General features: G+C 37.8%; 2 protein-coding genes across 11 annotated transcripts; one reads left to right on the top strand and one right to left on the bottom strand.

The window, feature by feature from the left end:
* Positions 1–6,712: 6,712 nt before the first annotated feature.
* puraa (purine-rich element binding protein Aa) lies at positions 6,713–16,724 on the bottom strand. 2 transcript variants are annotated; one of them, XM_059526545.1, is made up of 2 exons: positions 16,619–16,724; positions 6,713–10,178 (listed from the first exon to the last, which is right to left on the bottom strand). In XM_059526545.1, exon 2 carries the CDS (start codon positions 10,102–10,104, stop codon positions 9,241–9,243), a length of 864 nt encoding a protein of 287 aa, XP_059382528.1. In that variant the 5' UTR covers positions 10,105–10,178; positions 16,619–16,724; the 3' UTR covers positions 6,713–9,240. The 2 variants fall into 2 exon arrangements, with proteins under 2 accessions (XP_059382528.1, XP_059382527.1); XM_059526544.1 differs by lacking the exon at positions 16,619–16,724 and adding an exon at positions 13,371–13,548.
* Positions 15,957–109,183, top strand: LOC132117319 (pro-neuregulin-2, membrane-bound isoform-like). 9 transcript variants are annotated; one of them, XM_059526534.1, is made up of 11 exons: positions 15,957–17,161; positions 69,008–69,176; positions 69,993–70,111; positions 85,679–85,799; positions 95,473–95,531; positions 99,780–99,803; positions 103,822–103,924; positions 104,431–104,566; positions 104,658–104,785; positions 106,127–106,351; positions 108,042–109,183. In XM_059526534.1, the coding sequence occupies exons 1-11, from the start codon at positions 16,750–16,752 to the stop codon at positions 108,691–108,693; spliced, it is 2,148 nt and encodes a 715-aa protein (XP_059382517.1). In that variant the 5' UTR covers positions 15,957–16,749; the 3' UTR covers positions 108,694–109,183. The 9 variants fall into 9 exon arrangements, with proteins under 9 accessions (XP_059382517.1, XP_059382519.1, XP_059382522.1 ...); XM_059526536.1 differs by having other exon boundaries at positions 15,958–17,161; positions 104,443–104,566; XM_059526543.1 differs by lacking the exon at positions 15,957–17,161 and adding an exon at positions 60,192–60,460.
* Positions 109,184–109,764: the final 581 nt, after the last annotated feature.

The following is a 109,764-nucleotide window of genomic DNA, read 5'->3' as shown; positions in this document are numbered from 1 at the left end:
TGATGTTATCAAAGCCAATGAATAGGGTTGCAAAATTCTGGGAATTTTCAAAGTTGGAAAATTTCCATGGGAGTTAACAGGAATATAAGGGAATTAATGGGAATTTACAAAACTGAAAGGTTATTCCTTTATAGTTGACTTTTTTTTTTCATTATGGCAGGCTTAGCTTATTTGATTGTTTTCTGAAGGTACAGTTGTCTCGTGTTCTCCTGTTCAAAAATAAAGGTTTTTAATTTAAAACTTGCATCAGTATCATGGATCAAAATGTTAGTACACAAACGAACCCGATGTAGCCTAAGGTTTAAAGGTATTTGAGCACAAGTAGGCCAAATGCATCAATTCAGGTGGTGAATGAAAGTACCAGTCATTACTATATTCTGATTTGATTATAGATTTAAACACTATTTATACTTGTTTATATTCAAATAATAAAAAAAAAAAATTCCCTCAAAATTGAATTTTCATTTTGCTAACCCGCATCTTACAATGGCATGTGTAGGGGGCTCACTGACATTGAGAGTATACAGGGCCCAGAACCTGACTACACTTGACCTCATTTAGTAGACCAGATGTGGGGTATTGGACCCCACATTGGTCTTAAACGGGGGACTGAAGAAGTGGATGCCGGGTTGCCATATCCTTCATATTGATATTAATTATATTATGACATTTATTTCTTGTTTGACTAGTAATCATGTTATGGCAAGAGTGAATGTGTAACGTTATGTGTGCTTATGAGATATTAAAGAATACTGCTTTATGCTGTACTTCTACTCTCTAAGATGATGACTTCATAGTGTGTGTGTGTCTGTGTGTGTTTGTGTGTGTGTGTAACAAACCATACTGATAAAATTCTAGCTAGGGCTAAGCGGCCTTGAAGTTTTGAGAAGTGCTCTAGGGAAGTTGTGGCCTAATGGTTAGAGAGTTTGACTCCTAACCCTAAGGTTGTGGGTTCAAGTCTCGGGCCAGCAATACCACGACTGAGGTGCCCTTGAGCAAGGCAACAAACCCCCAACTGCTCCCCGGGCGCCAGAAGACTGTCTCTGTCAGCTGCCGCCATCCTGACCAAAAATAGGTGTGCAGAAGACACTGATCTTGTATGATCCCTGATTGCTTGCGTCTGCCCAATTAGATGGAGATATGCTTGAAGCATTTACGTCCATATGTGGAAATTGTTTCTAAACACCTAGATGAATCTGATGCCGTGCTGCCATTTCCTTCAGGCATTTAAATTATGAGAGCCAACAGAAACACCAGGCGAACCCTTTGATCCAGCAACAGCTTTGTCTTGTAGATCCTCCATCATCACTTGCTATTAGACTCGGAAATAACATATCTCTCTCTCTCTCTCTCTCTCTCTTTCTATACTGTATATAAAGTACATTATATATTATTATGTAAACTATAATATTATACTCTATAATATAATATTGTATTGTATCATAGTTATTATATTCAAGCTTTCTGTCTAGATCGCAGCATTAGGTTAACGTCAATAAACGATCGTGTACTACAATTCCAAGCCATTCTATAAGGTGACATTTCAGCACTTGACAAATAGCACTTAAAGCACAGCTACGTGCGATTGCTTTACTTGCATTGTTGGGAAACGCACATGAAACAATAACAAACGATCGTAAAATTACTCGTAGAAAACGCTCTTAAGCGCTAAGATCAATCATTATCAGGAAACCCTGCCCTGGTCTGGAGCAGGCTAACTGTCAGGCTAAACTGAGTTCCCTTTAACACTGACCAATAGAGACAGGGCAACACGCGCCATAATCTGAAAACAACACACACCGGAGGGGAAAACAATCCAATTCTCTCCACTGACTTTCTATTAGGGGTGCACGATAAATATGGTTGATAATTAATGCGCATCTAGTCAGTAAGGCCGGTTATCTAATCAGCGGTAAATTCCATCAGATGCTTGATTTCACATAGAGCAGCTGTTACTACACAGAGCCGTTGTTAACTGACAAGCTGTGCAATTCCAAGCTGATAATGACCGTGAATTTGCGTAGCTTGTCAGTTAACAACGGCTCTGTGTATTAACAGCTGCTGGAAAGCTGCCACCTTGTCGTTTCTTGCTTAAAAAAAAAAACAGAATAATGCCTAAAAGATGCTATGTGGCAAGGTCTAAACAAGCTAAAAAAAAAAAAAACAGCTATGTTTTTATAAGCTATCGACCAGAAATAAATAGCGTTTAGGACACAAAAGTAGAGCGCAACATATATACATCAGTCTGGTGAGTAAACTAAAATATTTACTAGCCAATGGTGATTCAATTGCCAAGGTGTCCGTAGAGGGTTAATACAGAAAATGCAACTTAAATAATCAAATGTATAAAAATATAGGCTACAGCCAACTGTATTTAATGTATTGTGCCCAAAATGTAATTACCTTTTTTTTTTATAAAGAGCTTAAGTTGATTTACAGTTACCGCTATCATTAAAATACACTTATATGTAGGATTAAAATTCTACATGTCACATTTAATGTCCAACAACAAATATTTAAGCAGAATGTATATTTTACTCAGAATAACTGCACTATTATATTCAGCACATATGTGCACAGCAGCGCTAGTTCACTCGCGAAGCCTCGCCCACTGCTGACAGTAAAATGGATCACTGTAAAAAATTTGTGAATTTAACTGTAAAAGACTGTAAAAATGCTACAGTAAAAACCTGTTAAATGGTTAATTTTAAATTCCCCTACTATATATGGTGAATAACCGTAAATTGTTGAAATAACTATGTTTCTTCTTAGTTTTTTCTTATCAGTTTTGTATGTTAGGATTGTATATGTTACACCTAATGTTGTTAAATGAATATTAATTGAATTATTTCAGTTTCATGTGTGTTACCATGGTGGTGTTTAGTGTTTGTGTGAATGACACTGCACCTTCTATATAGCTGCTTGTGATGGGCTTTGCTTCATCATGTGACTTTATCATCACCACCTACATTTGGTGGTTATCAGTGTATTACAAAGGAACACAACAGATTTCAGTACTTCAATAGGTTGGTGTAACTTTTTTATTAAATTCACATTAACTACAAAGCCAGTCGTATTAAAATTATTTTATGGTATTACACCCATATCTGGTACTTAAAAGGTCATGAAACCCAGACTACTTTATCTGAGATTTTAGCAGAGGTGTTTGTGTTGCACATAATAGAAGAGAGTGTTAGCATCTGATCATTTTAACTGTTAGAGAATACTGGTTAATTTAGTTTTTTATTTATTTATTGGATTGTTTTTTTGCTTTGCTTAATTATTCTCAACAGCGTGTTAAGTAAAAAGACGGGCTTTTATGCAAAGTTATAACAGTTACAGTATCAGGCTACTTTGACTATCGCCCAATTTAGATCAGCTAACATAATCTATAAAGGGGCAAAATGCATTTACTTACTTACTGAATACATGACTAAATGAAAATACTATATATTGAGATGAATTTTTTAAATTGTGCACAAGCACAAGTGGCCCCTGTCTGACCCCTCCAGTTACTGTGGTCTAGAATCGCCCCCGGATTGACCTTAAGAGCTGCTTAAGAATAAGCATGCACATCAAATGATCTTGACTCACTGAAACTGGATCGAATTAGTGAGATTGAGTGAATTTAAATGGTCGTTTATGAAACCGCTTTAGTCCTGATTGATTTCTTTCTGACTATTATGAAACAGTCCCCAGTAGTTGGCCATGTCACCTTGTAAAGAAAATAAAAATAAAACTAAACTTACAGGTGTAATGAATGTGAAGTGGATATTAGTGAAAATGCAGTTGAAAACTCAACAATGCAGTGTCTCCAAATCTCTGTGACTGGCTGATTACCTTGTCAAGTTTCACGACATCTGTCAAGATTGTAATTGCACGCTGGTATGATGAATTGCCGTGCATGAAATTTTTTTTTTTAATGTATTATAGTTCAATAAGCTATGAGAATATAAACATAAACATACAAAATTGTTTTACACTATTCATTCCTTGTTTAGTGTAGCATAGGTTTTCTTTTTACAAACAAAAAATAAATAAAATGGTAGGTATGTATAAAACATTAACTGTATTATAATTAAATGATTTAAATGTTAATTGTAAATTATTGTTATGATGCACAGATATTTTTGGAATGACAAAAAAGATGCTTTTTTTTTGCCAAATTGTATAAATAAGTATCTTGATACAAGATATGAAAGTAGCACTGGTATGTTGCTGTACTACAGTAAAATACACACTTTGGTCATTATAAAAAATACTTGACTACTCAATGTTGTGATTAACCAATCAGAATCAAGTAATCCAGAGGGTTGTGCAGTAAAATTGTATTATTACAACAAAAACAGTATTTGGCACAAAACAAGGAGGCTTTCCTTTAGGTTGACAACATTAAACTTGGATTTTGATCAATCTCAGTAACCCATTTTCACCAAATACTACTCAAAAACTAGAAACAGTTTTTAACTAAAATGCCACACAGGCACTTTAATTCAAAGTATCAGATGAATCAGTGATTTATTTATTAGTTAATTTGATTTCTGTATTCTATAGATTTTTAGAATCCACTATGTTTTACTATGTAACTTTGTTATAGAACAAAACTAAATGCTCTTCAATTAATTTTATCAACAGAACTTATTTTACTCTTACATTTGAAAAATGATATTGTTTATAATTAAAATCATTATTTTTAGTTTGGCAGAGCAGAAATGACACATTGTTCGGGAAACCCATTGTTATTTTTGCAGTTCCATTCGTTGGTGCAAGTGGTGCAGAAATCACACATTTCACCTTTAATGGATCAATGCTATAAAAAAGAAAAACTACATTGCTCTTGCAAGGTCAAGACAATGACAGTTTTGCTGTTAGATCTTAAATGATGTGTTGCTGTTTCTTGTCTATACAGTATGGTAGAAAGCATTGTAGAGAAAATTGAAATGCAATGATGAATAATAAATGAAATGTAAGGATGTTAACTTTGACGGCATGAGTGACAGTATGCACTAAACAAATAAGTCTGTGTCATCAAGACAATTTTATGACGTCTTATTTCCTGTATACTTTTGCAGTTCATTAAAAGTATGTACTTTCCCAAAGAGAAAAAAGTACATATATACATTTAGTGCATTATGTAGGTGGATTGGGATGCATCTTTGCTTTAGATCATTGCCATAATGCCTTGATTGTACAGTACATTATCAGTTTATTAAAGCTCCACCTATTGGTTAGAAAGTCATACAAATCTTTTTAAATGTTTTAATACAGTAATACAGCAATTATTCATCTGCTTAATTGTCTTCACCTAAATGAAAAACAAATCTCTCCATGACAAATCTGCTGGTGAAGATGGCAAGCAAGCATTGAGGCTATATCTTGTGAAGTTTTTGTGAACTGACAAACTTTTTATGTATCATTGTCACAATGCCCTGAGAATATGAAATAAATTTGGTTAAAATATCTACAATTTTGAATAAGTTAATTAGCATGGATTTTTCTTCGTTTACTGCTGGACTGTGACCATATAAAGTAATTGCATTTGCCATTTGAAAGATGTATTTTGTTTTATTTGATTTGCCCATCCAAACCTGTCATGATTAGTGATTATTCTCAAATAATGTTTATCAACAAAGTAGTTGTTTTGTATATGAGAGGTGATTTTTATTCTTTTTCTTTTTTTTCTTCAATTTTAGAAAAAAATATGGAATATGTACATGTAAAACTAATTCAAATTCCATTTCTTCGCATGGACAATGAAAATGTGTTCATAATTCAATTAAAAACTGGATTTAATGCCCTTAAACCTAAGTAGCATCACCATATAAGCAGCTCTATTTCATTTCATTTAAAAAAAAAATACACTGGCGCATGTCTTAAGTCAAACGATTTAAAAGACGATGCTGCTGCACAATATGCGCCATTTTGTAGTTATAATGAAACATAGATAAAATTAAATAATTGGTTTGTTTTGCAGAAAGAACATCAGAAATCTCTTATACCCAAACAGAGATCAGACTTCCAGAAATTATTATTATTATTATTTTTTTTTACAAAATATGACACATGAAAAGAGCAAGAGATCCAGTTCAAATGAAATCCCGAGAATCAAGGCAGCAATATTTTGTGAACATGTATGAAGGTTTAGTATAAGGCACAATTAAGACATAAAATAAGACTCATTCTTGAATTGACAAATGTATATGATTTTCATGATACATTTAACAGAATGGCCGTTGAACTGCAGCTCAAACAGTATCAATAAAAAAATAAAAAATAAACTAATGATGATTGTTATTCTGAGAAAGACCCCTTCAGTCATACTTAAGTATATTACCTCATATTCTTAACAGTTCTGTTCTGAAAATTATAAAACGATAAATGACTTGGATAACATCACACATTCCTTAGAAAATGTAGTGTTATTGTTAGTGCACATTATTACATTGGTTAACCACTGGAGCCAATCAACAGTACCAATACAGGAAAAGGAGATTGCATCAAAATGACATTATGACGTGTTATTACAGATCGGTTAGTCTGCATGCTTCAGGTCATAATTCTGTTCCTTCAAAAGTGCTACATCCACTGTGTGTACACATAGAAAACATCACTGAAGTCGGAGCCACAACATCAGCCACTACCTGAACTGTTGCACACAAGAAAAGAAACACAGAAACATTGATATTGAACATTCTTTTTCGTGAGAGGTGGATAAATTAACATTTCTTTTTATTTTTTAATTTGTAAAATGTACATAAATTATATTTGACGCATAACCGCCGAATTAGTAATTCGGTGAAAACCTCTTTGCAAAGGGAAGGAACATAAGTTAAGAGATAAAGGAGAAAAAAACAAAACCAAGGCATTCCTTGTTGAGATCATTTTCAAACAAACATTGGTCAGACATTTTTCTCCAGCTGGGAAAGCAATGTGCCACTGAAGAGAAAAGAGTTCATCACACACCTTCATCATTAGAATCATCCCATGTATGTATTTGTAGGGAAATTAAGGATACATATTCATTGCCCCTTACCCAAAGGCCTTAACACCCCATCGTTTCATTCCAGTAACCCCCAACCCTCCCACGTCAAGGAGAAAAGAGATGAAACGGGTTTATGATGTTAATGTTCACAAAAAGTGCAGACAGGAGATAACTGCTATGTGTTCGCTTCACCTGGGTGAAACGTTCATCAAAATGTTTTTCTTTTCCAGATACAGACCTTTTTTTAAGTGCAGATAAAGGCTTTAAAGAAATAAAGACCTTTTAAAGAAATAAACGTGGAATTCAGCCACATGCTTTTCAAATATTAATCATATATTTAATTGATATACATATATTGCCAACATTGGCACGTTCAATATTGCACAACGTAATGAAATATAGCATTGGGAAGAGAAAGAAAATAAATCAAATGTTGTGAAGCAAAGTTTCCATAATGACAATTTACGTGAAGCAACACTGAAAAGTTCGAGGAAAGGGGGGAAAAAATCCTGGCCACACCCCTCGACTAAGCTTTTGGTCTGTGACAGTGACACACTACTGCCAAACTACAGAGAGGCTTCAGTACAGAAGTTTACCTCACACCAAAGGAGTCTGTTTAGAAGCACTAAACATCCGTATGTCGGGCATGTAGAATCTAATACATTTTCATCAAGGTTAGGAAAAATGCCTAGGTGATTTCTGAGTCACTTGTTGTGATCAGAATGATTTGCTTTTGGACCGAACAGACCATGAGTTATGCAATAGCATACGGGAGGGCCAGGGCCAAACAAAACCAGACGAGAAAAAGAAAGGGGAAAAGAAAAGGAAAAAAAGAAAAATGAACAAGAACCCAAACTTAGATCCAAAGCACCAGCCAGTGTATAAGCATGCAGATTCTGTAAGGCACCAGGTTGTTTAATGCTGAAGAGTATGCTCCCCAACAAGTTTCATTAAAGTCAGGGTCTCCCAACACAGGTCCTCAAGGGCCCCCATGGAAAAAGGGCTTTCGTTTCAAAAGACTTGTCATTGATGTCTGATCAAACAGTCAAAAGAGTCGATATATTATCTTAGTATGTACACGTACTTTTCAGACAACTCGTTTCTTAAAAGAAAAACTAAGTATTAATTCAACTACCTGACCAAACATTACTGACGTTATGGACATTGAAACCATTACAGAGATGAGTCCTTGAGGACGAACATTGAGAAATCCACCTCAATGTGGCTGTGTACAGGTTAACATGCAACTACAGCATTCCTTGGCGCCACTCATCCTCTCATTGGTAGACTGATAATATATATCTATATATTTCTATATATTTCTTTTTAAACCCTTTAACAGATTGTTTGTCAAATCCCCCACTAAAAACGTGGGTTGTTTCTGATTCACAAAATCATACTTTGTATGTTTTTCTACATGAGCGTTTTCATACGTTTCTTTGTATGTTTGTATCGAGGGGTCCGGTTTCGTTACAAAAAGGTTTTCGAGAGCTCATTCTCTTGTTGTCATTGCTCTTACTTAAGTACCTTTTTGTTTTTTAGTACACTGTGCATGACAACGAGACACAAATACATAGCATATCATCTGCATGACAAGAACTTTTAATTAAAAAAAATACACTGGTAATACTCCTAAGAATGTTTGAGAAGGAGGCGTCCACCGCCTCTGGACGCTTGCTCTGCTGACCCCTGTACCTCTGTCAATCAACAGGTTTTTTTTTTTCCTCCCATCAGGGATCCTATCTAGCCCTCAGGTGATGCTTGGAATATCTAGTGGCATGGCTACCATAACAACCTCTTCAGATGATTCGAAATTTTGGTTAAAAAAACTAAAACATCTGATTTGTGCTGAAGTCATTAGCTCACACGTAAAGGAACCGCTTCCTCGTAATTTCGCCAGTAACTCCATTGCAAACACTTTTTATAATATCTTGGAACGTGTAAAAAAAAAGCTCTCGGTTAATAAGGGAAAAAGAAACACTCAATTCTGTTGTCGTCAAGTAGGAAACACAGTTCATATATAATGTTATTACTTGGTTTAGCAGCCGCTTACTGTATTAATGGTGGGTAAGTGGATGATATCCTGCGATGGGTGGACTGTCAGACTGTGGAGGTTTGTATTTTTGTGGGTAGTGCTCCCTTGGAGTTAAAGTTACTTATCTTTTATGTATCTCTCTCATAATTTTTTTTTAACAGCAAAGTACGTATAATTTCTCTCTAGGTTATTCGGATTATTTTTTGCATGTTTCTATCCTCTATCAATCCTCGTCTCCTTCATCTCCGTGCATCTCCTCAGGTTGCAGCTGCTGAAGCTCGCATGCCCTTTTTTCCCGCTGTTTCTCTTGAATCTTTTTCATTTCGTCTGCGTATTTACAGAAAGTGCTGCCGAATTTCGACCACACTTTGTAGGGCACTGTGATAGAGTTGCGATAGGTTGGCTTGACTTCGCTTACCCTCATGAACACCCCGTACTTATTGGAGCCTACGTCAAAGAAAAAGCGCTTGTTGTCCACAGTTAACGAGGTTCCCTCGGGCAGCTCCGCCGGCTCGTCCTCCACTCCGTAGTCGTCGATGAGTTTGGCGAGCGCGTCGCGAAACTCGATAAGTCCCTGGGCTGGAAGAGCGATGGTCTGGCCTTGCGCTGATCCCAAGCCGGGCCCCCGGTTGACGGTCTGCCGGATCCTCAGAAAGCGGCCCCTCTGGTTCTCCTTCAGATCCATGTAGTACTTCCGATTCTCACGCACTAGAAACTCGCTCTTCAGCGCCCGCCGTGGCTCGTCCTGCGCTATGTCTGGGTTGCTCGGCCCTAACTGGGCATAGTGCTCGATGAAGTCCCCCAGGTAGTCGCGGAACTCGACAGCCACAGACATGGAGAGAGTGAGGCGGCTCTTGTTTCCCCCGGCCCCGACTTCTGCTATCTTCAAGAAGCGGCCTTTCGCGTTCTGCTTTACGTCTAGATAGAAGCGCTTGTTCTGGATGTCAACCCGCTTCGAGGCGAGCTCCTGCGTCTCGTGCTGCAGCCCGGAAGCCGAGCCCGCCCCTCCTGTCACTGGGTGCATGGAACCGACACCCGGGCCCGTGGCTGCTCCTCCCTGCTCACTTCCACTGTCTCTGTCCGCCATGATGCTGCCTGCCTTCTCCCTCAGTCTTACTGCAAGCCTACTGCCAAGCAGCCACGCCACCGCTCTCGCGAGATCTGTGTGAGGAGAGAAGACGAGCGCTGTTCAGACCTGTGCAGAATCCGAACAAATTCACCGTACAGATGGTCTAACACTGCAGCCGTACTCTCTAATCGCACATTATGTCTGTCCTGGAAGATGACGATGAATTCAATTCAAAGCGAAAGTAAAAAATTCTAATGACTGCGTACTAAGTGTGTGCTGCCTTCACCGCGTGTCTTAATATAGCCTACAATATTTCTCACTCCTGTCAATGTATTTTAGTCTAGGCTATATGTAGCATAGCCATTTGCTTAAGCGTCGTTGTCGTTTAAGTTCTTATCCATGTTTAAAAAACTAATTATTAAACTGGTTAAAATTGTATATGGGACATTAAATGTGGCCAAAAACGAAAAAAATGCTTGAGTTTTCTATATGCGAAGTGATAGAAATTGATAGGAATTTTAATTATATCGCTCACGCATCCCTATGGTATTTAGCCTACTAATATTTAATGAGATTTGTTTTTTCTCAAAATGTAATAAACATTTTGGAGCAGACCGGTTGTGTTTTTTAGGCTTTCATTTAGTTTATCCTTCACTTCGGCTATTTTTGTCATGGCAAAAATAAAAATAATTTATTGGAAATATGTTTTTCATATGCGTTCGTATTGATGCACTAATGCAAAATGCATTAAATGGCTATGGTTTTGAGCTAATAAATAGCTCGATTCAGTGTTTGATTTCTACAGCTTTAAAGGTGGTTGAATTTTATATGGGTAGAGACGTGAGTTGTTACATATTATTAAATTTTCTGTAGGTTTATGTGACGTACTTATCTAGTGCGAGTTATTTCCATCCAATAGCCTAACATAAGAACGTGCATTTATACAAATAAATATTCATTAAATTATTCATCATAATCAACTAAATAACCATTTTTTTGTTTTGTTTTGTAGTTGTTCACCTTTTAACATCGAAAAAAATCTCCATGTAAAAAATATAGGCTCAGCGTCGCCTGCATGTGAGAGAAGTTTGCGTGTCTGAAAAGGCTTTTGTGATATTGTATTCAAGACCTGTTTGAAGAAAATGATGTAGGCCTAACAGTTGAATTTTAAGATTAATAGATATGTTTTGAAATTTACATTGATACAATTGTGATGGATGCATTCTTACCAAATTTGTTTAGAGTAATATGTGTTGAATGACGGTTACATATAAGCAGGAGAATATATCTCTACGTACTAAAACTAAACGTGGCGTGCATATTATAAGAACACTGACACAGTTCATGCAGTTCGTCTCAATATAGCGGTAGCGTTTCTCAGATGACATATAGGCCTAGTCTGTTTATACAGAATACAAAATATGTTATTTCGTAAGCATAGGCAAATGAGTAGCCTAATGGGTTTCTGGAACTTGTATATTTATTAAAAAATACTAGACTAAAAGAGTAAAACAGACTACTATAATTTACTAAAATATGTAAAATGCATAGCCATAATGTTAATAAAAATCTAAAGGCTTTGTTTCTTACTATTTTCTTTGTCAATCCGCACAAAATCTATATAATTAATTAAAAAAACATTTGGGAATGTAATACAAAATAAAAAAAAATCTATATTTATCGGTTTAAAACATGCTTTTCAAAGCAAACTGTTTTATAAATGTAGAAATGCATCACTGTGAATTCGATTTTTATTAGTTATTAGTATATTTGCGTGTTTTCCTGTAGTTATAGAAACCTTGCCCATATTTAAACCCACGACTAAGCTATTTTACAAAAACATAAAAAAAATTGGATTGGATAATTGCACTGTTTAGAATTAATTTTCTTTAACTTCACTGAACTGCTCTGTAATTTAATTGAAATTGTAAGCAATAACCCTGGGAAATAAACGTTTATTTCACGAATCCAAAAAATGATTCTCTCTAATCACTTGGTTTACAAAACATTTAAATAATTTAGCAGCGTGTTTGTTAAAAATTAATACAATTGTGATAGACGTATCGGATTTGACGAGCAAAACGCATTTTTTTCATAGGCGAGACATGCACATTGAAATATTCTGATGCATCTAATCGTACCTTTTTACTTTCATAAATGAGCTGTGGACGTAAAAAAATAACACATCGTCATTAATAAACAATGTTCTTGACCATAAATGTTATTTTAATCTTAAAGTTACAACTATAATACCAATGCAAGCTATAAAAGAAAGAACAAAAAGATAAAAGATAAAATCCCCTAACTCTAAAGTCTGCAGTAACGTAGATTAAAATATGATGTATAGATTGATTTCCTTTTAAATGCGTAAAATTTAGATAAATATGTTCACTGATTTGTGCCTTGAAATATGTAGGCTATTATAATAATAAATGTTCAGTTGAGAGAGCCTCGACGTGTTTTCAATGCATTTTCCAGGCTTCTTAGTTTGTTTGTATATTTGTGTGAGTGGTAATAAACAGGAAAAAAAATGCTATTTTCCTCAGTCCTCAGATTAAGCAATGAAGGAACATAGAAACACTGAAAATGACTGAAATTCAGAAATGCAATAATTAGATGGAATGAACGTAAATTACCAGACCCTTTATTTGTTCAGTGTTTAATGTTTCTCTAAAGTATACAATAACAATAAGATAATTAAATTACCTCAGGCTAAACATAAAATATTAGTGGTCCCTAACTTTGTGTGGCCTGTTGCTTGCTAGAATGAAGAATGTCTTAACTGGTTATTCTTAATTGTTACTTTAACATTTTGTCATTTGAAACTTCTAATGCACCTGTAAACCTCTTGACATGGGCCTAACACAAGTGACAGTGCGTAAAAAAAGACACCGAGTGATGGAAAGAGGGACCGTCGACTCCAATTCATTAGCGTCACTTAAAGGTGTGCTTGCTTTTGGTCTAAGGTACTCTGTGAGCTTGAACTCATAACGGTATGTCACAGTCACACTATGGCACACTGGATTTGCCGCAACAGACAGACCGAGTCTGACAGCCTCGCTGTCTGTCAGCACTGTAAACAGTTAACGAGTTTGCGCAAGCAGTCTGTGATATCTGCCCACGGCTGCGAACATTAATTCCGTGGTTGTTATACTGACAAAAAGAAAAAAGAAAAAAAAAGAACAAGTATACCGCAGAATACCATAACATATGATCGTAAAGTGCAGTGCTGTTGCCAAAGTCGCAGACCTCCATAACGAGCGACGTGGTTCGGCATATCTTACCCCGCTCAGTCTGCAGGCAGAGCGTTAGCCCCTGTGCAAGCCCTTCGCAGTTGAACACGGTCAAAAAAAAAGATGAAAACCTGTAAGCCCAGAAGGCCTACTGTAAACACTGTCGCGGTGCTGCTTCACCGATGCGCCGTTCACAAGATGGAACGAAAGAGCGAGTCGTGGCATGGAGACGGACGCACGCACGAGCTCAACGCTGTGCGCGTGGAGTCTGATGTCAGCACGCTCAGCTGGGGAAAATCAAACAGCTCTTGCGCCCCGCACTGTTGCTTTCGCGCTACTGCAGCTGGACGTGCTGCGTTTTAGCTGTTTTGATATTGGAGAATACTTCACATACATCTCATATGAAATTTATTCCGAGTATTTGGCGAGCTGGAAGCTGCAAATGTCGTAGAATCGATAACTAGAGTCGCGATCACCTTTTAACTTGGTTGTTAAATTAGCCTAAGTGTGCATGCGAAAGTAATATGCACGTGTTTTATTATCTTCCATATACGTCACAGTGGTTATAAAAACAAATAATCACATAAAAACGTATTGGTTCTATCATGTAACTTTATCATTTGTGTTCTATCAAAGTGGGTTGTTTCAAATAACTCTAAAGTAAGCCTACCTCACTTGTCTAGTCAACCAATGTTATCTAGAATTAATTTGCTGAAAAACGTATGAATGTAACCTGATGAAGTTTTTAAACCTAATTTAACTCAGGGGGTGAAAATGTTAAAATATTTACGGTGCTTAAATAAACCATTAAAGACATTTCTTTTTAAAGGGTGTATCAAAATCCAGTGGAGACTAACTTATTTAAACATAATAAAACGTTTGTAGTGTTTAGAAAAGTGTGAATAAGCTCGATCATATCTGATATGATCAAATGGTTTAGCTATAGAGAGAGGATGACGCTTAAAAGGGTCTTGTTGTCACGTGTACACGTGGACTGTGTCATGACTTATTTTTCGGATTAATTTAAAGTGGTTGTACCTTTATAAAAAACCATTTCGTTACATTAATATTTTACTTTGTAGTTCAGTGTAGTTTGGTCGGTGGGAGGTCGAGGACAGCGCTGTTTCAGAACCATGGACAGTAACCGCCGAGTCTCGCCACTGCGTTTTAATGATCGATCAGTTTTGAGTTTTGTTTTTAGCGAGTTTGTGTACTCTGCCTGTGTAATCTACAAGTAATAAAGAAACTTTTAACATGCGATATTAAAGCCTATATGTTTTCTTAACACATAAACCAAAAATAACATTTCAGTAATTTTTCGCTGTTTTGTATTTGACTGAATAATTATATATAGCAATAAAGCTATTTAATATGCTTATATTTTTATATTTGCATTTTTTGCAATTTTGTTATTATATATTGTATATATTATTACATTTTATTAGAAGTTTTAAATGAATGTAATGAAAATATTTATTGATTAAATACTCTCTTTCAGAATGACCCTTTAAGGACAAGAGTTTCCTCTTTTAAATTCCTTTATACATGTTCGACACTTTGCGTACATTTTTATAGCAATTACATGATAATTAGAATGTAGATGTAGAAATATTGACAATAAACTATTTTTAGTGTCACACCCTAAATGAGCAGTAAAACTGCCAAACCCTTTGATTTTAAAGGCCTATCTATACCACAATGTTATAGTTACTCATTTAACTTGATATGGCACAATGCACCACTTCAACACTTAAAGACATTTTTTGTCTAATAGAATGTGTTAAATATATATTTATATTTCATATATCTCTGAAATCACAATTTTGGTCCTGTCAGATAGGCCATAAACACTATAAGCTTGGTTTGCTTTCTTCTTCTTCTTCTTCTTAAGGAAAGCATTCAGCAACCTACAAATAAGCAGTGAAATCTCAGCAAGGGTCAGTTTATGAACTATCACCACTGTGCCTTGTGCAAGACCCTAACCCCAAGTGACTCCAATTAAGGGACACTAGTCCTGGACTACTCTTGTGTACTGTGTACTGTTCGTTAATTTAAAATTGAATAAATTAAAACGTCTGAGAGACGTCAGCTTGCACTATTTATTGCCCATTATTTCCCACAGTCATCTTATAAGTTAGAAAGGTGGCTTCCGCTGTGTGCGCACAGAACAGCAGATGTCGCCCTTAGTGAAGCCGTAGCTGCGCTCCTTTGCGGATCCACAGGTTAAGCTCTCGTTTAGTACAGGATTTAGGTTGTTATGTATCGTTTCTAACCAATTAAAATCTAATATTTGATATATATCTTCTCCTTTCAAACATTTCGTGCGTGCCAAGTATGTCTTTAAATGCTTTATGTATAAATGCAGTCTGCTGCTACATTCGTGATGTTCCGTCATTTCATTTGTTAAAAATGTTCTCATTTGTCCAGGCATCAGCAATACAACGGATACAAGACGTAGTCTACGGATTTGATGCAACGCCTCACTATCATTTTTTTTCTGAGGCAGGACGGCGAATGTGACCTGAATGCAGGGCATGATTTAGTAATGGAATGAGACGCAAAACTCATTCAAAGCTCATTCATTCGCACTGTTAGCAATCGCGCTCAAAGCAGCGCATCCCTCTGCGGTGCTCTAACGATTTACAAGGAGATTTGAGCCGGGCGCTTCCCTGCACCATACATTTGGTGGGTTTTTTTTTCTTTTCTTTCTTTTTCTTTTCTTACTTTTTCTCCCTTAATTTGATGAGGATTGGCCATAGGAGAGATCATGGATTGACAATTTTTCTCGGGGTGTCCGAGTCTAAAGACACACACGCCGGCGCATGGGCGTTCGTTTCAGCAACTCAGCCGTGAATCTGCCGTTTGTGCAGGGAATCTTGCCCTGATAGATCGGGGTTGTGGATAGAAAGGGGGCCGAGGGATACGGCAACAGCATTTTGTCGCTACGAAAGTGGATTCTCACAACGTTTGTGCTGAGGCGATATCGAAAGTACCCCTAATAGTTTACTGCAGCATTTCATATTCGACTGCAGTGGAAGATACACAGCAGCCAGTGGCGAGTAGGGCGCGCTCACCACTGCAATCTCGGGGCAAAGATTGAGTGGCGGCGTCTTGCGGATACCTGCTCGTGTCTTCGTGTCCACGACTTTCCCTTTGTTTTACGATGCGCTTCGGAAGAATGCAGTTGAGGAATCTGTTTTAACCCAGCAGCATTACGCCGTTTCCGGTTCCCAGCTGGTGTTTCCCGATTGCAAATCTATCGGAAAAAAGCAGCGGATCCCGATGGCATGGACACTTACGCAAGGTCTGCCGCGCCGCCGTGCTACTGGAGCCTATTCGCAGTCTCTTCAGCCGTCAACCCAGCTCCACCGCCATCGCCCCGCAGCCCTGCCGCAACGCGACCACCGACCATCGAGCCAAAGCAGGCGGCATGAGGAGGCTTGATTCGGTACACTTATCCATGCTGCTCATCGGGGTCTCCTTCGCCTGCTACTCCCCGAGTCTGAATTCCCTGCAGGACCAGGCTTACAGATCCGCCGTGGTGATTGAGGGCAAGGTGCAGTCCGCGCCTCAGAACGTCTCAGCGGAGCCGTACAGTGTGCATGTCAAAGTCCTGGACGTGTGGCCACGAAACAGCGGGGGTCTGGAGCGGGAGCAGCTCGTCACCGTGGGGGAATTTAGCTCGGAGGCTCCGTGCGCCAAAGTGAAGAAGAATCACAAGTATATATTTTTCATGGACCCAACTGATGAACCCTTGGTTTTTAAAGCGTCGTTTGCGCCCTTAGATACAAGTGGGAAAAACCTGAAAAAAGATGTTGGGAGGATCTTGTGTGAAGACTGCGGTAAGTTTATAGACTGCCAACAAAAAGCTTGTGCAGGGGCTTGCAAACTGATATTGGCCGTCGGCTTCGGTTGTATACTTATGTGTGGTGCGGATGACATCTAAATGTTTTGTGTAAGTAACAGATGGGGGCTTGTGGGGGCGTCTCTGCAGCAATATTGGGCAGGAATAAAACGCTTAAAGGTTTTTCGTGGTATCGTCAGACATATGTAAAGACATGTGCTTAGGCACACACTCGCTCGCTCGCTGCTCATTTGTAGTACACCAAATTCTTTCCTCAAGACAGTTCAAATAAACTAGCGCTGTTCATGGCGGAGCCATAGACAGGGCCCACAGCATGTATGCTCGGATATGATAAGTTATAGAAGGCCAAAATGATTCCGATCTTCAACCATTGCCGTCAGGACCTAAAGCTCATTGCTCTGTTGGGAATAGAAAGTTGCTGGTCTGCGCTGGTTTAATGGGCCTTCAGATCAACTGCACTGGGAGTGGAGCCTCTAAAACGGCACTCAGGACGCGGGTAATATCTTCCAGCCAACTGTGTCACCTGTTTGCAAACCACATTTTTATGACCTTTGTATAATAAGAAATTTGACTGATCCCATCGTTTTTTTTTCATGACGGCATGTTCCTCGAAAGCACATTTTAACATTCAGTTATTGGCTACTTTTGATTCAAAGCAGCAACTCAATTGCTCAATTGCTCACAATTGCAAAGAAAAAATAACACTGCATCTTTTTCTTATTATTGCGATGTTACTAGAAGTTGGGACCATTCTGTCAGTAAATGAGTTCCAGGTCACCGTGTTTTCCACATGCCTACTGTCAGAGGGCTTCTGCTTGTAAGGCGTTTAGATTGTCGCTGTCCAGGGTGCTGTACCGTCATCTGCTCTTCTTATGAACTGGTACGCGAGAAACGCATAGTATAAAAAATGAGAATGGAAATATGCTGTTTATGTAACTAGTGTATAAGTTAATATTTTTCCTTTTCCATCAGTTACTTTTTTTATTTAATACTTTGCTACTCAGTATCCCAGAGCTAGTAGGTAATTAAAATATCAAGTGTTCACTTCCAAATATGTATTTCAGTTGTTGCTGGTATCTATTCCAGTTGTATTATTAGGCCTAATTCTTCATAGGTACTAATGCTACATGTCTATTCAAACATTTACTGTTTATTTTAGTAGCATATTTTTAGCACAAACTAGCACCTACCTATTATATAGTGTCTATTCCATTTGTTTTATTGGTGTTAGTAAATTTTCTAAACTCTCTATTTCTGTTTATTTATTAGATTTCTAGTTTAAATATGTAATATGTAGTTAAATGTAACATGTATATATATATATATATATATATATATATATATATATATATATATATATATATATATATATATATATATATATATATGTATGTATATATATATATGTATGTATATATATATATGTATGTATATATATATATATATATATATATATATATATATGTATGTATATATATATATATATATATATATATATATATGTATATATATATATATATATATATATATATATATATATATGTATGTATATATATATATATATGTATGTATGTATATAAATTTGGTTTTTGAATGGATGGTAGAATCTTTCAGAGGTCGACCGATTTATCGTTTTGCCAATTAATCGGCATCGATAGTTGCTTGCTGGAACAATCGGTTATCGGCAAAAATCCATTCTGATAGTTTTCTGCGTTTCGTCCCTTGCTGGATCGGCTGATAGTTTCCTGGCTTGCGGCTGTTGCTGGTGCGGCTGAGAAGGCTCTATTTTCATTATACAGTGCGAGAGCGGCCTCCAGTGACTGAAATCACTGACAGCACGTGCTGCTTGTTTAGACACATGATGCGGCACGCTGATCAGAGAGAGACACTTCAAACAGGAAATCCTGCCGCGCCCCAGAGCGCCATTCACATAGTTTAACATTTAATTACATTATATTCCCACCGAATCGTTGTTAATGTACATAATGAATTGTATATTGAGCATTTCCATCGAAACGTTTGTCTTTCTGTGGCTCTAATAGTCTGTATGCTTCATTTATAGAGCTATAATATAGAACGCTCTTTCCGTTTGCTCAGTTTTTAAACACTGGACTTCAAACTTCCCTTTGCCTCACTGTTCATTCTTGAAGTAAACGTGTCTGTTTGGTGAATAAATAAACAGTTTTAGACTGCTGCTCGAGTTGAACGCTACGCGTCTGGATGAGTGACACCGGTGAGTTCTCCTAGATTCAGCGCTGCTCTTTTATTCTGATTAGATAATCACTTGAGTGTTCAATAACAGGAGTTCAAGTGTGAGAGTTTACATTATACTTTGATAATTGTAGGGCTCTATGATTTCCACATTGCGGAAAACGTGGACGGAATCCATTCATAAAAAAACGGAATTCACAGTTTAGAGCGCGTGACGCTCGCGGTGATTTCAGGGTCTGTCGTCTCACTAAACAAGGACGAAAACACATGAACAACATCTCCAGAACTGCTCCGAGAGTCACTTCATGAGCATCTGACCGTTTGATTTGAGAAAAAGCATGATATCACATGCACAGAATTGTAAAGGTATTAGTTTATTTTGCAACCCGTCAAAATAAAAGTCCGGTTTTGAAATATATTGTTTAGTAGGATGTACATAGGAAAAATTACACAACGTTTCTTCCATGTTTTAATTTTAATAGTAAATCCCCCTTGTTTCCCAAAAAAAGTTTGCTTAATTTGCTTAAGTTTCATGCCTTGATTTGATAACAATAAACATGTAAATACACAGAATTTTTGAAGGGAAAAATCATTAGGCTCCTTTAAGAAAAAATAAATAAATTAAGTTGTTTTATGCATTCATATTATTAGACATGCTAAACAGAATTTGAGAAACAATAAAACATTTTATAGGGCCCTAATCATGTAATTTCTGTTAAACTTTTATTAAACTTATTTAAAAATGTGTAAGTTTCATGATTTTATTTAATTAGACTTACTTTATGATTAATACACTTTAATTTAACTATTAAAAATGAGTGGATTAAAATTACAATGGAAAATTACAGAATCCAGAAAAATTAAATAACAGTATTTGGAAATAAATAAAATGGAATTTAGGAAAAAGTTAAACAGATTTCATAGGGCCCTATTAGAGTGTGGTAATTTCAACATTTACTATTACTATTACTGTTGTTATTATTATTATTATTATTATTACTACTACTACTACTACTAGTACTACTTTTTTTTTTTTGTATATAAAGCACAATTTTCATTTAATTAAACTATCGGTTAATTAATTGGTATCGCCCAGTGTGGTTCAACCTAGCTATCGGCAAAATCCAATATTGGTCGACCTCTAGAATCTATTGCATTAGACTAGAATAATATAAATTGAAATGATCTAAAAGTGTGTTGCTGAAAATTGCTAAGAAGATAGCAAAATTGGAAGAAAAATTATAAGAGTCTAATAAATTGTTGACTGCAAAACATTAGTTTACTTTGTAGTAATTAATACAAACAATAGTAACTAGTTTTGAGGATTAAATGTTAACACTTGCTACAGTATTCTAGTACATGCAGCTTATGAAAACATATTGTAGCAGACAGAGGCCTTGAATCAAAGCTATAGTTTAGATTTTTCTAACCTCATCAATGAACTGAAAATTTTGTCCCATGGCTTCTTTTCGAAGATCAACGAGTGCTCACTTGATGACTTTGCAGTTTCTTCTCTCATGCAAATCTAACCACTGCATTGAACTAACTTGTGTGATACAACAACATTATTTACACCATTTGCTTTGCGATTAAAACTGTAGTCTGCCATTCACTTTAACATGCATGTTTGATGTGAAAGGGGTCTGTAATGAATGCTGGGGGTTGATGATAAGATAATGGTCTCGATCTGACCTCCACTGGTATGACTGTTTGTCTCTCTGGATAAATGCAATTTTAAAGAGGAAGGCACAAGCTTTTCAAATATGTCAGGTCTGATGGGTGCTTCAAGTTTTGTAGATAAAAATGTTTCTTCTTCTGTCCCCAATGGCTCAACCTAGATTGAAAGCCTGTGAATGCAGGTATTTTGAAAACCAGAGACCTATATATCACCCATGAAGAGTGACAGGTGGGTGTGTACGCACGGTCATGTGTTTCTCCTCAAAAATGTGTTTTGCAAGGAAGTTTGTAGAATTTGATGCTCCTCTTCATGTGTGATCCTGATTTTTTCCCTTTCCCCTGTGTGGAGGTCACAGCTGCATTGAGGTGGCAGTCCAGAATATGCCGATGGCTCAATATCATTGATCCGAAAGAGCTCTCAGGCAAAACTGCATGACACGGGATAAGAATAACAGCTGGTGATTGATATGCACTGAGGGAAGGACTTATTTCGAAGATGCATATGTCTTTTTTAACAACCATGTAAGGTCAAATCTAAAACGTGAAAGATTTTGGGACAGACAAAGCACAGAGATCCTGTCATAAAAAAAATCCCTGTGGATGCCTTACTGCCATGGAAAATGTACCTCAGTTAAATAGCGCATGATTCAAAAGGCTGTAATGAGAGAACTGCCCGAGGAGATTTAGTGATGATTGGCCACATATCTCCGCTAAAAACTGGATTTGGCATTGAGAAGGAAATTGGTGACTGCCGTCTTACTGCTGGACACTCATGGTGTGTTGTCATCTGGGATAATGGCCATGTTAAAACACTAGTTTTATAAACTTGGTCATATTTAGGATACTAAAGCGGGATTATGCACTCTCTCCAGCATGGCCCACTTTTTCATAGCTCCAAGAAAAGAAAATCTCTCTGCAGTTCGCCCACACATATTCCCTTCAGACAAACAGGCCTTAACTCAGAATGTGTTTCAAGAGCTGGACACAAGCAATCGGTGAAAACCAGCCAGTTTTGTTGCAGTCGGATTGTAAAACGAACCAATATTGATATGGTTTAGTAGGAAAAAGCTGAAATGCAATGCAGCATCATCTTGCCTTCAAAGGGATAGTTCATCCAAATAATGAAACTATCATTTAATATTTTAAATATACAGTGGAAGTCAGTGGGATCTAATTAGGTTTTGGTCCAAACAGATTTTCATTGTGTTGAAAAAAGACAATTGAAACACTCTTTAAATGATCTTCATTAGTGTACTTAAAGGGTTCACCCATTAATGAAAAGTACTGTTATATCATTGACTTTCATTGTATGGATAAAGAGAGTTGAAACATGATTTAAAATATATCATTGTTTGTTTTCTAAAAAGGGATAGTTCACCCAAAAATGAAACCTCAAAATAATCTGAAAAGAAGATATTTTGAAGAAAGTTGGTTGCCAAACAGTTCTGGTGACCACTGATTTCCATTTCTCATTTATATTATATTGTATTATCCCGAGTGAAAAATAAATATACTAAAATGTATTTGTATCTATTTTTTTTTTAAAAAGAAAAAGAAACTAACACTATAGCTTATCTAATCTTTTTGTATTCTATCTGTTTTCTTTTTTTTATTTATTATACAATTAACAAACCAGACTATCAAAACCACCTAAAAGACCAACGCTTGGTCTAGTATTTAAAGGAGCTGCAAAGGAAACAAGCATGTTGATCTTGTGCAGATTGACCACAAGTAACCTATAAGTTAACCTTATGAAATATTTTTAATGGACGTAAGAAATCGATTGATGGAAAGCACTTGACAATTATTGTTTGCCAATGAAATAAACCAATAAAAGCCATTTGTGTGGTCTGTTTTTGTGTTTATGGTTAAGTGTTAACTTAGTCTAATCCAACATGCAGTTAATAAGGAGACGTTTACTAGCCTTGGTCTTTAATTAACATTAACATTAATTTGTGTGCAGCCTACATTACAAATTGTCCTGGGCTGTGTTTCCCAAAAGCATCGTAAGCTTCAGTTGAGCGTAAAAACGATCACACGAATCATCTTAGACTTGCGGACCGTATCCCAAAACCATATTAACTTTAAGTAGTACTTGAAAATCTTTGTAGATCTACGAGGGCTCTGGAGTAATCGTAAAGCAGATAGCAAAGCAAAGAAGACATAATTATGAGGTGACCTGCAGGACAATCAGCAGCTTACACCTTTAACTTTATTCAAGTGCAATATGATGACATTTAAAGCTTTTGATTGTACTTTATTGTATTGTAAATTATTACTCTCTTTTTTAAATTTATAAATAAATTAAAAAGGGCAGAAAAAATTGAAATACACATGTAAATTAAATGACTGAACAACAAAAGAAAACAAATCATGCTAGTAACATGTTAAACATACTAGGATCATGCTAGTAGCATGTCAATCATGCTACTCATCTCAATCTTGCTAATCATGCTAGATACATACTAACAAATGCTAGTAACTTGCTAATCATGTTAACAACATGCTAACAACTGGCTAAACATGCTTGAAACACGTTTACATCATTTTAGTAACATGCTAAACATGCTAGAGACATGCTGGTAACTTGCGAATCATGCTCACACTATTCAAGTAATACCCAAGCAACCACCCTGAGTATCCTAGCAAAACCACATAGTAACATCCAAGCAATCACTCGGGGTACCTTAGCAACCGCATAGCAACACCTTAGCTACTAACACAGATACCCTTGCTTTTCAAGCCTGATATTATTTAAGGATCATGCAATCCTCATCAATAGTGACATTAAAACACATTTTAGGTTAAATATTAAGAAATGTGCATTGTCCACAATTATAAATAATAAATAATATGTAATTATAATTTGTATATCAGCAAGACTTGAGCAATACATTAGTAAATATGTTAATAGATCTTAACAATACTTGGTATGAAATAACTGAATTTTGAATACATCATACAGAAGAAAGAATCATACAGTTTGGGCTTTTAGTCATTTTTTGGATGAGCTATCCCTTTCTTTCCTCATTAAGAATTGTTTCTTGGGTTTATGTCTTTATGTACATGTGCCACAATAATAACTATTTCAGGCCTGGAATCATATAATATGAGCCACACATATTTTGCTTCTGAAATGCAATTTGATTAAAAATGGAAACCAACAATTAGCACCATGTCTTGTACAACTGCAATTTTATTTTTATGCAAACTGCTTATAAAGTAGGTTTACTTTCCTTAGTAGAAGACAAATTAATTAATTCATAATAACATAAATCATTACGTTATTTTAACATCAATTTACAGCAGCTGAATAGCCTGTCCATGTGCAGGCCTGTCTCTCTGAGCTGTGAGTCACTCTTGGGTGAAAGCAGTGGTGTGCAGTAGATCGACTGGCTGAAGGTGGAATACTGAAGATGAGCTTCCGATCGATCCTGGTCACGCAGGATGATGAATGTTTGTGTAGGTTGCTCTGCATCCTCCCTCTTGAGATAGATTCATACACTGTGGCCCTCTTCATCGCTGTTGTGCGGAACATGTGGCTGACAGGAGACGTATGAAGCAGGCCTCCAGCGGTCTCCAGTGTGTCAGCTGTACTCTGGGACACGAGTTTTTACCTAGACTTAATTACTGCATGATAATCACTTCCAACTCTCAGTTCGGCTATCTGTATCTTTGTATTTCAGCAGTTTGCTTCAATTTTGGCACCTTTAGCTGGTAGGAAACCAGATTATTCTTATGCAGGATATGTGCCATTGCTTGATTTATAAAGAGTATCTCCTTGATTATATAATTTACAGAATATCAGTTTTTATTATTTTTAAAACAAACAGTAGAGATTTTTTTTTTTAAACATTTTTTTATTTGACCTCTATTTTCTCGAGCCCGAGAAGTCACCTGTAGGAGAAAAAAATACAGTCCGTGCCGACGGTTTTGCAATCCGTCCCCTCGGTTTAACAAAAATTTAATAAACTGTACCCACGAATTCCCAATCCGTGCGCTCAGTTTTTGTAAACCGAACCTTCAGTTTTTGAATCCGTACCCACAAATTCATAATCCGTGCGCACGCATTCGCAATCCGTTCCCTCGGATTTGTAAAATCACGGATTTGTGGCCCCGCCCCCACTGGCAGATTCATTTGTGTTTATTAAACATTATTTTTCATAGTAGCCTATGAGACCATGATCCGCAATCACAAAAGTCTTATTTTAGCATTCATTTTACATTAATCACCAATAGGATAAGACACCGCCGCCCGTGTTTTATAGCCTAAAATAAATGCTGAAAAGAAGAATAGAAAATTCTCTGAATATTCTAAAAAAAAAAGAGGATAGGATAGAGTTTCGAGAAGAAGGTAAAAAGCAATGCAAAACAAATAATGTGCCAGTTATGTTGTCATTCCTTTGCTCTCTAACTGAATGCAATGTTATAATAGGCCTAATTATTTAATAATAACATTAACAGTGAAGCATGAATCTAACTCTGGGGGAAAAGCTTAGTATAATAAAATCACCAATATAAGTCTACATGTTAAGAAAGAATAGTACACAAACACATTTCCAAAACATTAAAGTTTATTTAAAATAAAGCATTCATGAATTATTTTATGACTAACATTTTACTGTCTTAAGTGCACTCATTTATTTAGCCTATAAATTTAAATTATAATAATAAAAATAACTATTATTTTTATTATTATTATATATTATTATACAGGTTATGCATAAGAAGCTTTTATCCAAAACGACTTACAAAAGAGGAACAAATTACTCCAGAGTCAGTCACAATCCACGGTTTATTATACAATAGTAATCAAGTTCTAAAATGTAATCAAAAATTCAACATTTTGATGCACATCTTTCTTATTAAATCATTGTATTCCACCTCGTACTACAAGTGATAGAGAATCACTTAAGACACTTTGCTGTAGGCCTATTCCACATAATAATATTCAATAAAGCAGTATGTTAACACTCAGGCTACCTAGGAGCTTGGTGCATGAATCCGTGAGTACAGTTTACAAATCCGAGAGAACGGAATTTGTTTTATTAGATTTTTGGAATCTTGCAGTGTTTATAAAATATTTTGAAATAGCAAAAAAACAAAACACAACAAATAAAGTAGTAATCTTTAATCTAATCAATTCCAATTGCAACAAATCAAGTTATTACTTTCTCTCTTTTTCCCCCCTTCAAGAAGCCATTTCACTCTGATATATGTCACAATATGAAAGTAAAATCGGATTAAATGTCTGTTTTATGCTGACTTTAAAAGTGAGAAAGAACTTTATTGTTTGCTGTCTGCTCCTTTTGACATTAAAACTCATGGAAAGTTGCTAATGAAGAGATTGTGATGGTACACATTCATGAAGTGTCACCAGCCAATCAGTAGAATCATAATGTAATTTTCCTGCAGCTCTAGAATCATTATTCACATGACATATTTGCTCAGATGATTGATTTAAAACAACTTGGCAGCAGAACGGAGCCTCCATGAGCGAAGATGGCAGTCATGTATTTCTGTGGAGTCCTGCACCAGCCAAAGCAAGTGCCAGTGAACAGGAAGGCTAACAATTAGTTTTCCCCAGATATTACAGAGTCAGACCTCCTTGCTTGAGTGCTACTGAGACAACCAATTACCTAGAATGGACTCAGTGTATAGGGCAAGAGCAATCTTGTCTGTTTGGCCAGTGTGCATTCTGTCTGTTTTCCTCTTCAACCTTTTGCCAGCTCCTGTCTCCTCATAAAGCCCCCATGAGTGCTCTCATTCCTTCTCCCTCTTCTTCGGTAACAATCCACCTTCTGTCTCCTCAAGCTGTAAGTGTCTCACAATGTGATATCATCATCCACACAGATCAGAGCTTCACTATTTAGTGAACAAACACACTAACTACAGAAGGCTGTTGTTCTCTGTGAATCAGTTATGTACTGCATGGTCTGAATGGAGTTTACATTTACATACAGTGGCTCCAATAATTATTTTGTATCAATTTAGAAAACTGGGTTACACTTTTTTAAGTTGTCCTTGTTACACGTTTCATGTTCTTACTATTATAATTACAATTGATTATGCATAATTACATGCAAGTAACCCTAAACCAAAGAGTAATCCTAACCCTAACCATACAGTAAGTACATGTAGTTAATTAATATTACTCAGTGCCTAAATGTATAATTAAAGGACACCTTCAAATATAGTGCAACTAAAAAAATTATTATTTTATTAAACACAAGTGTTGAATACTTTTACATTATTCCAAAAATTTAAAATAAATAACAATATAATGCCTTTGTCAGCACAGGAATATATTGCACGTTATTATATATTCAAAACAGTTAACTGAAATTGTATTAACATTTGAATGTTTAATTGCAATGATTGTTATAATCAGGGGCGTAGCACCAAATTCTGGGCCCTGTATACTCTCAATGTCAGTGAGCCCCCTACACATGCCATTGTACGATGCGGGTTAGCAAAATGAAAATTCAATTTTGAATGAAATTTTTTTTTATTATTATTTGAAATTATTTGAATATAAACAAGTATAAATAGTGTTTAAATCTATAATCAAATCAGATTATAGTAATGACTGGTTCTTTCATTCACCACCTGAATTGATGCATTTGGGATACTTGTGCTCAAATACCTTTAAACCTTAGGCTACATCGGGTTCGTTTGTGTACTAATATTTTGATCCATGATACTGATGCAAGTTTTACATTAAAAACATTTATTTTTGAACAGGAGAACACGAGACAACTGTACCTTCAGAAAACAATCAAATAAGCTAAGCCTGCCATAATGAAAAAAAAAAAGTCAACTATAAAGGAATAACCTTTCAGTTTTGTAAATTCCCATTAATTCCCTTATATCCCTGTTAACTCCATGGAAATTTTCCAACTTTGAAAATTCCCAGAATTTTGCAACCCTATTCATTGGCTTTGATAACATCATGAATTTATTGAGCATTGACTATAGCTTTTAAGCACAGCACTGTTTGTTTCTGAAACTGGTTAATGTTGGCAACCTGACGTTAGGCCTGGCCCATAATTTACTTACAGCAACAAGCAGCCTGGTTGACAAACTAAGCTAAAGATTTAACATTAGCATACATATATTAGCAGCAGCTGTCTGGAATTGACTACGTTAACTTTAATTGGATGTAGGTGCATAACAAGCAAACTCAATTCACCTTTTGGAAAGAAAGCAGTCATCAGCTGCTTCCCCTCATTCTGCCTCCTTTCTTTTTCCTTCCTGTCTTTCTTTTTTTTTTGAAAGCCTGATTTGGGCTTTTTTTTGCGCTGCATGATCAGGCTCCCAGGCTCTAGACCGCTCAAGACTCACTGCGTTACTTGTTTGCCGCCGGCTGCCGTCTATGGGCGGACTAAACCATTTTTTTTTGGGGGGGGGGGGGGGTCCAGAGTGTCTGGCACTGAGTTCATTCTCTCAGCTGGTGTTATCAATATATTTTGAAATGAATAATGACATCAATTGGAGGGCCCAATTAATTCGTATTAGGCTACAAGAAAAATAAAAAAATGTACAAAAAAAAAATACAAAAAATTTTTTGATGGGATTTCAAAGGGCCCTCTCCCTAGACGGGGCCCTGGGTAGTCAGGTCCACTTTTCCCCCCACTACCATGCCCGTGGTTATAATATTAATGTTTTACTCTATAATAAATAAATGCAGGCCCGTTCTTACAGACCCCAAACTTTAGAATAGTAGTGTGTATATATATATATATATATATAAATATATAAATATTATTTTTTATTTATTTATTTTTTTACTTCTGTAGTGTGGCTGTAGTGTATAAATAGCTTTGAGGACACTTTATCTTTAAATGGATTATGTTTAAATATATTAGAATAGCAAAAGTGAAGAGGTAATTACTAAACCGAATGACAATTATTTTTACTCTAGACTTTAGTTCTTGTATTTGTTTGCTCTGGTTGTTGAATCCCTAAACATTAGTTTCAAAAAACATTTTTTGGAAGTAGTTATGCATGCTGTTAAAGTTTGAGTTTTTTTATTATCATTATTTTTTTTTAATCAATTCAAATAATCTAGATTTCTAACATTGCAGTAATTTTTCATGGGTTATGGTATCCATTGTTCATAATGATGGCTTACCTGATAAAAATAAACACGGTGATCAGCATAAGCTCAGTTATGTTATATATTGTTGTAAGTCATTCAATCCATCTTTAGCAAGGGCTACCCTGTTATAATTAAAGTGTTTAATGCGCTGGGAATAATTTAATCCCGTAACAAAGAACGACCTCCAGTAACGCAAGTGGTGTGTAATTTTGCCTAAAATGCTGACTTGTGCGAGGGTTAACACTCTGCGTTCCTTACCCAAGAAGGTGATTGTTTCTGGCTTTAAACACAGTATCTGTGACAAAAGTGACCTTGCTGGGTTACAGTAGTGGCAGAGCTGTCCATAGAGTAATAAATTTAAAGAGCTCTGAAAATAGGCCTACAGGGATTGGATTGTCTGCAGAGTGTTATGAAGGGAAAGAGGTGACAGAGACAAGCCTGCGTAATACCTTGTAATTGACAAGCTGTAAATCTGAGTCAGGGTGTTTTAGGCTCCAGCTGTAAAGGCAGTTGAGTGTGAGCTGTGTGTTTTTATTGGAACTCATTGTACTGGTGCACTATGACCATTTGAGAAAGAAACTGTACACCATTTATGAGTTAACTGCATATTTATATAGGCAATGAGAACATGTTCTGCAAATTACTGTTGAGAACCTAGTACATGCTTCTTTAACCATATGGTTAATAAATGCAGACAAGATGTCATGCATGGGTACAGCAAAACATAGGGAGTCAGGTGTTGGATGAGTGTGTTTAGCATTTTACATTCTCTAAGAAGTTGTTATGTGTAAAGGAATATTTAAAGAAAATGCTAAATGATTTACTGGACCTTACAATATTCAAATCCTGCAAAAAAAAAATATATATATACAAATTCTATCTGTCCTTGTTATGCTATATGTGACCCTGGACAATAAAACCAGTCATAAGTAGCACAGGTAAATTTGTAGCAAAAGCCAACACACTGTATGGGTCAAAATTATAGATTTTTCTAACCTGCTATCTTGACACACTTCCCACATCTTTTTTCAAAAATGTGCTTAACTGTTTAGAAGCAGATCTCTTAGAAGTGGTGAATGCCTCACTTCTTTCTGGGACATTTCCAGACTCCCTGAAAACTGCAGTTGTTAAGCCCCTCTTGAAAAAGAGCAATCTTGATAACACCATTTTGAGCAATTATAGACCAATATCTAATCTTCATTTTTATAAGCAAAATTATAGAAAAGGTAGTTTTTAGTCAGCTGAACAAATACTTAAACTCAAATGGATACCTGGACAATTTTCAATCTGGTTTGCGACCGCATCACAGCACAGAGACCACACTTATTAAGATAATAAATGATATTCGCTTAAATTCTGACTCTGGCAAAATATCAGTGCTGGTACATACTACTAGAGAGACTGGAAAACTGGGTCGGGCTTTCTGGATGGTACTCAAATGGTTCAGGTCATACTTAGAAGGGAGAGGCTATTATGTGAGTCTAGGAGAGCATAGGTCTAAGTGGACGTCCATGACATGCGGAGTCCCACAAGGGTCAATTCTTGCACCACTCTTGTTTAGCCTGTATATGCTCCCACTAAGTCAAATAATGAGAAAGAACCAAATTGCCTATCACAGCTATGCTGATGATACCCAGATTAATCTAGCCTTATCTCCAAATGACTACAGCCCCATTGACTCCCTCTGCCAGTGTATTGGTGAAATTAATAGTTGGATGTGCCAGAACTTTCTTCAGTTAAACAAGGAAAAACTGAAGTTATTGCATTTAAACAAAAAGATGAAGTTTTCAAGGTGAATGCATACCTTGACTCTAGGGGTCAAACAACTAAAAATCAAGTCAGGAATCTTGGTGTGATTCTGGAGACAGACCTTAGTTTCAGTAGTCATGTCAAAGCAGTAAATAAATCAGCATACTATCATTTAAAAAACATTGCAAGAATTAGATGTTTTGTTTCCAGTCAAGACTTGGAGAAACTTGTTCATGCCTTTATCACCAGCAGGGTGGACTATTGTAATGGGCTCCTCACTGGCCTTCCCAAAAAGACCATTAGACAGCTGCAGCTCATCCAGAATGGATTCTGACTAGAACCAGAAAATCTGAGCATATCACACCAGTCCTCAGGTCCTTACACTGGCTTCCAGTTACATTTAGGATTGATTTTAAAGTACTTTTACTCGTATATAAGTCACTAAATGACCTAGGACTGAAATATATTGCAGATATGTTCACTGAATATAAACCTAAAAGAGCACTCAGATCATTAGGATCGGGTCAGTTGGAAATACCAAGGGTTCACACAAAACAAGGGGAGTCTGCCTTTAGTTACTATGCCGCCTGCAGCTGGAATCAGCTTCTAGAAGAGATCAGATGTGCTAAAACACTAGTCACATTTAAATCTAGACTCAAAACTCATCTGTTTAGCTGTGCATTAATTGAATGAGCACTGTGCGATGTCCGAACTGATTGCACTGTATTTTACGTATTCACTGTATTTTATGTAAAATAATTTTTTATAATTACTGTTTTAAATTCATTTTAAATATGTCAATTTTTAAATAATTTCCAAAGGTTTAAAATTGCTTGTTTTTTTTTTTTGTACTATTTTTCTTCATGACTATTTTACTTTCTTTTATGTTAAGCACTTTGAATTACCATTGTGTACGAAATGTGCTATATAAATAAACTTGCCTTGCCTTGCCTTGCGTAAATATATATAAATTTATTTTCTGATTAGTAATATGCTAAGAACTTAATTTCGACAATTTTAAAGGCCCTGTTCTCAATATATATATATGCCCTCTTGGCAGGTCTTCCAGCCAATTATATCAAACCTTTACTATTAATCCAGAACACGGCAGCAAGATTAATTTTTAATGAGCTAAAAAGAATACACGTCACACCTCTGTTTATCAGTTTGCACTGGCTTCCAATAGCTGCTTGCATAAAATTCAAGGCATTGATATTTGCCTACAAAACTACCACTGGCTCTGCACCCCTTTACTTCAATTTGTTACTTCAGACTTATGTGCCCTCTAGAGGCTTGCATTCTGCAAGTGAACGTCGCTTGATTGTGCTATCCCAAAGAAGCACAAAGTCACTTTTACGGACTTTTAAATTAAATGTTCCCTCCTGGTGGAATGACCTCCCCAACTCAATCCCAGCAGCTGAGTCCTTAGCCATCTTCAAGAATCGGCTTAAAACCCATCTCTTCCATCTTTATTTGACCCTCTTACTTTAACATTCACTTTTCTAATTCTATTCTTTAAAAAAAATCTAACTACCGTTCTAATCTTTTTGTATTCTATTTTCTTTTCATTTATTATGCAATTTTATGTGTGTGTGTGTGTGTGTGTGTGTGTGTGTGTATGTGTAAAGACCTCTAACACTAGCTTGCTCTATTCTTTTTTTATTATTCTCTCTGTTTTCTTTTTATTATATTATTTAAAATCCCATGCTACGTGTACTGTGTTAACCTAACTGAGACTTGTTATAGCAGTTATATATCATTGCTCTTTTTGTTGTTTTTGATTGCTTCCACTGTCCTCATCTGTAAGTCGCTTTGAATAAAAGCGTCTGCTAAATAAATAAATGTAAATATAAATGTAAATATACAGTCGTGGCCAAAAGTTTTAAGAATAACATAAATATTGGAAATTGGAAAAGTTGCAGCTTAAGTTTTTATAATAGCAATTTGCATATACTCCAGAATGTTATGAAGAGTGATCAGATGAATTGCATAGTCCTTCTTTGCCATGAAAATTAACTTAATCCCAAAAAAACCTTTCCACTGCATTTCATTGCTGTCATTAAAGGACCTGCTGAGATCATTTCAGTAATCGTCTTGTAAACTCAGGTGAGAATGTTGACGAGCACAAGGCTGGAGATCATTATGTCAGGCTGACTTGACATGTTAAAAGGAGGGTGATGCTTAAAATCATTGTTCTTCCATTGTTAACTATGGTGACCTGCAAAGAAACGCGTGCAGCCATCATTGCATTTCATAAAAATGGCTTCACAGGCAAGGATATTGAGGCTACTAAGATTGCACCTAAATCAACAATTTATAGGATCATCAAGAAATTCAAGGAAAGAGGTTAAATTCTTGTAAAGAAGGCTTCAGGGCGTCCAAGAAAGTCCAGCAAGCGCCAGGATCGTCTCCTAAAGAGGATTCAGCTGCGGGATCGGAGTGCCACCAGTGCAGAGCTTGCTCAGGAATGGCAGCAGGCAGGTGTGAGCGCATCTGCACGCACAGTGAGGCCAAGACTTTTGGAAGATGGCCTGGTGTCAAGAAGGGCAGCAAAGAAGCCACTTCTCTCCAAAAAAAACATCAGGGACAGATTGATCTTCTGCAGAAAGTATAGTGAATGGACTGCTGAGGACTGGGGCAAAGTCATATTCTCCGATGAAGCCCCTTTCCGATTGTTCGGGGCATCTGGAAAAAGGCTTGTCCGGAGAAGAAAAGGTGAGCGCTACCATCAGTCCTGTGTCATGCCAACAGTAAAGCATCCTGACACCATTCATGTGTGGGGTTGCTTCTCATCCAAGGGAGTGGGCTCACTCACAATTCTGCCCAAAAACACAGCCATGAATAAAGAATGGTACCAAAACACCCTCCAACAGCAACTTCTTCCAACAATCCAACAACAGTTTGGTGAAGAACAATGCATTTTCCAGCCAGTGGAGCACCGTGCCATAAGGCAAAAGTGATAACTAAGTGGCTCGTGGACCAGAATGTTGAAATTTTGGGTCCATGGCCTGGAAACTCCCCAGATCTTAATCCCATCAAGAGGCGGGTGGACAAACAAAAACCCACTAATTCTGACAAACTCCAAGAAGTGATTATGAAAGAATGGGTTGCTATCAGTCAGGATTTGGTCCAGAAGTTGATTGAGAGCATGCCCAGTCGAATTGCAGAGGTCCTGAAAAAGAAGGGCCAACACTGCAAATACTGACTCTTTGCATAGATAACATGTAATTGTCGATAAAAGCCTTTGAAACGTATGAAGTGCTTGTAATTATATTTCAGTACATCACAGAAACAACTGAAACAAAGATCTAAAAGCAGTTTAGCAGCAAACTTATTGAAAACTAATATTTATGTAATTCTCAAAACTTTTGGCCAAGACTGTATATAAATTTTTTTTTTTTTTGCACCCTCAGATTCCAGATTTTAAAATAGTTGCATCTCAGCCAAATATTGTCCTATCCTCCCAAACCCCACATCAACAGAAAGCTTATTTATTCAGCTTTTCAGATGACGTATAAATCCCAGTTTTGATTTAAAAAAAAAGCCCCTTATGGTTTTGTGGTACTGGGCCACATATTTGAAGTAGATATGTGAAGTAGAACAGATCTTTGCTCACTCTTGATCTCTTTTTGGCTGTCTGGGATTTTTCCGCAGAAGGCGGCATCACACTCACCACTTAGAGGCAGTATATGAACAGGATTCTGACAGCCCCAAAAATATTACAAACAGGCCCAAGAGTTTGCACCCTGCAGACACAGTGTGACTACGGTGTTACTCTCGTCAGGTCTGACATTAACACTCTGTGTTTATCACCAGTGTTTAAACTGTTGTAATGCACAAATGAATCTTGCGCCTCATTGTCTTGCCACAGAGAATAACATTCAAACTCCTCTGAAACATTTGGCATGTGTCAAATGTGAAAAAGCACGTCTGTAAGTCATTAGGGGTCCAAGTAGTGAAGCTGCTGGAACCCTGTACTGTTTGCTCTGAATCTCTTCATTATTTCATATAAACCACAGAGACTTCAGCCCTAGGGTTAGATGGTTTCAGTTCCCACCCTATACTAATCAACTGCATGTCAGGCAGTTGTTCTGGCAGTAGTTGGTGCTATAGTGTACAAACAGCCTGGATTTATTAGATAAAAAATGCAGGAAAAAAAAAGAAAGTAATATTGTGAAATACTATTACAATATTAAAGCAACTTTTTTCTATTTTAGTATATTTAAAAAATGTAATTTATTTCTGTAATGGCAAAGCTGTCTTCAGTGTCACATGATCCTTCAGAAAACATCTGAATATGCTAATTCAGTGCTCTAGAAGACATTTATGTTTGTTTTTATCAAGGTTGAAAGCAGTTTTTGCTTTTTAGTATTTGTATAAACAGCAATCTTTTTTTCGGCTTCTTTGGCGAATAGAACGCTTATTTGAATAAGCTTTTGATCAATTTAATGCATCCTTGTTCAATAAAATGTATTATGGAGTTTCATATTTGGATTTTATTTCATTGTCTTGTTTTCATACTCCTACAATAGTCATGTAATTTGCATAAAATTGGTTTTATCTAGAGACACACCTGACAAACAGTTCTTCAGAGGAATTTTCATTCATCAAATCATTCATCAGATATGAGCTAATCTGTTTTTTTCAGGTGTGGCTTACAATGACTAATTGGACCTATAAATTGTTCAAAGTGAATCAAAGTGATGTTGAAATTTGCCACCAAAACAACAGTATCCACTGGATATATTCTTGCGAATTCTAGTAATTTAATCAAAATCTTTTTTTTATTTGTTCAGACTTGACTGTTGCTTTTGGTAATATTTGCACTTGGCTTAAATATTCTGAATGCTTGTTTAGATTCATTATGGGTTAATCAGGTAAACTAGCAGGTTGATGACCGAAAGAGACATGTACTTGTGCAGTGTGATAGCAGTTACTTATGCGCAGCTGGTTTGAAAACCGACATCACTATTAGAGGAAGCAGCGATCATCGGAGGTGATCTGGCAAATATTAGTTTTAACTGAACTTGTGGCCCCTTTTTTCATGAGACCTTCACAGGGAAAATAAACCGAGGGGCTGCTCGAATGTTAAGCTGGGAGTTTTTGGGTGGAGGGGCGTCAGGAGTAGACTTTTTTTTTTTTTGTGTGTGTGTGTTAGCCCTTGCTGTTAAAATGTTTTCTGTTGCCTTCTAAAAAAATCCAAAGTGGAATCAGTTCAAGAATGAAATTTTCAGCCTATAGAATTACATTGGCATTCATTTTTGGATAAACTAATCCTCTTGGAAAGCATCTCTAGTATCACTGCACGCATAGCCAGCAGTTTGAATTGAAAGATGTAAATTCCTCAAAGCATTTAGTTATATAAGTTTCTTTCCTTATTTTCTCTTACGGGAAATTCCCTGTTTTATCCCTTGTATTGGATTGATACTTCTTTAGAAATGTAGTCACGCTTGTTTATTCCTGTGATGAGCGTTATTCTAGAGGTGCCATTTGTTCTTACTTTTATTCGGATTTATTTGACTAAACCCAGCTGTCCATCTACTCTGCTGTTTATTGGACTTAATGCAAACTGGGCATCAGATCAGATCAGGGTCCCATATGTTCAAATGCTCATTTTCTCTATGTCATCCTCACTAAAAGTAATGCTTGTTTGAACTCTGCTTCAAGCGCATTTTCCTCTGTAGTAAATAATGTATGTGGTGCACATATAATGTTGGCGCACGTGTGACAGGGAGGACGACATGACAGGTGAAGCGGTCACTGTGCACGAACTCAGGTTTCATGCTGTGTGAGGATTAATCTTTTTTTTTTTCAATCTAGTAATATATATATATATATATATATATATATATATATATATATATATTAATAAAAAATATAGTTTAACTAAGCTGATTCATTGCTTATTAATATTCATCTGCAAAATCATGTGGTATGACTTGTGGTATGAATACGAGGAAAAAACTACAGGGGAAGTTATATGTTAGACACATGCAAACCCTCATGACTGTGTGTTGTAAAATATCAGAAATATCATAGCTCAAAGTTTTTATGAGAAGGCAAGGTTAGTTGATGTTGTAAAATGGCATGTGGTGCAACTCCCCCAAGAATATAATGATATTTATGAATTAATCAAAAATGTGTAATTTTTCCCCCATTAAATATATATGAGAAAAAAAATCAAGTGTACATCTATGGGTTTAATAAAAATATGTTATTATTTTGTAATTGATGGTTATACTACCTTTACATTTTTCAGGACATGGCATGGCATGTTGTTATAGGATATACTATTATGCTTTTTAAATTTTTTGAATTAGCTTTTATTTTTGTATTTTCCATTTTCATTTTATTTTTAAAGTTGTGGTAATTTAGTCGTTTTTTATTAGTTATTGTTCCTTTTTATTAATTATTATTTTTATTTAAATGTTCAACTACTGTAGATTTTATTCACAATCATTTCAGCTTCACCTTACGTTTAGTTATTTTAGAACATCAAGTTAAACTAAATGAAAATGAGAAATGTTGCTTTTGCAACTAAATGAAATAAAATAAGTTTAAATATATATATATACATGTATGTATGTATGTATGAATGTATGTATGTCAATGACCCTGGCTACAAACACAGTCTCTTCTCTGATCTTAGGGTGAAGAACATTCAGTATGGTTTTCTCCTCTGTCATTATCCAAACACAGAGCCTTTCAATAAGGCCTAGTAGTTTACAGCCTTGACGGCAAGGAGAAAAAGGAGTGGTAATGTAGAAGGAGAGGAGTGTATAAGACGTAAATAAGGGAGAGATTGTAGTTGAATGGAAAGATTTGCTCCTCTGCTTTCCACCTAGAAGCTGCTCATCAACTATTCATCAGGAAGTCTCTGCGCTTTCCCACTGCAGTATGGCATGTGTACAATCCTGCCACTCAGGACTCACGCGTAGTGTGCGCTAAAGGACACCCAGGAGGTGACCTCCTGCTGCACTTGTGCGTCTTCCATCCCTTTGCACACGTCTGCGGGATACTGCAGCATCTGTAGCCTGATCAGCAAACGTCTAACTTGTCATTTCCTGAGGCCTATTAATACGATGCCACGGTTGCTAAAGACACAAGCTGTGTTTCTGTAAACAATTCCTTTGAATAGCTGGTGCTTGAAAAGCTCTTATTGTATCGCATGCAAACTATTAGGAAAATTTGTATGCTTTTGCATAATGTAGTGTGCATCTTCTTATGTTCAACAAATGAAATACTCATGGCATCAGTCATATGCTGGACAGGAATACTTCACTGATATTTACATTACATATGCCCTGTTTTGTGGACACCATGGTGCAGTAGTTAACATGTGGGTGATCACACGGTTGTGTTGTTGTATCTTATTGCATTATAGTTTTGCATCTACAGTAGTTTGATATTTTAGGTCACCCTGAAGCAACCTAGGCCAAGTCCAGAGACCAATGTACTCATCAGCAGAACACAACTTGAAGATTAAAATACATATTAGATTTAATCCCCTCTTGTTAGTTTTTATGCCCATTTCATTGTTGTGTTGCTACTTTGTCAACTGTCAGTTGAGAATCACAGTTAGTCTTCATCCTTATGCTCCTCTTTCTATATTTCACATGTGACAGAGATGGGATTATTTTGTCAGCACCTTATGATTAAGCTGAAACTGAGTTTGAAACCATACTGTAGTCTCCGTTCATTCAGTCACTGAAGAGGATGCTAGATTTGTCAATATTTATTATGAATATCTGTTATATATTGTCACAGATATAAAAAATATGTTATTTGGAAATAGTAGAAGCAGCAGGAGACTGTAAATAAGTATAGATATCTATACTTTAAGCTTCTCAAGATCCATGTTGAAAAAAACATTAGCAGCTTCCCTCAAAGAAAGAGTCGTCCCTGAGGTTTGAACCTCCAAACTTTGGGTTACCAGCTCAGTAGTTATTTGCTCATAAAACTGAATCTGTGTAACCAATAGCTCCATAGTATACGTGTTGTATTGAGATTCCATTTGCTTGCTTCTGTATACATATGCATATGTAGCAATCCGTCATAATAGGAGTCTGGAATAAAGCAGACAAGTGCCTGTGACAGGAACTTGACTAAACAAAAAGTTGGGAAATAAAGGCGAATGCATGGGAAGGGTTGCATTGTGTTTGGGTGCGGAGTGCCAGATTGTTGAAAAGAGGGTCTGCCGACACTCCCGTTGCGAGGCTTGCACTCCACTCGAGGGACGTGTCCAGCCATGTTTGCTGCACAGTCCATGCACATCTACTGCCAGTTTTTGCCTCCTCAGGTATGTCGTAGGAGTGGATTGATGTGTGTCTTAACATGAAAGGTTTAAAAAAAAAAAAAAAAAAAAAGAATGAATAGTTGGTTTTTGCTTGTGTTAAGAGGTGGACAGGGAAGGATTTTGCTGTGTGTGATGGGGCAGTTAACTGCCCACAAGGAGTTTGATAAATGCAGGGACCTGTAGGTGATTGAAAACAGATCAGAGCACCATTTATTAGGCCTCATTCATCTAAAGCCCAGCCCATGCAATGACACATTGCACATTACAGCAAAATTAAAAGCAGTACAGTAAGATACAATGATCAGAAAGTTTGTTTGGAAAAGCTTTTATCTGAAATGATGATTAATTGTTGCCTTTGATATCATTATGCAGATGAAATATCTTTTGTAATGCATTCAACTTGCAGGAACACGGGCTTAAAATTAATTTAATTGTGTGTTCCCATCTGACTCTTCCTGTCTTTTTTTATTCCTTTGTAAACAGCAGACTGTAGTGAAGTATTTTTACTCTGCTTTAAAAGTACTTTTCAAGTGTCTGTAGTTTAACAGATTGTTTTTCTTTAGAAAACTTCTGGGGGCCCCATGCAAAACTTTGTCGGAAGGAAGGGGGCGGGGGTTACACTGAAGTGTGGTATAAGTGGTTATGAACGAATGAATGAAACACATTTGTTTGTGTTTCACTCCGTCTTGAATCTCGATCACGGAAAACGCTTGAGAAACAGTGTCTCTTCCGCGGCTCGTTATGCTTTCAACTCGTTTTTTTTTTGTCTCGAGCAAGTTTGTACGACATTCACATTAAATAATTTGACAGATTTTTATGAAGGGTGACATCGCACCCCATTAAAAGAAATTATCATTCATGTTTTCATAACTGCTGTCCAAATTCAAAAACAAAATTTAAATCAAAGGTGCCATAGAATGCCTAAATCATTTTATAAGGTGTTTGAACCATAGACTGTATAAAAACATGGACGTAGTGTCCGTGACGTCACCCGTAGACTCCTGAATAGTGTTTTTGAAGCTCAAAGTGTGCAGAGCGGGCTGTCGCCATCTTGGCAGCGCGTCAACATACGCCTCTCCCGGACAATTGAAAATGGGCAAAAAGGTGGGAGCTGGTTGCTGAAGCCACGCCCATCTAGCTCCATGGCAGTGACAGCAGCGGCAATCCATCTGTCACTCAAGTGGCCACGCCCTTAATTATGCAGAACTTTAAGGCTTAATATAATGTAAACGAATGAGTTATAAAAAAATTCACCCCCCTCACACTTGTCATGAAGGGCAAAATTAGCTATATAGACAAAAATAATTTTTTGCACCAGGCTGTAAACATGTTTTTTTCTGCTGTAAAGTTGGGCATTTTAACATGGGGAGTCTATGGGATTGACTCTCTTTTGCCGCCAGCCTCAAGCAACCAGTCGATGAATTGCAGTTTTAGTCACTTCCTTATAGAGAGAGAGCGGGAGGTTGCCGCTCGGTTTGAACACCATTGTGTAGCCGCAGTGTGTGAAAACAAACAGGCTATAATGGTAAAAATCCACTCACTCATTGTTTTGTAATCCCAATAATTCATAAACAGTCTCTCCACACTAGCAGTTCCAGGTTTCTCACTACTATGGCAACATAGTCGGTGAAAGTCCCGTCCATTTGTGATGCTCTCTGCCCTCTTAGCATATACTCAGCCCTGAGTAAGAAGCTGCGGTCCGCCATTAATGTTCTCTTGCTGGAGGTACAATGTCAGTGCCAAAGAGCCATTAAGTATTATGTGTTGTGATGCACCAACGAACATAGGAGTCTCAATAGACTGCTGAGGACACAGTGGTTAACTTTCATCCCCCTCGGATAAGTCCTATACTTTGTGCTAACATTTTACACTGGACTCGACTGCCTCACAAATGAGGGTCAGTTTAGTGCTGGAGTTGTGCAAAGATTGCTTCTGAAAGAGGGATCGATACTAGGGGTGCTCCGATCACGATCGGCCGATCGTTATGCGCATCTCGTCAGTAAAGCCGGTTCTCTAATCAGCAGTAAATTCCATCAGGTGCGTGATTTCACATAGAGCAGCTGTTACTACACAGAGCCATTGTTACCTGAGAAGCTGCGCAAATCCACGTTCATTTTCAGTGTTTATTTGCGCATCTTCTCATTTAACAACGGCTCTGTGTAGTAACAGCTGCTCAATGTGAAACCACGCACCTGAGGGAATTTACCGCTGATTAGCGAACCGGCTTTACTGATGAGATGCGCATTAACGATCGGCCGATCGTGATCGGAGCACCCCTAATCGATACCAACGCTTCGTGTGCAAACGTCCATAATCCAGACAAAGTAAGGATCATGCATCATATTTTGTTTTCCGAAAGAGATCGTTGACTCTCTGTAAGGCTAATGTTGCTAAAGCTACTATTGTTTCTGCATATTTTCTCTAATGCTCCTTGCACATGCTACCAGAATGATCGTGAATAGGAATGTGGTAGTTAAAAAATTGCATTTGGAAGCAATGTGAGGTCAGTAATATGGTCACTGTAACACTGGTATGCCCGCGAGCATGAGCTCTTGAAACTCCGCACTCTTCTGAGAAGGGACCTGTGTTGCCTGGTTTTTGCAATAAAACCCTCCCGCGGACGTGAAAAGCAACCCACAGCTACAGTGTTAAAGTAGCCCAATTCTGCTGGAAAACCACGGACTTGGCAACACTGGAAGGGAGGAGGGAGCACAAGCTAATTTTCATCTTAAGGGGACATACACATAAGCAGAGCATTTAGGCTCATAGCCTAAAAGTGGCAATTTCAACAAACTATAAAAAATTACCTGTGGGGTATTTTGAGATAAAACTTTGCATACACACTCTGGGGACATCAGAGACTTTTAAATAGCATTAAACAATTTAAAATATTGTATCAATGCATTCTATGGCACCTTTAAATAATTTATGAGAGCAAGTGAGCCCCTTGGTGTTTCGAGGGCCCTACACAGCTTGCGTATTTTGTGTATAGGAAAAGTCGGCTAAGAGTAAACATTTTCCAAAGAACACTCTGATAAAGTACGGATACTTATTTAAATTTACTTGAGTAAAGTAATATACTTTAATACTGTCCACCTCTGTTTGTAGATAGACTTTTTAGTATAGTTAGGGAATTAATGAGGAGATTTTTGCATGCATAGCTGGATAGTTACTGATTACTAGGGGTGTAGCGATACACATTTGTATTGAACTGTTTGGTATGAGGTTTTCAGTTCGATACACATTATAAACTGTATGATTAGTTGGACTAATCCAATTAAATTTAGAAAATAAAAGAGCTTAAAGTGTGTGAAATATAAAGTTCTCAGTGCCACTGCGCTCATGTCAGCTCAAATGACGCAACAGGCAATGTGCTGTCTACCCTGTCCTAACCTCCCCATGATGGGGTGCGTTGAAAGACGATAATCTTGTATTGACGATAGCCAGAAATATTGTCTAAAACATCCATTTTGTCAATGTTAAGAGGATTTGGCATTTCCAATTAATTTAGGTATGTTACATTCTTATTTTTATCAGGCCTATTATTATGAAGTTACTTTTATTAAATTAAAATTACAATTAATTTGCCCCACAATAGTTACAGCATAACTGATGCGCTGCGAGGATTACAAAGGATAAGACAATTTACTCGTTAAAATGTTTTTTTAAAAAAGGTCTTTTAAAACAGGTCTATCATACAATGAAATATAGGCCTTTAATTAAAATATTAACACTGCAGTCATTAATAAAAATCAATGAAATAAAAAGCTAAGCCTATATTTCCAGCACCGACTATCATAAACAACTCATTAAACAAAGTTTCTTCTCTTTTTTTCCACTATGTATGGGCCGCAAGAGAAATATTAAGGGAATAAATGAAAACAGTTTGCTATATATCTTTATCACCATATGCTGAAGTAGATTTGTCTCTCGACGTCTCTGAGAGAATATGCGGCGTCAGATGCCGAAAGTATCATTACTTTATCATTCTGGTTTTACTTTCACTTTCTGCATAGTGAATTGACTGAGATTAAGAAGTACACCGGTATAACTCTTGCACAAAGTTTGCACGTTGCTTGATATCCATTGGCTCGCATTCATGGTTTAAAACCGGTATATTACCAACAATTGCAAATAGCAAATTACCCCCTATTCCAAACCGAACTGTGACACGACTGTTCCGTATCAAACTGAACCTTGAATTTTGTGAACCGTTACACTCCTACCGATTACATGTAATCTGGATTACGTAATCAGGTTCCAAATATTAAGTGCTTGCAATTAGAGTTAATTTACAATTTAAAATACTCTTAATCAGACTACGGTTAACTTTTCATAGATTACATATTATTCACATTGTAGCAATAAATAATTTGTAATTTATTGATTCTACCGATTTACTCTAATATCTTTGAAATGTTTCTTTTCTAAAATAGCCTGCATCTTATGTACACTCTGTCAGGGATACACAGGATTCAGTTGCAGGTAACAAAAAGTTTATTTAGCCCTCACTGGGCAAACAGGAAAAACAAAAGAATGATCACTCCACAGGGCAAAAGTAACCTCTCAGCTGGGACCGGTCCTAGCGTCTTCTGTGACGCAACGTCAAGTCACATCAACCAGAGTGTCATTGGGGACCGAACGTCAAAGTCACACTGATCTGAGAGTCCTTGGGACACAACGTCGAAGGCCCACCAAACTCCCTGAATGAGAGGATAGAGTGCAGAGAGGAGCTGGAGTCAAATCTTGGAGGATCCCAACAGAAAAGTGATGCAAGGACCGGAGGCAGAACCAGTCTAGTCTGGCAGGAAGAGAGGGAACAGTTCCAGACATAAACAAAAATCAAAAAACACTTGGAACCTAAAACAACATAACAAGGCAGGACTAGGCAAACAGGACAAGACGGTCACCAGCGAAGCATTAAACAATTACAACGGTCTGACAAAAGACAGAGCACGAGAGGAACTAAAATAGAGGAGAGCTAATGAGGAAAGAGTGGCTACAGGTGTGACAGAACACAGAGAATTAAGGATAACGAGTGGGAGGATTTTTGTTTGAATTCTCAATCAGTAGGTTATTTAACTATTATGTATTATTGAAAGGCCTTTGTCTTTCAAACTCATTATTTGCATGTAATGCAGACATTCACAAACTTTTTGTCATCTGAACCTCTTTTGCCTAATGTATTTACTTTAAAGGGGTGGTCAACCAGCTGTTTTTGAAGGCTTGATTGTGTTTATGGGGGCACTGTAACTCGTGTTCATGCTTGATTTAAAAAAAATAAATAAATAACTATTTTTAATATATTTTACCACCGTGGGCTCTGATTGGTTAGCTGGCCCAGTGTGTTGTGATTGTATGTTCTTGGGGGCAGGGTTTATGCAATTTTATGGTTTTTGATATCACAAACCAAGAAAAAAGTTCATTGAAAACCCTGTCAGCTGTTTGTTGTAAGCCTTAAAAGCCAATTCTGTAAAAGAAAATATCTCCCTTTGCATTGACCTTTCCAGATGTTGTTTATGCTCAAACAGGAGCATTACACATTAACTAAAGTTAAAAAAAGTGAAATCAAAATCAAGGACCCATGGAAGTACCCCTGAGATTTTAAGATATATATTTTAATAATTACAGTAAGAATCACATTTGCGTGTTCACAGTTTTTTGACAATGGTTAATGGTCATATGGCATGCAGGTAAACATAAAATATAATTATTTTTGTTTTAGTAATTGTTTTAATTTGTTATTTTAAAAAAATATTTTAATTTGACATGATTCATGATTTAATTAATTATTAGCTTTTCATTAAACTCACAAATCCTCTGCAGTTCTGTAAACCTGTAAAGTTTGGGAAACCTTGATGTAATATAATGTTTAATACACTTCATGTTAATTCGTTGAATATATTTTCTTGCACTTTGTATTTTTTCATCATAATGGTACAAGATTTAAATCAATGTGATAAATGAGCACATAGGACAAAAATATTCTAAAAGTAATCTAGAAGTAGTCAGATTACATTGCCTAAAATATGTAATGTAATGGATTACGTTACTGACTACAATTTTTGTCATGTAATTTGGAATCCATAACGGATTGCAATCTTTAAGTTTTCTACCCATATCTGTTTGCATGGTAAACCCAATGGTTTATAGAATTCAAAACAAAATACCAGAGTTGCTAACTTGCTACATTCATTTTTACTCATGTAAAATCTTAATAAATGAATATGTGAATCTGAATATTAAATTTTAACATTTTTTAATTTTCATCACTTTAAGGATGTTTTTCAACTTTGGACAAGTTGATGTGCCAAAAAAAAAACCCACAACAACAACAAAAAACACCAGGTATCAACCTTGTATGGAAATGATATTAATATATTTTTTTTTAAATACAACTAAATTCCAACTCTCCAAACAATCATAAAACGTTTCTCTCTAGTAAATGTGGAAAATTATTTTATTATGTGAATTTTTGATGCATTAAATATTATCAAGACAAAGCTGGCTGTTTTCTTGCAAAAATGTAAAACAATCCATCACAAAATGCCATTGTATTAAATGCATAATACTGTAAGAAAAATTTTGAAATTTGTTCAAGACTTTAAGAAAACAAAAAGATTTATCCTATGATTTATGAATGAGGGATTATTTTGTTTATTATGTAAAGTATGTATACAGTATACGCAGTTAGACATTTTTAGTAGACAAAAGTGAGTGTGAAAAGTCTGCTCTAAGAGAATATAAAGCTAAATACGCCTTTAGCTGAAGAATTACTTAAATTCTTGTGTTGCTGACAGTATCCTTGTAGAAACTTGTAGTAACAATAACTATACTGTAGAAGGTTACCCCGGTATTTTGGTGGAAACTATGGTTGCCATGGCTATTTTTCATAATGGCCTGCCAGGTCACATGGTTTACCATGTAAGAATCTCTTCAGCGACGTGTTTGTAGAATCTGTTGTTTAAGTGGATAAATTAATCCAGTTATCATGAGAGTTTTGGGAGTAAATGTGACATGGATGCATTTTCTTACACACTAGTCAGCATGTCAACAACACTCATAATCCCTAATGTGTTGTTTTGGCTCTGAAGCTCTCATTTCTGTTTTTCTCTCTCTTTTACTTTTTTTGAGGAGAGAGTCACCTGAGTGCCACTGCGTGGAGCAAGAGGTGAACTCGATGTGGTTGGCTGGACCTGTTCCCAGAACAGAAATTGTCATCGGATAGGTTGCCAGGAAGAAAGTAGATGCACGCAGGATGATTGCCTTCTCTCCTAGTTTCAAGATGCTCTCTTATTGATGCTTGGAAAGCTGTTTCTCTATCTAACTCAATGCTAGATTTATCTGAGGTGAAAAAAAAAGAAAACATTCCAGTGATCGAAACAGACTTCGATTGAGATATTGCCTCTGTATTGATTTAGCTCCAGTTGTAGATCCTGAGCATTAGCTTGAGCTGAGTATCTGGCCAAAGGCTGTACATGTTCGGAGTGTCAGCGGAGATACAGCTTACCATAAGTCTTGCTTTCATTCCTGTCTTATATTAATCTCTGTTGATGTCATGTTGAGTGGCACAGACTCTGGAGTTCAGGAGCATGTCTATCTCCCCAGGAAGACACACACTCTTTCCGTCTGGCTTCTCTCATTGTGTTGTTGAAAGATAGTTAGCACTGCAAAAATCATTTTCTTAATGAGTAATTTTGTCCCGTATTCCAGTACAAATATCTAAACATCCTTAAACAAGATAAATTTATTGACGCCACGTTACGCACAAATAGTTTGAGTTATTTTCTTAACTTATTCAAAAAATTCTGGGTTAAGCATAAATTTCACAATATTTAAGTGTATGCTTAAGTAAAAAAAAAAAAAAAAAAACTCTGCACTCAGAGTAAGAAAAATACACTTTTCTCTGATATTTCTATCAAATATTTTTATAGATTTTTATTTATTTATTTATTTATTTGTTAGTTTGTTTGTTTGTTTGCTTGCTTGTATTGAGTGGAGAGTTTGTAGGCCCTTGCAGGAAAACCTTGGTGTGCAAAATAATTTAAACATAGTAGTGGCCCTGTAATTTGCTCTTTGTGAATTCAACATGTATGTCTGTCCATATTTTGCTATTTTTTTTTATTCTCTGGATGCTGTGGAATGCAAATCCTCTCCCCCGCATGGTCCAAGGTCAGGGACATGGTGTAAGGGAGAGTTAGGACTGAACGCTCCATATACCGCAAACAAAACTGCTCTGCACACAACCTCCATTGGCCCAGCATTCCCAAACCTTCCCTCGCAGACTGTCATATATCCATGAATTATGCTTTTTCATCTTTTCTAGGTCGCAGCTCAGTTTCTCCTGGGCATCGGCTTTTATCCAGAGCTCAGTATGTTGTACGTCTTTTATGTCCAATTCAATTTTCTCTTGTATTTTTCTTTTTTCTTTTTATTCCCCATCACATAACTTATTCTGCCCAGACCGCAAAGAATAGCCAGTTCAAGATGGTGACTAAGTCCGAACGAGACTTCTGCTGTCGATGGAACAGCAGGGTTTGTATCTGTGACCGGGCCGTCTGCCTGTCGCACTGAGATGGCCCAGTTGTGCTCCAGGTTTCCTGTAACACCCCCCCCCCCCCCACATCCCACCCCAAAGGAGCTGAAGCATGAAGGGGCCGTCCTGCTACCCGGGCCCACACACTTGATCTCTCACCGACTCTCCCCTCAAATTATCTGAGGCCCCTCTGAAAGAAAAACTAAAGCGGTTGGTTTTCGACCAGCAGAGCCATCGACCCCAGAGGACGCTCGCCACTAGCACAACTCTGTGTTTTTCAGGAAGGCCCTGCTACACTGGAAGAGAAATTGAGAGATAAGCCGGGCCTGTGATAAGATGCAGCTCTTCTCGTAGAAGCAAAAACAGAAATGCAAATGACTGGTGTGTTTGTGGTGGGGGGGCACATGCTCACTGTGACATGTTTGTGCTCTGCTCCAAGTACATTCTCAAGATAAAGGACGAGCTGAGAGCGCGCAAGGAATTTGATTTGACTCGAAGAATGTGGAGCTGGGAGCGGACGTGTGTGTCTTTGTGTGCGGAGGGGTATTGATAAGAACTGGACCCTTTCCCATGAGCCTCCGTTTATTCTCTCTTTCCTATCAAATGTCAATACGTTGATGACCAAAAAAGATGAGGCCAAAAAGTGCATGTATACATTTGTGTCAATTGACTGGTGTTTGGCTGGTTGCGCTTTGGCCCGTTTCTGAAAGCTGAACAGAATGTGTATGTGTTTGTGTTAACACTGCAACGGCAATGTGGGCCCTTGTTTGTTAAACTGCGTGAGAGTGTGTGGGAGTGTGTTTGTCTGTTCTACTGAAACCGAGAGCGAGAGAAAGAGAGCAAAAACATGGATGGAGTAGATCTCTCCCGGACACTATCTCAAAAACAATCTGTTGCACATTCAGGTGAGACTTTAATGTATGATTCGGAGTCCACAGTATATTTGAGTGCCACTTGTTGAATTACTTAAATAACGGGGTGGAAACAAAAGCCTACCGCATAATGCCACTGTTTTATGGAGGCAGGGGTTTGTCTGTTCACCATTCAGAGTGTTGCACTTTCATCCTTGTAGATTAATTGCACTCATCAGTCCTGTTTGATAGTCGCTGACAAAACAGGACATGATGATCTGCACAAAAGGCTGCTTGGTGGATGTCGTCAGGTTATTATACTTCAGCTGAAGTTGTGGTACTTATGACATCATAGGAAAGCAATACATAGTCATTTTAGCTGGCTTATTGCTGATTAATGAGACTGCTGACATCATATGCGGCTGGAACGCTAGAAATAATAGTAGGATATATGGAAGAAAGAGAAATGTGTGTAGTAAAGTTAACGTGTTAGCATACTGTAGATATAGCTCAGATAATTTGGTTTGAATGCACACTGTCTTGGCAAATCCGAGCATAGTTTGAGACATTGTTTAAGGTATAGTTCAAATATGAAAAAGAATTGTCAAAAATGACCCCCAAAAGACATTTGTGTCATTATTTACTTACCCACTTTTCAAACCTGAAGGATTTTCTTGCTTTTGTGGCACTCAAAAGAATATTTAAAATGATTTTGTCCGTACAATGAAAGAATAAATAAATAAAATTTAACATAACTGTTATTTTGGGGGGACAAATCCTTCCAGAGACGTTTGCTCTCCACTTGATGTAATAATTGTGTTTGCCATTCATGACCTTGAAGTTGATTGTTAAGCCAATGCAAAATCGGAAATCTGTGACATTTCTCACCTGCAACATTGTTTTATATTGCATTGAATGAAATATAGAAAATATCCTGCTTAAGGTCTATACCGATGATTATGATTTCGGTCATCCCTGATGGTATAAACGGGATTAGCGGTACTATTATGGCATCCATCTGTAATGATCTTGGATTAGGCAAGCAAACCTTATCACAAGATGTGCAACTGGTTGTCTTGTATATGACTTCATTCCATTTGGCTTTACCTGTGCTTGTTTGATCTGTCATAGCTCTTAGCAGACATGTGAATGCCTCTGTGATCCGATGCACCTCGGTTAACGTAAACTGCAACACTTGCCATGGCTAAATAGTACTCTATTGGCTGGCGTGTTGCTATGCGTGTTACTATATGTCCTGTCCTTTTCTGGTGAGATATATCTTCGATACCTTGAGCACTCATCATGGATACGCTGTGATGGGGACGCATTTCTGCAATCCTTTCATTCATAAATCATTCAGACACTGGCCGGATTGATTTGCCGTTGTAGTGTGTGGAAAGCAGGGTATACAGTAGGAGTGGGGCTAAACTGTGGCAGGTCTGTGATTGACAGCTGTGTGATGGTACAACCTGACAGCTTAGAAAGTGAGTGTGCAGTTAGAATGTCACTCTGCCTGTGAAGCATGCTCTCTCTCGTTGCCGCCTATTTCTCTCTGCAGTGTTTCCCTGCGGTTTGAGCAGAGGCTACCCTAATGGACGTCTCTGTTTTCATGTGGTGCAACGTGTCTCACTGTCTCTATCTCTATCTCCTGCCTTGTTCTGAATGGTTTCCATGGTGATAGCTGTGCACAGCAGAAACGGTGCAGCGCTGAATTCACACCATCTCACTATTAACCACCTGAACGTACATGCATGCACAGAGGGGGCAAGGTTCTTTATGCTTACACATTTATCCTGATCGTAGTCAAGCATATGCAGGTTGTCTGTGAACAATTTCTTCCCCTGTTACAGTCTCTGTGGCACGCAATGCATGCAATTGTTCACGCTCACTCTGCCTTTTCATTTACACGTCTTATTGCTTGTGGTCACAAACACAGATGGTTGTTTACTACAACACACATGGCAGTGCGGTTAGAAGTTCAATGGCTCATCTGCCCGAAATTTTACCACTGCAGTGGTACAACAGTGTCCTCCTGACTTCGATTGGTCAAGCTTTTGTGAGCGCCTCAAGATATCCATCTGGTTGGGCGAATGTCTCAGACCCCACACTCTGCCTTTGTGCAGATGAGGGCACCTGGAACAACAGATCCTTCCTTTACCATTACGGATGTGTGTAATTTTTTATTTAATTTTTTTTTTCAAGATATACCTTCAAAGAGATTAAGATTCGACCCTTTTCCGACCCTTAAGGAGCTCCGCATTAGAAACATGCCCTGCTCCCAGGCACCGGGTCTGGGCACCCTGATCATTCACAGATGGTCTACCTACAGACTAGTTCAAGCGGTCTTCAAAATTTAAGCTGGGGGACAGACATGGGCCTGATTGTTCACATCTGCATCCAATGATTTGTACCCAGGTCTCATTTAGAATCAGCACATCCTCACTGATCACGATCCCAACAGTTCTACCCATTGATGCACCACCAAACGCAACTTTTGGCCATTTGAGCAGCTTGTCGAAATCAACAATCCATCTGTTTTCTTCACTTTATCCTTGCCTCTGCAGTGCCTCTCCACCCCACGGCTGCCCTTGCTTCACCTCTCAGTCAAGTCAACAGGCGTGTGTTAAACGCAGGGATCTGCATCCCCTTAACTCCCACTCAGATCCACCATCTCCCCCCACACACACACCATGCCCTAGGAGAAACATGCAGATCTAAACAACCAGATGGGTGTTTAAAACCATTAGGTCTCCAAAGATAAACTCACAAAGCTCGTGAAATGCCAGCAGTGTCTCAGGGCGGTGTATATGTGTGATGGTGTGCAGGTACAGCAGGAGGCTGGTAGAGGGGGAGGTGGGCTACACTTATCTGCTGTGATCTTTAAGGAAGTTAAGAGGGGGTTCAGTAAATTGAATTGGATAGATGGAACCTGGTGAGGGTATAGGAGTGGGAGAGATCCAGAAGAGTCCAATCCAGGACTTTTAAGGGGGTGGCTTCATGTTCCTTTTATTTACTTTTAATGTCAGGCATCCCCACCCACCCGATCAGAGCAGCGAATGGCTGGGGGCAACCGATGTTGAGAATCAACAGATGCTATGTAATGGATAAAAAAGAGGAACGCTTAAGAGCAGGGAGAGGGAAAAGGATGGAAAGAGACCTAAAGACAGAATAGAAGTGGGAAAGCATGACCAGTAGCCCATTTTTGAGTATTGTCTCCTATATCTATTGTTTTTGTTTGAATGGCTGTTATTACATTGAGCAACACTACCATGTCACACCACAGTCTTTAATTTCACCTTGAGCTGGATGGCTTCATGCTTCTTGCCAGGTGGGTGGTTCACAGCAAAAATAAAGCAGAACAAGTCGCTGATACACCCAATTTTTTCCCTTTCTTCTCCTTTTGTTCCACAACTCTTTGTAATAGCATATTGCAACATAGCACTGGTGGTATTGTATCACGTGATGCCAGCCCGCCCACCAGAAATGCTCAATACCTGTGTAAATGTAACACATTCACTTCTGCAGTATGGTAGGGCAAATCTAACACAGGAGCCTTACTGCATTTCTTGGAGGAAACAACCTTTTAAGGGAGTTCCCCTCTGAATGAACAGCAACTGTATTTGAATACCTGTAGATTTCACTGCATATGTATGTATACATGCATAGGTGCCAGAGAGAAGAGCACAGTTCGGGTAACAAGTCCCATCATGCCTGGTAACGAGGGGAGGGTGACCCACAAATCCCGCTCAGTGTTATTACTGTTGACAGATTCACTCACCGCAAAGAGCTGTCATGAGGGAAGCACTTCCACACATGAACACACACACTGTTTATGCCTACAATGTGACACTTTGATCTTCTCTAAAGTGGAGGTTACACTGCATGTGTTAAGACATGCCAGTTCCCGCCCCCTTGGTCACACACACACACACACACACACACACACACACACACACTTCCACCAGGTAAATGATGACATGGCTCCAAGGAGGTTAGAGTCACGAGAGGCCCTGTGGTGAGGTCTCAATACCACAGAACGTTTTGTGACTCACCTCGTATGGCACGTAGTCTTCCACTTCCTCCGTCATGCTTTCAATCTTGTCAACATCTTTCTAACGTTCTAGTTTCTTCCAATCTTGCTTGGGTTTTGGCGTAACCCCAACCGTCTATCTTGTATTGATGAAATGTTACTCTGTACTCTGTGGTGGAGACGGAATTACAAAATGCCTCTATTTTTGTGATCAAGGTGCTGGATCTATGATGTTTTTTTGGGTTTTTTTTGATGATAGGATACATTGTTGCATTATTATGAATAGAGGTTTGTTTACAGAATGACATCATGTCAGACAGATTTTGGTCTTGGTGAATCTTGCTCGATGAAAATGGTGATACAAGGTTGTTTGGAGGAAACCCTTATGAAGACACTTTTGATACTGTATCTCACGGCTCTTATCTGAGCTTTAGTGCCTTGCTTAGAGGCACAAAAATTCAACATTCAATTATACGGATTTGAACCTGTAACACTGCCGCCAGCATTAATGTTATCTGGTTTTAGCGCTCACCCTTTGATTGAAGTGAAACATGTGACCGTCTTCTAAAATATTAATTCTTAAGCATATCATCATTGTATGTTATTTCAAAATTGAATTTCATATGGTCCCTGACATGACATAACTTGTATGCTATGAAGCTCATAATTCATAGGAAACTTATCAGCGTTAGTCATAAAGGATAAAAGACTGAAATGAATTGAAATGAATTGTACTGTAAGTGGAGCTTGTTTGCTGCACATTGTAGAATTCAGCCATGTTCTTCTACAATCTTTAATTACAATGCTGGTGTCATATAAATGGCAGTTGAACTGTTTTTCCAGTTTAACTCCTATTCCTTCCTAGTCATATCTTTTGGAGGGGAAAAGAAGATGGAAATGGAGTGACGTTGACGCAGTGTTTTATTTATGATGGCCTCTGATATTTTCATCTCAAGAATCATGTGACTGGATTCCTGCCAACCAGTGTCCCAAGCTTTTGGATGGACCCTTAAAAACTGTCCATGTGGGACTGCTAGGTTTATTCCAGATTTATTCACATTTTATGTTTCTTTCTTTCTTTCTTTTTATTATCTTTTCTATCTTCCATCTTTTGTTCATTCTTTGTTTTTTTCCTGTCTTTTTTTTCTTAACCTTTCTTTTTCCCTTACCTCCTTTTCTCTTCCCTTCCTTTTCCATCCTGTTTGTCTTCTTGCTGTGGTTGCTTCTTTTTTCATCCTTACACCCATTATATATTTTACCTTCCTTCCTTCTTTCCATCCTTCCTTCATTCCTTCCTTCCTGGTTTTCTTTTTAGGGGCCAGGCACTGAAGGTAGGTACGCACTAGAAATGGAATGGTTTGCAGAAAAAAATCAAACCATATAGTTCTCCACACAAGTTTCAGCACATTGGGACACGCTGGGACCGCGGTTTAACTTTAATCTGACAACGCATCTGTAATATGGTTTGCTATAAATAACATGTAAAACAAACATGGTTCGGCTAATATAGGCTTCTGTTGATGGATGTGCATTCTGGCTTCCCAATACATTACAATAACAACGATTTAATAAAACAAACAAACAAAAAAAAACCTGTGGACAAACCATTTACTCTTATTCAATGCGAATGCCATATGCTGGAATATGAGCATTTATTCTGTCATCACCTGGGTGAGACCTGATCAGCACACATTGATATCGGTGTTTAAGATAAAATCATTTAAACTTTGCCAGTTTAAACAATTAAGATCCAGAGGACCCAAGCTTGTGGTTACAGTGAGAAGATTTGTGTGCGCTTATCCAAAGTTTGCAAACCCATGGCTCAGAATGTGCACAGATATTAAGCTCTTTCTGATGATTCAAAAATGATTTATTTATATCTTTACTCTATTGTATTTATTTGTGCTGTAGCTTGTAGTTAGATATATTATTCTTATTTTCTTTATTTTTATTTGACAGTATAGTTTTTTCCTAAACATAGTACATACTGAACCATACCAAAGCCTCTACTCTTAAACTGTGTGTAAGTTGAACCATTCCACCCCTAGTACGCAGCTATTGTATCCATTGGCGTTCTTATTCTTCTTCCGTTTCTGTTTCTTTCCCTCTTGAGCCTATGCCAAACCCATAGAACCTCTTGCGGGAAAGTTGTGAAATTTGGAACACTTGATAGAAGACAGTCTCAACATCTCCTCATCACACGCTGCCAGCCCTGGGTATTTCAGCACCCTTCCTCTCCTACGTAACCATTCCTGTCGGGAGCCTGGTGAAGGGTGGCGTTTAAGGGACAGGGTGACGATGATAATTAGGGGGAGGCCACCGACTCACCATGTCTGAAATACGATAGGATCATCGCTCTCACATCCCAGCCGCCTATTTGAGGTGATGGCCAACATTCGTACATTACAAGTCCAACCTACTGAGCTTTGTGGTGTGGGCCCAAGGTGCTTTCTTCGGGTCATCAGGTGGGTACCCTCCTTCAACAGTGTTTCACCAATTAACCCACAACACCTCCAGAGGGCTTGACAGCTACCCCCAGCATCCTGGGGCAGCCCCCTCAGCCCCTTGAACTCCACAGCCAGTGCTCTTTTATATTCCCTCACTAGCCGGTGGGCTGTTCCATGGCTCACAGCGCTCTTTTTGTAATATTCGCCACGAGCCTTCTCCTGCTGGGACCTCTTATTCCAAGTCTGGACAAGGCACTCCAAAGTGACTGCCCAGGAAATCCTCTGCAGCCTACTTCCACTGGCAAGTTCCATGCCCGCCATCCCACCTGCTGGCACTGTTGGGTGAGTGGTTGGTACTTACCAAGCTTTCTCTCATGGGCCTCTTCTATCCTCTCCATTCTATCCTTTCAATTCCACTCTAAACCATTTTCCCAAGCTCTTAATGGGTCTCTCACTGACAGTGGGGATGAGATCTTCTCCAATCCTGGAGCGAAACTGGTCATGCACGCGTCCTTTTCTCAGCACAATGCTCCTCGACTTTGCTGGCTTAAACTCCACCCTGGCGCCTACAATAATCTTGCATAGGTCTTCCAGAATCCACCGACCTTCTGGAAATGATCTTGCCGTTATAGTCAGGTCATCCATGAATGCCTTAACTGGAGCCTGCTGAATCCCGCTTGCCAGAACTGCACCTCTTCTAGGCTTCTCCACTGTCTTAACCAAGAGGTTTATTGCATCTGCAAACAAGATGACCGAGATGGTGCATCCAATTACGATTCCTTTTTCCAACCGCTGCCAGCTGGTGGTGCAGTCCCCACAGGTGAATCGCATCCTAAAACGGTTGAAATACTCCTGCAGGAGGTGCTGGACTTTCCCTGGGACATGGTACACATGTAGTGTGAGATCCACCAGCTTGTGAGGGACAGTTCCATATGCATTGGATATATCGAGCCACAGGACTGCAAGATCTCCATGGTTGCGCTTCGCATCCTCAATTATCTTTGAAATGACGCTTGTATGCTCGATACACCCTGGAACTCCTGGGACTCCCCCCTTCTGTACTGAGGTGTCAATATAATTGTTGCTCAGCAGAAAGGTGGTGAGTCTGCTTGCCAACATTCCAAAAAATATCTTACCCTCCACATTCAAAAGGGAGATGGTACGAAACTGCTTTATGCTCGATGAATTTTCCTCCTTGGGGATAAAACACCCCTCTGCAATGCTCGTCTGGAAGATGATTCCTCCTCCACACCGCCTTCAACAGCTTCCAGAGTCTCCTTCTCAACCGCTCACATTGTTTGTACACTTTGTATGGAATCCCATTGGGTCCCGGTGCTGAGCCAGCCCTTGCCCTTCTGAGGAAGTCATTGACCTCCTCCATGAGGGTTCTTGATCAGCAAACTTGATAGTTGGTTCTCCAAGTTTCATCAAGGTTTCTCCGATCTCAAGTTCGGTGCCCTTTCCTGGATCGCTATGTGTACTTGAGAGGTACTTCTCTACCTCTTCCCTTGATGCCTGAAGTTGACCCGATCTTTTGTCCCCCAGGAGCTTAGTCAAGTAGGCAAACGGGTTCCTGGTGAACTGCTCCCTCTGCTTTGCCCGCTGTCTTCGATCTCTCCTGTAGTACTCTGCTCGGCGTAAGGTTTTTATACGCTCTCTCAGGTTGTCCCGAATTTCCTTCAAAGCTGGTTTTTCCCCCTCTTCAGCTCGCCTGAATGCTTTCCTGAGCCTCCGGAGATCAGCACGAAGTTGTTTAATCTCCTTAATCCTGCGATTCTCCCTCGGTTCCGCAGGTTTTGGTTGGTGAGATCTCATCTGTTAAGTGCTATATTTTACGAACGCATTGAACACATATCGTTATGAAACTCTGTATGTGTCTTTGGCACCATGCCCTGATTGTACTCAAAAAGTATTGACATTTCTAAAAATGCTAATAACTTTTGTTTACATTAGCTCATTGTTTACATTAGCTCATAATGAGGCTGATGTTGTTAGATTCCTTGGATCTTGCCGAGAACATTGATACAAATTTTGCCATAATTGACCAAACTTTCTGTCCGCCATTTTAATTCATTTTGAAAACCTACATTTTTAAATTCCTCCTAGACCAGGGGTTCTCAAATACTACATTGAAATGTTCAAATCTGATTTGAATTTTGTGTCAAAGGTCCGGACTGGAACAATTGGTTATTAAAAAACTTGATTTTAATAAACATACATACTGTAGCATGCATAACAAATAAACATTAATTTGTTGAAAAAATAAAGTTCCCTTTGCATTATAAATGCATCAAAAATAGTGCAAAAGTGGCAAAACAATTAATTTAATAGAGGTTGACTGATAAGAGTTTCTCTCTGGCCGATGTTGATATGAAATCAGGGTATCCAATGGCCAATGATGCTGAATTTTATGGCTGATATGTTTGGAACGATTTTATATTTTTTCCCCCTTTATCTTATAAAAGAGAGTTTGAGTAAATGATTATTACAGGGCACAAGATGGTAATAGTAGTAGCCTAATTCATAGTAATAATACATGGCTCAAAACGTAAGCACCTAATCAAAACTGTTCTGAAGCATGCTTTTTGTTTATGTTTGCTGACAGACCAGTGTTTCCCACAGACTTGCAAATGCAAATTCATTCTCTGCCAGCAGGAGGCACTGTTGGGGCAGAAGCTATATAGCTGTTTCCCCGGTAATGACTGTAATCAAATTAGCTCTGTGCTCACAAATACTACTTTATCAGGCATTACAGGAAAGACGATGTCAATGGAAATGACATCGAAACTTTTCTGAAGACGGTCAGTTCTTTTCAAAGATACAGTCACATAAAAACACCTGAGCTGCGTTTTATTTTTGAAACATGCAGGGCTCAGTTTATTCAACTAAGTATAAGCCTTTTGGAAAATCAATTTGTGGCAGTTAGTTTTGATATTGTGATGGGCTGCCACAAATAATTCGATGTATGGTAAACACTGGGCACTGCTATAAGTTAGATGACCATAATCTAAGTGATAACAAATATTTTGAAAAATAAAATAAAAGAGTACTCATATTAGCGGTGAAATGTCGCCCGGTTATGTCAAACGTCATACGCTCACTAGATGTCATGACAACAAATGCCTTGAAAGAAAAGTTTGAATATCTTGCCTGCACTTTCATTTCAGACAATCTAAAAAAAAAAAAAAAAAAAAAAAAAATGATTTACAAGTTTAACATGCGTTTATCAAAATAGGAAATATAATTGGTGCTCTTGAAAAAGGAAATGGATGCGGGTCCTGAGTTTGAGAAGCACTGTCCTAAACCATTAGACCAATTTTCACCAAATTTAACTTGAATCATCTTCAGACCAAACTGGCAAAAATGTATGGATTACGTGTCGATATACAAAGCAGTTTTTGTTTATCGTACCAATGAATTTGCTGGAAAGATGGAAAGAAACTTCCTATGTGCCATTGTTACCTCTCACTCACATCAGTTTAGTAACAGTGACACCTGTTGGTCATGAGTAGTAAACCATTCATTGGTCATGAGTAGTAAACCATTCATTGGTCATGAGTAGTAAACCATTCATTAACCATTAATGTGAAATTTCCAAAAATGCTAATAATGTTTGATTGCATTAGCCTATTGTAATCAAACTGGTCTCAAAACAATCCTTGGGTCATGCCGAGATCATAGAGACCCATTTTACCATAGTCGGCCAAACTTCCTGTCCGCCATTTTGATTTATGTTGAAAACATACTTTTTAAAACTCCTCCTAGACCGTTGGTCCGATTTTCACCAAAATCAAGTCAGATCATTTTCAGAATGTGCAGACAAATACACAAAACTGTTTTTGTATAGCCCCACAACAGATTTCAGACTTGATGCTAAACTGCATCTGAGGATGTATCTCTGCAAAGCTTTGACATATTGACACCAAACTCTGTGTGTGCCAGTGTCACTTAACAGAACACACCATTATACAGCGATAAGCCATTAAATCATATTTTTAGTGTTTGTATTTATGATTTTTTTCAAACCATTTTGACTAAAATAATCTTAAAATGGTTTTAATTAGCCTACTCATCGCTGCAGTTGGTCTGATGCTTGCTTCTTGTAGTGCTTGGCCCCGTAATTGCTGCTTGTAGCTATATTTGTTTTTGTTTTTCTCTTTGTCTTTCTTTCTTTCTTTCTTTCTTTTTCTGTCGTCATGAAGAATATAGGATCCTTTCTTACCGCCTTTCCTTAAATTCTTCCTCCATTATTTTCTAATATCCTTCATATCATATCTATAATATCTTTCTTTCTTTCTTTCTTCCCTGAAAGAAAAAGAAAAGAAACAGACAAAAACAAAAAGGAAAGACGGGAATCTGTCTGTTTCCTTTCTTTTTCTTTCTTTTGTTCTCTCTTTCTTTAATTATCCCCCTCTCTTGTACCTGCTGCACAGGCATTGGAGGTATAGCTTTGTGGTATTATGTTTTCTGTGCTCTCACTAGGTTCAGAGCCTGTGATTGCGTGCTCACTGCTGGGATTCCTGACGACACTAGCAGGGAGCGACACTATCAGGAACGTGTTATAACTCGTTTACAGTAGAGGATGAGAAAGAGAGCAGGAGAGGCAGAGGGGAACACTAAAGAGAGAGAGAACAGAAGAATTGTTTTGTGTCATGTCGCACATGCATAATTGTTCAGTTATCAAATATTTTGGAATTATTGTATTTTGACCCTTTTGTGGCTGTGTCACTAAATTTTTTTTTTTTTTTTTTTTTGCTGAGTGAATGGGTTTTGTCTCCAATAGTGCTAGAGCAGTGTGTGGGGGAGAGATCAGCCAGGGGTCAGCTTAACAGAACAGCTGAAGCTCCTGCTGCCCTGAGAATGAGGGAGAACGGTAAAAAGGGACAGAGCCAAGAGGTGCAGGTGAGGCAGGAATACTTAAGCACTGTGTTGTCTCCAAGCACCAGCTCCAGGGCCTGGAACACACTGAAAGATCTGAAAGATCCAGACAGGGAATAGTTAATTGCTTGACAGGGATGGGAAATGCCTCCCTTTGCTCCCTCCCTTTCATCCCCTCCCCTTCTCTCTCCCTCTCTCTCTTTTCCACTGTCTTCGCTTCTCTATTTTCTCTCTCTCTCACCATGCTGCAAGTAGGTGTTTCTTGTGTGATGTGAGAGAGTGAGTGTATATAGGAGCCCAAACTCTCTGACAAGTTCAGAGTCTCAAGTGCGCCAGTCACACTCCCCATAGGACTACTTGTATTTTCTTTCCATTGTGGATTTACATTTTTCACTCTTGTTTTGGTACTGGCACAATGTCAGAGGGTAAGAAGAGGGAACGGAATGGGAAAAAAAGAGGAGGAAAGAAAGGACGCAAGGAGAACATAGATCCCACACAAGGTAAATAGAAAACATATGCAAGGTGTATGTGACTGTGGCAGGAGGGGGTTCTGGGGTGTGAGACATGTGAAAGAATCTCTTTCGCTGTCTTGTCAAAGCTTGCTGCATATGTTTGTCACACAGGTGGACTTCCTAAAGCAGTCAACGTGTAGCAGCATATCTAGCCTTTGTGGCGTAGGTACACAATTGTTGCATTAATATGTGTTTTGCGTGCAAGCCAGATCCCCATCCAGTTTGGCGTGCTACCGAAAGCCCTAAACTCCTACTCCAGTTTCTTATGTCACAAGCGGTAACGGCTTTTCCCAGCACTCTCAACTACACCACTCACCTGATTTCTGCATATTGTTGCCTAATGAGCTGCATTGCTGCCGAGATTCGGCCCAATTGTGAGCTGCCTCCCATAGGCTCTCATTCCTCAAGTACTTTTAAAGGACTTGTTCATATTTCTGTGCCGGTGTTAAGTCTCTACTTTTCTGCAAGTGGCTACCACACTGTTTCTCCACTGGATTGCACTTCAGGGAGATGGTTGTTACTGTGAAACCTTTTTAAACATCATGGCTTAGATTTTCTTGAATGGGGGCTGAAGATCACAAGTACCTTCTCCTTCACTCTACACTGCTGCAAGTCATGGCTTGTCACTGCAGTCTGTAACTGAGGTCAAGGAGGGAGACACAGTGGGAAAGAGGCAAATCCCCTTTTGCCTGCTCACATACCCTATTGCGCTAGTTTATGATGGGATGATTCAACCTTTTCATAGAAGGCTCCCATCTTTCCCCTGTTCCCAGGAGCATTTTATCCCTTCCAGATGGCATAGGTCTCAAATATGTTTTTGAGTAAAATATATTTTATTTAAGTTGCACATTGTAAAAAAAATCTTTGTTTAAAATGCTGTAACTGAAGCCACCCATTCACATGTCTAAATATATTCAGTCCATGCTAATTTACTCTAAACCTTACAATTCTGTCATTAGTCCATGCTCAAAAAACTAACTATTTTCCAGTGTGTCCTAGAGGAGCTATTAGGAATTGTCAAAGCTGCTCTTTTTAATCCAACCAATATGCATTAGTTCTGGTTGTCAGTTCAGTTTAAAAAAAATTGATGGTATGTTAAGTCGGGATTCAAACCTGAGTCTCCATTCAGAGTTCCTTGGGAGATTCACCTTGGTATGAAACTCCTCAATTACATTACCAGGTGTAGACAAGGAGGCACAGTTTTGTGTCTTTCTATCTCCAATACCTTCTACCCCCCACCACTCATTCATTTACAGACATGTCTGAGTCTTTCAGTGTCCGATCTCTTGAGGTTGGTGTTCCATACCCTGTGTGCCCTGAGGCTTGATCTGAGGGGGACTCCGAAAGAGAGAGAATTGTGTTGCCTAGCTTTTATGTGGTCCTAGTTTCTGTCGTTTAACACGCTTGACCTCACAATACTAACACAGGTGTAATTTAACATAGTGTGCTTGTACTTTTGTAAGACATAACATTGTATAGACTGTGGTTTTCTCACCTGCCTGTGATCACAGATATTCGTAAAAGTGTGTGTGATGTGGTACAGAAGAACAGTTTCTCAGGGCGAAGTTAATCAACTGTGCTGTGTCTACGGAAACAAAGCGCAGCTCTGAATAAAAAAATAAAAAAAAGTGCCCAGGAGAAGTTTTATACAGTGCCTCTTGAGAAAGAAGATATTTGTTAAACCTGTGTGTAGCTGTGTTACTCTGGTTTAGTTTACACTATACCTTCTTGCTAAATTTAACCGGGTCCTGATTTAGCTCAGTTCTGATTTTGAAATGACATGAAAGAAAAGCGGGAATCATGAGTGACTTAAAGTGCTTACTGAATAACAGAATATGGATGGCATGCCAGAAATTGCATGCTTTACACTGTGATCTATTTAAAAAACAACCAAAAGGATTTCAAACTATACACACATTTTTGAAGTGATTGATTGTGCTAACATACGGCTATATTTGGCATACGCGCAATGAAACCAATTGCCAAGACCACACATGCATATGGCTTTCTGTCATTGTGTCTGAGTAATAAACCACATTTTTATTTTATACACCAGAATATCTGGAAATTGTGTTTCTGGATATGTCAACACAGATATCCTGCTGAGTTTTTTTTGACTGTGAGCTCTAAATAACAGTTGATTTTATTTAGTCTTTAAAAAAAATTGTGGCAAGATAGGAATTGCTGAGACCTGAGCATGTTCCACATTTTCTCTTCAGGTCTCTTCAGATTTTCAGTGATAATTTTAAAGTTGGTCTTATCTTGTTTATATTACGTGTTTAAGGGAGGAAGAGGGAAACATAACAGGGGTTTTATGTGATGAATCATATATTTACATATGATTCTTATTTTGGATATTATAACTGGTGAATCGTATCTCATCGGCAACATACGGGCGACACGTTGGCCGTGGCTGTTCATGACGGTTGAATCACACATCTTGTTAAGCCGCAAGAGAGAGCACAATATCTCCTCAGGCTATGGATATTTAATGTTCCTAAAAAAACAGGAATTGCTCTCTGTAACAATGAGTATGTGTGAATCTTGTGTGCGTGTGGGTAAGAGCTTGAACATACTACTTGTACAAAAGGTATATCCCCATGTGAGGAAATATACTGGACATGTTGGGGATTCCCATGACAGGACGTTTTTGCTTTGCATTGTTTATTTGTGTACCATTTTAGCATTCAGAAGTGTTTCTGTTTCTAAAATGGATGAGGATGATAAAGTATTTTAGGATCATGTTTGGCACAAAAGAAGGAGCACCTTCTTTACTTGTAAAGTAAGCATTTTGTCAAAATTGTTCAGATTGTTATGATCTTGTCACTTTTTTTGTGTGGTTCAGTACATATAGAATTTTGTTCAATAACTTTTTAAATGCATTGTTTTAAAATCAACTGACTGCATTGACATTTCAGTATAAACGGCATTTTTTTTAATGTAAATTTGGTTTAGTATAGATTACTCCTTGTGAAGATATTAATGTAATTTTGGGAGGAGTTCGCCAATCTAATCTTCCAGTTAATATCCAAGTATAAAAACCAGTCTCTTAACTCTTCCGTTGTTAGTTCTTTCGGCATCCCTCCTCCTCCCCATCTCCATATTTTTATACATATTTATCTTTCTGTCTATAGGGGGCGTTAGTGGAGCTCGATTAGAATAGTGTCTCTGAGCCCTCCCTTGCAAACATCAAGTCAAATCTGTTTACCACCAATGCTAAGATTATATAGGGACAAACTCGTTGAATCCGTTTTGGGGGTAATGCATTACAAGTAACGTGAATTTTGTAATCAGATTACTTTTTTTTTTCAAGTAACTACTTAAGTAACTATATTTAATTTACAAGAAAATATCTGAGTAAATTTTTTTTAAATGTAATTTTAAATTCTGTCTTTTAAAATACTTTGTTTTTCTATATATTGACTGACAGCTCTTTCTCTTGAGAGGCGTTTTATGTGCTGTGTAAACATGGTTGCTGTAGATCTAGACTAAATGTGAACATGCATTTACTCATCTCTCTTGCACCAAAACATATTCTCTTTTTCTCAAAATTATATATATATATAAAAAAAAAACAGTGAAAGGCAAACTCAGAATATGACGCAAACCTGCAATAATTAAATGTTAAATAACACAAATATCCTTTAAGTATATTTAAGTATGTCTTTGCTGCTGACCTTCGATGATCCAGTTCAACAATATGAATGAGCAAAAATGGCTTTAGGTAAACACTGCTTTTGTTGAATTAATATCACATGTGTTCGATTGCTGAAGTAAAAGTGTTGAACTGCAATACATCAGCACATCAGACGGGTCTGTTTTATGCCGTTTACTTATTTTACTTTTGGTGTAAATGTACTTTTACGTTTGCCAAAAATATAACTTTTTTTATATTAAAACAAACAAACAAGCCCAGCCCAGATGAGACAAAGTAATGCAAAAGTAATGTAACACATAGCAAATAGTAATGCAATTAGTTACCTTTTTGGGGTGTAAAGCAATATTGTTATACATTACTTTTAAAAGTAACGTTCCCTAACACTGATCCTTATTCACCAAACTTTATTTGTTTAGTGCGATAAATGTCAAACTATTACTGATGGGAAATAAAATTGTATTACAGTGTTGAATTAGGCAGCAGAATATTAAATGTTGATCAAATGATGAAGAACAGGCACAATTGTGTTGTCTGCATTTCAAAGTACATTTTCATATGTCTGCATCCCAGTTGTGCAGGAATGCAGTACAGTACCGGTAAATTATGTCAATTTGTGGTGGTTTTCTGCATCCTCTGAAGGGGAAAAGACCTTGTGCCATGCAGTATATGCTCACCACTGAATTTTTGCATAAAATATTTGCAGAATTCCTTGAGTGAGCTAGGTGCTTAAACAACAGATGATGCTTGCTGTTCCTTCTTACTGAATTCCCCCAGAATATTATTCAGTATGTTAGCGATTAATTTAGCATTGTCATATGAAAAGAAAAATAAAGAGCCAAATTCCATTTCACAAGGATCTTTCTCTGTTGTGAAATATGTCTTGATGAATTGAAGTTTATGTGGCTGTTTTATACCAAGCACATGCTTGCTCAATTGCAACTCTACTTTAGAAGCAGTTTCATAATGATATGCAAACATGTTTGATATTATTTCATGTACTCACTTTGCCAAAAAAACTTAGAAAGAGAAAAACACTTTAACACACACACGTATAATCAGTATGGATATATATATATATATAGTCTTAAAGACTTTATCCAAACAAGATATGTGTCATAACATGAAAGTGGAAATAAACGTTCGGTTCCTTGGAAACAGCGGGAAGGCGAAATAAATGCGATTTGTGCCGTGGCTTGATAGCAAAGATTGTGCGGTTTATAGTTTTTTTCCATAATCCTCCCCTTTCTCCTAACCACAGGATGATTTCGCCAGCTTAAACTGAGCTTTGGCACTGTCCCTCAGGTTATGCATTTCCAAGCCACTTCTGAATTACAGGCAGGGCCACTGAGACAGTGTCATGCGTCTTGTAAAAGTGTGACAGTTGTGTTAGAGCTTTGATGAAATACGCTACCTGAGGGGTGGTATGGAGAAATAATCTACATGCTCAGGAAGTGCAAACAAACAGTAGCAGAAGCCGCATTGCTGTTAAGTGAGCAATAAACGCTAAGAATAATGGTTTTCCATCCCTGTTGGTCATTATTCAAGCTGTGTATAGCTTTATTCTTCTTCAAATTGAGACATAATAATGCTTGATATATCACGCACATGTGGCATTAGTTATGACTTGCCATTTAAGTATGATCTGACAGTTTTCAGCGCCTAGTTTATTAATAAACACCATACTTCTGTTTGATCTTCTTTATGAGGTTGAATACTCTAGAATGACTCTGTCATGGAGCATGACTGTATTAAGCTCAGAGTATTACTCTTGAGTTGGGAAAACATGAAGCGTACAAATCAGACACCCCACCCTTCTTATCTGAACATGGGCAAGTATCACCCTGCATTTACAAAAGCAACTCGGAACAAGATGCCTCATGTCAGTCATTCTCGACAGAACCCTCACATACATGTCATGTGCTTAACCGCGACCTCCTTGACACCCGATTCGGCCCCAAAGGAACCTACTTAGGTGTTATGCTCAAGTATGCATCAGTTACTCACACTTTCTTCAGTAAAATCGCATTAACGAACGTTGTGCAGTGTGTAATGCAAAACACACACTTACTCCGCTTGAATTCATCATAAGCTGTGTTGCACAAAACAGTCAATCCAAATTCATGCTGAGTAATGATGCAGGTGCCCTGAGCTTAGGGTGAGAAAAAGTAACACTATGGACGGAAAAAAGGCCTTAGGCCTTACATAATAAAATTGGTTTAGTTCTCATAAAGGCTCAGACAACAAAGTTTTCAGTTTGTTTTTTCATCTGACTTTCTGTTGAGTATCATGAAATCCAACTCCAAAGACATTTTCTTTTTTTCTCAGTCAGTGTTGATGTTTGTTTAGTCATTAAACATCTTTAACTTTTCTGTTTAATTAAAAGAAAACTGTGCTTATTGACTTCAAGAGGTTTTCAGGCGATTAATCAGTATGGTTTCATTCAGCACAAATATACAGGGAGATTACAGTGTCTTTAAATATTTGTACAAAGAATAGCGTTGCTGGCACACTGTATCCCATCAGTCTAATGGCCTCTGAGGGGTAACGACAGCAGAGAGCATTAAATGGTGTGGAGCAGAACCACATCGAACGGACACTTGGCGGTTTTTCTGAGAGAATGCGCATCACTAGAGGCTGTCATGGGAAACCTGAGACGTTATTCGACTGACAGTACAATCCAAACATTGTGCCAGATACTGTCATGTTACTTCGAGCTACGCAACATCAGAACAGACTGCATCATTCAGCCATGAAAGCAGACGTTCAGATAAAACAGCTGCCTTTACTGGGACAGAGAAGTGGGACAGTAGTTCCAAAATTAGGATGACTGTTGGTTATTTAAAAAACCGCTGTCAAGATTCTAATTGATGTTAATGCTTTTGTGTTCTCATCTGTTTATTTTTTGATGCTTGCCATCGTTTGCAATAAAAGCTTAAGGCTTTAATTGGGTATTGATCATGTGCGTTTTCAAGTAATAAAGAGACAGCCATTGTAAAAGTGTAAGTGCCTCCATGGATTCACTTTGGGAAGGCCCAAAGAACTACACCAACTCCTGCCCAAGCCTTGGGGCAGCATGCACCCTTCTCTCATCCAGGACAGTACGGTACAGCCAAAAAGCATCGCCCAGTTCTGCCCTTTGGATGTGGAACCGCAACTCTTTGAAGCCTTGTGATTGCTGTCTGAGTCTACATTAATCGCATGATGCATTTCCTGAGTGACTATGCATGACAGCGTCTGGGCATGTGGCGGCCCACATGTAAATTCACCTCCTTTCAGCGCTGTTGTCCTCTATTCTGTCGGTGTTTTGACTGTTGTCTAAGATTGGGTGTCTCTTTAGGCTTTATCAAGGCATAATTTCAAAATATGTGTTAAAGACAAGCTAAGTCTCTCTGCTTTCGTCTTGAACATTGGTGTTTTGACGACATGCGTTTTCAAAACAAATATATTCAAGGTCATTTTCTAATTCTAGAAGATTGATTTGGGATTTAAAGTCTCTGGATTGGATTTTGTTCTTTAGAGTAAGTTTAGCTAATAAGTTATAAGATGAAGTCACCAAATCGTGAATAATAACAACCCTAATTTATAGGATTTCCTTGAATAGTGAGACAAATACTGTTGATTTGAAACAAAGTAGTTAATTTAGACTACTAATGTGGTCATTATCTTTTTACATTTATAACTAATTTTTTATTTATTTAGAGCAGTAGACTATTTTTGGCACAAAACAATGCGTGAACAATCAAATAAAAAACAAAAAACGATAAACTCGAATACACACTACTTTATTATTACTTTATATTACTTTAGTATGAACCGAACTGAAAACTCCAACGCTTCCTATCAAAGGGAGAGAAACGTTTAGCGTTGTAACGTTTTGAATCAGATTTGGATCAGACGTATTAACACTTTGACACAACTACTTAGTATGAACCAATTCACTAAAATGAATCAGCCTTTCTAATGCTTTATGGCAGTGAGAGAGATCTTTAGCGCAAACAAATTCACCTGAATGAATTGGACATATAAACGCTTCGACAGAGAGGACTGCCTAAACCAATTCTCTAAAAATGAATCTGAAAAATGAACGCTAAACATGAGAAAGGACCATTTAGGAGAGCACATTTGTTTATTTCCTCAGTTTGTGCGCAACACAACATGATATTTAAAAATATGTTTAGGCTAGTGCTTTGTCAAGTAACACTGCTACTTTGGTTATAAAAAAAGCTAACTCGTTACTCGGAAACCTTGAAAAAAAAAAAACAATGCATATGTAATGTTAAAAAGATAGTTCACCTCAAAATTCAAATTTTGAGAAGAATTTTGATAACCAAACAGGTGACAGTAGCCATTGAGAATTTATTTCTAAATATTATGGAAGTCAATCGCTACCGTCAACTGTTTGTTTAACATTCATTAAAATGTCTTCTGTATTTATACAAGTGGAGGGTAAGTAAATGATGAAAGTATTTTCATTTTTTTGGGTGAACTATAACTTTAAGTTAGTAGTGCTGCTGCTAGTGTAGTTAGTTACCCCCAATACTGCATATGAATTCTGTTCTTAATTTCAGCATGTCCACGTGTGTGGTTGAGTTCATAAAAGGGAAGTGGAGCACAAAATGCAGGTCTTTTAGCGCTGTAAATGTGCTGCATTGATCCCTGAATGCAGAGAGAGCTCAGAGCTGAAACGTAGAGAGAACTGCCTCACACTGCCAGTGTCTCTGGTGACATCATCTGGCCAGCTAAAAGACTTTTCTGGATTTTTCTCTCTCTGCGTCCCTCCCTTATTTTCTGCTCCATCACGGCATCAACCCTACTACATGTTGATTTTAAAAAAAGTACTTATAACACAATATTCTTTCTTTCTCCCTGTTGTTCAGATGCTCCTCCCTCACTGAGGCGCATGAAAAATCCTGTGTTGGTGAACGAAGGAAGCAAGCTGATTGTGAGGTGTGAGGCCTACGGCAAACCCACCCCGGAGTACAAGTGGTACAAAGATGGCACTGAACTGAAGAAGAGCAAAGAGATCAAAATTTCCAAGAAAGGCAGGTGAGTCAGCATGTCCACTGGCACACACCAGCAGAACCCAACCTCCAGTTCTAGACATTTAGCAGATGTTCTAAGTGTAGATCGTGACCTTCACATAAGTCAAGAGCTTTATCCTTATGGGCAGTGTCCTAAAGACTGCCAGTGCCCTTGTAATTAATGTGAAGTGTTTCAGCATGCATGTCTATTATATTGTTAATGACACGATTAAAGAAATAGGTCACCAAAAATGAAAACTCTGCTTAAAACAGTGTTATTTGTTTAAAATGATCTCGGCCGGTATAAGTTGGTCTCCCTCATCTGATGGGAAAGCTGGTTTACCAACATGTGGGTTCAAAGATTCTCTAAAATATAATTGCTTAAAAGGATAGTTCATCCCAAAATGATTTTTTCTCATCGTTTACCCACCCTCATGTCGTAAGAAGATATTTTGAAGAATGCTGGTCATCAAACAGCTGATGGTCCACAATGACTTCCACAGTATTTCTTTCCCTACTATGGAAGTCAATGGGGACCAACAAACTGCCTTTAAAATAATCTTCTACAGTTAAGACAATATTAAGAAATGATCTAAGGGTAAAGGAGATTTTTGACTAATTGCACTGATTCATTGGTCAGGTTCTTCACCATTTGTGGACGCAATGTGAAGCTCACTGGGATTCTCAGAGTGTCATATGTCTCTGTTTTATCTCTGTTTAAAGACTTGAAGTGAGCTCTAATTTATACAGAGGGTTTCTCTGGAGAGTTTCTCCTTTTTACATTTTTTATAGTGGAATCGTTGACTCTTTCTCCTGTTTCTGTCTGTCTGTCTTCTTGAAGGAAAACTTCCAAAGTTCAGATCAGCAGTGCAAAGCTGGAGGATTCTGGGAATTACACATGTGTGGCAGAGAATATTAAGGGGAAGGACAACGGCACTAGTACAGTTCATGTACAAAGCAGTAAGTGAAAACTTTTCTTTAAAGTCAGAGATCAGCGTGAAGGAAGACAAGAGTGTGTCTTTGCTGATGGGCTGCCAAATATATACATTCTTTTTTGCTGACAAATGTACTGTGGTGAGAGATAGACATGCACAAGATCAAAACATGGGCAAAATACTCAACAACAAGCGTGTGTGTGTGTGTTTATGTCAGGGTTTTGCACATATCTGTAAGTGCATAGTTGGCTGCTCTTCCAAGTTAAGATTACTCCAGGTATCTCACCCCTGATAGAAAATCTAGTTCAAGCTGGTATCTGGGTTTTAGAACATGGAGACTAGTTTCTAGCTGGTCCAAAATAGTTATCAGTTGGTCTGTAGCTGTATCATGTTCTCAAAACCAGCTTGACCACCTTAAATTGGTGTAAACAGCTGGTATCTGATTTGTGGCGGATCAAGAACGTGTTCTGAAACTCAGTTAAGATGGATTTTCCAAAAGGAATGACTTATACTTCACATGCCTTTTTTTACATTGTGCATTTTTGTAGTTGCGTGTGGAGGTTTAAAGCAGTAGGAGGTTGGGAGAGGTGCGTGCATATGAGTGTTTGTGTATGTTTCACTCTGATTGTTTGTCGGCATGTCAGGCGCCCCAGAACAAGTCTCACAGTGTCACGGCAGCCAACTTGTGCGCACACACACACACAGGTACAAGGAAGGTGGAGGCAAGACCAAGCCCATCGGAGGTGGTGTGGCCCCAGGCTCGGGGAGGGGCCCGCCCCCAATACAGTCCTCATAAAGTGAAAAAAAAAGTGTGCAACATAGATCAACAACCTGAATGAGGCCACCAGCAATGAAGCTCTCAAGTGTCCAGGGGAGAAACATAAATCTAGCAGCCTAGGAAATACCTTCAACTGATTGTTTTATACACTGTTCTCCCAGACTCCTACTTTCTGACTGTGCAGAAAAGGACGATTCTAGTGTTTCAGTCTCAGGGGGGATCGGGCCCCACCTGAGCAGGACCTGATGTGACTCAGAGGAAGATTTTTTTGCTTAAGTCTGTGAGGTCACAAGTTCAACTCTTGCTGTAAAGAGATAATTATGAGATAAAGTTAAAAATAGCAAGTACTTTAAAGTCTCATAAGTTGCAGTTATGAGAAATAAAATCATAACTGTAAAATATAGGGACATGTAATGCTGAATCATGAGACATAAAACCACGTTGTGAGAAATAAATCCAGAGAATAAATTACGAGAATCTTGTAACTGTGAAATATAGAGTCACAATAAGATTTGTTATGGGTAACAAATAAGATTCCATTAGTTAATGCAAGTTAAAGCATTAACTTAAAACAATACAGTATTTATTATTTTTTCACTAAAGTTAATTAATAAAAATACTGTTTGCTCCGTTCCATTTAATAATATTAGCAGACACATCCTTTGATAATGTATTAGTAAATATTGAAATCGTCATTAAGATTAATAATTGCATAAGAAGTATTTTTCATCAGTTCATGTTAACTGTGTATTATGAGATTAAGTCACATTGTGAGATATAAAGTTGCCATTATGCGAAACAATGTTGCAAATGCAAAGAAGGTGAGATATAACGTTGAATTGCGAGACAAATCTACATTGTGAGATACAAAATTGTAGTTGCAAGAAACAAGTGTTGCAATTGCTGGATGGTGAGATATAAAGCTAGACAGCAAAGCATAAAGCCATTTTGTGAGAAATAAAGTCGCAATTATGAGAAAATTTTTTGCAAATTCTAGATGTAATATCATTTTGTAAGATTTAATGTCGAAATTAACAGTTGTAGTCAACTCACACTGTGACTTTTTAAGTATCTGACTAATATCTCAAGGTCACAGTTAGGAAATTAAAAATATTTATAAAATATATATATATTTTTTTTATTGTGAGTTGGAGGCAGACTCCCATATTTTTATCAGTATTTTTGGTTATTTCATCGGAGTCCAGGATGTTTGGAAAAGACGGTGCAAATTATGGGAAGTTCTTGTACCATTTGTACAATGCTCATGTTGAGGAGAACACAGGCTTTTCATTTATTCCAGTCGCTAAGGAGATTGATTTCTTCCAGAGGTCATCAGTTGAACAGCTACTGTTGAGAAAGTCTATGCTGTTTTGGGGGCCTGCGGCAGCTGTACGCACCGGTGCTATCTGTGAATCTGCCTGAGAAGAAGAACAAGAGATGGAGAGGTCGATAGGGAAAAGAAGCATTGGGTCGGGGAGGCGGTGTAAAAGAAGGAAAGAGAGGGAAACGGAGAGAAAGATGGAGGGAGAGCAGAAGAAAGAGCGATAAAGAGGAGAGCCAGATGCTTTGCAGAGGCAGCTTTTTCAAACCCATTTCGTAATGCAGTTGTAGATCGACAGTTCTCTCCAGGCATTTGGCCAATCGCGTGCTGCCTCTCACTCTGCCGGCCAATCAGATCGCTGGTTGATTTTTGTCACTGCTGCACTGCTGGTATGACACAGGAAATTAATCTCTTTCTTCATAAAGGCTGTTTTTCATCACACACCTCCCTTTTAAACAACTCCAGTAAACACACACATGCGTATTTTGGCTCTTCCAGCAAGACGTTTAACAAGATAAGTGAGCTGAGTAATTGGACTCATTAATTATAGCTAATCAGGGCTGAAGTTATGGCTGTTCAGGGGAGGTGAGATGAGGGGGTCCAGAGACCCTGTGACCTTGGAACTACATTTAATAAAGACAAACAACAGACAATTTAAGAGCCCACCCCCTTCCCCGGGGGGCCTCCGAAACACTGCTTCTTCTGTCTGTGCAACAGGGCCATGATAGCCGACTCTCAGATCAACGCCACAGCGCTGTCACCCTTCACTGCCTGCTGCTCCCGTGTGTTTGTGTACGTGTCCGTGTTGAAGGTGACTCTGGTTTATCAAAGCATTGTGGTGTAACAGGTCACCAGTCGGGTGTAGCGGGACATGAAAAGGTCAGAAGGTTAAGTTGTGGACGAATACTTAGTGGGAAAACAATCAGCCTGTACAGACAGCAGTATTAGTTTTACAAATGTACTGTCGCACCAAAACATCCTTATGCCCTGCAATATTATCTTATCTCATATTAAACAATATCGTGTAGATTCATGTTCATAAGCTAGGCATACAAACCTCTTCATTTTCTTTTGCAGAACTGCTAACAATTTGACCTCCAAACGGCTTTCACAACTCATTTTATTTGCATAATCTATTTTAGAAAAGAAACGGGTTATCAAATGAGAAAAATGTAGGGAGAGATTGGTATGTAAATGAAATGGCATGCTATAATATTAATAATAATAATCAGTATGGATTAACAATAGAATAATTTAGATAATATTATATTATTGTTTTGTAACTCTTTAGTATTAATAATAATAATAAACATTGCCCCTTAGCTGTTATAAATTCACTGTAAACCACAGCTTCTTGGGGTTTATTGCTTTAATATCTATTATACATATTATGTTTTATTGTTGTAGTCTAAGTATCATGTAGTCGTTATTGTGTTTAAAAGCAGAAATAAAATGAAAAAAAAAAATGTTTTGCATATCAGTTTTCACACATCTAGGTCTATTGTATGCATTAAACATTTATCTGTATCTGTATTTTTTTTTAAATACTGCTGAATTAATAAATGTAAATGTTAAATATAACAGAGATCGGTTTCACTTTATATTCCCTTTTCTATGTAGGGGGAAGTTTTAAGTTCATAATCATTTTGGTCATCATAGTTTATTGTATTTATAACCGGTTTAAAATGCTGCTCTTGCAGAATCCTAAACGTAAGTACTTTAAGATTTCAGAATCACATATTTTGAAATGGGATTCCCTGTTATTCCAGAACTCCAGGCCAGAGACGAGTCAAGGTGATTCCTCTCTTAGATCTCCTCTTTTCTGACTTCTGGATCGGGAATTCTCGGCCTGTAGCCCATTTGCGGCGGATCTGAAACGGTCTTCGTTCTTCAGCACACACTGTGCTTGTTTCTCGGGTGTGTGCGTATGTCACATCTGTAGAAAAGTTCACAACTGGGACTTTATTTGCATAATACCTCGAGCAGTTGCACACATGGATCACATTTTCAATGTTGACCCCTTGGTCCTGATTGGATCAAATGAAAATAGAGCGATATTCAATTGCACACAATCAGATCATATTCAATCTCATCAGAACGCAAAGATATCTTTTTCAGTGGAAAAATAGGATGATGTGAAATCCAGCCTGTGGACGTACAGATACGGGGATATTCCTGCCACAGATGGCTCAAGTCTTTCTGTCCATCACATAAAAAACACGTCCCTAGGGGGCGCTGCTTACAGCCGCAGAGTGAACGAACGGGACAGAGGGAAAGCGTGAGGTGAGAGGAATGTGTTTGATGGAAAACGCAGCTGGGCGGCCGATTGTTCCAAACTCATCAGTCATGCTGGGGCCCACCAGCAGCAATCTCTCTCTCCCCCTTTCTCTCAGCCGCTTTCCCGCTCTCACAAACCACTGTGAATCTCCTCACAAAACTTCACACACACAACACCTGCCTCTGTGATGAAAGCCATTCCATTTCTGCTGAAGTTGACTAATATATACCATCACTGGTCTTTAATGGAGGATTTTAACTCCTAAAAATGCCAGCATCATGGCATGATTCAGGTCTGCCATTTCTTTCCCTCCTTCTTGTCGCTTTCTATTTATGTTGCAAAAAAACAGACTCTTCGTTTTTCATCAACAGCCCAAATGCCAAGATTAACTGGGCTTAAAGGATGCTAGAAATCTTTTTGGGACATTGGCAGTGACTGTGCTAGAATTTTAAGTGCCTTTAAGGGAACTGAAGACATTGATCAGTGCGGGGGAGCGGTACGATCGGTGTCGGACCTCAGTCAGGGAGATTCATGGCAAGCGAACTGTATTTACAGTCCAACAGGAAAAACTGGTGACAGCAGCCCTAATTCAGCACAAATAGGGAGGCTTTACATAACACTCATCAACAAACAAAAGACTGCCAAGAACCCAAATAGCTCTGTTGTTTTGATTTCAACAATATATCTTTATGGAGACTGAGTTCAGGTGTGGGTGTGTGGGGGAGTGTGTATGTGTGTGTGTGTGTGTGTGTGTGTGTGTGCGGTAGCAAATCTCACGAAACCGGTCTAGGAATATGTCCTGGTCATATTTTATCCAAAATGTGAAGTAATATTTTTGTTTAAGGATTTACTGATTAATAATTCTGGGAAGTAACATTATTTTCATTACTGATTTATGATTGAAAGTCTCTACCGTTTTTCATATAAAACACATGTAAAAAAAAAATATTTAGGCATCACAACATTATTTCAAGATGTGTGTTATCTGCACATACTAGGGCTGTCACAATATTAGATTTTCACACCATGGTTCGCGATATCTGTAGAAACATTGGGAAATTAATTTTTACTTTGTTTTTCTTTCTACCCAGTGAACATAAGGATACTGATAAACACAGGGCACATGCATTTTCTCTTTTTCAGGTCACAGCTGACCTGAGACTCTGGCATCCTCTGTCTTCTTTGAAGCTACCTATGAAATAACAAGAGCGAATACTGTCAAGTTCAACAGTACAATGAATAAATATTAACATCAAAACTGGTACTTTAACCTGTTAACTTTCGTACCCGTATTTTAATCTCTTTTAACCTATAGTTGCACTGTCGCCAATGAAGTCATGGAGATAGCATGTTCTAATTCAGTTTTTAATGTGTGTCTAGATGCAGATGCGATTGCAGATGAGGCATTAAGTGCATGGCACTGCGACCAACTTAAGATTTTACAGAGTTTAATATAGCAGTGTGGTTGCTCAGTTTTTCTAGATTTGTTTTAATCATGTAATATATTTGAATAAAGAAATCAAGTGCTTCGCAGATGTATTGGCCATGATGACTTGATTGCAAATACAAAAATTAGACGAGTAAAGAAAACGCCGTACTTATTAAAAAAATCACCCCTTTATTTAAATATATTAACACAGGAAACCACCGTTAACAGGTTAATGTAATGTTTCCCATTCCATGATTAGTAAAATAATGGTAATTTACTGTCTGTATAATACTGAACATGGTTCTTCTCGGAGTAGCTGTGCATGGTGCATCGTCTTGTTTGACAGATGTCAAGAGTTGAGGCGCAATACTGCCACGTGGGAGGTCGACCAGGTACTGTCGCTGGAGTTATTTGCATGCAATAGTGTTGTGTTATCATAAGAGGCCTGTTCATTTTAAATATTGTGGTTATCGCCAATATATAATGGTATATCGTCACACCCCAAATTGAAGCAAAGTAAGGCAAGTTTATTTATATAGCACATTTCGTACACAATGGTAATTCAAAGTGCTTAACATAAAAGAAAGTAAAATAGTCATGAAAAAATAATAAAACAAAAATAGAAACAATTAAATTAACACAATATCGATATTTCATCATTTGAATATCACTGTTATCGTCAATACCAGTATATCACGACACCCCTAATACATACCTTATATTAAAATGTTTAAAAATCAATGAATAAAATTACCAGTAATATATTGAGCATTCCTGATTTTGCCTGTAAAAAAATTACAGCTACTTTTTTTATTTTGTATTTCTTTTTTTATTTCATTTTAGCATTTTGATATTATTTTATGATAATTATGCATATACCTGCCCCTTTAGTATATCTACCATATTACATTTTTGTAACACTGCCTAACTGTAACCCTGTAGTTAATACTATGTTTAATTAATATAGCACAGTTTTCCATTGTATAATTGTGCTGTAACAAGGGCACCTTCAAATAAAGTGTACATATATATATAATTATTTAAACTTTTTTTTAACTGAATAATTTTACCGCATGACAAGTATTTTGGAGAAATATATTTGAATGTCTTATTTAAATAATAGATAGAGGCTTAATTTTGTGTAATTTATTAAACTACTCTAAAATTATTTAATTCAAAAGTAATTATTTTTACCTTTACCCCTGTTATTTTTGGGGAAAATGTGACATGGACATTTATTTATTTGTGGAATTTATCTGCAAGAATGTTATCAAATATCCAAGACTGGGGGGCTAAGTTTATAAACCTTAATTTAATTAGTAGGACTTATGTATCCCCTCTCCATGTGTGTACTGAAGGTGAGGTTTGATGGCCAGACAGTATGTTTTGGATTATGAAGTGCTGACCGTTAGGAGCCGTGTATGACCTTTGACTCGGGGTTCAGATTCTTTAGGCCCATGCGCTGTATGCACTTTCTCTGGTCACATAAGGAATACATATATTTCCCATTCCTGCTTGCTTCTTGTAAAGGTGCTGCCCTTTGTAGTCGTCTTCCACAGCCGTCCCTCCCTCTCCCCCCATGCCACATGTTGCTGGTGGTCTTGCCTACAGTATTCATTACTTCATTAAGTGTGTTTGAGTGGGGAGAGCCCCTCTGTTTTCTCCATCAGACCGGATGCTGGTATATATGTGGGTGTGTGAATGTGTGCTCCAGCGGGGTGGATTTGCTGCAGCTGGCTGTGGCCATCAGAGCGGTGGGCAGTAGGCTGGTGCTGCTGTTTCTGGGTGGGGTCGTCCCGGATCTGAAACCCCACATCTAGAGATCTGCTTTCTGTCTGCCAGCTCACCACAAGGACCGCGATGCCGCAATTTCACGCCCGGTAGTGTGCGAGGGCGGCCTTGTGTGAGTCCTGACAACTGGCCTTGAGGTATGTGTGTGTGCGGTGCAGTTTGAGATTTTGTACCCGACACGTTAGCCCTATGAGCGCTTGCAGAGGAAGTGCGAGCCGTGACATATCAAGCAGGATTTGGAAGAGCTTCCCATGGACCCAGATGTGTCTGTCTATCCGCTGCCTGTCCTTCTGGTGTCTCTTTGTCAGGGGCAGAGTGTTGGGCTCGTGTCGGGTGCTGGAGTGGAGCATTTCCCTCCACCGCAGCCGACCCCACGTCGCCCTCCAAAGCCCTGCTGCAGGGGTGCATGTGGAGGAAGAGCCCTGCTCCTCGTTCCGGCTTTGCTGCTCCTGCTTCTGGGGCTCGGAGCCTGTTTGCTGCTGCTCCGCCGGGCTCTGATTCAAGGGGCCGGCCGCAGCAGGGAACCCGACTGGCTGGATCTCCTCAGGGGAGAAGATGAGGAGGAGAAGCCCGGCTTGGATGATGCTCTGTGGACGCACAGCACCCCCATGTCATCTTACCGATGGTTCCCAGAGTCTCTACCCACACTTGCCCCGGGTGTGGCCTCCTCTGAGCCTACCTCCAGCCCAACGAGCACCCTTGCCCTCACGTCGCCCAGCAGCGCCCCACCCCCCCTGGGTAAGTGCCCCGAGTCTTGCTTGTTTACACACGCGTCCTGTTGTGCAATCGTGAGCAATAGCGCGCTTTGATTTCTCAGAGTCATCTGTGAAATGATTGCGGAGGACAAGACCAGACACATCAGCTATGCAGCAGGAAGCAAGCAGTAAAGGAGAAAAATAAAGACCTGTTAATGAAAAGGAAAAAATACAGGACAGAGTTCACACTAGGCTTCTGTTATTCTTGCTTTTATTCTTTCTTTTTGCTGTTATGGTGGACTGAGGTTAACAAGTACACTCAACCTCATTTTCTGAAGGCTTCGTGACTCTTTCGTTGGGTTTTTTGAGCATTATGATTCGAGTCGTAGAGTTTCTTTGAATGAAACACATTTTAGATTTGGCCTCCTGCCTTAACAGTCACTGGAAAGACTTCGACATGTGACTCATGCTTTCAATAAGCTTCCTTTGAACTTCTAAATATGTAGTATGCAAATTTTGTATCTAATTGTCTTACCTGCTTGTTTTCATGCTTTTTAAGCTGTTATGGAAGAGTCCGTTGCTTATCCTGTCTTTAGGCGTAAATATTGCGATTTTATTCTATGAACTGGATTTCTTTTCCCACCGACTGGTCCAATTTCGCTTTTTACAAGGGTTTAAGTAAACATCCAAATACCGGATCACTATAGAAATCACGCTTCAGGAAAAGCTCTGTTTCCTAACAGACTTGCCTTTTGTTGCTGATGTGTGTCGTCGTTAATGCAAACAGGAAGAGTCTCTAGTCTACACTGAAGGTCTTAAAGAGATAATAGATTACACAGGGCCCTTAAAGCACTGAAGAATGCATCCACACCACAGCTGTATCCTACATTCACTGCACATATGTATTTGTTTTAATACACATTTCTGTAAGGACACATTTGAAAGGAAATTACGTAAAATAGCAAATAGGATTATATGTTAGCTTGTGTGCACCTTACTATGAAATAGCGGTACCTACAGGTTAACTTGCTAAACGTACTTACTATTTTTATTGATTTATTTATTTATTGAAAATAGGGGGAATTCTCTTAACTTGTGTTTGGCATGTCATTTTCCTTTTTTACATTTTTGTGAATTTGCGCTCTTGCTCTTGAGCACGCAAACATGCATATTTTCCTATATATAAAACAACATCAGTTCCACAGTTGAGCGCCAGTCTGCGACACAATCAAAACACCACTGACATCTGAACTCTTGTGCCCTGCAGTGCACCAAAGCTGTTGCTACAAAACTGATAGTGTGATCACAGTTTTTTCTTTACTTGCTCAGGTCCATATGATTTTGTTTAGAGGCTTTTAATAAATACAGCAGTGCACATATAAATGTGAAATTAAGAAGACCTCTCTGAAAGGCTTTGGCAATCCCTTAAAACAAAAAGGAAGCACATAATGGTTTCGCATAATGGAAAGCACTCAAAAGCTGTAAGATTGCATGCTGTATAAATTGACCTCTTGTGCAGTGATGGGATTTTGCTCCCAGCTGTAACAAGAGACATCTCCAGCATGAGTGGGGTGAGAAAGTGTGCTGGCACAGGGGGTTGAGCATGGCTTCACTATCATGATCTCTCAAGCATCATTTGTCAGCTGCTGGAGCTTTTTGAACTTTTACTTTGGCTCTCAAGCTACCTCAGGGCGTACCAGAAATGTGGGTGTAATTTGAACTAGCGGATATTATTTGTTTTCACCCATCAAATAGCCCAAATGTTCTATTGAGTTGTTTTTGTTTGGGGTCCCAGAAACCCGAGTAATTAATGTGTAAAATAATAGTCATTTTGTAATTAACTTATTTTCTTGTCAAATTATTAGATGGAATCTCGGAGACCTCCAAAAAAAGATATTGTTACAGTACATTTGAAGCATGTTATCATGTTGAATTTATGTTTATAATCAGATCAAAAAACTCAAAGTCATCAATCTGATATTCCACATTTTTTCAAGCTATTAAGCTATCAAGTCTCTGAGACCATAAACAGAGCATGAGGGTTAAGCCTCCAATTAATAGAAAGGCAACAAGATGCCACAACCCACCTGTTGGACGTCCCTGCATTTACGAAATAACTGGTTTGGACTCAGTGAATGTGTCTTCAGAAGAAAAAATAAAAGACTCTCAGCAAAGGGACCTCTCCTTTCATTTTTTTATGGACTTTCCTAGAACCCTTTGGATAGACATGTTTATGAAGCCTTCCAGATGGCCCCATTTTGCCCCCACCCAGGCCGTTTTTTCAGTTCCTTGGCCATGAAGGATTAATCAAACTCAGGGCTTAGCTCGCTGGCCAAACCCTTGGGTTTTCAGGCAGGAGAAAGTGACCTCTCATGGGAGCTGTAGTGAAAGTTGCTTAATGCGTGCCATTAAGAACTTGAAGAACTTGGCCTTTAGCATGTCAGGAATAGAAATGCAACCTGGCTAGTGAGCATGAGGGTTGGAAAGTGACCTGGCACTGCAGCTGAATGTAAAAAGATAGTGAGTGTGAAGCTGGATAAACTGCAATTGTCAAGGACTGTAGTGAAACTGACCTTTTTAGCTTGGAATGCTTTGTTGATCATTTAGGGTGAACTGTATCATGGCTAGCCTAAGTCTGGTTTAGTTTAGCAACAACACTCCATTGAAACCAACTTGTTTTCTATTTAGTAGCTCTTTTCTACTTATTTTCGCAGGATTAATTAGTAAAAGGTTTATAACTATGCTGACAAAAATGCTGGTTGGCTGGTTTTAGTTGGTTTAAGCTTGTAAAGCCAATCTCCTAGCCTAACTAAATTGGCGCTAGCTGGTTATTAAGCTGGTCTCTAAGCTAAGACCAGCGAAACCACCTAAAGAATGTTCATCCCCTCTAAAACCCTGCTAAAGCAGCTATGACCTTGAAGACTAGCCAACAAGCTTAGTTTGGTTTTTAGTTGTTGTTTTTTTTTCATCAGGGTAGCACTTGCAAAAATTAGCTAGCGTTATTGGTCACATGACATTTGCAGCTCAAGTGATTGGCTTGCAAATTTCTGTGCGCTTATGCAACAAATATGACAGCAACTTGCTTCTAAATTAATAGTTTTGTCCCGGTGATGTTCTTAAACCACCTTGGGCCCTACCCATTCTCTCTCTCTGCTTCACACTTTCTCCACTCCACCTCATCTTCCTGGCACATGCTGCCTCTGCAGGTATTCGTTGAGTTTTCCCAGATCTCCAGCAGACAGCTGATGAGAGCCTCAGAAACATGAGGGAATATTGTACAGGCCTGTAGCTGTCAGAGCTCAATTACTGATGGAGGGAGATTTTTGAAGTGTATCCCTAGACCAGAGGCATAAACATGATAGACATCAGCAGAATTACCCCACAGGCTGCTGACACGCAAGTCTTCCTGCAGCTTTGGAAGAAACGCTCATTTTAATCTGACTGTCAGAGAGTGCTTGGAAACTTTCTGTTTGGAAAAGTCCAAATTTATGTAATTCATAAAACAAGGAGTAAATTTAAATGAATAGCATACAGCTGTCCAATTTCAGCTTGTTTTGCATGTGCCGGAGTACTTGCTTGCTTTTACATCATGCACGTCAAAATTCATGAAGTGAATATCATCTTAATATAACCAGCTTCGTAGTGCACCCCTGTTCAGCCTCAAGGGGATAAACAGTCAACTGTAAGGAATACAAACGTGCCCACTCATGGAGCTCTAGGGGAGTGTGGACATGTTTTAAAGGCAAAGCTAGATGTTCGAGTCTCTGGATGTGGTCTTTATGAGGCTCTGAGGGCAACTCTCACAGGAACGCTGATTTAATGTCTACGGGCTCCATCTTTCCATCCAAGGTAGCTGAATCTTGTTGTGTCATTAGTGCTCTACTGAGGTAAACAGGCGCTGAGATATGCTAAAATTCTCAGCAGGCATAGAGGGGCGGAATGAGGGTGGCATGGAACGCGCGCCTCCCAGCAACCGTCTGGATCCTGGCCAGCCCATATCCATGTTGTTGAAAGGAGAGTTATTATAGTTGTATATTACTGTTGTTTACTCTCTTCCAGTTGAATGCCACACAACTGAGTGAGTTTTGAAACATAAACATTTGAAAATGTTGCGGGATGGCTGAGTTTTTTTTTTTTTTTTTTTATGTGGTATTTAGATCTGTGGTATCCAAACGAGAAAAAAAAAAAAAAATTTGGGGGCAGGACTGTCTGTCTGTTCGGCCAGTGGAAGATTTGCTCTGGAAACCTGTCTGAAAACAGTCAATATTGTTACAATTCTGTTTGAATAGTGTAGATATTACACATTTTGAAAGGCAAAACTTAAAAATAATAAATAAATATATAAAAGTAACGTCAGCATTTATTTGTGAGAAACATCTATTATTAAAAACTGATAGATACACTTGTTAGCAAAGTAAACATATGCAATTACCAAATGTTACTGATTTTCCACACCTCTGCTGTTTTCACTTCATCAAACTTGCATGAGATGTTCTGTAAAATCACTTGAACAATGGCATGTGTTTGGGGGCGGGACTCTCTGTCTGTCAATTTTCTTACAGTTCTGTTTAATGATGCTAGTGGTGAAATAAACTGCGCGTTTTCTAAAACAAAAATTAAATGTAAATATAAAATGTAAAAAATGTATATAAATGTATATAAAATGTAAACATTTACATAAAATTGATGCAAAAAAGTAATGGGAGAGTTAAAAAGAAATGTATAACAAAGACGTCAGCATTTGAGGACAGTTTCTGCAAACTGTAAATAAAAACAAGTGAATAAACTTTGCTCCGTAAACAACTGACGTCCACTCAAGTTAAGCAAGACCACCTCAACCAAATGTTACTGATTTTCCACACCGCCTGCTGTATTCACTTCAACAAACTGGCACGAGATGTTCTGTAAGCTGTCTAGGGTTCAAGAGCCACACAATATGATTATTACTTATACATAAACACACAACCTGACTAGACATGCACTTTCATGAACATGAAATCAACAAGAAAGTTCAGAAACTCTCTGTCCCTGAAATTTAAACCTTTACGGTGCTCTGATTCCACTCATGTGATTTGATGTAGTAACATTAGTACCTCTAAATCATGTTTGATATCAGGGAGGGCCCCGATACGCATAGAGTGCACTTCCACATCTGCTAACGTTTCTCTTTTCTTGGCCTGTCTACAACCGGGTGTTCAACACGTGTATGTGTGGGGTTGCCGGGGTCCTACGATGAGCTGCTCTTGGTTGGAAATCTGCAGCTGTGGACTGCAAGATTTTTCTTTTTCATTTGCAGAGAGAAAGAGAAAACCAAGATGGCAGATTTCGTTCTCCGCCGAATTACTCGAATTAACGAATTACGAATTAACTCTTTTCTCTTCATTCCAAACCAGACACTCTTCAATCATATCTGAATGCAAATGAAAAAAAAAATCCATTATCCATTACGTTTTTGTTCTTTAAGATATCTTGCAGTAATGTTTCAAAATGTGGGGTCAGTTACTTTTTTTTTTTTTTTTTTTTAACAAAATTTATTCTTTTAATAGGCATTAAATTGATTAAAAAATAACAGTAAAGACTTTTTTACATTGTTAAAAAAAATCTAATAAAAAAATAAAATAAAATACTGTTCTTTTGAACTTTCTATTTATCAAAGAATTCTGAAAAATGTACCATGACTCGCACTGAAACACAACTGTTTTCAACTGTGATAAACAGTTAAATACTAAAAATAGAAAAGCATTTCTGTTATTTTAAATTGTAATAATATCTCACTATATTATTTCTTATTGTATATAGTTGCACCCTATTATTCTTAAATGTTGCCTTATGTATTCATGAACACTATATAAGAAGCATTATGTCTCATGGAATAAGAGAGAAGTCTGTCACTGAATTGGATCTGTCATTCACAATAAAATTTCAACCTGAAAAAGGAAGTTTTGGTATTATGTGAAATTTTACACAAAGAAATGCTATGTTTAGCTAATTGATTCAACACACATTTAACTGACATGTTCATGTAATCTCTCAGAAGAATAAACATTTGGTTGGTGGTCTGCAGTGGAGTGTTTCAAACATGAATCCAGACTAGAGTAAAACGAATATTCCTGGTTGATTTCAACCTTAGATTGATGTACCATATCTGTGGCATGCTGTCAGTTACCTCAGACCATAATTTCAGGGGAATAAATTGACCTTTTTCACCCTTAATGTTTATTATATTTCTTGAGAAAAAGCTACTTTTGAATGGCTCTCAGTGCAGAAAGATGCTTTTTTGCTCAATAATGGTGCAGTAACCACATCTGCCAGCAGGGGCGGAATTGAGTCACGCTAACCAGCAAATCTAATAACATTAGCTTGGATATCACAATATTTCTTTAACCACATAAATAGCAGTGGGTTTGATGTGGTGTAGCGATGCTGTAAAAATAGCCGGAGGAGTCACATTTGTCTTTTCATTGTGATTAGCAAGATTAAATAAGTGTGTTCCCTATAAACATTTGCTTTGAACGCCATTTCAGCATGACAAAGATGCTCCACTGTGCATTGCTAAACAGAAACCATTGCGTGTTTGAAAAAGCATCAGTTGTATGGTGATGACATGAGTGTTTGTAGACATGTTCTGTTTAACAGCGGTGAGAAACAGCATAGGTATGTGCTTAATGTGGCTGTGGGAAGCAGTTTGCCCTGTCAATCTTCACGTTTCTGCTTTTGATTACAAATTCAATAAACATATTCATACAGCCCATTGTACACCCCTTGAACTGGTACCAAAGGTAAACAAACTGCTGTCAGTATGGCCGTAATGTGATTTCGCCATTTTCTCCAGGCCTCTAATTTTTTTCGTACCCATGAGGACCAGTATTCCCAAAACATACTCCGCTAATGCGGCGGGACTACGGATCCATTCCAGACCTGTGAATCAGACGGAGCAGGCAGTGTGTGTGTGGGGTGGGGGGGGGTCCAGCGCTCACTGAAATATTTATCTTTGCCTAACAAACGTCTCGAACCTCACAGAGCAGCAAAGATGTACGGAGAGATTTGCGATGAAAACCAAGGAGTCATTGTTCTAGTGAATGACTGTTATTGTAGGGAATGGGACATACGCTGAAATATGATAAATTATCAGTAACATGTAATGAATGTTATCTGAGAAGCTGGCATGTGTGTTTTCGGTTCTTGCGCAACCACGTGGCTCTTCTCTTTATTGTTTACCAAGCACTCACTGAAAGCTCTGTCTTGTGTTTGTTGGGTGGCATGCTGATGTCTTAAGATGTTTTGTCTTTGTTTCCTGCAGTAACCACAACGTTATCTCCGGGTTCTGGCCACGCCAGAAGATGCAACGAGTCAGAGAAGGCGTACTGCGTGAATGGCGGCGACTGTTACTACATACATGGTATAAATCGGCTATCCTGCAAGTGAGTTTCTCTCCTCAGCCTTTTCTTTTATTCACTCTTTCTTAAATTATGGCCATTTTTAGGTCCTGTGCACATTGGGAAAAAATAAATGAAAAAAAGTCATTAAAAAGCTGTTCAACAGTGTATATACATTCATCAAGGATTTGATTTGATTTGATTTTTGAACTAACAAATGTCATTTCCATCATATTCCAAATTAACAACAAAATTTTGGAATAACAAATGTTGGCTTCTTTATCTAGCTAATTTCAGAGACAGCCTTTTATGGACTCTAAATAAACTCATACGTGCATAGTTTAACAAAATTACAACTCGGAAATGATATACTGTAAAAAAAATATTCTGTTTATATGCAAAATTGTTGTTTGTGGAGTAAATGATAGCACTTAAATGGATGTGTGTGTGTATATATATATATATATATATATAATGTATATATGTATGTATGTATGTAAAGGATGTAAAAAGTACATTGAGAAGATGGAAAATCATGGGTAAAACAATTGAAATTACATACTAAAATTTTTGAAATTATATTATATAAATTAAATATTGAAATTATTACAAAAGGCAGCACAAATAAAATATGAATGCATAGTTTTTAATATGACCATCATATATAATTTTTTTTTAATCTTTTCATTTGAATAAAAACCAACCCACTGGGACATAACTATGCCCATAATTAAAGAAACAGCAGTATATTCAATGATGTTCTTCTACAATTTGCCTTCTTTCTGTTCTTAATGTTTCTAACTGAGAGATTAAGAACTGCACGCTAAGTGAAGTAAGAATCCCTAGTTCTTGGAGATCCTTGTTTCTTTCCAGCAAAGGCCAAATGGTATCCATCAAGTCACCCATCCTTTTCTACTTAAACCCTCTCTCTCTCTCTCTCTCTCTCTCTCTCTCTCTCTCTCTCTCTTTCTCTCCATCTTTCGCTCTATCTTTGGTCAAGTCCCTCTTGAGTCAGGGCACAGCGGGTTGACTCACTGGTGCAGATGTTGATGAGTGTGATATGACTGTGATGTGCTTGGGGATTCGAAAAAAAACAGGCTTCTCATCCTTATCCGGTGGCCCACGTTTAGCGTGCTGGAGCGATGTGCATCAAACCATTGTGAAATGCCATGTCATGCTGGTTTAGTGCTGGAACAAACATTTACGAGAGTCAGAGGCCTCCCACAAGGTAAATAAGTCAGTTTGCTTACATTTCAATCACAGGGGAAAAGGACACCGATTTACACAGATGCTTTTAAATCAGGGATGCTCAGGACGTCTTGTTATGCATTATCAAAACAAGACCAAGCCGATTAAGTAGCTGTGAAGGGCAAGATAACACACAAGGATGCACATGGAAACAAGTTTGTGTTTGTGCATTATATGGAGCTATTTATGTGAAAGGGTATTATAGCAATGAAGCGTAAGGTGATGGTTTTCCTTTTCTTAAAAAAAAAAAATCAATTTCAAACCGCATGTTGCACCATGTTATGAGTGCCACACTACAAGTGCTCCTGCTGGTATTTTCAGCCCCTCTTTGCGTCTGTGTCCCTGAAATCCTGCTCAGCAAGCAAACAGCCAGGACATGGCTACAACAGCCATTCAATAAGTTGTGTACAAATTGGAAGGAGCAATAACTCAATTGCTGCAGCTAATTCACTCATGGGTGAGGCACAGGTCCAGAAAAGTCGGATAATGCAGTCAAGGCCCGCAGGGAATTGTTGCCCCAAAGCTATCTCATTTCAATATAGGCCAGACATCCATAGGAATTACTCACCAGACATACAAGCTACCTCATATTTATGCCTGCCCATTCTTCTTTGAAATACAGTGTTCCACTCATACATATGGAGCGAGGGAAGAGGTAATAAATGACCCAGGCCATAATTATTTTCTTGTTGGGATGATGATGGGGGGGGGGGGGGGGTATTTTACAGCCTGCCAAGTTACAGCAGCTCCACATCGGCACCCCTGTCATGTTTACATAAGACTGGGACAGATGACAAAACTGAGGAGGAGAGAGAAATGCCAGAGGAGATTCATGGCCCGCTGCTGAGGGGCCCCTGACTGGTATCCGGCGCTGCTTTTACAAGGCCCCCAACGCCTTCTTGTGCTGAACTTCAAGGACAAGTTCTGATCTGAAGACTGTAGGTTATTGAGTTTAGTGGTCATTTTATTATAATAATATCTTCTCTTGAACAGTATTTGTAATTAAAAAAAATAGTACAAATAAATATTATCTTTATTAACCAAGAGCATTAGCTAAATTTAAACAAATCATATATCTTTAAACAGATTTTTTTTTTTGGCCTGTCCTGCCTCTGAGGTCAACTGTTCAATCAGCAATTAAAATCATACAACAGTGTGTTAATTTTAATATATTATGTTGAACTGATGTTCAGTTTATTGTAGAAAAAGATGTTTTAATTATTAACCAATTTTATTGAACAGAAACCTTTATCTGTGGAATGTTTCAAAATACATCCTCTAAAATATTACATAACATTTCTTAAATTTTTGTAAATATTTTGGTCTCTTTCTACAGCACAGTAATATAACAAATAAATCACCTGGTTATATTTTACATTTTAGTAAAAAAAAAAAAAAAAAAAAAGAATGGTTGACTGCATTCATAAAGCTCAAACTTTAATCCTACCATTTTTTTGTCAGAAGAAACAGCAACAACTAGCTAGTTTTGTTCTGAATTCGCAACCATTCGCAACCATTTCCAATTCTAGCATAGTTTTTTTTTTATTTGATCAAATGTTATACTTTTTTTATATTTATTACTAAATAAAAACCTAGAAAATCTGGGTTTAAAACTTTATTTTACATGTCACAGGGCTGCAAAAATGCCAAACCTCATATAAAACCGACGATATAATATTTAGCTTGACCTCCTGAGGTTGATGATCAACAACCTAAGTGCCTCCTTTTCACTGACCATTTGTTGAAAAAAATGAAAACTTCAATTTCTAAGAGCTTCAGGCACTTTTGTGTACTCTGTTTGTGGAAAGCTTTCCAAATATTAGTGCATGAAAACAGCTGCTTCTAAAGTGTTTTTCTTTTCTTTTTTTCTTTTTTTTATAACAGCATTACTTTTTCTTCAGACCAGATGCATCCTCCTTTATGCAACACAATGAAGATCAAGAGAGTGCATTATTTCCATGAGAATGTCGTTTAGGCGTGATGTGTGTGTGCTAGATAAATTCTACATTCTTTGATCGATTCGGACAGATTTACAAGCTGCATAGAAGTGATGCAAAGCCTTCTGGGTCAGAATGGACTCTTCAGCCTCTCATTTTACAGAGTTACAGTGACCCGATCGAGGGCACATGACTTCACATGACTTCACATGGCTAATGGCAGCTTTACACAGTGAACTACAGCCTTACAGTAAAGCTTTAAATGATTGACTAAATAGTTAAATAAAGAAATTAGATTAGCAGAATGACAAAGCATGAAGGTTCAGTAAATATAGTACAAATGCACTTAAGACTTTTGAGGATCTGGGTTAATATTCGTGTGTGATTTGCCAGCGGTGCTGGTTTGATGTGTGTTTTAAACAGGATTAGATGTTATAACAGCAGACTGTAGGAGCTATTTTTAGAGGGGTTTTTTTGTGTATGTTTGTAGTGGTCTATATCACACAGTATATTGCATTGTGAATGTGAATGGCTGTTGTTGACTTAGAGATTTTTTCTACCCAGTCTCTCTCTTAACAATTGTATCCACTGGTTTCATAGAAAATTTTTTGACAGAACATGTACTGTATATAATGTGTGCAACATTGTTTTAAAAAAGTTTCTCTAGTGAAAATGTTCCTTAAAACAAGATTAATGTACTTGAGAAGCAAAATTGTAACAGTATGTGTCTATTCAAATAATATATTGTTATAATATATTGAAGTGTATTTTTCTTAACCCATTCGCAAATTGTTATATTATAAAATATTAGCATATTATATATATATATATATATATATATATATGTATATATATATATATATATATATATATATATATATATATATATATATATATATATATATATATATGAACCGCGATAAATCATTGAACATCACTACTAATTTTTGTAATTTTGCTTCTCGTGTAACTTAATTTTGTATAATGTAATAAAAAAATATATTTAAAAAAATGCTTGGCTACAAAGCCATGTATTTTCTGGTTGTTTCTGCACTGGCTCATTGCCATGTTGAATCTTCCCAGTGTGGTAATGGTTCAGTTTCAGTGTTGTGCGATATACAGTTTGGCCACCTGGAGCTGGATTCTTGGAACTGGTATCTGTGTTCCTGATGTCTAGGCTTGTTTGGAGTATCATGATGTTTATCTTCTTTAGGTTTACTTCTACAGCCCAGTTCTGGCAAAAATTCACTCTTTCTGTTTCTCGCTCACCGCCTTTATAGATTTTCATTAAACAGAGTCTATCGGCTCCTGCTGCCAGTAAGAGAGAGAGAGAGAGAGAGAGAGAGAGAGGGAATGAAAAATGCATGTCCAGAGCTGAGGATGCACTCAGGGGTTGGGAAGGGGGAAAGACTGGAGGAAACAGACAGCGTATGAAGAAAAGAGAATAATGCAAAGATGCATAAGAAATAAAGCAACTGGGAGAATGGAGCAGGTGTCTATGACTGTAAATATTAATAGATAATTAATAGACCAGTCAAAAGTTTGGATGTCAAATTTCTATTATAAACTTTTTATTTATTATTAATTATGACATTATCGGTTGAAGACTACAAGTTGGATTAAAAATGTTGTTAATCAGGGAGCTAAAAATGGAAAACCTCTATATGAAATCAACAGAAAATTAAACCCATTATATTTAGTTTGACATCCTGAGGTTGATGATCAACAAGTTAAGATGCTTACTTACATACAGGTGCATCTCAATAAATTAGAATGTCATGGAAAAGTTATTTATTTCAGTAATTCAACTCAAATTGTAAAACTTGTATATTAAATAAACACAATGCACACAAACTGAAGTAGTTTGAGTCTTTGTTTCTTTTAAATGTGATGATTTTGGCTCAAAATGAACAAAAACCCACCAAATCACTATCTCAACAAATTAGAATACTTCATAAGACTAGTACAATTTTTTTTTTTTTAATTGTTAGCCTTCTGGAAAGTATGTTCATTTACTGTACATCTACTCAATACTTGGTAGGGTCTCCTTCTGCTTTAATTACTGCCTCAATTCTGCGTGGCATGGAGGTGATCAGTTTGTGGCACTGCTGAGGCGTTATGGAAGCCCAGGTTTCTTTGACAGTGGCCTTCAGCTCATCTGCATTTTTTGGTCTCTTGTTTCTCATTTTCCTCTTGACAATAACCCATAGATTCTCAATGGGGTTCAGGTCTGGTGAGTTTGCTGGTCAGTCAAGCACACCAACACCATGGTCATTTAACCAACTTCTGGTGCTTTTGGGAGTGTGGGCAGGTGCCAAATCCTGCTGGAAAAGGAAATCAGCATCTTCAAAAAGCTGGTCAGCAGAAGGAAGCATGAAGTGCTCCAAAATTTCTTGGTAAACAAAAAACACAATGGACCAACACCAGAAGATGACATTACACCCCAAATCAGACTCTAGGACCTTGGTTTCCAAATGAAATACAAAACTTGCTCTCATCTGAAAAGAGGACTTTGGACCACTGGGCAATAGTCCAGTTCTTCTTCTCCTTAGTCCAGGTAAGACGCCTCTGACGTTGTCTGTGGTTCAGGAGTGGCTTAACAAGAGGAATACGACAACTGTAGACAAATTCCTTGACACGTCTGTGTGTGGTGGCTCTTGATGCCTTGACCCCAGCCTCAGTCCATTCCTTGTGAAGTTCACTCAAATTCTTGAATCAATTTTGCTTGACAATCCTCATAAAGCTGCGGTTCTCTCGGTTGGTTGTGCATCTTTTTCTTCCACACTTATTTTTCTTCCACTCAACTTTCTGTTAACATGCTTAGATACAGCACTCTGTGAACAGCCAGTTTCTTTGGCAATGAATGTTTGTGGCTTACCCTCCTTGTGAAGGGTGTCAATGATTGTCTTCTGGACAACTGTCAGATCAGCAGTCTTTCCCATGATTGTGTAGCCTAGTGAACCAAACTGAGAGACCATTTTGAAGGCTCAGGAAACCTTTGCAGGTGTTTTGAGTTGATTAGTTGATTGGCATGTCACCATATTCTAATTTGTTGAGAGTGAATTGGTGGGTTTTTGTTAAATGTGAGCCAAAATCATCACAATTAAAAGAACCAAAGACTTAAACTACTTCAGTCTGTGAGCACTGAATTTATTTAATACACGAGTTTCACAATTTGAGTTGAATTACTGAAATAAATGAACTTCTCCATGACATTCTAATTTGAGATACACCTGTGCTTACTTTTAGTAATGGTTTTATTATTGTTGTTCTAAAATGTGTATAATAATAACCATTTTGATTATAATAGAGCCATTACTAATCCTTATAAATAATAATATTAATACATATAAATATATTAAGTCAGTGCATCCTGTGATGCTTTTTAAATCTTCAAAAATAATATATACTTAATAATAATTTATTTAAATAATAATGCTGGGATGCTTTTAAAATGTAAAAAAATGAATAGGTTTTGTGAGAAAGTTTGATCTATTTATTTATTATTGATACTAAAGAAAATAATTATATTAATAATAAGTAAAAAATAATTAAGTCAATGCATCCTGTGATGCTTTTTTAAATATTTGAAAATTAATATAATATATTATTAATACTAATTCATATAAATGGTAAAGCCAGTTAATCCTGGAATGTTTTTAAATGTTTGAAATTAATATACCAATATGTCAATAATGATAATTCATATAAATTGTAAAGGCAGTTCATCCTGGGATGTTTTGGAATAGTTCTTGTGAAGAAGTTTAATGATACATTTATTTCATTTATTTTAAAATTTTTGTTAAGAAATAAAAAGATCACAGTTTATTTTTTAAGGTGTTTTGAAGATCATCAAAAAGTCAGCATTTTGATTGGTACATTAATGCTTCGACCAACCTGAAAATGTCATCACGTTACCACATTTCTTCAAGGTAAAGACACAAGGACAAGTTTGAAACCGTACGCTTTCGGCAAACAATGAACACAGACAGACATAACAAGATCTGTTCTGCATTTAGAGAAAGGAATGAATGAATTTGAGGAGTTGAAACCCCAGAGGTCCTCTCCTGAGAGACACACGTGTGTGCACACGTCGCACCGTCCCTCTGGCGCTCTCCAGCAGGAGTACATTGTTTCCATGACCTCTGACCCCCTCAGTGGCGTACATGTTACTTAAAGTACATCTGCGCTTCAGTGCACCCCAGCTTGCCTTCCCCTAAAGACTACAACAGCTTGCGGTCTCTCATCATCTCCCTGTTATTCCCAGGGTTTCTGTAGTTAACATTGGCGTGTTTAACCGCGTGCCAGGTGGTGACACGGCTCTGTAGCAGCGCAGTGAAGAGGTTACGGCCTGAACCTTGGCTCGTTTTACACTCTATAAACTCACCGACGCTTCGTGTGTGTGCTGCATGTATTGTGTCATGCATAATGCCTCCATCCTACTTCAAAAGCCAAGCAGAAGAGCTTTTTGGACTTTTACAGGGGCCCTGTACGTATGTACTGCTTTAAACATAAATCTCACTAAATGTTGTTAGATTTAGGCTTAAAGCAAGAATGAAGCTAGACATGTGTTCTAAAAACAAAGCTTTATATATATTACACAATTTTGCCTCTTATTTATAATGGTCTTTTTACTGGAGAACTAAATAAACGTGAGCCACGGTTCACTGGTGCTTCTGGTGGTCCAACTTGGGAAGCGCAGGGATACGACGTTCTGCAGAGCTGGTGACAGAAGATAACGCTCGCTTGCTCTCGCTTTGTGTTTGTCCTGGAAATTGAAGGTGGCCATTCATCAGTGATAGCTGACTAGAGCAGTTACCGTGTTAGAGGAATTAACGCTGTGAGAACATTAGCCCCATAACGCTCATTACGCACTGATGAGCCGTAATTTGTTTACTGGAATGACATGAATGAGCATAATTGGCCAATCAAATCCATGAATGAGAGCCATGTCATAATCAGGCGACCGTATTAGAGATGTGCTGCTTATAGGCTTAGATACAGCTTCAGCTGTTTGAGTTTGCAGAAAATGTGGTTGCTTCACGCCAGCCTGCATATTGTATAGAATGATGTTCAATCAGTTTGATCTCTTGTTTTTCCAGTTTTTCCAGTTAATAACACTATGACAACAAGATCAATTTACTTGAGAAGCCAAAATTTGTTTTAATTGTGTAATTATTTTATAAAGAAATTAAATTCATTCATTCTCCTAAAGATTATAACTGTATAAGATAAGTTTGTTATTACTTGGCTATTGTTTGTACTTGACTGTTGACTATTAACCCAGTTTTTATTTTTAAGTGTTTTATCATTATTATTGCTTAAAACAAGAAAACGCTTGTTTTCAGAGAATATCTTGGCAAATATATTTTCCCCCCTTGCTTTAAGCATAACAGTTTATTAGAATCCCAATGTGGAAAAAAAGTAGATATACACTACCATTCAAAAGTTTGGGGTCAGTTTGATTTATTTATTTTTAAAGAAATTACTACTGTTATTGTGCAATTTAGGACACATTGCTTTGATTAAAGAAACCATAAAGATTTTTTTGGTACATTGTTTACACAAAAAAAAGTTTTTTAAATAAATGCCTTTTTGTTTTTACTTTGTTCATCAAAAATGATCAAGGAACTGCTTTCAGCTTTGATAATAATTCTAAAAGTGTCACCAAATCACCATATTAGAATGATTTCTGAAGGATCATGTGACACTGAAAAATCTTGAAAATTCAGCATTTCCTCAGGAATACATACTTTTTTTATTGTAATAATATTACACAATATTACTGTTTCTATTGAATTTTTGATCAAATAAATGCAGTCTTGTTGAGACCCCTTTAAAAAAAAAAAGAAAAGAAAGAAATAAACCCTCAAAAATGAAACCTCAAACTGACAAAAACAGTTTGACAAAAACAAATAAAAAAATCTTGATCGATATTTAGAAAACAAAACTGTTTCAGAAAATGGTCATTTTTTATGCTCTTATTGAACAAACATTGGCTGAAGAATACCAGGTTGCGATTGGAGTGATTGTGTGGTTGTGTTTCTGACCTCGCTGTGTATAAAATCCTCTGTGTATGATGTGTTTGGTGAATATCTGTGTGTCATCTGTTCCACCTCTCCTTCCCCCAGATGTCCGGATGGATACTTCGGCCAGCGGTGCTTGCAGACAGAGCCCCTGAAGTTATACATGCCCAAACCTAATAAAAGTATGTTGACTTGAGTTGCACAGCCGCAAACAGAGGACCAGCTGTCACTGGGTTACCACTGTGGTCTCTCCCTTACCTCCTTCCACCTCCCAAGGCTTGCTGGCTTAAGTCTGTCCTGAAATAGACACAGTGGTGCCTCCAGTGGGATCCTCTGCTTCTGCTGTACATAATTGTGCTGTTGTCCTAATGTTCTCTCTGCTTTCTTTTCCCCCTCTCTCTCTCTTTTGCTTTCACCCTCTCTTCTTTCTCTTGCATCTCTTCTCTCTGCTCGACACTCTCTCCCTCTCTCTCTCTTTCGTTCTATGGTTTTGTCTCCTTCTATCAGGTGTCCAAATGACTTTACTGGTGATCGCTGTCAAACCTACGTTATGGCCAGTTTCTACCGTATGTCCATTTCTTCTTCTGTCTGTCGGTCTGTTTTGTTTGCATGCTGAAACTGAAAATGTGGAATGTGGTTCTGGAATTGATAATAACATACTTGTTGTTCTAACAAAATCTGTGTTTTTTTTTTTAACAACTAATCCGTTTTATTTGGTCCTTTGTGCCATTCACCCGTTGCATCATTGGTTAACTGATTCGACATGATCTCGTAACATGATAAGTGATGCATGTTTTTAAGTATGAATGCATGTTCTTTAATAAATTAAACCCTAGCTTAGTTATAATCATAATGGCAATAATACAACCCTAATTAAATGCTGCATCATACTTTAACAGAAATATAGTTAATGTCAATTTACTAACAATAAACACATGCTTTAGATTGTCAAATAATGTTACATACATTATTATTACGGATGGTCAGCTAAGAATTATTTAAATTTCAAAAATGTGCCATAGTGATCACAAAATGGAAATTAATATTTAATTAATAAAATATAATCCCCATAAAATGTCCTATTAAGGATGATCAATGCCATATTAGTTATTGTTTTTATGAGTATCTGCTAATACTGGATCTATAATGGGTATTTAATTGTGCATACTCATATATGTATCTTTTTTTCATTTTTTTGATATTTAAATTAATAATTATACATGTAAACAAAAAAATCTCTAAATTAATATTTAAAAACACTGGTTATCTTTAGCTAATTTAAAGATAAAACTGTTTTGTGTTTTATAAGAATTTAGTGTATTATATAATTTTAATGTCAACCATTTACCAGTTATCAGCCAAAACTTGAAAATAGTTTTAATATCAGTGATAGTTCCTGTGATTCAAACAGTGGAGCATAGCGATTGCAACACCAAGGTCCTGGGTTCGATTTTCAGGGAACATATGAACTATAAAACCGTGTTCCTTAAATGCAAAAGTCACTTTGCATAACAAGATTTTCTGAATGCATAAATATATGTAAATAATTTTTCTACCAAACTCTATATGTAAATAATTTTTCTACCGAATCTTAATGCACATGTATTTGAAATGACGGAGTTCTGCGATTTCGTCATTTTTACAGCCTATTTTATTTGATATGATTATAACAACCTCAGTTTTCTGCACATTACCTCCCAGCAAAGTAAAAAAACAAAAAGCATGAAAATACATTTTTGTAAAGAAGCTGTCATTTTTCGCCTGGTTTCTTATATCAGTTGTAGTAATTTGCATACAATACACCGTTCTGTAGTTTCACAAGTGCGTGCGGCGTAAAACAAGCCATTGTTTTTCTCGCCCAATCCACAGTTCAAAAATCCGCCCCTTAATTATGCTGTGAAATGAAACAGCTCCACTTCCCCGAGGTGACACATTTTAACCGTATAAGGCTACAGATCGGCGTCTTCGCCGCACATGTCCATCAACCGCAGAATAACACCTAGATTAGAGGGGGGCACAGGGATCACTACACCTGACAGCTCATGCCTGTGAGCTATTGGCTCCCGCTTGTGTCCACATAGTGTGTATAATCAGGCCTTTGTGCTCTCGACAGCGTTGCTATGCTGCCACTGTTTACATTTTACTATGAGCTTAATCTCTGCATATATTTATTAGATAATAAAAAGACAGGAGGTAGAACACGAAAAATTGATGTTAACAAAACTATCCGTGGACGGAAAGCATATACAGTTAAAAGATTTCCTCGCCATATAAAATGGAATCATTTTATGAGGTGTTATTACAAACTCTCAAAGTGGTGCAAAACAAGAAAAACTATAATATGACACTTGTGCTATAACCTGTGTCATGTTATGTCATGTCATGATTTATCAACCTGAGTTGTTACCTATATCAGGACAGCAGATCAAGTCTTTGCATGTGTGGCTTGTTAGCTTTTCCACTGTCAACAGCCAGGCTTCCTTTCCGTATTTTGTAGCGTTGTTCATTTTGGGAGGTCTGGAAATGAGTGTCTGTCAACATAAGATGTTGAAACAGTGCAGGTACTGAGGCTTTTAGACCTGAGGAAATGTAAATAGTATAAATGCAGAACAATAGGTGCGTGTAGATACAAGCAGCTTGAGTGAAAAAAATTGCTTTGGCGCCACGGGTGAAAGAGAGAAATGAAGGCATTCCCCATCTTATTGCATGGTAGGAATATTACAATGCAGAGAAGAACATCTGACAAGATGTTATACAAAACCTGGCTGTAAATCCCTGTGTGCAGGTTGTGCATGAGGACAGATGTGTTCTCAGAGCTGTCGTCTCCGTGAGAAAGTGATTTTCTGTCACTTTCTGTTCAACGCGCTGTTGAGAGAATTGTAATCACTTGACCAATTAGAGTCATAGTAAAGAGCTAAAACACTAGCTGACCTTCGGCTGGAGCAATGCAACAGCCCAGGGGCTTTTAGACTGCAGGCCATTTCATGTATAAAGAACAATTTATACTGTTAATGTTTTTTTTTTTTTAAAAATGGAAATGAGAAAAGGAGTAATTTTGAAGAATGTCTAAGCTCCTTTTTACCATACTAGCATGAATGTGGACATGGGCAGCTGAGCTAAAAAAAATATATAAATAATTTATATATATATATATATAAATATATAAATAAATATAATCACAGTATGAATCATTCTTTATACATGAATGTATATAGCTTCCTTTATATACATTTTATTAATTACATTTATTTATTATTAAATAAATGTATTTATTTTTTATACATAATTTATTGACTTTATCATTTGCACTTATTATATTGTTGCTCTTTTGTTAGTTTTGATTGCTTCTATAGTCCTCATTTGTAAGTCGCTTTGGATAAAAGCGTCTGCTAAATGACTAAATGTAAATATACAAGACAATTCCTGGCAAAGGAACCATTATATTTGTATTTTCTGGTAACATTTTACAATAAGGTTTCATTTTCAAACATTAGTTAAAAGCATTAACTAACATCAACTAACAATATTTTGGATGCATTTATTAACCATTGTTGATGTTTATAATGTTCACGTTCATGTTAGTTCACAGTGCACATTACCAGAGACGACTTTTGATCTTAAAAATATTTAGATCATAGATAATAACATTACTTAAGATTAATAAATGCTGTAGAAGTTTCATTCATTTATATCTCGTTAACTAATGTAGTTAACAAATGTTCTGTCAGGACCACTATCGTCAAAATGATAGACACTTAGCATACAGTTTGGTCTGGCAGTATGGTTCTGTTTTGTGCAACAAAAAAATAAGAAATAAAAAAAGAGCAGCAATAATAAAACGGTGATCATTTCCTGCAGCTAATATGAGGCACGTGAGCTGCCCAGAAAACTGCTTGTCGCTCATTCATTAATTCAAATAATCTAAATATCCTGATGCCTGGGCCCTTTGTGTAAGAATATACTTTGATAGCATTATCAGCTACAGTATACCACCAGTTATAACACTCACAGCTCCGCATTTAAAGCCGATACGACTGCGTTCTCTATCCAGTCTTGTGTTTTATCTGAAAGCACACTCAAACCAGACTGAAGATACACGCAAATTTGAGTATAATAATACCTGAATTATTTTGTCTAATCATAATATTTGTTGCATAGAGCATGTTTTACTAATATAGAGTATAAATAGCATCTTGTCATTAACAATTAACATAAAAATGCACCAAAATGTTTTATGAATAATATCAGCTGTCTGTGTGCCCCACAGGTAAGACACATCAGAGATATTTTAATTGTGTAATTTAATGACTACTGGAATGTATAATCAATTCACCTGCATTCTTGCCGTTTTGTTTGTAGTATAACAATAATTATATTAATGAAAGAGTTGAAATAACTGCCGCAGAATAACATTAATTAAAGTGTCTAACAGTGACAGTGAATCGAATCTACTAACCTAGCTGCTCGTTTTAAAATCTCAGATCCTAATCCATGCAATAAATACCAAAATAAACTGCTAGTCTGGTGCTATAGATGCTAGATTGATGATTGTAATTATAATTATAATTCTTATTATGTGCAATTATACTCATCTCTTACCCATTAATCCCGGTTTAGTCATATTTCAGTCGTGCTCTAACCTGCATGATCTAACATCTTATTCTCTTTAGTATCTGCATGATGTGTCCACAATGTTACTTTCATAAGGCCCATATGTGTTCCTGTGTATGGTGGGATATATCTCTCTTAAATCTTGTTTTTCCTGTCTCTCTGTTTTTGTTTTGTTCTTCATTATCAACTTTTTGCACTGGCAGAGTCTCTTGGGATTGAATTTATGGGTATGGACCGATCCTTCATTCTGATTTCCAGATTGAACTGTGTAGCTCTCTTTCCATTTCACACAACTCTCTGATGGAAAATGAACAAATTGATTAACAAATAAATCTGTCAATCAGCTGTTGCTCTGTATAGTAGCCTCTCTTTCCAAGAGTCAGCATGGGAATCATTATCTGCAGCCCTCGTCCCGTCACAATGGGGTTTTAAGGCTTTGTTCAGACAGGCAGAAAGAATCGGTTCCGACTCAAATCCGTTTCGGGCAAAAAACAACAACTTGAAATCCGATGTTTATGCACCCATATGTTGTCTAAATGTCTGATTAAAATCTGTTTTTTTGGAACGTGTATTAGTCTGAATGATCATATCAGATTTCAAATGTTTTATTTGAGTTTTATTTTGATCTGTCATTCAGTAACATGACTCTCATATGTAACATCACACAAACTGCGCAATACTCACTTGAGATTTAAAAAATTCAAAATATATTTAAAATTGACATGGATTTTTCCAACTTTAATAAAGGTAATATTAAAATTAGTTTTAATTCAGAAATGAAAAGGATGCTTAATATAGAAAATTATTTATTATAAGTATTGCATTATATATATATTTTTTAAATCAATTAATTAATTCTAACAAAAAGAATGTCATATTATATTGCCCCTTTAAAAATGCTGTATAAAAAAATTTGTTCTGGCAAACGATTAATCGAGATTAATCACATCCAAAATAAAAGCTTTTGTTTACATTATATATTTATGTGAACTGTGTATATTTATTATATATAAATAAATACACACAAATACAGTATATATTTTGAAAATATTTACTTCTATAGATTTATATATTCATATTCTTATATTTTATATTATATATTTAATATGCCATTTTATATATATATATATATGTATATATATATATATGTGTGTATATATGTGTGTGTGTGTGTGTGTGTGTGTGTGTGTTTGTACTTATATATACACAATAAATATACACTCTATACACACATATTATGCCAACTAAACTTGTATTTTGGATGCGATTAATTGCAATTAATCGTTTGACTGCACTAAAAAAATCTTCCTTTTGTAGTCATTTTACAATCCCACAAGCAGTCTTTTACCCAAAAATCCATAGAATAGTCTGTATATACATCATATATTCACATAATATACTCAAAATGTCCAAAAGATCTGTTTTGACAACTGAATTGGATTTGTGTGCAGTGTTAACAAAATTTCAGTCGGCTCACTGTGTTTTACCTATTATAATTAGCCATAAATTTTCATGCAGCCCTAAAAATGTTGCTAGAAACCGTTTTAATGTGAGCGTTTAGCAACTTGCGTAGTTAGTTCAAGTTTTACGTAGGACTTTTGACAACCATATATTTTGTTGAATTGGTTGGAACGACATAAAGAGTCGGCAAATGAGTCAGTATTTTGTCATCAACATGAAGATGTACACAGATTTCTTCAAGTGTATGCAGCTTGTCGCTTAAGGAGTTAGCATTATACGGGGGTGATTTGTATAAACCTCCGTCGGTTTTACACACCGACCTGGTGTTTACTGAATGGTAAACATAACAAGTGTGTGGCTTCAAGTGAATTTATGTGCACTGGAGTTGTACAAACATTCGATCTAATTATGTTTTACCTGGAAAGCCTTAGATCACGTTGATAAAACGTGTTCATTTTCCCTTACACATGCACTTTTAGGATTTAGCCCCTTTATTGTAATTGGACATTTTTAAAAGAATGTAATAGAACTTAACTTTATTTAATACCAAAAATTTTTTTAAATGTGGTTGGAAAAAATAAACTAAACTGTACACTCTTGTCATTTTAGATAAAGGTAAATACAGTAGTTAACTAAAAAAAAAAAAAAACCGGAAACAATTCATAATACTGTACATAGTTTTCTTCCTCGAGATTTGTTGATATTTTTACTAGAAAACAACAACATAAAAATTAATTTTTGGCATCAGGGATTGTACAGCTGTATTTACAAAGCGTTTACATAAAATCTGATCATGACCAGCTGTAACTTCTCCAGATGGTCTTTTATTGTACAGTACAGTCATGGTGCTTTGCTTTCAATGCAGTGTGGATGAGTGCTTCAGATAAAAGTTCCCTTTTCTTTCCTCTTTCCACAAAATAGTTCCTTTACTTTCATTGTCTCAAGTTTTTCTCTCTGTTCCATCTGCTCGCTTTCCTGTTGTCTTTGCTGACTTATTTTTCAAATCTATCCTTGCACGCTACTTTCCATTGTTCTGCTTCACCGATGCGATTTCTGCAGCTGTATTTGATAATGGTTCAAATTGAACGGAGTTTTTGTTTTCTGTTCTTAATTTTACTGGGCTTGAACAAACTGAATCCTAGTGCCCTGGCATGCCAAACTGCATCGGTCTAATAATTAGGTTGTTTATATGACCTCTCCCAATCGTCTGTTCTTTGCTTACAAAAACAGCCTCTGTTTTCCCTTGAAAATGATCCATTTTACGGCATGTGTAAACTAGGCTCTCTATGAAGTCACGTTGTGTGCTTAAAGCACATACTCAGCTCCGTTCCTACCAGCACAGATGAGGCCCTTCAGAAATAATGTTCTCCTCCTCGCTCTGTACTACCGAGCAAATGACAGCTGGATAATTTCATTATTGATTATAAAATATTTCTCCCCTAAGTAGCCCCTATCCCTCTCGGACTCACATTCTCTTCCTTTTAGAAGGTCTTTGAGACCAAACCAAGGCTCATTTCCAAGGAAAAATCAGAAGGCTGGATGTAGTCTGTGGTTTAATATAAAAAATAAATAAATTAAAAAAACGTTCCTTTTGAATTGTACCCAGTATTCAATTTGTGTTAAAGGAATATTCTGGGTTTAAACAGGTTATACTCAATCTACAGCACGAGTGGCATAATGTTGATAGGACAAAAAAATAAAAATGTTATGCTACCACAAAAATGGACTCATCCCTTGTTTTCATTAAAAACGCAGTGAGGCACTTACAACTACTGTAAATATGGGAACATTTTGAAGGATTTGAAAGCAGATATATACTTATAGAAGTTTAAAATGAATTCTTTAAACTATAAACTATTGAATCTATTAACCGTGTTAATATTGTTAGTCATTTTAAGCTTTTAAAGTTAAAAAAAAAACCTTTACAAATAAATGGTTAGTAAGGTTTTTTTTTTCACTTAAAATAATATTAACAAGAATAATGTTAATGTCTTATAACTATGCAAATTGGCACATTCACTTCCATTGTAAGAGCCTCAACTTAAACCTTTTTTTTTTGTCTTTTTAAAGAAGGATTAAAATTTATTTATTTATTTTGTTCTCTGTAAAAATAATTTAAAGATTTTATGTATTTATTTATCTTAATTTAATTTAATTTATTTATTTCATTTTTTTTGGTAGTCGATATACCACAAATGCTGACAAATGAGCTCAATTTGACCAACTGCACCCAGAATATTCCTTTTTCTGTGCATCCATGATTTGGTTGGTTATGAATAGGCCTACATAAAAAAAATATATAACTGACCAAGCCAAACGAACACCCTGTTTCTGTGCCTCCATGTAATTGCTTCTTAAACCAATTTGTCCCAAACATTTATCCACATTAAAATTGTCCTCTTGATATGCTGTTTGATCCTGTAAATTGAGCTGAATTGTGACGCCCCCCGGTGGAGGAAAGCATCCATAGACTCACAGAAATCACCAGCGCCTTTCGGGAAATGGTTCAGACTGACCGATACCCTCACGTCCACGATAGTGAAGTGTGTTGTTCCTCACGCAAGCGCTTTCCACTGCTGAGCTGGTCCGTTAGAGCCCTGAACTTCATTCCTATCTCACGATTAATCCTCATATCCATGCAGTCAATGAGAGCGTAACAGATCTGAGTCATGCTGAAGGATCGGCGCAGCAGTGGGAACTGTTTACGAGAGTTGAGAAGCAGTTTTAGTTGCAGATGAGGCTGATAATTGTTGTGTGTGTGTGTGTTTGTGTGGTGATGTGCAGAGGCAGAAGAGCTCTATCAGAAGAGAGTCCTGACAATCACCGGCATCTGTGTGGCTCTTTTGGTGGTGGGCATAGTCTGTGTGGTGGCCTACTGCAAAACCAAGTAAGTATAAGGCACAACAGCAGTGATATTACTTCTAATGGTAACATATTACTATAATGTAATGTTTATTTGTGCCTCAGGTTATTTTTTGACTGGCTTCAATTGTAGACCTAATTCCTATCAAACTTGAAATCACATATTATGAATATTAATTATAAATTAACTTTTAAAAGTACACACAGGTTCATAATGTTTTTTTTGTGTTGTTTTTGTTTAGTTTTTGAGGGTTTATCAAGGCTGCATTCATAAAGTAATTGTGAAATATTATTTAAATTTTTTTATCTATTTGTGTATACAGTATATTAAAATAAAATAGAAAGTTTCCCCCACACAGTTTGTATTTACTGTATATCTACTGGTCATTATACAGTAAATAACCAAACTGAATGTTACCTTTTTTTTATCTGTAACTAACGGTAGAACGCGGTAGAAAGACTTTTTAAAATGTGACGTGGTGATTGTGACTCTGGGCCGCTGTCTGAGAGAGTGTCACTGCCTCACTGTAGCCTCCCCCCCAGGAAACAGAGGAAGAAGATGCACAATCATCTGAGGCAGAACATTTATGTGGATCATCCCAACCGGAACCTGGCCAACGGACCCAATCACCCAGGACCTGGTCCTGAGGAGATACCCATGGTAGATGTACGTCCCTCTTCTTAAGAAATGGAATTTGTTGTGATGTAATGTCTTCTGTCAGTAACTGAATGGCTTTTTTCTTGTTTCCCAATTGTAGTATATCTCCAAAAATGTACCGGCGACTGAGCGCGTCATTAGACATGGAGCAGAGGCACCTTTTCCTGGCAGCCGGCAGTCTTCCAGATCCCACAACTCCTCCACCCGAGCTCATTCCTCCGCTCACAGGTACATTCCTGACAGCGTGGCATGTTTGACCACAAATGAGCAGAGGATTTGTGTGTGTAGAATCATCAAGAACCAGGGGTCATGCTCTAACTGCCCCCTACAAGAGTCATACGTCTGTTTTCATCTCATTCAGCATTCTTTCCTTTCCACTGTCCCGCTGGAATCCGAGTCAGCAGCAATTATTCATTCCTTTCAGAATCAAGCCACAGGTGTGAGTGAGTGAGTGAGTGAGTGAGTGAGTGAGTGATGAGTGAGTGAGTGAGTGCAGAGAAACTCAGAGGTTATACACCATGATCACCTCGCAGGCCTCCGGCTTCACGCTTTTCACTCAAACAGATTCTTACACACATATGGGTTAAACCAGTGGTTCTCAGTTTGTTCTGTCATGACTCTTTTGTAACAGGAGCAAACTTTGTACACCCTTAACACTTCCACTGTAATCAAATAACCACATTGTTGCCTAAATTTGTTAGCATGTGTAGTACTTGTTGAATAATGGGGAAGTTTTTGACAGATGTTGTGAATAATGAATAGCCTGTAAGTTTAAAAAAAAAAAAACATTTCATGCTAGTGGACCTTAATTATAATTAAGTTTGTGTATAAAATATAAAAAATATAACCTAATGGATAGTTAACTCAGAAATCAAACTTTTGCCATAATTTATTTACTGTTATGCAGCGTTTTTATCGCTTCTAAGAACTAAAACAGTTTAAAAATAACTTTTGTTAATTGAAATAAAGCTGAAATTAAATAAAATATTAGAAGAAAACCTTAAACCAATTTAAAATGAGAAATATTGCTTTGACAATTGACTGAAATTACAGTTTCTAAAAGAAAGGTACTAAAACTGCTTTCTCAAAAAACAAAAAATGAAATAAAAATGTACTAATACTTCATATATATATTTATATATATATTCTTTTTAATTACATTGGTCGGCCCAGGTCCATTATGTTTTTAAGTACAAAACAAATGCAAAAATTTAAATGCATTTATAAAATGTATAAATAGTACTAAAATAACACTGGCCTCATTGTGATACAATTATCTGTGGAACACAAACTGAGATGGATGAGACACGAGAGGATTGCGATCAACTGTCCAGTTTCAAAAATCACATAAAAGTAGTCCATATGACTCCATATGCTCTATATTCTTGTGAAATCACACTCTTGTTTGAAGCCAAAGGAAATGAAAGAAATCTAAGAACCTGGGAAGCCTCCCGTCCCCCTACACTTTGAGAACCACTGGGTTAAGCATCTTGGGCACTTTTTCCATCCTGCTTTCTTTCTTTCCTTCCCTTTTCTTTCATTCTCTTTCTTTCTTTCTGTCTTTCTCAGACATGAAGGGAGAACGTGGAGTCTGGAGCGAACAGACAGCGTCCTCTCCGACTGTCCTTCAGGCATGATGTCGTCCTCAGTGGGGACCAGTAAATGCAACAGTCCTGCGTGCATGGAGGCGCGGGCCAGGCGTGCCGCACACTGTGGCTTTACTGAGCCCCACCGGCCGGCCCTGCAGTACAGCGACTCTTTCGACTCGCTTGGGGATTCTCCGCATAGCGACAGGTGCGCAGGAGCGCCCCCTCTCTGCAGCCACGGCACTGAGAACTATTTTAGTGTGTGCAGCAAGACTCCTCTCTGCTTCACTGCACAGTCTCTTTTACCCCTGGGGACTGGCATGGGTGGCATGAAAGATTCAATAGCAAATATTCACAGCACGTACCATTACAGGGAGGGTTGAGGGTGCTCCAACCCCTCTAATTAATAGTGTTCCTGTAGCTCAACTGGTAGAGCATTGCGTTATCAAGCGCAAGGTTGGTCGTTCGATTTCCCGGGAACACATGATAGGTAAAAATTGATAGCCTGAATGCACTGTAAGTCGTTTTGGATAAAAGCTTCTGCTAAATGCATAAATTTAATTTTAAATTTTAATTAAAACCTTAACCCCAAAGACAATTTAACAGCCCATGCAACACATATATAGCAATATATATATAGTTACATGTACTATGTCAGCATAAGAAATAAGAAAGCTGACCCCTCAAAAGTCGTTGTATAAATTGCACACTGCATTCTGTGAAGAATATAACCATAAAACTCATTGCGCAAATGGTGCAGATGCTCTGGCCCAGCTGTCAGAGAGGGAGTCGGGGTCAAGCAAAGCTTCGCTGCTCCAGATACACAGTATTTGTATCAAGGCAGAGAGATTCTAGCCCATGGCCAGCTGTATTTACAGTTATCTCTCGCCTGCGAAACGCCCACGCCACCATGCAGGGGCCAAAACAGGAGAATTTATACCGTGAGGGGTTCATTAAGTCAACAAGAGCAGAACAACACGTTATCTCAGGGGTGAAACAGGTCTCTGGTGTTCTGCCCTGTCTCTACCTTCTCTCCTGCTCTGCAGCTGGCTGAGCTGTTGTGCATACGGCTATCTGCCCTCAGGCTTTGCAAATCTGTGACAGAGCAGCCGGTGTTAATTTATCTGCTCCAGTTTGTCTGTGGCCTCCTCTCTCAGGGCACGCTCATTTTAACTCACACAGCACAGGCCAAAGGAACAAGCACACATAGAGCGGGATTTTTTTTCTGTCAAAGGAACATTACCCTCATACATGATTAAGTGCAGCATGATTAACGCTAATGAAAGGGAACTCATAAGGCAAGTGTTGTCATCCATCTGGTAGCATGCTGCAGTAACGAAGCTAAGCCAAGACTGGGAGGTTTGACGTGGCCTCATTTGTTCCTGTAATGTGTACGTCTGCTGTCGTTTGCTATTGAGCTTTCTGCCGCCATGTCTTAGTGCACATACTATCCTTTTTCTAGTGCCATAGCAAGGTGGGCGCAAACTGATACAGTACTTTTGATCAAATAAATGCTGACTTGGTGAGCATGAGAGACTTTCTTTAAAAAATTATACAGACCCCAAACTGTTAAATGGTAGAGTGTTATAATTATTAATTACATTTCAAAAAAACAAAAAACAAAAACAATGTTCAATCCAACCTGGATGTACAGTGATCTCCATGATTTGCCACTTCTGAGATTCTAAAGTGAATGGTTTCATTCTGTTATGTGGGTGACCCGAAAAGTTTGAGAACCCCTGAATCCGGTGGTGGGTCCCTTCGCTTTTAAAGTATGTGTACTTGAGACGTTTGACTGACGTGTGTATCTGTTCTACATAACTTTCTTCTCTCCCGCTCTTGCTCGCTTTTCTTCCTCTCTATGCTGTCTCTCTCTCCCTGTCCTTCTCTCTGCACAGGTACGTGTCGGCGCTGACCACTCCGGCTCGTCTGTCTCCCGTGGACTTCCATTACTCAATGCCCCCACAGGTGCCTACCTTCCAGATCACGTCTCCCAATGCCAGCCACGCCATGTCTCTGCCGCCTGCCGTCCACGCCCCCTACCCTCCGGAGGAGGACCAGCCTCTGCTGCGGCGCTACCAGGTGCCCCTGCATGAGGCCCGGGTCCACGAGCCCTACCGGCAGCAGCAGCGCGGCAGCTACCTGCGAGACAGCACCGGCAGCCTTCCATCCAGCCCCTACCGGCTGGCTCAGGAAGAAGAGTACGAGAGCACCCAGGAGTACCGCTCCTCGATGGAGCAACCAAAGAGAAGCAGTCGGCACTGGCACAGGTCCAGACTCAACGGCCATGTGGCGCCACGCGGCTACCAGCCCTCCCGGGACTTAGGTTCACGCAGCTGCCTGTCAGACAGTGACTCGGAGGAGGGGGAAGGTGAGAGCACGCCCTTCCTCAGTATGCAGAACATGAACACCGGCGAGCCCGTCACCCTCTACAGGCCTGTGCCCAACACGCAGACTTCTCACACCCAGAGGGGGCGGCACGGGCCACGCCCCAACACACAGACCAGACTGACGCACTCGCGCTCCAAACTGGACAATGCACCCCACTAGAGAGACCACCACCTATCCACAAAAACCGATCTACTATAGACATGCACCTATAAGAAATATTTTTATTTTATATAACTGACAGATATTATAAACAAATGAAATATTTATTTTCATTTTAGCAAAAGTTGTCTACTAGTTAACAGCAAAGACTTTTTTATAGGGAAAACTCTATTTATATGTACATTTTGATTTACAGCATAAAAAAAGATGTGCCAATTTTTTCACAACTAAAAAAAAAAAAAAAAAAAAATAGAGTAATATTGTGGTGCCTTTTGCTGTATGCTGAGGGCCAGAGGGCCAGTGGAGTTTTTTGTAGCCTTTCTTATACGGACGCCTCATTTTTTATACTCGTTTACTCTTTTGTTGTCTCTTTTTGGCCTTTTTTTCTTTACTTTCCTTTCCAGGTTGTGTTCTTTTGGGAGCTGACCCCCATTTGAACTGTGACATCCCCCCTTCCCACCGTCATGCAATATAAACCACTCTAACATAAGGTGTATGTTTACATGAATTTGATCCACGGAGATGTTTTATGATCATGTTGCTTTGCCAACAGGAAATCGATGAAAAATTCAATCGGGAGTTTGGGGGAAAAAAAGTGCGAGTGTGATTGTGTGTGAATGTGAACGACCAAATGCGAGAGGCCTCGAAATGACTGTGGCTCTGAGAAATATGCTGCTGTTGTGTAGACTTGTGCATGTGGGCACTTGATGTTGTCTTACAGATGCACCGCCTTGACTTGCTTTGCATCCCTACAGGGTAAAGGTGCGGTCACATTTACCATTGTTCGGCGAATTTTCGTGGGCGAAATCCAGTCATTTCAAAGTGAATTTCATGTGAGGTTTGTTAGCTGCATTGACCAAAAGAAAACTGTTTGGTTTGAAAGTGACTCCTGTGTGAACAGTGAGTTTTTCCCCATCAATTTTCGCTAATGTGACCGCACCTTGAGGTTTGTCACACAGAAGCCTTCACTTTCCAAAGGGGGATTGTAGGTCCAATGTGAGGGGGCCGTGAGCCGGGCTGTCAGCGTCTCAGGACCTCACTCCACTGCACATCTTCCTCTAGCGCAGGACT

The sequence above is a fragment of the Carassius carassius genome, chromosome 36 (assembly GCF_963082965.1).
Source record: "Carassius carassius chromosome 36, fCarCar2.1, whole genome shotgun sequence".
Taxonomy (NCBI): Eukaryota; Metazoa; Chordata; class Actinopteri; order Cypriniformes; family Cyprinidae; genus Carassius; species Carassius carassius.
Note: the sequence above shows the minus strand (reverse complement) of the source record. Positions and strands in the feature narration are given on the sequence as shown.

What these genes read in the sequence shown, in the direction of transcription:
- LOC132117319 (XM_059526534.1), top strand. Translation starts at nt 16,750, where the DNA reads ATGAGGAGGCTTGATTCGGTACACTTATCCATGCTGCTCATCGGGGTC. An exon ending in GTGGCCTACTGCAAAACCAA is followed by an intron (nt 103,925 to 104,430) that starts GTAAGTATAAGG and finishes GCCTCACTGTAG; the next exon opens with CCTCCCCCCCAGGAAACAGA. An exon ending in GCTCATTCCTCCGCTCACAG is followed by an intron (nt 104,786 to 106,126) that starts GTACATTCCTGA and finishes TGTCTTTCTCAG; the next exon opens with ACATGAAGGGAGAACGTGGA.
- puraa (XM_059526545.1), bottom strand. Translation starts at nt 10,104, where the DNA reads ATGGCGGACAGAGACAGTGGAAGTGAGCAGGGAGGAGCAGCCACGGGC.